Source organism: Hibiscus syriacus, unplaced genomic scaffold, assembly GCF_006381635.1.
Source record: "Hibiscus syriacus cultivar Baekdansim isolate YM2019G1 unplaced genomic scaffold, ASM638163v2 tig00116970_pilon, whole genome shotgun sequence".
Classification (NCBI taxonomy): domain Eukaryota; kingdom Viridiplantae; phylum Streptophyta; class Magnoliopsida; order Malvales; family Malvaceae; genus Hibiscus; species Hibiscus syriacus.
Window position 1 is genome coordinate 28,925 of NW_024063494.1, and position 136,817 is coordinate 165,741.

General features: G+C 34.1%; 8 protein-coding genes, 1 long non-coding RNA gene and 3 pseudogenes across 13 annotated transcripts; 3 read left to right on the forward strand and 9 right to left on the reverse strand.

The window, feature by feature from the left end:
* The first annotated feature begins 1,015 nt into the window (after nucleotides 1–1,015).
* LOC120191578 (rho GTPase-activating protein REN1-like) lies at nucleotides 1,016–12,517 on the forward strand. The gene is made up of 24 exons (XM_039194517.1): nucleotides 1,016–1,054; nucleotides 1,103–1,187; nucleotides 1,269–1,360; nucleotides 1,775–1,811; nucleotides 2,001–2,077; nucleotides 3,088–3,158; nucleotides 3,265–3,343; nucleotides 3,807–3,942; nucleotides 4,277–4,396; nucleotides 4,757–4,834; nucleotides 5,169–5,224; nucleotides 5,320–5,389; nucleotides 5,694–5,778; nucleotides 6,750–6,993; nucleotides 7,436–7,633; nucleotides 8,181–8,483; nucleotides 8,642–8,691; nucleotides 8,944–9,004; nucleotides 9,089–9,172; nucleotides 9,638–9,751; nucleotides 9,832–9,980; nucleotides 10,231–10,282; nucleotides 10,418–10,516; nucleotides 11,777–12,517. Exons 1-24 carry the CDS (start codon nucleotides 1,016–1,018, stop codon nucleotides 12,077–12,079), a joined length of 2,682 nt encoding a protein of 893 aa, XP_039050448.1. The 3' UTR covers nucleotides 12,080–12,517.
* Nucleotides 12,518–13,200: 683 nt separating this feature from the next.
* Nucleotides 13,201–14,568, reverse strand: LOC120191503 (annotated as a pseudogene).
* Nucleotides 14,569–27,008: 12,440 nt separating this feature from the next.
* On the reverse strand, nucleotides 27,009–52,229 carry LOC120191481. The gene is made up of 3 exons (XR_005522697.1): nucleotides 52,217–52,229; nucleotides 37,725–37,735; nucleotides 27,009–27,131 (listed from the first exon to the last, which is right to left on the reverse strand). It is a non-coding gene; the product is annotated as an uncharacterized LOC120191481 (long non-coding RNA).
* LOC120191480 (AT-hook motif nuclear-localized protein 17-like) lies at nucleotides 27,855–29,003 on the reverse strand. 2 transcript variants are annotated; one of them, XM_039194425.1, is made up of 2 exons: nucleotides 28,671–29,003; nucleotides 27,855–28,640 (listed from the first exon to the last, which is right to left on the reverse strand). In XM_039194425.1, the coding sequence occupies exons 1-2, from the start codon at nucleotides 28,901–28,903 to the stop codon at nucleotides 27,947–27,949; spliced, it is 927 nt and encodes a 308-aa protein (XP_039050356.1). In that variant the 5' UTR covers nucleotides 28,904–29,003; the 3' UTR covers nucleotides 27,855–27,946. The 2 variants fall into 2 exon arrangements, with proteins under 2 accessions (XP_039050356.1, XP_039050355.1); XM_039194424.1 differs by having other exon boundaries at nucleotides 27,855–29,002.
* Nucleotides 52,230–59,844: 7,615 nt separating the features above from the next.
* LOC120191544 lies at nucleotides 59,845–64,683 on the reverse strand (annotated as a pseudogene).
* Nucleotides 64,684–65,091: 408 nt separating this feature from the next.
* Nucleotides 65,092–65,861, reverse strand: LOC120191520 (transcription factor bHLH30-like). Its single transcript, XM_039194458.1, has 2 exons — nucleotides 65,662–65,861; nucleotides 65,092–65,589 (listed from the first exon to the last, which is right to left on the reverse strand). The coding sequence occupies exons 1-2, from the start codon at nucleotides 65,806–65,808 to the stop codon at nucleotides 65,128–65,130; spliced, it is 609 nt and encodes a 202-aa protein (XP_039050389.1). The 5' UTR covers nucleotides 65,809–65,861; the 3' UTR covers nucleotides 65,092–65,127.
* A 5,354-nt stretch (nucleotides 65,862–71,215) lies between these two features.
* LOC120191523 (putative oxidoreductase GLYR1) lies at nucleotides 71,216–74,623 on the reverse strand. 4 transcript variants are annotated; one of them, XM_039194463.1, is made up of 9 exons: nucleotides 74,605–74,623; nucleotides 74,457–74,501; nucleotides 73,406–73,582; nucleotides 73,189–73,280; nucleotides 72,995–73,037; nucleotides 72,824–72,880; nucleotides 72,626–72,674; nucleotides 71,648–71,952; nucleotides 71,216–71,565 (listed from the first exon to the last, which is right to left on the reverse strand). In XM_039194463.1, exons 2-9 carry the CDS (start codon nucleotides 74,484–74,486, stop codon nucleotides 71,449–71,451), a joined length of 870 nt encoding a protein of 289 aa, XP_039050394.1. In that variant the 5' UTR covers nucleotides 74,487–74,501; nucleotides 74,605–74,623; the 3' UTR covers nucleotides 71,216–71,448. The 4 variants fall into 4 exon arrangements, with proteins under 4 accessions (XP_039050394.1, XP_039050396.1, XP_039050393.1 ...); XM_039194465.1 differs by lacking the exon at nucleotides 74,605–74,623 and having other exon boundaries at nucleotides 71,648–71,948; nucleotides 74,457–74,591; XM_039194462.1 differs by lacking the exon at nucleotides 74,605–74,623 and having other exon boundaries at nucleotides 74,457–74,591.
* Nucleotides 74,624–82,670: 8,047 nt separating this feature from the next.
* Nucleotides 82,671–85,108, forward strand: LOC120191579 (annotated as a pseudogene).
* A 2,017-nt stretch (nucleotides 85,109–87,125) lies between these two features.
* Nucleotides 87,126–95,297, forward strand: LOC120191580 (kinesin-like protein KIN-4C). Its single transcript, XM_039194518.1, has 25 exons — nucleotides 87,126–87,251; nucleotides 87,347–87,499; nucleotides 87,580–87,833; nucleotides 88,213–88,388; nucleotides 88,508–88,629; nucleotides 89,117–89,156; nucleotides 89,282–89,373; nucleotides 89,459–89,575; nucleotides 89,657–89,770; nucleotides 89,850–89,933; nucleotides 90,014–90,188; nucleotides 90,695–90,804; nucleotides 91,280–91,378; nucleotides 91,466–91,579; nucleotides 91,650–91,823; nucleotides 92,384–92,455; nucleotides 92,568–92,661; nucleotides 92,744–92,775; nucleotides 92,941–93,026; nucleotides 93,171–93,242; nucleotides 93,355–93,582; nucleotides 93,749–93,893; nucleotides 94,022–94,114; nucleotides 94,187–94,705; nucleotides 94,852–95,297. Exons 1-25 carry the CDS (start codon nucleotides 87,126–87,128, stop codon nucleotides 95,167–95,169), a joined length of 3,609 nt encoding a protein of 1,202 aa, XP_039050449.1. The 3' UTR covers nucleotides 95,170–95,297.
* A 651-nt stretch (nucleotides 95,298–95,948) lies between these two features.
* LOC120191550 (NADPH--cytochrome P450 reductase-like) lies at nucleotides 95,949–101,277 on the reverse strand. The gene is made up of 18 exons (XM_039194492.1): nucleotides 100,779–101,277; nucleotides 100,017–100,076; nucleotides 99,839–99,915; nucleotides 99,636–99,693; nucleotides 99,444–99,527; nucleotides 99,277–99,313; nucleotides 98,856–98,925; nucleotides 98,484–98,678; nucleotides 98,299–98,391; nucleotides 97,889–98,114; nucleotides 97,668–97,751; nucleotides 97,396–97,547; nucleotides 97,213–97,309; nucleotides 96,912–97,061; nucleotides 96,755–96,832; nucleotides 96,504–96,626; nucleotides 96,303–96,416; nucleotides 95,949–96,114 (listed from the first exon to the last, which is right to left on the reverse strand). The coding sequence occupies exons 1-18, from the start codon at nucleotides 101,079–101,081 to the stop codon at nucleotides 96,034–96,036; spliced, it is 2,082 nt and encodes a 693-aa protein (XP_039050423.1). The 5' UTR covers nucleotides 101,082–101,277; the 3' UTR covers nucleotides 95,949–96,033.
* Nucleotides 101,278–112,733: 11,456 nt separating this feature from the next.
* On the reverse strand, nucleotides 112,734–113,372 carry LOC120191581. The gene has a single exon (XM_039194519.1). The coding sequence runs from the start codon at nucleotides 113,370–113,372 to the stop codon at nucleotides 112,734–112,736; it is 639 nt and encodes a 212-aa protein (XP_039050450.1).
* A 2,736-nt stretch (nucleotides 113,373–116,108) lies between these two features.
* On the reverse strand, nucleotides 116,109–132,061 carry LOC120191576 (serine/threonine-protein kinase CTR1-like). The gene is made up of 15 exons (XM_039194516.1): nucleotides 130,850–132,061; nucleotides 130,459–130,757; nucleotides 130,212–130,356; nucleotides 129,069–129,184; nucleotides 128,673–128,881; nucleotides 128,165–128,584; nucleotides 127,985–128,025; nucleotides 118,496–118,564; nucleotides 118,063–118,163; nucleotides 117,889–117,973; nucleotides 117,706–117,804; nucleotides 117,551–117,619; nucleotides 117,005–117,136; nucleotides 116,755–116,849; nucleotides 116,109–116,578 (listed from the first exon to the last, which is right to left on the reverse strand). The coding sequence occupies exons 1-15, from the start codon at nucleotides 131,750–131,752 to the stop codon at nucleotides 116,503–116,505; spliced, it is 2,859 nt and encodes a 952-aa protein (XP_039050447.1). The 5' UTR covers nucleotides 131,753–132,061; the 3' UTR covers nucleotides 116,109–116,502.
* Nucleotides 132,062–136,817: the final 4,756 nt, after the last annotated feature.

The window sequence follows — 136,817 nt, forward strand, 5'->3', positions numbered from 1 at the left end:
TATTTGATTTTCAGAAACAGTATATACATATAAAAAAAACTACAATGTGATTTAATGGAGATTTGATAATTTTTCTTTATCAGAAAATGGTTGGTAAAAAGGAAGAGTCGCCTCGTGCACAACAGGTTTTGATTGATATCTTTATTTTCATTTTCCTTTTATTTTTTCCCGTTACTTTCTAATCGTTTTCTGAAGATTTTTTTGCTCAGAAACTGGTTTTGAGACATATCTTTTTATTCTTTATTTTCATCCCCATGTAGAAATTTTGGCTTCCAGAAAGAGAAAAGGAAGAAAAATAACTACACATTGTTTTAGAGAAGATTTTATATTATTCCTTTTATATTTTATTGATCAGAAAATGTCTAGCAGAAAAGAAGAACTGTGTTAAGCTCGAGTTTTGATTTGCTTTGTATTTTCTTATGTTAATTTTCTATTCGTTTTAAGATCTAAAATTTTATTTAAGAAGTCGGTGAACAGAAAGAAGTCGACGAACTAAGATCTAAAATTTTATTTAAGGTAGATTTTATGTTAATTCCTTTTTATTCTCTTCATTAGAAAATGTCCGCCAAAAGGGAAGACCTTTCTCAAGCACAGCAGGTTTTGATCAATATTTTTTTATTTCTTTTTTCTTCTTTATCGTAATTTCACAGATTTTTACGTTAATGTTTTTATTTTATGGATAAGAAAACGACTGGAAAAAAAGGAAGAGTCGTCTCAAGCACAACTGGTTTTGATCAATATACATTTGTTTTCTTTTCTATTCCATCCTTGCTGTTAATTTTTAATTAGTTTTTCGTATAGAATTTGGTGTTCAGAAATAAAGGGTGGAGAGGATCTAATTGTGGTTTAACGGAGATTTTTTAGTAATTATTATTTTTTATTTATATCAGAAAATAGAAGAGCCATCTCAAGCTCAACAGGTATGATCATTTTCTCTCTCTAGATTTTGGCAATCAGAAAAAAAATTGTGATTTAACAGAGACTTCAGGTTCTTTTTTATTTTCATTACTAGAAAATGGCTGGAAAAAAGGAAGAGTCGCCTCAAGCACAATCGGTACACATTTTTCCCCTTCACATTATTGTTTTGATGGAAATATTTTAGAGTAAAAGCTCTGATCGTGCGGGTATAATGTTGGCAGAAGATGGTTTCCAAAAGGGAAGAGCGAGAGCCATCTCAAGGACATCAAGTATATATGAATCTTGATGCTTTTTTTGTGTGGAGATCTCGTGCTGAAAATCATTTTTATTTTCCCTCAAGGGATATGCAGCAACTGCTGTTACTCCAGGTCCAACAAGTGCGACAGGACCATCGGAGAATCTGAATTCTCGTGGTGGCAACTCTGTAAGCTCTCCCCCCGTGGTGAGTTGTTTACTATTCCGGGTTTTGATTGTTGATTGAAAGTTGCACGTGACCATAATTCCCTATATATGTCTATCAGTCATCTATATATCTTATTTATTTATTTTGATTATTATTTTATCTATATCGTATGTGATTTGGTCCATATGAACCATTTCATGGAAGGATTGCCTATATGGCAGCTATTTTCTTTTGATGTTGTCATGCTTATTGTAGCCCTTACCAACCAAATTAAGAATAAGTGAGCAATTTTGATGAGAGAAAAAGAACCGTGTCCTGTATTTTAAGTGCATTACTAGATTGTTTACCTTCGAAAATTATTTTCTTACATCGTCTGCATTCCAGAGTTGGTTAAGCATGCATTTTACAAAATTGTAAAAGTTGATGCATTTCAAGGTTAAAACTTTCTCGCAGGTTTTAAAGAGTGGGCCACTTTTTATATCATCAAAAGGTTTGTATACTTTGTTTTTTTTATTTAATTTAGTTAGTAATTTGTCTTTCACCTTACGTTTTGTGAAGCACTGCTTTTACTTATATTTACTAGAAAAATGTGCATTATGAGGTCACAGTCCCAAGATACTGGGTTGGATTTCTATAGGTTATTATTTTTCCTTTTTTTCTTATTTTTATTTGATTAAAGGAATTGGATGGGCATCATGGAAGAAAAGGTGGTTCATTTTGACACATACTTCGCTGGTTTTCTTTAGAAGTGATCCTGTAAGTTTTTGCAGTCCGGTAGATTGTCAGTCTCAACACTGATACATGCTTATCTATTTTTTACATCATTTATTTATTTTTCTTGGTACACAGTAAAGGTCAAATGATGCCCGGGAATGATACTAATCTGCTACTATTATCTTTTATGTGATAGTTCTCTCTCAACCAGAAGCATATGGATCTCGAGTTTTATTTCGTCTCCTGAGAATGACTATTAGTGACTAGAATATATCTTAACCCAAAAGATGAAATTGAAATGATAATAATTTGCTATGATACTAATCTGCTACGATTATCTTTTATGAGCTCTACTTCTCTCGCAATCAGAAGCATATGGTTCAATCAGAATGTGTCTCGATCAAAAAGATGAATGGAAATCAAACTCTCGTGTCTATTTCACATAGCAGGTCCTCACACTACTTTTACAGTTTTAAGGTCTTCTTCGGACAGAAATTGAGCCGAAATTGGAAAACTGGCCTAAAATTAAGTTAGTAAGGTGGCTCTAAATCCATGAAATTTACCTATCGAGAAGAATTAAATGTTTGTTTAAGTGACCCATTAGTAGTTTGTACGGATGCACTTTTTTAGCATGGTAGAAATGATTGTTATCAAACACTTTAATTTGACAATTAAGGTTCTTCTTTAGTTCATCATTGTGCGAAAAAAGGAAAGCTGGGACTTCATTAGATGGGTCCTCTTAGAATGCACCCCGAGACAGATGGGGCCTCTGGTAAAAGGTATATTCTCGAGAGCTTCACCTCGAAGAGTAAAATAGAAAAATGATTTAGCTATTGCTTGGGCTGAGGAAAGGACTTGGACGGATACTGTAGAAGAACTGGAGTGTGCTGTATTTTTTCTAGATGCGTTGATATTTATTGGTTGGATGTTATCATCCTACTATTGTGTTTTTCTCTTCTTTCTACATTCCGTGCAGCAGTCTATTTTCCTCTCTCTCTGCATTTTGGATAAGATTTTAGAAGAAGATTAATATACTCTTGTTAACTTTTCAGAATGCCAGTTCTCAGAAGGGGAATGAAGTGAATTTAACTCTCGGCGGTATTGATCTCAACAATTCAGGCAGGTTGGCTTGCATTTCTGAAAAGATAATTCGTGATGTCTTCTTCAAATTGTGAATGTCGTTAAAGTGGAAACGTTTACTAACTCGTGGTACCTTTCAAATTTTCTAGTGTGGTTGTCAAAGCTGATAAAAAACTCATTACCGTACTATTTCAAGATGGCCGCGATGGACGAACCTTCACACTCAAGGTTGTTCATCCATTCCTCAAAAAACTGTTCATATTTTCAGATTCACTGCCCTTTGTTTTTACATTTTCTTTGCTTGATAAATAGTTGTGATATTTCTATCTGAGCCACATATATCAAGATTCTGCCGAAAGAGTGAAAGATCTTTCTTGTACCTAAAAAGTGTAAACTTGGTTTTGAGTGACCAACACCTCCGTGTAAAGAGAATGCCCAGAACAGGAAAATTTCATCTTCAGTATATAAGTTCTATCAAGTAGTTCACTCCATACCCTGCTGATAGCATTCTTTTATCCTCTGAAACCCGCGCTATTAAGAACTGACTTTGCCAGGTGACTGATTCTGAAGGCTGAGATGCACTTATTACGTGTCTGATATTATTGGAAAATTCAATGCTTAATCAAATTATTATAACAGTGAGATTTTGGGAAATCATATGAGATGACGGTTCCTTCTGTTGTTTTTGCAGGCTGAAACGTCGGAGGATTTGTACGAGTGGAAGACTGCACTTGAGAAAGCTTTATCACAAGCACCAAGTTCTGGGGGACAAAATGGCATCTTTGGGAATGATCAGGCAGATGCAATTGATGCTTCTAAGGATCCAAGTAAGTTTCATGCAGCTCTTTTTTTAAAAAAAAGTTGTATAACTTTGAACGACATCTGTACGAAGCTCCATTCATATCTAGCTCCTAATGTAAACAACTGAAATATTGCATGATAAAAGTTTATTATTGAAAACATTTTAGAATGTTACTACTGATCGGGAGCCTTGACTGGGAGTTACCTTTTTTTGTATACACCCTCCTTTTTTCTAGTTTTTACTATATCTCTTCATTTTGTCATGTTTCTTTACAGTCCTATCAAGTTTTTTTCTAGGTTGTTTTGATTTATTTTTCCTCTCATTCTAGATATTGATGCTCTTCTCTTTCTCTTTGTTAGTGAATGATAAACAACCTGTGAGATCTACAGTCTTACACAGACCAATTTTACTAGCACTGGAAGATGTTGATGGGGCTCCAACATTTTTGGAGAAGGCCCTTAGATTTGTAGAAGAATATGGTGAGCTGCTATTTTTTTTTAATTGTTGCCATCTCATTTAAGTATATGCTAAAGTTCTAATTCCATAAACTGGGTAACTGTCTCTAATGCATATAGTCTAGTAAATATTTGTGCATGTCTGTTTTTTTCAAATACCTTTCTCGTGATATCCATTTAAAGTTCCTGCATGGCTAACCACTGCTCACGTCTAATTTTGTTTATATTTGTTTCAAGAATTTTTCACATTGTTCAAAAATTTAGTGGCCTCAGAAGCTGTGTGTGTGATGTTAATTTCAATTTTCACTGATTTAAGTTACATGGCAAAGCACTTTTATTCATTTTCATTGAGATCCTTTTAGTCATGTTCAAATAATTTTACAGGAGTTAAAGTAGAAGGGATCTTGAGGCAGGCTGCAGATGTTGAGGATGTTGAGCGCCGAATTCGGGAATATGAACAGGGTTTGTTCAATAAACGCTGCCCTTGACTATATTCAATTTTTTCTTTTTATTTGTTTAACATTGCTTTCAGCTACTGTAGGTTGTCTTCTTTTCTTAAACGTTGGATATATTCATTTAATATTTAATGTTTGGCTGTAAACAATGCTATCAAAGGTAGCTTTGTAAGAACTTAAATTTGATTCGGTATTCATGTAAGGAAATTTTCTTTCTTAATGTATGGGACAGAACAAGAAGCCAGGCTACTTTGTATGCTTGTAGTTCTACATCACAATGCTTCCTGTTCAATCTTCAAACTCTTTTTTCAGTGATGCTTTTTATTTTTTATTTTTTGCAGGAAAAACCGAGTTCTCTCAGGACGAGGATGCACATGTCATTGCTGACTGTGTCAAGGTATGCCTTACTAGATTCCACACGATTTTTTCATTTAAGTTGAATCATATTCTTCTTCTGTTTCGTAGTTTAATTTGCTTCATTCCATTTTCCAGTATGTAATTCGGGAGTTGCCATCATCTCCTGTCCCTGCATCATGCTGCAACGCTCTACTAGAAGCATGCAGTAAGTTGTATTCTGATCTGGTTTTTGTTTTTTTGTCTTAACCTGTAATAAATTGAGGTCATAATATGCTTTGCCACTATTGGTTCTTGATGCCTCTAATTTTGAAGGTAATTATATGTTGGACAATCCTTATTGGGTGAAGTTCTTGTATTCTCAATTGGTTGGATCCCTAAGGAATGAAGTGGAAATTGTCTTGTTGCATATTTTTGAGCTCTATGACATTGCATTTTTATGATAACCAGCTGTTATTATTTTTGAAAATTGAGTTTTGTTATTCTGTTATTGGACATCATCCAATGATTAGGAACTGAGCACAGTGCTAGAGTCAATGCTATGCGTATGGCAGTATTGGACACGTTTCCTGAGCCAAATCGTCGCTTATTACAGAGGTAGACAATTCATAACTGTCAGTTCTTGCCCTTTTAAGTATAATGCTTTTCTCAGTACAAATGATACTCAGTATGCAATTTTTGCATTTATTCCTGAGCATTGTAGATAATATAATATTTAAAAGAGAGCTGTTACTGCATATGGGCGTTAAAATAAGTATATTTTTATTATGGATTTAAATGATATGCAATTGACGTTGTCTTTCCTATGCAGTACAATTATTAATAACAAACTGCATTAAAGATAACCCATCAGTGAAAATAGACATAGAATGATAAGTGTAATGAAAATATAGGCCAGAAGTTTCACTCATTTAAGCCATTGTACAGAGTATAGATAGAGGTTAGGCATAAGCAAATGTTTTTCTACGTTGGGATTTGGTTAATTAGATTCATTTTGAAAGTCATGATTGAGTTTAGTTTGCATTGTTTCTTATTGGGGTTCTAGACGATTTTCACTTACAATATTTGTTTTAACTTAGGAAAATAGGTCGGGTTGTCAAATTCTTCTCCTTTCCTTGTAATTGCTCGTTCTACCTTTTGAGAAAAAAAATTCTCTAAATTGTTTGGATGATTGAATCTTATTTTGAATTTGGTTGATTATCCACTTCTTGTTGATACAAGAAATTTTATGGTGTGTAACCCTCAGATATATGTCTTGGTCCTTGCTAAATGAGTGAGTGTGAGATTGGATATAATATCTTTTAGAAGGCATAAACATAGAAACTAAAATCAATTAACCTAGCACACCAGAATTTCTTGTACTCTAAAGAAGAATACATCTCTTAAGGTTCTGTTAGTTTTCAGCATTTTTTATTTTTGAAAATTACGAGGGAAATGCATTTTCGGGAAACAATAAAAAACCGAGGTTCGATCTTATTTCCAAAATAAAGATATCATCTTTCATTTTTAGCTATCTCATCTACTAACCGCCTTATCCATATTTATCTTCTCTTAATCCACTCTTTCAGAATTCTAATGATGATGCAAACTATAGCTTCTCACAAAAATGAAAATCGAATGAGCTCTTCAGCTGTGGCAGCCTGCATGGCACCCTTACTTCTTCGTCCTCTTCTATCTGGTGAATGTGATATTGAAAATGATTTTGATGTGGGAGGTGATGGTTCAATGCAACTGCTGCAAGCTGCTGCTGCAGCCAATCATGCTCAAGCCATTGTTATAACATTACTGGAACAGTATGATAAAATATTTGGGGTAAGCTGCAATTATTGCCATCATTGCACAACTGCTTCTAATATGGCTTTCTGTAGTCGCTATATATGCAAGAAGTATTTATGCAATAAATATATGAGTTTGTAAGGCCTTTTCTTTAGTGCAGAATTTTCTTTCTACATTTTGAGGATGCATGATCATTAAGTCAAAATTGTTCGTGTTGTCCTGGATGTATGCGCTATTATTTGTAGTACAGATCTAAAGTGATTGGATTACGACTGTCTAATGGTGGAATTTGAATACAGTTATGCTGAGTTTATTATATCCTCCCCACATTCTTTCCTTATATTATAGTAATATTTCTAATTCTTATTATTAAAAAATTATAATTTGGCTGTTCTCATTCCATATTCCAATTTGTTATTACTTTGGTTTGGATTTGTTTTTTTACATTGCAGTTATGAGCTTAGCATTTTGTTGGCAGGAAGGTTGTGTTTCCCCTGATTTGTACTCTGACTCAGACGAGAGTGGAAGTGAAAGTGAGGAAGAAGCTGATGATGATGAGTCCTATGAAGATGATGAATGTGAGGACGAATCACAAGTGTCTGATGATGATAACGATTCTGCTGAAAGTGGAACAGGCAGTGAGAGTGGTCAATCTGTTAAAAGCGGTGATGATAAAGTTTGTTCCTATTCTTTCTTACACCGGCATTTTTGTTTTATATCTTGTTCATCAACTTTAAAAATGATGGCAGTCACAAACTTGATCCAAACTTCTGGACTATTAAAGTTTTTCTTCAGAAAATCTTATTTAGGCATTTACCTCTGATTAGTGCAATATTTGTGTTGAGCTCGTAGGTAACCAGATTTATATCCTCTTTTTAATGATTTTCTAGCTTGTGTATCTGCTTCATTTGTCACCATCTGGCGACTAAAGGTTTCTATTGTTTGATTGTTTCCATGTCTTTGCTTTCCCCTTTGAATTTGTGGTTACGAACCTTATATCAGAGTCAGATGTGTATAGTTCTCCATCTTTTCCCCTTACAGGAATCTTGAAGTTTTCTCTTTGCTATTTTTTGTTTGTAACATATAGCTGACTTCTTACTTTCTGTGGCCCCTCAGTTCAGATTTTTAGTATTAGTTCCGTTTTTAACATAAAAAAGGGAAGGAGAAATAGATCAGTAACAAAAAGCGACATTATACTTACATGAATTGAAAATAAATTGCAGGATTCTGAATCTTCGAGCTCTAGTTCTGAGTCCTCCAAAAATAGTGATGATGTCAAAGCCACCAAGAAAGTTTCAAGTTCACTTGATGTAAATGATAATTCAAAAAAGAGTGAGGATAATAGAAGAACTAAAAGTTCTGCAACTGAGACCAATAAGTCTGCTGAGCTGTTAAAAGGAGTTCATGGAGTAACCAAGTTGGAGGATGCATCAACTCGTAGTCCAGTCTCTAATTCCACAAAACCCCTTGCTGTTGGAAACGGACCTGGCCACCATGTTAGGCATGCTTTTTGGGGAAGGAGCAGTGTAAGTTTTCATTTTCTGTATTCATGATCTGTTTTGCTTTTGGCCTAGTAGTTTTTCTGTTAGCTAATGAGTATTTCCAGGATTAGTCAAATTATAATTGCAATGTGTTAATAATCTCATGGTAACTAATTATTTGATTATCCTGTTTGCTTTTACAGGGAAGCAAGAAACTATCTGTGGATTGTCCTGATCTTCCATGTGAGGAAGAGTAAGTGATGTTCCCCATGATCTGTAGAAAAAAGAACCTTTTATAAATTTGCCTGCTACTTCTTATTTTCCTGGTTTTACTTGTATAACTCATGCAGACCCATGATCTGTTTTGCATAACTCATGAGTCAAGCATGACTAATTTTTCTAGACAAAAGTGGAAAAGCAAAAAATAGTGTAAATCTGACCTTTGTATATTGTTAATAATATCTCTATTTTATGTTGTACTTACCTGATTTTGTCTCGATTTTAGGTTTGCATTTGAGTCACTTGAGGCTGAAAGATCGGACTTGCAAAAGAGACTCACAGAAGAGGTTCTGCTTTGCCCACCCTTTCTAGTTATTGTTTTTGCAACATGTTTTTTGAAATTTTCATATAAAGTCATCTTTCTAATGTAGATTGAAGGTAATATCATTCTTGAAGCCAGCTTGGAAAAAAGAAAGAAGGCACTGCATGAGCAACGGCTAGCTCTTCAGAAAGAGGTATGTTTGCAAGGAGATTTTTTCCCTTGTGTATTTCTTGTGTGTGCTGTCTTTTATGTTTCCTGCATTATGTTAGGTTGCATATCTGCAGTGACAAAGATGCATATTGTGATCCTAAGGAAACAAATATATTAAAGGCACTCTCTTTTGCTAAAATATTTTTGAAATTTAGTAAGAGATGTTTTTGCGTTCTTTCTTTCCTCTTCAATATCCAATTCTTTTTCACTTGGCTTGGCTAAAACAAGTCCTAATTTTATATCAGCAGTAGAATGAACAATTATATACTTACTGGAAGTACATTTGTCTTGTTTTGGTAATGTATGGAATTTAATATTTTCATTTGCATTCATTAATTACTCATCTGTTAGTTGCACAAAGATAAAGGATCTATATTTTATCGCAAGTGGTGTACGAATTTTATGTGCATGGCCCTGTTTTGATTGCTGCTCCTGGCTGTACCTAAAGGTTGCAAGATTAGAGGAAGAGCTTCAAAGGGCAAGAGAAAAGAGGATAGCTCTGGAAGCAGGACTTAACCCGTCTCAAGGACCCACATCTCTCCCAGCTAAGCTTGATGAAAAGGTAGCCAATGGCCTTCCTAAGATTAATTAGAGTACCTAATCTTTATTTGCATCAAATGTTAACTTTCGGATGTAATAAAGACAAAGGCAGATCACAAGGACATAACTCAATCAGAGGCTGACATAATCATTTTGAACAAAAAGGTTGATGATCTAGGGAAACAGCTTAATCAACATCCTGAGAAAAAGTCTGCTTCCATGAGTGATGTACCAAATCATCAATCAAAAGTGTAAGCTTTAAGTTGGTTCACTCTGAGTGGCATATTCTGTAGATACTTGTTACAAAACATTTCCTTGATTAGTTTTTCTGGAGTTTGAATACATGTTGAATTATTTGGCAACTGCTAACTCGCCAATAATTTATGCTTCAAAATAGATAATCCACTTTAGATGTTTATTTACATTTTCTTCTCCACTTCCCTTTCTTATCTCTTTATGAACTTGGTAAAAATCTACGTACTTGTTTTACTCTGAACACAGGAAGGATAAGACAAAGGGTACTGAAGCTGCTTCTACAAGTTCAAGAAGCAAGGTAAACTCACATGCATTTGAGGCAGCATGAAGTTCCCTAGATAAAGAATGGAATTGGTTCTTAAATTCACTTCTCCTGGATATGTTGGAATCTGTTTTGAATGGAATTCTCTGAGCCAAGAATCTGCCTCTGCAGGAAATGAATGAAAACCAAAAGTTAGATCAGTCAACAGAGACAATTTCACACAAGCGCGATACTTCAAGAAATTCCAAGAAGTCAGCTTCGAAGGGTGAGGTATGTTTTATTATATTTTTAATGAGACACCAATTTTTTTTTCATTAATTTCAATTTTATTACCCAAAAGAAAGCAGGAACACCTGCTACAAAAGAACCACCAAGCAGTCAACCCTGCTAGGCACCAATCTAAACAACAAACGTATCCAAAAACCAACTCATACCAGAATAAATATAAACATGTAAAAAACAAAACCTTTCAGCAGAATTAAAAGTAAAAATGCAAACTCTGCATAGTGAGTCTTCCAGTGAACCTCCTGTCCCCAAGGAACCACTCTCCTCAACAATTAAGCAGCCAAAACAGCAACACTATAAGCCCAGCAGCAAAGGAAACTAAAATCAACAAATTCCCCAGTCAAGACAAAGCTACAAATTAACTCTATCAAGCTTGTTAATACGACAACCCTTTAACTTAGCACAAACAGTCATCCTAATGCATTCAAAAATCTCTTCAACTAAACGAGAGCATCCCCTAAAACGCCTAAAATTGCGCTCTTCCCAAACAAAATACAGAAAGCAAGTCCAAGCCAACTTCAAGATACAAACAAGCAAAGACTTCCCTTTGAAATTAGCAACTGCCCAAGCCAAAGCTTCATTCCAGCACAATGACCTGCAAGGCTACCTACAGGCCTGCATAACTCTGTTCCAAACTCCACCAGCAAAAACACAGTCATTGAACAAATGTTCTCTGCTTTCCAACCCATCTTCACAAAGACCACAACTCCCATACGACTCCAACCCCATGCAAATGAGCCTATTTAAAATGACCATCCAAGCAACAATTGACATTTTTGGGATATACAAAGGAAACCAGAGAAGATCTTCCCACAGTACCTTCTCCCTCCTATCTCGAACTCTCTCCCAAACCCAACTGCTTTTCACCACGTCCCAAGCCTCCACATTAGCAAACAGTCCAGCCGCCTCATTCCTAGGCTTAAGGAGCTTTCTCAATATCCAACTAAACTGAGGCTTGCAACTGGCATCCCAAAAATCAACCCCTTTCAAGACATACTCCTTGACCCATGCCACCCAAAGAGAAAATGCGACACCAATTATATGAAGCTGTAATGCAGTTTTCTAGAATTTTGAACCCACCACCGTCAAAAGTTTCTGGTTCACAGTATCAATTATGCTTATTTCAATGCATGGTTGGTAATAAATAATATCGTTTTTAGTTTTTATGTAAAAGCTAGTACAGTCGTTCAGAGTCTAATGTCAGCTCTTACTAAACTGACAAATGGATTCAACAACTTTATGAAGGAACTCCGAAGCCAGACTGCAAATGAAACGGCTGGCATGGAGAAAGGCCGTGGTTCAATTCAAGCAGCCCCAAGCTCATCGGATAAAGGAAAAGGAATAGAACCTTCCAAAACTGTTAAAAATCCAGAAAAAAGCAAAGGAACGGAACCTCCAACCAAATCTGTTAAAAATCCAGACAAAGGAGGAGGAGCAGAAACTCCAACCAAAACTGTCAAAAATCCAGACAAAGGAAAAGGAGCAGAACCTCCTACCAAATCTGTTAAAAATCCAGAAAAAGGTAGAGGACCAGACATGAGCCAATAACTCTGGAATCCAGGCAATAAAACCCATATTCTAGACCGGGGATGATCTGAAGGCCAATGGCGTCCTACAGATTAAACTCAAGAATTTGGTCAGTCTCTTGCTAATCGAATTATTGAATGGACTGTATAGGATCTGCTGATCAGGCTGATAATGGTGCTTTCGAACATGAGGAAAGTATACCAGAGAGGGGGACGATATTATTGGTGGGAGACTGATTGGTGATGCCCCATATTAAGAGCAAGAGGAGAGGCTGCTAACACTTTAATCCAAGACGTACATATGCATATATCAACTAGCATGTCGTAGATGTAATAAGCTGAATAACTTGAAATCTTGGTGACTGATTTTTGTTGTCAGAAAACCCAAACTAATGATTGCAAATAGCAATTACGTCCTTTGCATGGGCGAATGCAAGTTCTAATTTAAGCTTTATTGGTTATATTCGTTGATAAGCCTCATGGAGCTATTGAATCAGAATCAATGAAGCCAGCCTTTAGTTATAGATATACTAGAATTTAATAAATCAGCCTGTGTTGACTTTTTCTTTTTCTTTTTTAAAATGCATTAAAAACTAATGTTGGTGACAAATAGTTTTTTTTTGGGGGGGGGGAGTCGACTTATATTTGACACCTATTGATAAATATATGAAATTATAATCATTCAAATATATGTACAAAAAAAAACTGGTTTGTCATTGCTGTTTCATGATTTGTACTAGGTATTCTGAATCTGGGAAAGAAAGGATGATAGTGGTGGCAGTGTCACCAATTGGTTTGTCAAGAATTACCCTACAAGGAATCTGGAATTTGAGATGTATAAGACTGAGACTCTTGCCAGTTTCCAAAGAGGTGCTAAATATTAACTTGGGATGTCCAATTTGCAAATGAAGAATGTGAAGAAGACTGGGTATGCCATGACGAAAGCAGAGACTAATTGGACTTCAATTATAAAATCAAAAAGAGTAGAGAGAATAAATACTTATGATTAGAAGTAAATGGATTAAATTTGAAATGTGTAAAGCATACGGGGACTAGGAGATCAAATCTTAACGATGTTATTACATAATCACCAAAACAAAAGGGTTTTCGTCCTGTTTACTTTATCATTTTTTTTGGGTTGCATAAAGCTAGAAACTTGGCCTAAACGACAAGAAGGCAAACAAAGAGCAAGAGTAAATGAAACTAGTTACAAGCTTCGTGAGCAATTCCCAAGCGAGAATTGGCGACATCAAACAGAATCCTATGGTTTTGCTGCTGCAAATTGGCTATGACGTTCATGGCGGCCTTCACATTATTTGGAACCGGTGCTATTGTCAAGCAAGCACGTGACCCTGCACTAGTATGTAAGAAGCTGTTCTCCATTGGCAGTTTCAGGGACAAGCCTTCGAAATGTAATGTTATTAATGGAGCTTCAACTTCTGCTGATGCGTCAAAGCATGTCTCGAATACTCCTATTGTTGTAAATGGGCCCTTCACTTGCTTCACAAACTCATTACGGATTGCCTGGTAAATGGGTTGTACGAATCGGGTTACAACAGTACCCGAGTCAATAAATGTCCCCGCCCTGGGATTCGGGTTGAATGCTAGGTATTCCGGAGCGATGGGGACCTGAACTTGGCCTACGCTGACCCCGGTTAGGTTAACATAGTAAAGTGAGGGTCGATGCGGGTTTTTCAACAGCGGGGTAGTTTGAATATTATCGGGCTGACCCACATGCCCGAGTTTGAGGGAACCCGAGAAGTAGTAGGACTTGAAACTAGGTAAGCAATACGAAAACACAATGGAGTAGAGTGACCCGGATTGCAAAATTAATGACAACGGTCCCCGACCCAAACCTAATAACCCTTGGGGTGGGACTGATTTACCAGAGATGGAATTAATACATCCAAAAGCAAAATTCGGGACAACATTATTGGCTAATGTTAAGTAATCTTGAACCAAGTTGGCAGAGAAAGAAAAATCTCAACCGTAGGATTGGTTATAAGAGCAAGCAGCAGCCCCGATAGCCGGGCACGAGAGCCCATGAACCTGGGTGCATTGGGGCAAGGAGCAACCCAACGAGCCATAGCTCGAAGAAGCATTGGGTGAAAAAGTGGTGGGCGAGCAACCGGTGCAGTCGGAGCATGGGGCCCAAGCAATATCATTACTAGTGTCGAGCACCATGAACATGGTCTGACCCGGGGTGCCAAGCTTGACCTTGACCACGTAGTTGCAAATGCTCGGGAGTTGTAGACCCGAAGCAATTGGAACCGCAGTGGTCTTTTGGGGTGCAAGGGTGGACAAGTACTTGACTCTTGTTGGGTCTTTTGAGGACATGTCGATGATTGTGTTGACCCATGACTCGGGTTTCGGTTGGTTGAACGGAGAGTATTTGTCGTAGATTGGAATCACCGGGAGGTCCGAGTTGTCTGGCTGGAAACCACATGGCTCTAAAGCCTTGGTGGACGAAATGAGAAGAGCAAATAACAAGTGTTTGGCAGTGAAGTCCATGCTTTTAGTGCTATGAATTTAGTGAGGGGTGCTGTAACACCCCCAATTCGAATCCGACCTGGATCCGAATCTGAGGTGTCATATTGATTTTTTTAAAACATTTACTTGTATAAAATAGTGAATAATTTAAAAACTTTTATAACTTATAACTTATTCAAAACGTTTACAGAACTATTCAGAGCTTATACAATTCAAATCTTTTAAATACATGCCAACTAGACTTTTATACCATAAAATACATTTAAATCATCTATTTTCTGATCTGAAACTTTGTAAGGAAAAATGCTGACCTGACTTGCACCTCAACAATCCATAAACTTGTAAGAACCTGCGTGTGAAACACTCACACGCTAAGTCTATGACTTAATGAGGCGAATAAATATATAATGTATACTCTAACTTGTAATCATGCAGGAACAACTATTATTTTCATATCATACACATTATATCAAATCATCTCACTCATATTCTTTTCATATCAAAATTACATACATATCATCATTTATGTTTTTATCTTGCTCCTATACTATTATACTTCATATCTCTTATTTCTTATTCATATGATCTATTACATTCATATTCTATAACTTATAACAAATTCTTATATCATCATATATAAGTCATTTATACTCACTCACATATACATCAACATATATTCATGTAACAGATACAATAACTCATATCACACATATATCATATCATGCAATTCATATACATATATCACATACATTGATTTCACAATTATCTCTTTATTAGCCCATGTACACATGTGAGAACTGTAGATATGTGAGTCTATTGAGGTTGTGCACTATGCTGTCACTACAGCTCGTATAATTCCCACTAGGGGAGCGTAGAATTTGTCCCGAAGGACCACGTAGATGTCCCAAAGGACTACATATAACACATGTTCTTATAAACTCATAACTTCTTTCATATGTACCTGTAATCAGGTAGCTTCTTTTCACGTAGTTCATGTCACTTTTCATATCATTCATTTATCATATACATAATCTCTATCATATATACATTTCTTCACTTATATCATAGTTATGTATCATATTACATAATTTAACTTATATCATATTATCATGTGTGCATATATCATGGACACTTAACATGTATCATATAAACATTTATTCACTCATTACATTAACATATGTAACAATCAATAACACACACATAACATATCAAACATATGCTCGTATTAATGAATTCATGCATTCTACTATAGGAAATAGACTTGTCATAAGTCTTATTTCCATTAAACATAATACACTATCTAATGTGCACTCATCTTGGCCTCACTACGTTCCAATACACTTTATTATTTTCCTCTCTTTCGATCGAATCTTAACTTGACAATCGACCCGGACTTGTTCGTGCTCGATATCTATATAATCATATATTGATGCATATCAGTATCCAATTGATATACACTAATCTATCATTTCTTAGACCAAAAGAAATGTCTATTTCAATTTCCCCTTGAAGTGTATCGATGCATTCTACAATGCATCGATGCATTCTTTAACATGTGCATCGATGCACTACCCATGCATCGATGCACTCCTTATGCATCGATACACCAATTGCATTTGATGTTTCTTCTTTGAATGTGCATCGATGCACATTGAATGTGCATCGATACACCTTGCCCAGAATTTGCATTTTAAGCCCGAAAATCCATTTAATTCAACTCAAATGCTTCATATTTCATTCCCTTTCATATTCCTAACTTACATATACATATTTGCACTCATTTCTACTCAATAATCACTTCTTTAACCTCCATATCCTATTCTCCTTAAGAAATTCAAGAATCATAACCAAATTTTAACATGTTATAAATCCAATTCTAACACTTCATACATGTTAATTAGATTGATGACAAATCAAATTCACTTTAAAACCTCATTAAAGAACCCTCTTTTAAGATTTCACTTATTATTCTCTTTTCTTTAATTCCCTCTATTCTCTTCATCTTATTGTTTCAAGATAATTTAAGCTCTTCTTATGCTTAATTATCACCTAATAATCAAAACTCAACCTTAAATTTCAGCTAATAATCAACAACAAGAAATCTTACCTTTGCTTGAGCTCTCACGTGGAGAAGGAAGAAGAAGGGAGAAAAGTTTTCCAGATAACTCTCCCCACAAGCTTATCTCTTAATAAAGAGATAAGATAATTATCTTTAGATAACAAAGATCATTTTGCCCTTAATCTCCTTTAATAATTACTAATAACTTTCAGGAAATATCTCCACATACATCATTGAACTATTCAACTTTTCTACTTTTATCCTCAAATTCTGAAATTTTACAATTTTATCACTAACCCGGTATTGAGGATGTTACAAGTGCATTAGAAAAGAGGATTTTATGCATGCAATTTACTGTATTAGAATGACTGAAATAGCCTTGTACTGAAAATGGTTGGCCGGGATTTTTAGGATTTAATAAAACAGTAAAATACCCTAGTTGGGATGAAAGTGGGACAATAAGAACGCTGGGAATCGGCCGTAAAATTTCTGTCCACGTTCGATCATTATTAAAAAGACCCACAATTTGTAAGGGAAAGAGAAGCAAAATGACAAGCTTATTTCCTTTAAGCAATCTACCCCTCAAGCACATTGCCCTATCTTTTCAATCCTACCAAATTAAATTGCATGACTTCTATGGGCACCCTACAAATATAAGAGTAGTTTTTATAATTAGGATACCATATTCTGGCCTAACAGTTCAGATCTGAAGAGAGAATAATACTGACTTGCATCGTGATATGAAGTGGATGAGTTAAAATCGGTGCACATGGCACTGAATTATTTTGTCAAATGAGGGCACCGAAAGGTGTATCAATTGTTGATTTTTCAACAATGGTAAAATCTTAATTTTAGTAATTGTAATTTAGGGTATTTATAAATTAGTCCTTAAGCTTCAACTATAAATACCCTAGCTTATTTAGCTTCAAAATCATCCCAAATCATTCTAGCTTTCTCCTAATACTAAAGAATTTAGAGAGTTTCTTGAGAGTTGTTTTTCTCTTTTTTTTTATCAAGAGAGAATTATCATTGTTTTCTCCTTGGTATATTGAGAGATGTTGTAATTACTATTTTCTCATAGTGAATTTCTTCTACCATTGCCCATGGTTTTTACCCTTTATTATTTAGGGGTTTTTCACGTAAATTTTGTGTCTTCTTTATCTTTATTTTTATTTTCTCAAATTATCAGTCGCGATTTTGCTCTATTCGATAGCCGTCTTCCGCAACAATTTGTATCAGAGCTAGATTAGAGTGTGTAATATCTACTTATTATCTTTGTGGTTGCCACCAAAAGGTGGATCCTCCAACATAAGAAAGTAAGAAGTTATTATCCATTCTTTGAAGGTTTTAGAGAACTATTCACGATAGTGAAATAGTGGGAGATATCCGTAATAGAAGCTACGGTAACGAAATTTGATATTGAAAAGTTCAATGGGAGAAATTTCTCATTGTGGAAATTGAAGATGAAGGTCATACTGAGGAAAGACGGTTATGTAGCAGCTATCAGTGGAAGACCAGTAGATTTCACAGATGACAACAAATGGATCGAGATGGACGAGAATGTTATGGCAAACTTTCATCTAGCATTAGCAGATACAGTATTGTCAAGCATCGAGGAGAAAAAGACATCTAAGGAGATATGAGATCATCTCACCAAATTATACGAGGCCATATCGTTGCATAATAAAAATTTTCCTTAAAAGGAAATTGTACACTCTCCATATGCCAGAATCTACTTCAGTGACGGAACACTTAAACACACTGAACACTTTATTTTCTCAGCTTACACCTCTAATATGTACAATAGGAGAATAAGAACGTGGTGAACTTCTACTTCAAAGTCTATCAGATTCGTATGATCAACTCATCATCAGCTTGACAAATAGTAATGTCATCAATCTAGTCTTCGATGATGTTGCAATTGCTGTTCTATAAAAAGAAAATCGACAGAAGAACAAAGAAGACAGACAAGTAAATCTACAACAAGCAGAAGTATTTACAACGATGAGAGGGAGATCAACAGAACATGAACAAAGCAACAATCACAAACATGATAGATCGAAGTCGATAAGCAAGAAGAATTTAAAGTGCTACAATTGTGGAAAGAAGGGTCACTTGAAGAAGGATTGTTGGATTCTAAATAAAAACTCCAATCCACAAGGCAATATAACAAATACTTCAGATGATGGAGATGTTATATGTTGTGAAGCGTCAATCACCGTGGAAGGAAGGAAACGATTGCAGATATATGGCTCATTGATTCAGGAGAAACATATCACATGACCTCAAGAAGAGAATGGTTTCATCATTATGAACCTGTCTCAGGAGGATCTATGTATAGTTGCAATGATCATGCCTTAGAGATCGTTGGAGTTGGAACCATCAAATTGAAGATGTATGATGGAACAATTAAAGTTGTTCGATATGTGCGACACGTAAAAGGCCTGAAGAAAAATTTATTATCCTATGGATTATTGGATAATAATGCAAGCAAGATTGAAACACGGAAAGGAATCATGAAGGTGTTCCGTGGAGCGCTTGTGGTGCTGAAAGGCGAAAAGATAGCAGCAAACTTGTACATGCTAAAGAGAGAGACTTTGCTAGAAGCAGAAGCCTCTGTTGCCTCATGTAGTTCAGATTCTGCAATGCTATGACATCAGAAACTCGGAAACATGTCAGAACAAGGAATGAAAATCCTTGTGGAGCAAAAGCTACTTCCAGGCTTAACAAAATTATCACTTACTTTGTGTGAGCATTGCATAACAAGTAAGTAGCACCGGTTGAAATTCAACACGTCAAATTCTAGAGGAAAAAGTGTTCTAGAATTGGTTCATTCTGACGTATGGCAAGCACCAGTTACATCCCTAGGTAGAGCAAAATACTTTGTCTAATTTATTGATGACTACTCCAGAAGATGTTGGGTGTACCATATTAAGAAGAAGTCAAATGTATTTTCAACTTTCAAAAACTTCAAAGCTCGGGTGGAACTTGATTCTGGAAATAATATCAAGTGTTTAAGAATAGATAATGGAGGAGAATACGCAAGCGAAGAATTTGATGACTTTTGCAGGAAAGAATGCATCAAAAGACAGTTCACAGTGGCGAACACTCATCAACAAAATGGAGTGGCAGAGCAGATGAACAGAACATTGTTAGAAAGAACAAGAGCAATGTTGAGGGATGCAGGCCTAGAAAAATCATCCTGGGCAGAAGCAGTCAATACCGCCTGTTATTTGGTGAATCGAGCTCCATCAACTGCAATAGAGTTGAAGACACCAATGGAGATGTGGACTGGTAAACCAGCCGATTATTCAAACCTCCATGTATTTGGAAGTATTGTGTACGTGATGTACAACTCCCAAGAGATTTCAAAGCTGGATCCAAAATCCAGGAAATGCAAATTCTTGGGGTATGTTGATAGTGTAAAGGGGTATCGTTTGTGGGATCCCACTGCCCGCAAAGTGATCATCAACAGATATGTTATCTTTCTAGAAGATAAACTACAAAGAAAAGAAGACAATGATAGCGCTGAAAAGTCAGAGACTACACAGATACATGTGGAAAATGAGTTTGAACATAGAGATTCTTCTGAAGCAGAACCAGCACATGATGAACAAGAACCAAAGAGTTCTGAAGCTCCAACAACTCGTCAATAAGATCATGTGAGAAGACGTCCCAATTGGCACTCAGATTATGTTATAGAAGGTAATATTGCATATTTCCTTTTAACAAAGGACGGTGAGCCATCAACATACCAAGAGGCAATAAACAACTCAGATGCTTCACTTTGGATGATGGCAATGCAAGAAGAAATTGAAGCCCATCATAAAAATAATACATGGAACCTTGTGCAACTACCACGAGGAAGGAAGCCAATTGGTAACAAATGGTTTTCAAAATTAAGCGAAATTGTGACGATCAAGTGGAGAGGTATCATGCCAGACTGGTGTTCAAATGATATGCTCAAAAAGAAGGTATTGATTTCAATGAAATGTTTTCTCCTATGGTTTGACTAACAACAGTTCAAGTAGTTTTGTCAATGTGTGCTACATTGAATTTACATCTAAAGAACAGCTAGATGTTAAAACAACTTTTCTTCATGGAAATCTTGAAGAAGATATTTACTTCCAGCCTGAAATTTTTGAAGAAAAAGAAAAGAAGAACTTGGTTTGCAGATTGAACAAATCTCTGTACGGTCTAAAACAGGCGCCGAGGTGTTGGTATAAGAGATTTGATTCCTTCATTATGTGCCTTGGATACAATAGACTTAATGCAGACCATTGTGCTTATTTCAAGAGATCTGGTGATAACGATTTTGTTATATTGTTGTTGTATGTGGATGACATGTTAGTTGCAGGACCCAACAAAGATCATATTGAAGAATTGAAGGCCCAACTAGCTAGGGAATTTGAAATGAAGGACTTAGGATCAGCAAACAATATTCTAGGGATACAAATTCACCAAGACAGAAGTAATAGAAAGATTTGGCTTTCACAAAAGAATTACTTGAAGAAAATCTTGTCACGATTCAACATGCAAGATTGTAAGTCAATTTCTACCACTCTTCCTATTAACTTCAAATTATCCTCCAGTATGAGTCTTAGCAGTGAAAAAAAAGAGGATGGAGATGTCTCGAGTATCGTATGCATCAGCAGTGGGAAGTTTAATGTTCGCTATGATATGCACAAGACCAGACATTGCACAAACAGTGGGAGTGGTTAGTCGGTACATGGCGAATCCAGGCAAAGAGCATTGGAATACGGTAAAGAGGATCCTGAGATACATCAAATGAACCTCAAATATTACATTATGTTATGGAGGATCAAACTTAATAATCAATGGGTATATAGATTCTGACTATGTAGGAGATTTGGATAAAAGCAAATATGCTACAAGATATGTGTTCAAAATTGTTGGTAGAGCTGTAAGCCGGGTTTCAAAATTACAGTCAGTTGTGGCTACGTCCATAACAGAGACAGAATATGTAGCAGCTACACAAGCCAGTAAAGAAGCAATTTGATTGAAGATGCTATTGGAGGAGCTTGGGCACAATCAAGAGTATGACTCTTTGTTTTATGACAGTCAAAGCGCCTTGCATCTAGCAAGGAATGAATGAATGGTAGATATGCAGAAGATCCATACCAAAGACATCATAGCAGATTTCATGACGAAGGCGATTAATGTTGATAAATTTACTTGGTGGCGATCCTCTTGTGGCCTGTCAGAGACATAAGCAACATGATGGTACAAGGTAAAAAGAATGGTGTGAAGATATGATTGTTCCAATCAAATCTTCAAGTGGGAGATTATTGAAAATCGGTGCACATGGCACCGAATTATTTTGTCAAATGGGGGCACCGAAAGGTGCAACAATTGTCGATTTTTCAACAATGGTAAAATCTTAATTTTAGTCATTGTAATTTAGGGTATTTACAAATTAGTCCTTAAGCTTCAACTATAAATACCCTAACTCATTTAGCTTCAAAACGATCCCAAATCATTCTAGTTTTCTCCCAATACTAGAAAATTTAAAGAGTTTCTTGAGAGTTGTTTTTCTCCTTTTTTATCAAGATAGAATTATCATTGTTTTCTCCTTGGTAGATTGAGAGAGGTTGTAATTCCTATTTTCTCATAGTGAAATTCTTATACCGTTACTCGTGATTTTTACACTATATTATTTAGGGATTTTTCACGTAAATTTTGTCTTATTTATATTTATTTTATTTTCTCAAATTATTAATTACGATTTTACTCTATCCGATAGTCGTTCTTCGCAACAACTTTGTCTCTACGTAAGTTTGCATGAGAATGAGATGGGGTCACGGGTGGACGAAGACTTTTTTGAAACTAAACCGGGACCCACCTCTTGTGATACTCGTATTTTTGTAAATAACGAATGAAACTCTCGATCTGCAGATTCCCGGGGAGCTGACTGGACCTAGGTTTTGGCAGCATCTTATCCTATATATTCCATATATTTTTATTTAGATTGGCTAGAGAATTGATCAATTATTTTAGTTCATGTCTTGGATTTACAAGAAACAACAGAAAAAGGCTTTGATTTTGATTTTTTTTCATTTTTAAGGCTCGCTCATCGATACAATAATTTGCAAGGAGTCCCCACACCAGGATCCAGCAAAGCTCACGAGGTTATACAGTTGAGAACATTACTAGCTGTCGACTTAAGAAGAAAGAAAATGACTTCTTTAATTATGAGATATACTTGAGAATGAAGTACAAGTGGTAAACTTTGCCTTCCATTTGCGTCCATGGAATTCATTTGGATCCTTCTCTTACATTCCGACCCCATACCTGTCCTTTTTCATTTTTGCTTAAGAATGAATTCTTCAACTTTTCCAATCGGTTTACAACCGTCCTGTGTACTTAATGTAACAGAACAAGAGTTTGAATTAGCAGCTGCTGTTGAAGCACGCTCGTAGGCAAAGGCAAAATCAAGGCCTTGTCTTGCTTGGTTTTGGTCCAGAAAATTAGGCCCAAGCTTTGTGTTGGACCAAAGCATCAAATCCGATGAGAATCGAGTTTAAACCCCTTTGGGCCTATTGCTATTTATATATGATCCATTTACTACCATTAATAGTGCACGTACTCTTTTCTTAAAAAAGCCCATCGTAATCTAAAATATAAACCCCAAGTAAATCCTAAATGCCAACCTTTTAATCTAAAATTAAATACCAAACCGGAAAAAACAACATTGATTACAAATAATAGTAACTTTTGTACTAAGTAGTCATAAGGACTTAGTTTGGGCATACAACTACCCTACCTGTGTTATATAGTGGTAGAGAGGTACACGTATATTATTTATACGTACAGATGCAAATATAGATTAGGGATAGTATAACTTTTGGTATTATACTAGACTTTGTTACCAACTATATACTATCCTTTTATGAATTCAATGGAAATAATCGAAGTCAAAATGAGATCCACACTTTACAACTTGGACGTATCATTCTTCTTAGGGTTTCTTTTTTTTTTTTGGGTCAGTCAAAGCCAATATCTTTGAATATTTCATCGAAAACAACTTCCATTGGTCAAACGCTTTGAATTTTATTTTTCACTGGAGGAAAAACATAAATAAAGGACTAAAATTTCCACCCTTCACCTACTTTTGTACATATTAAATCCACAAGTAAAAGCTTTGGAAGGGGCGAATAGGGCTAACTTCTAAAGTGTTTTTTTTACCTTCGAAACAAATTTGAATCGACATTAATATCAAGGTGTGGGCTTGAAAGAAAGAAAACTGCATGGGGAGTTGAGGAAGAAAGTGTGCGTGTTTTGTCGTATAACAACTCCACTTTGGAAAAAGCTACCATATTTGCAACAAGCTTCTCAAGTAAATTCATAATATCCAAACACTAAGACGTAACGAGTTTTGATGGTAATCAAAAAGTCAAATCATTTTGGGTTCATTTGTCAACTCCCGTGAAATAAAAGAAAAAAAATTATAATTACCCAAAGTTATCCAAGATAGCCGTCCCCAAGGACTAAAGTGACAGTAACAGCATATTCATATCTTCGTAGTATTAGCGTTTGATTAATAAACAACAAAGAACAAGGCAATGCATGTGGGGATTCGTGTAGCTGATTCTGGCCGATATTGAAAGCAAGCAATTGTCTGCTATCGAGGAGGCCACTGCCAATCGCATGCATGCACTCCGCCTTGCCCTTCAATGAGAAGTTGATAGCAAGCTGGATTAATTCACAGGGGACCACTTTCAGCACCCCCAACTTGTCCATTGCCTCTATCTCCATGCCTTGTTTTATAATTCCCGTTTGGTGTTCATATAAAAAGTACACATGCAATATTCATAGCTAATTTTTCACCCCTTGAGTTGTTTTTACTTTCAGAGAAAAAAGAAAATGTTGAATATTCTGCCGTATGTTTGGGAGATGTCGGGTCAAGCAGCAAGAGACAACGAATCATGCATGGGGTGAATTTGTCTAAAGGTATACATCTTTGACATTCATTTTTGTCCGTTAAATAAACCTTCTTTTCGGCTGGTAATAAAATCTGTCTTCTTATATTATTATATGTGCAGAACTTGGAAAAGCTACACTGCTGTCAGCACTCAGCGTATCTATATCACTATTGTCAAAGTGAGCACCGAAAACAGACAACCTATTCAATAAAAGATTAATCGGAATACCCAAAAAATACTCGTAAAATAGTTCCCTTGACTAGTTTGTGTGTTGTAAATGGAACAAAAACACAGTAAAACAATCCAAATTTTACAAATCTTATTACACAGCAAAAGAGCCCGACAGAATGCAAATTAAGTCAAATCTGAACAACCAACTCAAATGATATAAAGCTCATGCGTTGAGTAAAGATTAATATAGAAAAATGTTGTAAACTAAACTAAGAAAACTTTGCATTACAATCATCATGGGAGAACCATTTTGTCGTATTTACCGAAGAGGAAAATGAAGAAGCAGTGGGGTAATTTAATGATAAGCAAGAGCATGGTAAGAGAAAGTGGCGCCCCGTATCATGAAAGAGGATTTAGATTTCTAATCGCAGACAAGGAATTAGATCTAGTTGGCTCTTGTTTTTTTCCGTGACACCCAACTTGGAAACTAATAAATTCAAATAAAACTTCAGACCAACGCCATTGGCCATTGAACACCCACTTGGTAAACACAATCTGAAATTATCCAAAATATGTTAATCACGACATTCCATTTCATGTTTGATTATTTCTTCGCTTTTATTTATAAGGGCAGTGCAGAAAATAGGAGGCAAACTCAGAGGAGGAATTGATATAAATAAGATTTGTTTAATCGTTGTTCATAGATATCAGTTAAAAATTGCTTATCTATGAGTTTAAGGTATTTATTTAATATGTAACTTTTAATTGATTTTAAAAAACCTTAATTACATGACATATCCTTTTCTTTTTATAGTAAATTATGTATTTAATCATCGAATATTTATTTTGATTATATTTTGAATTTGTTTAAAATTATATGTTGATAACTCATTATTAAAAATTAACGATGATTGTGATACGTTATCATAATGCAATACCATAATATTATTAAAAAAATATTATCATATCAACAATTTTATTTTTTATAATGAATTATCAATATAAAATATTAATTATATTTTTAAAATTTAATAATTAAATAATCAAAATAAAATTAAAATATATTCCTAGGTGATAATTCCTTATATATAATTAATTGAAGTGCAATCTATGATTGACTATGTCAGCAAGATAAGGTCAGTTTACCGAGACAATACATTCTTCGGAACTTGCTCGCCACTTTCATTAGTTCGGATCGAATCAATTTATTTTAAGTACCTGTAATTTTTAATTTATAAATTAAAATCAAGCTTTTAAGGAAAACAATCAGCAACTGGGATTTAAGGAATATTAAACACGATTATAGGTACTGGGTACATAATAATATAACATTAGTATAATATTTCCAATTTGGGCAAAGTACACGATTATAGGTGTTACTTTATTGAGTCTTCATCTATAAAAAGATACAAAACCTTCCTTTTATTACATGTCATTATTTTGTTAAATCTCTCAATTATTAAAATTTATAAAATGATCACCCAACTATTTATATTTTCAAACTCATCTTGTTCTATTAAAAAATTAACGATAGTTTGAACTAAATGTTAAATGCTAATGAGACATGATAAAATATGATTAATGAATCATTTGAGTTATACAATCATTTGAGATTATGAATTAAATTTTATCATATCATAATCGTCATATTATCTCAAATAGCAGTCAAATTTATAACCAAAAAAGATGATTTTGGAACATTTTAAATAATTGAGTAATAATTTTATAACTTCAAATATTCGAGATTAAAAAACAATATTCGATAGTTGCATATCATTTATAACTTTTAATAGTTATAAGACTCAATAAAATAATATTTTATAATTGATAACATTGTTTACTTTACATTTTAAATTTTATGGTAAGCTATGAATTTAGTATATAAATTATTAATTTTGATTTGTTTTAGTATTTAAACTTTTAATTTTTTTCAAAATCATACCTAAAATTTAATTTTCATTTCGTTTTAATACTCTTTTGTTAAAACTTAATGTATTTAGTGCCTAAGCTATCGATTTTAATTAATTTTGATACCTAGCTTTTTTTTAAAAAATTTAATGTTAAATTTTAAACGTAGTACTTAAATAAAATAAAAAACTATACTTTTTAACAACGTATAATAAATTAAAATAAAAACAAAACTTTATATATGATTTTAAAAAATAAAAAATTTAAATATCAAAATTGATCAAAATTAATAATTTAAATAATGAACATGTAATTTAGGCTAAATTTCATCATAAAAAAAGATAGATTGTGATTTACCCCAGAGAAAGAGAAAAGATGATGACAGGATCAGGCAATGAATGTCTTATCTGGATGGAATATGACCAGTCAGAGCCGAACACACTTGTCATTTAACTCATTCGGGGGTGAAAAAAGCAGTAAGCCCAGAACCCAGTATCCAGCAGCTTTGAGTAGCAGTGATGGGTAAACCAGTATCCCACAACCCCAACCCTTAATCTTTCTTTCATCGTTAATTTGTTTTTCCCCATCACACCCCTAGAAGAAAAGATAACAGAACAGAAAGAGACAAATCAAAGTACAATATATAAATAAATAAAACAAATACAAATTACTAAAGCTGTACAACACTTGAAGAGTTTTCGAGATCGTATTGGATAAAAGAAATGAAGGGTACACTAAATGCTTTAAATTCTTTTCAAACTGGCAGGCATAACCCTAACCATGTTTTCTACTGTCACAAGCTTTTTTCTAGAGGAAGAAGCCAAGTAAAAAGCAACGAGTCAGATAATCTTTTTAGGCAGCGGTGGTGTTGCTGCAGAGTTTCAGATTCAAAGCAAAGCTCCGCCCAACTTCTCCCATTTTTTATCCACCAAATATTTAAGAGAATCTGTCCAATATCTAACGTGTAATAACCTGACAATATTTCCGAGATTTTCTAGGGTTGTCTTTAGCTCTACCAAACGTAAAAGACAACAATGACTTCGCTTTTGAAGATTTGTATAGGCTTGATTTTTTAAGTACGTTTTTTTATTTTTTTCTAATTAATGAAATAACTTGATCAATTAATAAGCAAAATCATAATTAAGATTTTAAAAACGGTAGTCAATGATTGATCATTTGATGGAACGGAAGTACAAAAAGGCTAAATAAAACTCAAACTGAAGAGAAAAAAAAAATCTAACCCTCCTTAATTCACAGTACTTTCATATAAGAATTTTTTTATAAAAGAAAGCTGAAAAAGGCTAAATCTTTGAACTCATTAGTAAGGAGTATGCTGTGGTGGTCTAGCAGTTGGAGCCCAAATGACATCTGATCCACCCATATGGCTATTATACATCGAAACACCACACGAATCTGCCCCACCACCGTGACTACTATCTCCACCGCCACCAGAAAACGGCGGCGACTGTCCACCTGCACCACCAGACGACACCGTATTCCTCCCTTCCTCATCCCCGGGTAACCGATGATACAAAGGGTTGTTGAACGTAGCAGCTACTATAAACACGTTACCAGCTGCTACCAGCGGGCCAGCTACGAAACCTCCAACAACCTGTCCTTGAGGACCGGCCAAAGATATGGAAACCGTGTTGGGCATGTGGCATGACGTCGTTTGGGATAGGAAAGTGGCCGAGAGGGACAAGATGTCGAATCTGCCATGGAAAGTTATGGTGGCTCCCGGAGTGGCCGAAGAAGGTTGACGGAGAGTCACGTTGGAAACAGTTCCAGATCCCGTAAGCAGGCAGATTCCAATGTTCTTGCGGCGAGAAAAACGTGAGACAGATTCTACGATGTCGTTCCCCCCAGGGATTTCAAGAATGTAAGGACTCATTGCCGTGTCGGGCTCGTGAGTGATGACAACGGCTTGCTTTGGCTTGTTCTTGGAACCCGGAGGACGACCCCTCGGTCTACGAACGATTTCGATGCTTGCTCCATCACCACCACTGTTAGCAACACCGCCGCCACCACGAGCCGAGCCGCCGCCTCCGCTGCCACCACTGGGGATAGAAGGACTATGGGTGGCGGCGGTGGAAAGATCTTTGGGAGCATGATCAGCGGTGTGGGTGGCGTCATCGGAGTCGGGGGTTTGAGAATCACGAGAGAGAGAGAAAGGGTGAGGTTGCTGTTGCTGTTGCTGTTGTTGATGGTGGTGGTGAAGCTTTGAGAACATGTTGATGGTGTTTTGATTATCGGGTTCTACATATTCACCTTTCATGCCAGGAAATGGAAAGTTTTTAAAAATTTTGTCATAAAACAAACAAATTTTTCAATACATAAAATTCTTGTAATAAAATAAGATTAAAAATCTTTTTAAAAAAGGAAGAAGAAGAAGAGAACAAGAAAGGGATAAGACATGAGAGCGGTGAGCTTTTAGGAAGTTTGGTTATGTAAGAAGGGAGAGCGTTAAATAAATGGGACCGGGAAAGAGAGAAGGAAGGTGGGAGAACTTTGAAACCAAGTAAAGACTAATGGCGCCGCTGATTGGAGCTAAAGTAGGGTCCACACATCCACCATGAGAGATATATTGACGAACAAATATGGAAATTGATTAGAGCAAGACGCTTGTTTTGGATTTGCACCGCCTTTGACTTTTTTTTTTATCTCAGATTTGTAATTGGATCAGAATTGATATGATAAGATTTGAACACCATATTAAATTTAGTTTCTTATTCATCTCTAAGCTGTTAAGAGGAAAAAATTTGTAATATAACTATCAAATACACATATAAGATGCCTTGTTATTCTTAGTAGACGTCATAGCTTTATTACTCATGGCCTCTTATTATCATCTCTAACATTAATTTAGACAATTTTTTATTCATTATTACTATTTATTTTTATTTTAGATATAAATGATATTTAAATGTAAAAATTTAATAGAAAACCCCAACATATCAGAAAACCTGTGTATCTTTTTAAAAAATTTGAAAAATATTTTCAACATGCTATTTTTTAAAAGAATATCATTTAAATTAATAATATTATTTTAATTCTCTCTTTGTTTTATAATTTGTGTCTTATATTGACTATGCACATAATGTTAAGATATATATTTGACTAAGGGAAATGATAAAATTATCCTTAAAAAGTGATTGGTAGATTTAACTGATTTATTTTTACAGGTGTAAAATAGTGGGAGATATAAGGGTAAAAATGAAATTTTAGTATTGTTGTTTGTTAACTTTTCTAATAGAAAATTTTGAATGAGAGATTTTTAAAAAATAAAAGAGATATATTTAGTGGGACAAATTGAGTATTTCTTTTTAAATAAATGTGTATGCAACTATCCGAAATCAACAAGCAACCGGGATATATAAGGATAAAAAATGAAATTTAAATGTTGTTGTTTGTTAACTTTTTTAATATAAAATTTTGAATGAAACAATTTTAAAAAACAAAATAAATACATTTAGTGTGACAAATGGATTATTTCATTTTAAATAAATGTGTATGCATTTATCTGAAATCAGCAAGCAACTACAACCAAAGTACATCATACACCAGAAGAACTATACATACAACAACGATACAACCCCATAATCCTCACAAAGCTCATGATTTGTATCGAATAACCTCCCTAATATCATTCAACAACTCTTGATCATGAACATGCTTATTCACAGTTATCCTTATTCACATTGTTGAAAACATTTTGATGTTTCGATATAACAAAATAATTTAAATGAATTTTAAGATTTTACAAAAGACTTTCTAAGTATATTCGATATAATTATTTGAATATGAAAATATTACTCTAAGTCTTTCAAAGTTCAATTTCAATCCTTACTAATGTGTAAAATTGTGTTTTATACTTAAAATATTTTTGAAACAATTTTCACAAAGAATTTCAAACCAAAACCAAGCCAAAAATTCAATTTTCAAAGAGATGTACCGATGCACTAGTCCATGCATCGATGCACTCTCAATTAAATTGAATTTCGAATGCATTAAGTGTACTGATGCACTCTCTATGCATCGATGCACCCTTGAACAAATAGAAACATCGAATGCATTCAATGCACCGATGCACAAGCCATGCATCGATGCACCCCGACTATTTTAAAACATTGAATGTGCTCTATGCATCGATGCACTCTCAGTGTACCAATGCACCCAGGCTTTTTTAAAACATCGAAGCATATTTATGCATCGATGCACTCTCAGTGTACCGATGCACTAAGTCTTCCAACGGTCGAAATATTTGAATTTTATACATAGTGTATCGATGCACTAGCCCTATACATGGATGCATCACACGCTCCTTTCTTCAATTGAGCTAATTATGCTTATTGGAAGAATAAGATGATGTATTTCATTCAAGCAAGTGACATTGGAGCATGGAATATTATAGAAGACGGATACATCAAACCCTCCACTCACCCAAGATTGTGGAGTGAAGGAGAGACAAGAATGTTCCAGCTCAACTCCAAAGCTATCCATATTATCTTTTGTGCTCTTGGACCGGATGAATACGAGAGAGTTTCATCTTGCACAACTGCGAATGAGATATGGGATAAACTACAAGTCACTCATGAAGGCACAAACTAGGTAAAATAATCTAAAATTAATCTTCTAACTCATAGCTATGAAAATTTCATGATGAAATCGAATGAAGATATTAAAGCTATGACGGATAGATTCTCCACGATTGTTAATAGTCTCAAATCATATGGAGAAATCATTCCAAATGACAAGCTTGTAAGGAAGTTAGTTTACACTCTTCCAAAAGCTTGGCAATCAAAGAAGACGGCGATCATCGAGGCTAAAAACTTAAAATCCTTGACCCTCGATGAACTTATTGGCTCTCTTCTCACGCATGAAATGATGCTTAAAGAAGAGGAAGACATTGAGAAAAGAGACAAGCCAAAGAAGGAGATAGAGAAGAAGAAAAACGTGGGAGTTGCTCTCAAATCAACAAAAGATGAGAGTGATTCGGATGAAGATGACGATGAGGAGGAAATGACATATTTTGCCAAACGGTTCAGAAAATGATGAGGTCTAATCGAGGAAGAAAATTCAAACGAAATGAAGGCTTCAAAATGAACCAAAAGAGAAGGACCTGATCATTTGCTATGAATGTAAAAAACCAGGCATGTCAAATATGATTGCCCACAATTGAAGAGAAATGGTAAATAAAAGAGTAACCACAAGGCTCATGTGGCTACATGGAGCAATGAAGAAGGTTCCGATGAAGAGGAACAAGAAGTAGCAAACTTGTGCTTGACAGCATTCGAGGAAGATTCTAAGGTAACCTCTAACTCATTTGATTTAAATGATTTATCTTATGATGAGTTGTTAGAGGAATATACTGGGTTGGCTTCGGATTATGAGAAATTGTTTTTAAAATATAAAAATGATATTTTGAAATTGAAAAATGGAAATACTCTCATATCCAAGACCAACAATGATCTTGAAAGTAAAATCAAAGATTTGCAAATCAAACTAGAAGAGTTTGAAAAGAAAAATTATGATTTGCATAATTTACTTTCAAAGGTCAATGATGATCATCAAAAGAAAATCGATGATCTTAAAGCTTCTTTTGATAAAGTTGGAACAAAAAGTTTTGAAAATGGAGAAAATTCAAAATCCAACTTTGTTAGAAAAAATTTTAAAAACTACAATCATAGAGGTCCCCGAAGAACCTTTAATGGAAAAATCATTAAAAGTATATGAGTTCCTAAAGAACTCATTACTACTAAAGATAGGGATATCCTACACAAATGGATACCTAAGGGGACTAGGATTTTGGAAACTAATGAATATGAACTCAAAAAAATTTGGGTACCAAAAATTAGAAATTAATCTATGTTTGTAGGAAAAGGAGAATTGCTACAAGGCGAGGGAAACTAATTCAAATTCATGGTACCTTGATAGTGGATGCTCAAGACACATGACCGGAGACAAAAGCAAGTTCATAGAGCTCAACGCCAAAAATAGAGGATAAGTGACTTTTGGTGATAATTCAAAAGGTCACATTGAAGGTATATGTACAATAGGTAATGCCTCTTACATACAAATTAAAAATGTTTTATATGTGAATGGATTAAAGCATAATATTTTTAGTATTAGTCAATTATGTGATAAGGGATTCAATGTCATGTTTGAAACTAATGGTTGTAAAGTTATTGACATTGCATCTAATCGGATTATGCTTATTGGTCATAGAATAGGAAATATTTACATGGTGCATTTAGATTCCATAGATGTGACTAATTTATGCCTAGTTGCTAAGGATGAGCATGATATTTGGTTATGGCATAGGAGACTAGGACATGCTAGTATGAGTGTTTTGCAACGGTTAATTCAAGGAGATTTAGTTCGAGGGTTGCCTAAACTAAAATTTGATAATGATAAAATCTTTGATGCTTGTGCTAAAGGAAAACAAAAGCGAATTTCTTTTAAATCCATTAATGACGTATCCACTAGTAGAGTATTACAATTGATCTATCTAGATCTTTTTGGGCCATCTAAAACTACTAGCTTGGGTGGAAAACAATATGCATTTGTATTGGTAGATGACTATTCTAGATATACTTGGGTTCTTTTCTTAAGTACTAAAGATGAAGCATTAGAAAAATTAATAACGTTTTCAAAAGTAATCCAAAACGAAAAAGGTTACTCCATAACTAGTGTTAGGAGTGATCATGGAACTGAATTTGAAAATCTTGGATTTACTGAATTTTGTAATTCTAATACTATTAGCCATAATTTTCAGCACCTAGAACCCCTCAACAAAATGGAGTTGTTGAGAGGAAAAATCGAACTTTAGAAGAAATGGCTAGAACCATGCTTTGCGAAAATAATTTGCCAAAACACTTTTGGGCGGAAGCCACAAATACCACTTGTTATGTTATTAATCGAGTAATGATTAGGCCTATTTTGAAGAAAACTCCATATGAACTTTTTAAAAATAAAAACCTAACATTAGTTATTTTCATCCTTTTGGATGTAAATGTTTTGTTTTAAACAACGGTAAAGATAATCTTGGCAAATTTGATGCTAAAAGTGATGAAGTAATTTTTTTGGGTTATTCCTTAAATTCTAAACTGTATCGAGTATTTAATAAAAGATATTTAGTTGTAGAAGAATCTATACATGTTGTTTTCGATGATAATCCCCTTCCGAGGAAGGATTCTTGTATGAATGATGATGTAGGCATTACAAACATAAATGACGTTGGACATGACGTTGAAGAACCATCATCAAAGGAAGAAACTAAAGATGAGAAAACTCAAGATCCTCTCGAGAATCCAGCCATTGAAGAAAAGGAAGTCTCTTACCCAAGAGAATACAACTATGTCAAGGATGGTGAAACAATAGGTGATCCATCCAAAGGGGTAACAACTCGTTCTTCTCTTAGAAATATTTGTAATTATGTTGCATTTATCTCATGCATAGAGCCTAAGAATATTAAAGAAGCATTAAAAGATGAACATTAGATTATGGCTATGCAAGAAGAGTTAAATCAATTTGAGAGAAGTAAAGTATGAACATTAGTTGAAAGGCCTACTAATAAGTCTATTGTAGGTACTAGATGGGTATTTAGGAATAAGCTTGATGAGAGTGGTAATATAGTGAGAAACAAGGCTAGACTTGTTGCTCAAGGGTATACTCAACAAGAGGGCATGGATTATGATAAAAACATACGCTCCCGTAGCTAGGATGAAAACAATTAGAATGTTATTAGGATTTGCATGTTTTCATGAATTTAAATTATATCAAATGGATGTTAAAAGTGCATTTTTAAATGGTTTTATAAAAGAAGAAGTGTGTGTGGAACAACCTCCTGGTTTTGAAGATTCAAAATTTCCAGATCATGTTCTTAAATTGACAAAAGCGTTTTATGGTTTAAAACAAGCTCTTAGAGCTTGGTATGAAAGATTGTCAAACTTTTTAATTGAAAAAGGTTTTTCAAAAGGGAAGGTTGACACTACATTGTTTTTAAAGCATAAAGGTAAAGATTTATTAGTAGTTCAAATTTATGTTGATGATGTAATATTTGGTTCTACTAATGATGCTCTTTGCCAAGAATTTTCTAAGCTAATGCAAAGTGAATTCGAGATGAGCATGATGGGGGAGCTCTCATTTTTCTTGGGACTCCAAATCAAGCAAAGAAAATATGGCATCTTCATCAATCAAGCTAAGTATGTCAAGGATATGCTCAAGAAGTTTGGGCTGGAAAACGAGAAACCTCATGACACTACATTGAGCTCTTCTACAAAGCTTGACATAGATGAAAGAGGTAAATGTGTGGATGTTAAATTATATAGGTCAATGATTGGCTCTTTGCTTTATTTAACCGCAAGTAGACCGGACATTATGTTTAGTGTTTGCTTATGTGCTAGATTTCAATCATGTCCTAAAGAATCACATTTACTAGCTGTTAAGAGAATCTTTAGATACCTTAAGGACGCTCATAGTTTAAGACTTTGGTATCCTAGAGACTCTAGCTTTGCATGCCTTCTCTGATGCGGATTATGGAGGATGCAAATTAGATAGGAAAAACACCTCTGGTACTTGCCAATTTCTTGGAAATATGTTGATTTCTTGGTTTTTAAAGAAACAAAATTGTGTTGCATTATCTACCACTGAAGCGGAATATATTTTAGCTGGTAGTTGTTGTGCACAAGTTTTATGGATGAAACAACAACTTTTTGCTTATGGAATTGAAGTAGGCATCATTCCTATCAAGTGTGATAATACTAGTGATATTTGTCTCACTAAGAATCCCATCCAACACTCTAGAACTAAGCATATTGAAATTAGACATCACTTCATTAGAGACCATGTCGCTAAGGAAGATATAATTCTAGAATTTGTTGATACTTTGCACCAATTAGTGGATATTTTTACAAAACCTTTAGATAAAGAAAGATTTTGGACACTTAGGAGAGAATTAGGTTTAACTGACATTTCCTCACTTATTGTTTAAATTAATTTTAGCACTTTTAAGAATAAATGAAAAAAGCTTATAATAATAATAATTTTTTATTGCATTATGTGCTATTAGTTAGGGGGAGTTTATGATTCTTAGTGAAAATTAATTTTATGTTCAAATGTAGTTTAAGGATAAAATTGATTGATTGAACATGATTAATTTTCAATATATGAGTTGCAAATACCACTAGATCTAATTTATTTAGCATTTTAAATGTTTAAAACAGATTTTTGACATTTTTGTGCATAATGCATCGATACACTATACAAGTGCATTGATATATCCCTTTGAATGTGCATCGATACATCATGAAGATGCACTGATGCACTCCTTGAATGTGCATCGATGCACAAGGCCATGCATCAATGCATCCGTCGGGTTTTTGGTTAAAAACCCTATTTCTTCTTCATTTTCTCATATTCTCTCAAACTGTCGTCGCTTCTCTCCCTCTCCTCACTCTCAAAATTGCTCCAAAACCTATGTTTCTGATCGGAAATTACTCATATTACTTCTCCAAATCCTGCTAACTTCATTAAATCATGCAAAACATCATCACATTCCACTCCATCTGAATCTTTTAAGGTATTTTTCCAAAAACCTATGTTTTATCAAATTTTGATTTTATAACTAGTTTAGATTAGTTCTTGGACGAACATTATATCGGGCAATGATTACAGTATGATTCTAAACTATCTTTTACAATCAATTTCATAAAAAACAAACAAATTTTCAAAATTTTCTTTGAAATTTTGAAAAAAAAAATAGTTTCAAAAAATTATCGATGTTTTTTTAATTGTGTTGTTTTCATTAAAGCTATATGTATTATGATTTCTCAAATATTATTTTCAAATAGTTTTCAAAATCTTGCCCATTAGGATTCGGTTTAGAGAATCTTGAATTATTGCGGACTCATTTGAGTTTTGGGATATATTAAATTGCATACATGTTTTTCAAATTGCAGGTTACCTATCCAATTCCAATTCCTAAATTATGTCAAGCCCTAAACGCCCTAGGACTTCTTCAATTCATTCTAACTGACCTCCTAATCCTATTCCTCCTCAACCTCCACATCCAAACGATCCCAATATGACTATTCTAAATTCATGTTTTAATATGACTGGTCGTCATAGAGAAGAACTCTACCATAGGTACATGGATTTTTTCCAATCATACAAAATCCGGGAAGAACATATTCCCTCTGTTCAAGAAATGGTAGATATCAACTTTGAATACATGCCAACTCTCAAATCCTGGAAGTTTGATAAACTGTTTCACCTTAAACCAATTGTCTATCATCAGTTAGTCCGCATTTTCTACTCTAATGCAGTATGTATTCAAAATGAGAGCCAATGTGGGACTATAGGAATCAGATCCTATCTCTTAGGACAATATATTCATATTGACTCCGAGACTATAGCTAATCAATTTGGGCTACATGACAATGGTTTATATAATGAGAAAGAAACTGTGGCATATCCCTATATTCCTAATGCTAGTGTTAGTACCTTACGTATACATCACGATCATTTTCTATATTTAATGATCTCTTGGTGGTTTTGACCATCCGGAGGTAGGTACTCCACTCTTCGTGTCAGGGATTTATGGTGGATGCACCGTATCCAGCATAATAGATAAATAAATTTGCCACATATTATTTTTAGTGAACTAGTAGATACCATAAATGTTGTCCCTTCTAAACATGTCGAAACTTTGGTTTATGGGTGTCTACTTAGTAATATTTTTATCAAACTGAGCATTAGATTCTCTCTTGACAATCCCATTCCTCTTCAAAACCATATCAATCTCACCTCTTTGAAGAAAGCTGATTGGAAACAGGATGAAGAAACTGGACAATGGGTCTTTCGACCCATTAAGCAAACTCAGGGAGCCAGTTCTTCACGTTCTGCTCCTAGATCTTCTCGTGCTCCTCCTCCTCCGGCACCGGCTGCTGAAGATGATCCCGAGCTTCAGCAGCTCATGCAAGATATTGATGAGAAAGTACCTAATGACGATCCTCCGGTACCGGAACCAGCACGGCATGAGGAACAAATGCCTCCATATTTTTGAACATTTATAGAGTCATTTGATCTAGGTCTACCTCCATGGAATCTCAACTGACTGAGTTTCAACGGGAGATGCATGAACGTATGGACGCTCTCACTCTTGAAGTATGAGCACATTATCCTCCTCCTCCCGACCCTCCGATGGAGTAGATCTTTACTTTCTATGCTTTCTTGGTTTTAAAACTTGGATTGATAAACATTTTGTTGTTTTTGAATTATTTTCCTTTGGTTGTTGAATGTTTGATTTTGTTTGGATTTATGGTTTGGATGCTTGGATTTTAAAACTTATTTTATATATATGGTTGTTGAACTTATGTTGGTTTAATAGTTTTTGCATCATTTCACATATATGACAAATTTTCCATTACATATCTATTTATGAATATTGATTATGAAACTAATGGTTAACCTTTCTATTAATTGTGATCTTAGCAGCTTAAGCTACATTTATAAAAATCAATTGGCTATGTTTCAAAACTTTTTATTCAAATGCTTTTATTAGAGTCTTTTTGATTTAACAAAAAGGGGGAGAAGATGTATCATAGTAAGGGGGTAATTGATTTCAAAAGGTGTTAAGATTAGAAAATCTTAAAATTACTAAAAGGTTTTGTTATATCAAAAAGGGGGAGATTGTTGAAAACATTTTGATGTTTCGATATAACAAATTAAGTTAAATGAATTTTAAGATTTTACAAAAGACTTTCTAAGTATATTCGATATAATTATTCGAATATGAAAATATTACTCCAAGTCTTTCAAAGTTCAATTTCAATCCTTACTAATGTGTAAAGTTGTGTTTTATACTTAAAATATTTTTGAAACAATTTTCACAAAGAATGTTGAACCAAAACCAAGCCAAAAATTCAATTTTCAAAGAGATGTACCAATGCACTAGTCCATGCATCAATGCACTCTCAATTAAATTGAATTTCGAATGCATTAAGTGTACCGATGCACTCCCTATACATCGATGCACCCTTGAACAAATAGAAACATCGAATGCATTTAATGCACCGATGCACAAGCCATGCATCGATGCACCCCGGCTATTTTAAAACATCGAATGTGCTCTATGCATCGATGCACTCTCACTGTACCGAAGCACTAAGTCTTCCAACGGTCAAAATATTTGAATTTTACACATAGTGTATCGATGCACTAGCCCTATGCATCGATGCATCACACGCTCCTACCTGTTTTATTAATTGTTTTCACACAATAACGACTCTATTGACTCCATTAATGATCCCCAATGTTCAGAAGTGATCCAATGAATATTTAAACAAGCTTAGAAGCCATTGATCAACAACAAGAATTAAGAATTAAGAGAGAATCAAAGAGAAAGCATCAAACTTCAAGTTTGAGCACTTCAAGCCTATTTTTCATTCAATATTCATTTTACTTTCAAAGAACACTACTTGTACTCAATTGTATTATTATTGAGTATTCTTTCTTTGTTCTAGAATTGTGCAAATAATATATTTTGTGAGGTTTTCCTTGTAAGTTTGCAAATTTGTGTATTTCTCTTTGAAAAAGAGTGTGCTCAAGAATTTAGGGTATAATTCTTGAGAGAGTTGTAAGGTTACTCTTTGTCCTCAAAATATCATATCCATACAATATACCTAGGGCACTAATGCTAACACAAGCACAAAAGTCGTACTATTAAAAGTAGGATGCAAAAAAACTTGTATTGAAAAAGTGACTCAAAACATTCATCAAGTCCTCCCCTACCTCATTCCACGACGCCCTAAAGAAGTAAGAAATGTAGACATCCGAGCCAAATGCCTTGTTTCCATTGATCTCATCTATAATGACATGCCTATTCATAATAACTTTTGCCTCATTCAAGAAGATAATCTTCAAAATGCTCCTCAATGAAGCCACAAAATATCCATTAATGTCATTATTAAGCCTCCCTAACAAGTCCTCAAAGAAAGCAACCGCTTCCCCTACAATATCATCAATTTTCTCAAGCATTCTACCATCCTATGACTTAAGGTGCATAACTCCCTTCATCTATTACTGGGAAACAACCGTAGTATGAGATAACTTTATATTCAAATCCGTCTCTTGAATCCAGGACACCAGAGAACATCTTCCTACAAAAGCCTTCCTCAACATCAAGGAGCTCCAAAAACTTAGTAAAAAAACTCTGTCTCCCTCAACCGAGAGCAGCATTAGACTCTTTTTCCTACACCCATTTAGAAATGTCCTCATACTTAGATTGATTAAAATACCTTAAAGAAAGCTTCAACCTTTTATGCTTTGACAACAAGGTAGTCATAGCATCCTTCCCTACCACCAGCTGTAACCAAGAGTCTTTCACAACCTTTAAGAAGTCAAGAAGACACATATAAATTAAAAAACCTAAATAGTTTAAGAACCAACCTAACTCATTTGTCAAGATGAACTATAATGTGACAATGATCCAAGACCCCTAGAGCAAGAACCTCCACCAACAAACGAGAAAACCCCTAAACCAAGCAAGGTTAACCATGACTTTGTCTAACTTCCCCCAAAAGGGACCTCTCATCCTAATAATTAAACCATGTAAAGATAAGGCCCAAAACTACATGATCCATAATCCCCAAAGAAGTAACACAATCCTTAAATTTCACTATATCCCTAGAAACATGGTCTTCGTCAGTAGAATATAAAGATTCCTCATAACGCAACACGACATTGAAATCCTTCATAAGGTCTATCCCCATTACGAGACTACAAACCACCCAAATGACTCCACAACCTTATCCTATCAATATCTAATTTACAAGCATAAACAACATACATAATAAAATCCCTAAGACTAGAACAGACCATCATAGTAACAACTGTTTAATGAAGGCAATCATGGTGAACTGAATAGAATCCCTCTAAAAGACTTAGATCCCCCCATTAGTAGCTTATCCATAATTGTACACCCCATACCATCTAGCAAAATGCTTCTACCATATGTTATCCATATTACATTCATTTACCCTAATTTCTAAAAGACAAACATTGTAACATCCCAACCCGTACCCGACCCGAATACGAGTCTGAGATGTCACATTGACTTTTTAAAACTCTTTTGCTTATAAAATAACAAAACATTTGAACTTATTTTAAGAAAATATGATAATATACTATTAAATTATATTCGGAATAAAATTTTGAGGTACTCAACCCGTACCGTTAACAATAATGAACATTACCCTGCTACAGTCCCAAATGCTAAATTTTCCAGATTACAAACAGGGAATCAGTTATTACTATACAATACCCTGCTACAGTACTTCCGTAAAACATACATAAAACTCGTAAAAATTTAACTGTTCATTACAATACATTTACATTTACATAAATACATTTAAAACATTAGAAAAGTTGATCAGAGCGTTCATACCAAAACATTTCTTACATGCCAACATATTATACACAATCAAAATACATACTTTATCAATTACTTCTGATCTGATCTTCTAGCAGTGTTGTTGTTCTTGCCACTTTTATTTCTGCTATTCTTTAGTTCTTGGTACCTACGTGTAAATCACTTACACGCTAAGTCATAGACTTAGTGAGGCATAAAATAAATATATATTGATGCATTCATGAAACATGCACTCTTACCATTCAATCATGACATTACAACTTGCATGTATGTATTGCACTATACAATATATGATCATGTCATTCACATATGAACTTACCTTCTTATGCCACTTTCACTTTAATTTATCTTTCAATTGCCCTTGTACATTATTGAGAACAGAAGGTACGTGAGTACACTGAGGTTGTGCACATATGTTGTCACCACAGCTCGTATAAATTCCCACTAGGGGCACTGAATATTTGTCCCGAATGACCATTATGTCCCGAATGACCACTGTATATGTCCCAAAGGACCACTGTATATATCCTGAAGGACCACTCCTTAAGAAGCATATACATAATAAAATGGACCAAATAAGTGTACCAAAGTACCACATATATGTTCCACATAATTACATATATGTCCCGAAGGACCACGTAGAACCCTCGACTCTTGGCATGCCAATTATACCTACAACTCCCATATTAACTCACATGGGCTTAAATATGAATATATTTCTCATTTTCATATCATTTTTATCACTTTTCATATAAACATATATTTCACTTCATATGTACACATATGATTACTTTCATTATTTCACATACCTTGATTGATTCTCTGACAATTTCATTCTTTTATATAATATCATATTAAAGCATAAATGAACTATGCATGAAATCACTGTATCCAATATATATATATATATATATATATATATATATATGTGTGTGTGGATGCATGTACATGAATATGAAATCATGAATTCAAATAGACTTATCGCAAGTCTTATCTCCATACATTTCTATCAAGTATGGACACTCACTTAGCCTCGCTGATTTTGAACCAATTCTATAACTTATCTCTTTATCAATAGTTTTTAATCCCTCGATCGTTCTTACTTGTCACTTGTTCTGGAACTCGTTTAGGCTCGATATCTACATAAACATAATTTCCGAGACAATTATCAAAAGCCTAAACCTTATAACTTGTTACTAATAGCTTAAACAGATTTAATGAACCAAACTTCAACTTTTCCTTTAGGGGGTATCGATACCCTCCCCATAGGGAATTTACTGTTCAAACCCGAAAATCATCATCTCTTCATTAAATTTTCTCATACAAAGTTCTTTTCATACCACCAAACTTAACTACAACCATTTTAACTAACTTCTATCATTTCAACACTTTAAAATCTCCCATACTTCATTCAAATTCTTAAAGCTAAGCATCATACCCAATTTTCCTTGTTATCCAAACTTAATTCTAACACTTATAGCTTATTATTCATTCCTATGACAAGTCAAATTCAACTTCTAAATTCACTTATTAACTCTTTTTTCAAAAATTCACTTTGAAATCCATTCTCTTTAATCTTTCATAACTTCTTCATCTTTTGATTATAAGACAACTTAAGCTTTCCTTAAGCTTAAGTATCACCTAAGGATCAAAACCCACTCTTGAATTTTAAGAATTAACCAAAAGAAATTAAACTTACCTTGTCTTGGGTCCTCCCCATCGATCCCAAGTGTTTCCCTTTTCTTATAAGGGAAATAAAAATATTTCAGGTCAAATGAACATTTTGCCCTGTAATTCATTTCTTATTTACTAACAATCATTTTTTTAACTATTCGATTATTCTACCTTAATCACCAAACTCTAAATTTTTACAATTTAGTCACTAACCCATTGTTTGGGATGTTGCAAACATAATCAATATTTAACAAATTAATAGTATTAACTAGACTACCCTTCTTAAAAGGGTTGTTAAACTCTCAGTGTTTAAAGATATAAACTTTATGAATGGGTTGAAGATGTCGTCCTTAAAAGACCTATACTTCCCCCTATCCACTTTCTTTTTCTTTTGATACATTAAAGCAGTCACTCCTTGAGTAGTAAGCTCTATTGTCATTCCCTAATAATAACACCCTCAATCCAAGAGAAAGAAACCCTCTCAAGCAGTTCCCACATTTCTTGACAAATTTGAAGATCAATCTTCACCGTATTTAAAATCTCCAACCTAGCTAAAGAATCAACCAAAACATCCTTTATAATATCCTTAACATCATCCCTAAACACACAAGAGAGCCTCCAATAACAACATCAACCTCATATATAACCTCAAATTATCCCTCTAAAACACCGGATTACCTTCTAACATAAACAACATCAGATTACATAGACCCTTCAACCCCAGCTAAAGTCATAACATCAGTCGAAACTTTTGAGACTCATGCTCGTTTAGATCCTTATTCAATAAACAAGATCTGTTTGTAAGATCAAATGTAACACATTGCAATCAAAGAAAGGGAATCATCCTTAAGCTGAATAGTAACATACTTAGGCACAAAAAAAGTAGTTATCAACTCTACATATATCGTAGCAAATACAACCCTCTATTGGGACACATTAACGCTATCCATATATAAAGGAACCCCAATAGTCCTCACAATATAACTCAATATATTCCTCAGGAAAAACACCAATAAGATCCTACTAAAATGAATCCACGCCGATATCAATTCCATGTTAAAATCCAAGTTTTGAATTTTAGACTCCTAGTTCCTGATAATCACATGTTGATTAGTGCCAAAGATTATGCCTAACACCCAATCCATCATTCCAATGGAAGAAAATTGGACAAAGAAAGTTGGCACCCATATAATTTTAACCTCAATTGCATGTTTCTTACCCCAAACTCTTAAAAGTGTTGAAATGATGTAACTTACCTAAAAATTGCACTACCACATAATTCTGTCAATAGTTAATGTCCTCTTCAAAAATAGCAGTTTAAAGAATCACTCAAACTATCTCCAACTCCTGAGGCAGAAAGAAATGAAGAAAATGCTCATTATTCACAATAAATAACCACATCCAATCTATCACCCAACTCTTTAACCCTCCCTATACATCCACCAAAGCTAAATCGAGTCCAAAAAACAAATCAAAAAAGAAAAACATGAGGACAACTGAAAGAATCAAAAGAAAAATCAATGGAATTGCCCGAAAACCCCAAGACATTTTAGTCCTGCTAAAATGCACCTAGAGCATTTCTTAACTTACACCATTCTAAGTAGATAACTTTTTTTTGAAAGGGGGTACTATTTTGATAAAATATATAAAATAAATATCATTTCTTAAACACACCTACCTCAAAGTTTAAATATTCTTTATAAAAATAACATGGTTATAAATATATAATTAGAATATGAAGATAATGAAAATAATAAAAACTTAAATTATTTACTTAATGGCATGAATTAAATTATTTTAGTGTTTAAATAAATGATTATTATTTCTAGAAGTTTTGGATTCAAGTACTAGCTGTCATAACCGTTTTTAGGTGGGACAATTATTTATTGTTTTAATAACAGTTACGACTTTTTTAATTTTGAAAAATTGGTAATTTTGAATTAAATTGGATAAAATTGGATAGAGTGTCACCATCAACATTTGGGTTAGGTAGGTCGAATACCTAAAAACGTATTTTAAAAACAATTTTAAGAAAATTCATTTTTAAGACAAAAAATTGGCTTGCGTTTACCAAAGATTCGATTAAAACGAGTTCGGGAGTCAGTTACACGTGGGGAAGGATTAACACCCCCACAACGCCCAAAATTGATACTGTTTCGCTTACACGTTGTCGTAATGGTGGAAATCTTGAATCAAATATCAAGTTAAAATATGATCCATTTATTAAATACTATCATTTCGTTAAAACGTCATATCAGATTGTACCATTTCGATCAAATAATATTTTTCACCCCAGTTCTGCAAATATGTGTTCTTGAAAATATTCGAATGAACTAATAAAATTTTAATCAAGTACGGGAAATATGCAAAATTTTGACACAAGATTTATTCATAAACTAAATTAGCATCAATGAAATGGAATAATACAATATATTAACATATACGTAAATATCACATAATAAAAAAAATTAGTTAAATCACTTATATGTATACAATATATTAATGTTACGGAAAATTAGTTAAACATATACATACATATATAATATCACATAATAATAAAACATTTAATCACATATACGTAAATATAAATAAACAAAAAATGGTTGATGGTTTTAATGTATATGCGTATGTATGCTCATTTGATATATAAAAGGGTACACAAATGTTTAATAAATATATATGGTAAACACGTGTATAATATAGTAAATAGAATATATGCAAAACAGATAAAACTATAATAATAAACACATACATAATCACATAAATAACAACTTAAAAGGCGTAACAACACTTACAACAATCAGGGTATTAATCGAAAATATTAACAACGCCGGTACTAAAATTACAAATAAACCATAAATGACATTCAGTACTAAAATAAAAAATGTAACATTCAACATAAAATATACAAGTAAAAATTACTACACACATATATATGGACAAGTCAGAAAAAAAATCACATAATGTTTTAAGATAATAGACAAACAGAATAGCAGGGATCTAATGAGCAATAAACCACAAGTTCTAAATACTAAAGATGTTGACTAAAATAAATATGGAGCTAAACATAATGTTCAAAACATAAATTGCACAAAACTATAGTTCAGTAATCATAAAGAACCAAAACATGAATATGTAAAATTAGCATCCAAGAAACTGAACATGTAAACAAATAATGGCAAATAGTAAAGGACTAAAATAAAATGTGAAACGAATAAAGAGCTCAAAATAGAATGTTGAACTTTCATTATATGACCTGATTGAGAGGTTACAAAACTTGAAGAACCCCAAGTGCCATTCTCCCATAGGCGTAACCTTACCCTTTCTCCTGAATCGTTTTTAGTTTTACACGCCTAATATATGGCTCCCCTCCTTTCTTTTTTCCTTCCTCTGATCGATTTACAAGCCAGCCTCTTCCCCCTTTCTTTTTTATGTTCTTTCTTTCTTTTATTCTTGCATCCACCGAAAGTTTCCCCGTGATTTCGGGGTTTAGGTAAGGGTTTAGGTAAGGGTTTACTGAGATTTGGTTTATTTTTTACTTTGGCTTGTGGTTTGGTGCAGGTTTGTCTACAACATGTCTTGGGATTATAGTGGCCGGTCAAAAATTGGTTTCTACAGCTGCCCCTCTTTGCACATTTTTATGTTAACAAGAATAGGGCAAATACGAAAAAGATAACCATTTTTTATCGGTCCTTTTTTTTTTTGAGACTTGATAGTGTTTGATTTGGAGGACGACACCGTTGTGACACTAAGTCAATCCATTGGGCACGATATCCTTCTTCTTGAAGTTGAAATCATGGGTAACTCATTCTTTGTGAAATTGAGTTGAACTAGAAAAATCTGAGTATGATATCTTTCGTTGCGAAGTTGAAACCGAAATCAAATCTTTGGCAAGTAACTCCTGGATTGTTCTCTAGCCCAAGACATTTCGTCTTGAAGCTGAACCTTGACCTGAAGACTTCGATATTTATGTGTTACAGATAACACCTTCGTCGTGAAGTTGGGTCAATCTTTTGGGTACGATATCATTCGTTGTGAAGTTGAAATCGTAGGGTGGCTCATTCGCTGTGAAGTTGAGCTTTGAATTGGATATCATTCGTCGTGAAGTTGAAATCCAATCTTGTGTAAGTTGCGTTGTTTTGAGTCCAATATCCTTCACCGTGAAGTTGAAATTGACTCTGAATGAAACTAGAAAGCCCATTCGCTGTGAAGTTGAGCTTTGAAATTGGATATCCTTCGTTGTGAAGTTAAAATCCAATGTAAGTTGCGTTGTTTCGAGGCCAATATCCTTTGCTGTGAAGTTGAAATTGACTATGAAACTGGAAAGTTTATTGACAGATACTCATTCTTTGAGTTGGATATCCTTCGTCGTGAAGTTGAAATCCAATCTAGAGATGGATGCTGCTTGTGTGTACGATTTCCTTCGTCGTGAAGTTGCAATTGTGGATGTGTGGGCACGATATCATCCATCACCTTGACTTGAATATCCTTTGTCGTGAAGTTGAAATCCAAGCTTGTGTTGTTTCGAGTCCAATATCCTTTGCCGTTAAGTTGAAATTGGCTCTGAAACTGGAAAGTTTATTGACATGCACTTCTTCTTTGAGTTGGATATTCTTCGTCGTGAAGTTGAAATCCAATCTAGAGATGGATGCTGCTTGTATGTACGATTCCCTTCGTCGTGAAGTTGAAATCGTGGATGTGTGGGCATAATATCCTCCATCGTGGAGTTGAAATCGTGGATTCGTTGGTACGATATCCTCCATCGTGGAATTGAAATCGTGGATGGCCCCTTCGTCGTGAAGTTGAGCCTTGACTTGAATATCCTTCGTCGTGAAGTTGAAATCCAAGTATTGTACGTTGTGGGTGGACATGATTCCCTTCGTCGTGAAGTTGAAACCGTGAATGACCCCTTCGTTGTGAAGTTTGGCTTCGAGTTAGATATCCTTTGTAATGAAGTTGAAATCTACTCTCGAGCAAATTGTATCGTTTCGAGTTCAATATCCTTCATTGTGAAGTTGAAATTGACTATGAATGAAATTGGAAAGTTGTTTGTTGACAGACGCTTCTTCACTGTGAAGTTGAGCATCCATCATCAATCTCTGAATGTGCTTTTGAATCGAGTATCTTTCTTCTTGAAGTTGAAACTTGACTCTAAAAGCTGCAAAAAAATATATATATAAAATGATGAATGTGATGATCTTAAGTATGTCTAAGATGCATGCAACACGAATTAGCTTTATTTCCTTGTGCTTTGTCTGCTTGTTCCTACATGTGGAGGAAATACCTTCAGAAGGTCTGATTATTCACATCAGGATGTTGAATCCCCAAAGATGCCCCAACATTTGATGTTGAATCTTCAAAGATGCCCTCTATTGCTTCAGCACTGATTTTAAACATGAGCTTTGCGTCTGAGAACCACATGTCAAATACCAAGATCCACTGTAGAGAGATTATCTTGTTTGAAAAGTGTTTTTCTTCTTCTTTTATTTTCAAAAGTTCTGAAAATATCATTTAGAAGAGTTTCGAAAAAAATGTTTAATCAAGAGTTTTAAAAATATTGCCCCTTTCTCGGTTTTATAATTGAGATGAATCATAAAACTAGAGTTCATTGGACATCAAAGAATTAATTACACTGTTAATCCTTCAATAAATTATAGCTATTTGACAAGTGTCAAGATCAAAGTTATCTTTGGAAATGGTTAAGTAAGGAAAGGAAAAAAAGTCTCAGGTTATTGTGTTTGGTCAAAGGCTTGACATTTTTGTTTATTTGATGCTCAAAGGTTTGATGAGGTAGCTTGTATGCTCCTCTACTGGAAGTGTTTTCCGACTCCCAACCTTCTTAGTCACGCTCGGATTGTGCGATGTCTTATCAAGGAATTTGTACGATCGCCTCAGCTGTACCATTTTTACATTCGAGCCGCCTTTTCAGGTTTTCAACTTGAATCCTCCTTTGGTTTCAAGACGTTATTCAGAATTTACGTCTTGAACCCCCCTTTGTTGTTTTTCCTATCATACATAAAAGATTTTAGAAAACCTTTTGCAAATAAAGATTAATCCTGATAGGCGGAATAAAATCTGAAGATGTCTCTTCTTGATTAAAAATTCGTGTATGATTAGAAGAGATTTTTAAGGCACGTAACGTAGGTCATGGTTCATGGTTATGAAAGAAAAGGATAAATAGGCCCAAACAAATGTTTCAGGGTATTAAACCAAGGATCAATTCATTCTGATGCCTTCAATATTGTCTTGCTCAACTTGAATCTACTCGTATGCGTCTCTCTTTTGATGCTCTATGATCTTTGAGTGAAGTGATTCTAGAATAATTGTACTTTATCAATCTCATAGTTTGATGCTCGATGTGTCATTTGAGTCGATTCTCGTCCATTTTTTCTTTTTCCTTTTTTTGATTGGATCTTCGCACTTGCATTTGGTTCTCCTTTTGATATCTCCTTTGATTTTATGTCTTCACTCATGTGAGTAGATTTCTTCCACCTTGCCCCCACTGTGGGGGTGATCATTGGTTAGGGTTGAATCAGGAAAAAAATTATAGGCTCAAAAGGGGACAACAAGGGATATACATATATGGATAAATGAAACAAAGTCGTTCATCATCTCATACACAAAAGTCTTCGCTAAAGAGGTATCCCCAGGGGGATAGATTTTCAGGATTAATTTTATTCATATGAAAACAATGTAATTAATGCATGATAGAATTATTTCGAAACAATTCTCCTTTATGCTTCTTACTCACAGCATGTCTCAATTGTTTAGGTTCATCTTCAGGAAGTTGATACCAGATGCCCCACGTTGTGTCTTCTGGTATGAAGGTTCATGTTCAAGTGAACATTCAATGCTGCAGGTTTTATTGGTAAAAAATGTTGGCTTTGCGTCTAAGAAGACAATTTTATTGACTCAAAGGTATCGATATGACTCTCCATAGATTATTCTAGGTAAATAATCGAGGTATTTGTTTTGTTTTTGTTGTTTTTTTAACATGATAAGAAAGGTTTGATCTTACTATATGTCAAAAATCTATAATTCTTGAAGAATTCAAATAATCCTTAATTCATTTAATATTCGAAGAACTAAAGATTAATATTTGCTTAATTATTTCACCTTATAAGGTATCATAAATTCAGTCGTTTAAAAGATTAAACAAATATGAAAGATCAAAAACGTGTTCAAACAAAACAATGTTCTCAGTGCAAATGATAGATGCAATGTCTCTTTCTTCGATTATCCATGCCCCTGAATCCATCAGGTTTTGAATATTGCGCTTCAGTGCCTTACAGTTCTCAGAGGAATGTCTAGAGCTTCCTACGTGGTAACTGTACACAGCTTCAACATCGTAGCCCTTAGAATATGGGGACTCTTTTCTCAGATCATTCTGGCAGACTTGGCCATATAATCAGCTGATCAGGCTCCCACTGTACTGATTTCAGTTTTTTAATTGTTAAAATCTTTCTTCTAAGTGGTGTTACGTGATTAAGAACATTGCATCGAAACTTCCATGAAGAAATTTCTTGTTTATGAAAATGTTTAAAAATGAAATGTAGATGCAAAAATGCATGAAATGCTCGAGGCATTGATCCGAAAACATGCCTGTTATTATAAATAATTTTTATTAGGGACAAAAGTGTTTTATCTTTTAAGAGACAAAAATATCCTGACAGCTTCTGACATGTAGACTAGTCTTCTGCCTTCGTCTGTCACCGGTTGAATAACCTGTCGAACCGTTCCGACTTCTTTAGATGAACCGTGCAAATGTTGAGTTACTTTTTGTACTGGTCCAAGAAGTCTCGAATGACTGCATCTCTGGAATTTACTTTTTGTTGAACCTGTTTATAATGAATATGTCATTGGAGCCCTCAATTGATAGGAACTATGTGAAGTTCATTTGTCTGTTTCTTGAATTCGTCAACAATTGTCTCCAATTTCAGCTATCATTTTTCCATCTTGTTCTTGTTGTTTTTGAAGAGACTCTTCAGATTAGCAACCTTTGTCAGTCAATTCTTGAAAGGTTGACTTTCATTGTGTTTGATATAGACCTGATCCATTTTGATTCCTTCGCAATGCAGTAACATAGTATACTCTTCGATTGTAGGCACCATGTCATATTGGTCAAAGGTGAAACAACTATACCTCGGATTCCAGAATTGATTGTGACACATAGTCGCCTTGTAGATTGTCATGCATTTTTCATCTCTTGTATTACAACCCCTTTGTCCATTAATGCAAACTACTCATGTTTAACAAACACGTTTTTGTGGATCAACACCTCTTGCATTATATTATGACAATGCAAATGCAATGCGGAGAACAATGAAAAAATGACACAAATAAAATAAGGGAGATAAATTAGTGTACGCAAACAAAACAAGTGAAATTGGTTAGTACATGTAAAACAATCGGTATAGATAAAAAAATGTCATTCAAAGATGAATATAACACCTACCTAGTCATGATATCTACTACTCATACATGCTTTAATTAAATAACATTCCTACCCAAACATGCTTTCTACCCATAATGATGTATTTACAAGAAATTAATCTTAACCACATGGTATCTAGTTCACATGCTGTCATTCAACAAAATTTAAAGCAAAAGAAAAGGTTCAAAAACGCTCATCCTTTGTGCACACTTAATTTGGGTACCTACTGACGAATAGAGGTTCAGTATGACTATATCTATGGTGACCGTTCTACGGTTCACTATATACATGGTTTCGACTCTATGAGGAAAAAAGTACTCGAATTGTCCTTGATGTCGGTGCCCCCTTAGGTTACCAAACCCTCGATCCTCACCCATTACAGGTTTCGAGAAGAACGAGTTCAATTCGAGAGGATACATTCCCTTATGTCTATACGGAGAATAAATTCACACGAAGACATAAGGTATAAGAATCCCGAAGGTTACTTGCTAGGCCTATGCGGAGAATAAATTCTCACGAAGGCGTCGCTTTCGCCCCCACTTAGAAAGGGTTCAGAGCTCGGGTGTAGAGTTTATGCTATGCAAATGCCCGTGATGTGTGTGAGGAGGAACATTCAACCCTCTGACTCAAAAGGAAAACGAAACCACTCTGATAAAAACTTGGACAAATCTGAAAACAAAAATCAAAATGTTAGTATAACAAAAAAAATGAAGCAGTTACAAACTTCAATAAAATGATCATAAGTTATCTAAATACTCGAACTCATAATTTCTACCAAACGACAATATGTAAGCGTCTTATAACCTGACTCTCTAAAAAAAGTTCCCAGCAAAGTCGCCAAGCTGTCATAACCGTTTTTAGGTGGGACAATTATTTATTGTTTTAAAAACAGTTACGACTTTTTAATTTTGGAAAATTGGTGATTTTGAATTAAATTGGATAGAGTCTCCATCAACCTTTGGGTTAGGTAGGTCGAATACCTAAAAACTTCTTTTAAAACAATTTTAAGAAAATTCATTTTTTAAGACAAAAAATTGGTTTGCGTTTACCAAAGATTTGATTAAAACGGGTTCAGGAGTCGGTTACACGTGGGGAAGGATTAGCACCCCCACAGCGCCCAAAATTGGTACTATTTCGCTTACACATTGTCGTAATGGTGAAATCTTGAATCAAATATCAAGTTAAAATATGATACATTTATTAAATATTATCATTTCATTAAAACATCATATCGGATTGTACCATTTCGATCTAGCGATATTTTCACACCAGTTCTGCAAAAACGTGTTCTTGAAAATATTCGAATGAGCTGATAAAATTTTAATCAAGTACGGGAAATATGCAAAATTTTGACACAAGATTTATTCATAAACTAAATTAGCATCAATGAAATGGAATAATACAATATATTAACATATACGTAAATATACATAATAAAAAAAATTAGTTAAATCACTTATGTATACAATATATTAATGTTAGGAAAATTAGTTAAACATATACATACATATATAATATCACATAATAATAAAACATTAATCACATATACAAATATAAATAAACAAAAAATGGTTGATGGTTTTAATGTATATGCGTATGTATGCTCATTTGATGTATAAAAGGGTACACAAATGTTTAATAAATATATATGGTAAACACGTGTGTATAATATAGTAAATAGAATATATGCAAAACAGATAAAACTATAATAATAACACATACATATGCGTACAAATATGTAAAGGACTAAAAAAATGGAATTATTGCAAACTGGAATTCAAACATATGAAATTAAGCAAACTTGGTAATTCAAAGGATCATAATCACATAAATAACAACTTAAAAGACGTAACAACACTTACAATAATCAGGGTATTAATCGAAAATATTAAAACGATGGTACTAAAAATACAAATAAACCTAAATGACATTCAATACTAAAATAAAAAATGTAACATTCAACATAAATATACAAGTAAAAATTACTACACATATATATGGACAAGTCAGAAAAAAAAACAAAATGTTTTAAGATAATAGACAAACAGAATAGCAGGGATCTAATGAGCAATAAACCACAAGTTCTAAATACTAAAGATGTGACTAAAATAAATATGGAGCTAAACATAATGTTCAAAACATAAATTGCACAAAGCTATAGTTCAGTAATCATAAAGAACCAAACATGAATATGTAAAATTAGCAGCCAAGAAACTGAACATGTAAACAAATAATGGCAAATAGAAAAGGACTAAATAAAATGCGAAACGAATAAAGAGCTCAAAATAGAATGTTGAACTTTCATTATATGACCTGATTGAGAGGTTACAAACTTGGAACCCAAGTGCCATTCTCCATGGGTGTAACCTTACCCTTTCTCCTGAATCGTTTTTAGTTTTACACGCCTAATATATGGCTCCCCTCCTTTCTTTTTCCTTCCTCTGATCGATTTACAAGCCAACCTCTTCCCCCTTCTTTTTATGTTCTTTCTTTCTTTTATTCTTGCATCCACCGAAAGTTTTCTCGTGATTTCGGGGTTTAGGTAAGGGTTTACTGAGATTGGTTTATTTTTTACTTTGGCTTGTGGTTTGGTGCAGGTTAGTCTCCAACATGTCTTGGGACTGTAGTGGCCGGTCAAAAATTGGTTTCTACTATTTTGTAATCTTTAACTTTAATTTTAAAAAATTACTTAATGAGAGATGCAAAAAATTAACTCATAGATATTAAGTACTGTTGTAATAAATATTATTTTCAAATTATAACTCAAAACAATCCCATATTTGCCCAATGAGATTTTATTTGAGTTTTGAATTGTAACTATAAATTCAGTGTAAGTATGAAACTTAATTCCAATATAACTGAAATATATATATATATACTCCTAGTAGGAAATAAACTGGAAGAGTAGGGGCTCCGACCGTGTTGATTGACATCGACTCTTGATGTCTGTTGCGTGTGCTGGCTGCCCTAAAAGCTTTTTGGAATCCAATCCTGAAATTTTATATATCTTTCCTTTGAGAAGTTCATATTTGGTTTTATCAGAAAAGCCATCGTTTTATTCATGCCGTATACTCTATAGTAAAAACGTAAAGTTCTATGTTTGAATATATAAATTTAAAATTAAATTATCAATTTAAAATAAAAAGATATTTAAATTATTATAAATACAAGGGCGGGCATCCTACTATCTGTGTCGATCCTCCCTATTATAGTTAAGCCTCTGGTCCAAGTCTCGGGGTTGCAATCATAAAAATGTTGAAAATCTCAGCTCACTTTCTTTGACAAATAATTAGGTGGTATGTACATTTTTTAGCCTTCACGTGCTTAATATATTCAGGCCGGCTTTCTCTCCACTCTTTCTTCCCATTTTTTAATATTATTTTATTTTGATGTAATCATTTTGCTTAAGAAGCACATTTTATCCCAAAAGTCTGAGAAAAAAATACCAAACAAAATATCTGCGAATAATTTATAAATAATGGTTTCTGAAATGATTTAATAAGGAAACTACAAGTCAAATGTCATAAAAAGTAATAAAAAAAGGATATGATCTTCCGTTTTCTTTGTAGTAATTCATGATATCGAGAGTGGGTTTAGTATGCATACAAAAATATTTTTATAATAAAGGTTTGGTCAGTAGTGTCTTCTTCAGTTTAGAATTATGGCATACTTAAGATTTAATTGAGATTTACATAGAAATTTATAGATTGTCCATCAAGAATGACAGCGGTAAAATTCAAATTTGACCTTACAAACTCAAATTATTAAATCTCAACTACTTGTACCAACATTCGTTGCGTATGCATACAATATTTAACGTATGAAATTTGTCAATATGATGGTATTTCTTAGCAGCTTTTTATTAAGAAGGTATTTCTTAACAGTTAATTCAATAAAGGTGTGTATGCAGTATGCTATGAATGAGAGTCAACTATAAAGCCCAATTTGAACTTTGAATTGGTATTTTCTTATTTGTATATAAATAAATAAAGAGAAAATTTTTTTATTAAACTTAGGTAATTAAGATAGTATTGTTCGAAAAATTATAAACCATTTGATAATGAACGTTCAAACAATTTTACCGATTTCGGTACTTAAACTTGAAATCTCTAAAGATAATAATCATCGTTTTAACCATTGAAGTAATTAGGTCCTTGCAGATAACATTTATTCATGAATTAAACTTTTAACTAGTGTGAATTTTGTTATATTCATTCTCTTTAAAGATTATTCTAGAACATCACGTTACAATAATTCGTAATAATTAGTAATATTTTTTTGAATTAATCACTAGTATTCAATCTATTGACCGACTAATCTAGATCGGGTACTACAGAGGCGAGGGCGACCTCCTAACCCTGGTTGCTCCATTCGCAAACGCCATGATTCAAACTTCTGACATTATTTAAGGGATCTAGTGCCTCATCCCACTAGAACAACTGGTTGTTGGTATAATTTTCTAAAAAATAAATTTTGACGAGGGTGGGTTATTGCTCAACATTCCTTCATTCACCCCTGCAATATAGCATACCTATTTATCTATGACAACCGATTTAATGGTGGGTAATTGTAAAAACTAAACAGTGCGACTAATTTACTCAAGATTAAATATAAAAGTTGAATTTTACGTCTGTAAACGTATATTCCATAGTTTCAAAATTGATGGCTGGTTAAAATAACAAACAGCAATTTTGATTATAAAAAGAAAAGGGAAGAAAATGACCAGAAGAGGTGAAAGTAGGTGGATAGAAGAGGATGGGTAATTCCCATCATAAATAATTAAATAAAAAAGGTTGGTAGATGGCCATGGGACACGTTGTTGATCGATAAGGATTGCATACAAGTTGGATCTGATTTTCAAAGAATCAACTTAGCCTTTTATGGATAATGCAATGCATCAATGATGCAGTACTAGTAGCACCCACATATATTGCATGCCACTCCCATAATTTGAAATGTTCGCCCAACAGTCTTACCTAAAATCCCGGCAATGTTTTTTCCTACGAGAAGTTGAAAGAAATTATTAGCTCGTATAGGATTTTGTCGAAATTATTTTTAAAGATGGAGTAAATGCTACAATAATCGTAGGAGGATGTCGGAAACATCATGCGTTTTCGGGAAGACACGAGATTGCAGCGTGTCTCTTACCTTTTTAATTTTGAAGTTCTGGTATTTCAACTAGGTGAACAATGGAAAATACGCATTATGTTCTCGACACTATAACGTTACCCTATCTGGAAATTTAATTCCGACGACCTATAAGAACTAATAATTTTTTTCAACTCCCATAAGGAAAAAAATTGCCTACAATCCCCCAAATCTTCTTAATCTATTTAATTTTGGGTTACTAATATTTGTCTTTCAAATATTATTTTAAATTATTTAATATATTTTTTTTGTCCTTATCAAAGTTTCACCTTAATTAATCCGAATCGATCCGGGTCGCACACCTAATTTAGTAGGTGAATCTCTTAACGAAATTTTTTGCATTCACAAGGACTTGAACTCAAGACCTTCATGATGATAAATAATTATATTTATAAATTAAATACAATCAATAATTAGGATGGACATGGGATCCGAACACGACGAGTTTCAACCCGACACGACCAGGTTGAGTCGGATTTTTTTTAAAAAAATTTGGTTCGAGTCAGGTTGGGTTCGGATTTAGAGTGAAAAAATACATGGTCCGACTCGACCCAAAAAATTGTAATTTTACCTTATATATTTAAGGATAATTATAATAATACCTCTCATATATTAATTTATTTCAATTAAATCTCTATTTTTAATGAATAAAAATAATATTTTTAATAAATATATTATTTCAGGTCGAATCGAGTCGGGTTCAGATTTTATCTAAAAATGATATCGGATTTAGAATGAATGGAAGGGATATATTTTTTGGGTCAAGTGGAGGATTTAAAATTTTTGAATCGAATCGAGTATACCTAAAATCCGACCCAATCAGACCCATGCCCATCCTATCAATAATCGAGAATTCCATTTATTATTTTCACTCCACCATATTAAGATCTTATTAACTATTTAGTATCTTGAGAAGTGATGAGAATTATCTAGTATGATTGAATACCGTTATATATGAAGATAGTTCCAATTTGGGATGAAAAAGGTTGAGATGACAACTTGGGATCAGTTCCAATTTAATTTTTCTCATAAACAGTGTAAGTGTAATTAGTGCTTATTTAATGGGGATTTATTTATTTTTCTAAACGAGTGATTGAGCAATCAGATCATCAGTATTCTTGTCGGAGTGTCGATGACTATTTAAGCTCCAACTTTCAACCCTCATTATATACTTGAAAGTTGGAACTCCGAAGGTTTAATAAAAGAAACATTAAAGTCGATAAATCAGATGGATTGAAATAACTAAAGTTTATCTCCATTAGAAAATATACCTTTTATATTTATGCACATCATCACACACACACACATATATATATTAATAATATAGGGTAAGTACAATATAGTATATGTTGATAACTCTCAATTATTTAACATTGAACGCTCACACTCCTGACATCTATGGTGCTTGAACCCAGATCCTCAGAAATAACAAGAATTCCTTTACCACGAATACCACTTGTTTCGTGCCATATATATATATATATTAGGTAATAAGGATTGATATATTGTGGTTAGTTCAAGATATAGTAGGGACCATTAGATTTCATGTCAAGGGAATTTATACAAAAGCAACGAAATAGTGAGCGAAAGTGCTTTGGGACATGACATAAAATTTATAGCAAAGCTTTAGACCAAAGCATGGGATAGCTTTAGAGTGACAAAGGAATGAAAGGATGCTAAAAAGAAGAGGTTGCTAATTTGAGTAACTGAAATGGAATAAGACATTTTTCCGAACAGCATAGGAAAGTAAAGCATTACATTCATATGGAAAATGTTGGCATCAGACAACAGATTTTAAGAGAAAGCAAAGCCAAAAGGTGAAGCTTCACTTCTACTTTAGCTCCTTCTATAGTTTGGTATATACAAACCCAAATATATTCAAGTCTCATTATTTTGGTTAACTTAAAATTTATTCATATTATATCTAATTCGATTTATGGCCAATAGAATGATTTTTAATTTAGGGTTTTACTTTTCATCTTTATAAAATAACAAAATAATAATGTGTTTGATAATATTATAAATTAGTAGATTTTTTTATTGTTTTAGTTGTATTCAGATGTTTTCTTAAAAAGGATAAAAAATAATAAGTGAAAAAGTTTAAATATTCTTATAGTTTATTAATAAAATATTAAATTAATGATTCAAAGCAATATAATATGTGTTCGTTCTATATGGATCCATTTTTGAGATTTCTTTTAAGACTCTGAGAATGTCCGAGATGATCTTAATTATTATTTTTAATTGATTTTTTCAAAATAAATAAATATTTAAAATTTATAAAGTTAAATTAGTATATTAATAAAAAATTATTTAATACACGCATGATATAAATTTTAATTGATACAATATCAGTTATTTCAATATTGTATATCTTATTTAGAGTCTCGAGTTAGAGTTTCAAACATTAAAATACGTCAGATTATACAAACTAAATTTTATGTAATTTACAATATATCAAATAATTTTTTAATCATAATGATTATGTCATTTGAACCTTAGTTGATTATTATTAATACACATGTACTGTCTATATTGGGTTTGTTGAAAAAGGAAATTTGTTTAGCCAACTAGGTGAAAAGTCAAAATAGAGCCGAACCACAATGGTTCATTCTTTTGGCATCTTACTTCATTTCATCTCTAAGCAACGGTGAAAGAAGAAGCGAAGTGTCGCCATAATAAGCTATACGAATTTGACGGCTAATTTTTTTTTATAAAATAAGACAATGGAATAATCAGGGTTGAAGTTGTTTTCTTGAAGATGAAGTCACTCAGATTATAGTATTATTCATCATCTCACATTTCAAAAAGTGTATAATTTCATAATTTATTATTATAATTTAATTTTTAAAGCTTTGACCGCAACAGCATAATTTTGTCAAAGGAAAACAAACATTCTATGAAAGACAACTGTATTGATGGCTAAACTTTAGTCGTTGGAAACCGAACTTCTAGACAATATATTAAAGGAAAAATTTAGATATAACCAAGAGCACTTGACTTATTAAAATGGAAAAGCCAGACAATTATAGATGTCGGACGGTTGTTTACGTTAATGGGTCCAGTAATGAAGCCCAAGTTTTAGCATTTCAGCCGAGGGGAACACGCGCGGGGTCACGGTGGTTTACGTTCATTTTGAAGTTCTGTAAAGCTAGAAGCACGCGTTTCATACGTTAATTCAAATATTTGACAATAAGTTATTAACCAAACCGTTTAAGTGATTAGAAAATAATTGTTATCCTCGGAAATTTAGAGCTCAAACACATCGTCTATAGAAATATTTGAGATTTCATTATCGAACCAGTTTCGGGTTCCAGTCGACTTCTGCAGGATTTTCAAAAGTACGGTAGTTCAATGTTAGATGAACAGCTCTAAACTTACGCGATGATACATAATTCCTCAAACATTGAATCTAATTGGTTTAAACACGACATACGAAAATTGTACTTGTCAATACAAAGACCACTAACATAGAAATCAGGTAAATTTGGCTACATGACAGCAACGTTGTTTAAACCAGTGAAAAAAAAAATGTCATATGGGAGCCAACAAATACGAGACATGAAAAGGAGGTTCTGTTGTACCATATTCGGGTAACATATGAATTCGCCTGAGTGACGTATCTCACCCATCGGTATGGATTATAGGAGCTGGATTCTTTACTATCTGCAAGTATTTCACCTTCAACAGGAGAGTGATATTGGTATCAGAGATATTTTAAAACAGTGAATTAGGGTTAGAAACATTGCTGAGATTCATTAGACCTTTTGCTTCTATCAGCCAAAATAAAGAATTTCAATCCTCTAGGAAACTACCGGTAAGAGTAGCTTTACCTGTAGCCTTGAAACATTATACATTGGTATTGTGAAAGTCATGCTAACTGGTCCAGCTTCCTTCGTGATGTTTGCTGAATTAAAACCATAAATATCTCATCAATGAGAAAGGAACTTAACACATTTTCTCAATTGAATTCATCATGCTGAGAAAAAAGAAATTCAGAAAAAGATATGGATAATGCATACCATGTGATTCCTGTGAAAACGTCAGCTTTGCACGAAGTATATGTTCAGATCCACCAACGATCTGTCAAGCAACACAAAATGATTAGATCAAAAGGAAAAATCTACCATATAATTGATAGAGAGTGAAATCTTCTCAAGGCATCTGTATTTTTTTAACTTCTTCAACCCCCATTCAAGTTTCTTGTTTGCTTCTTTGAAATCTGTTCTTTGTCCAACAGCTCCAGGTTCCAACTCAAAGCTAGCTCTGCAAGACCAAGTCTAGAAGATGTAATCCATTGGAATGTATCTGTCTCGCCATGCAAGATATTGCCGGAGAAAAGGAAGATACCTGGTGGTATATTTAGGAAGTGGCATCTGTACGACAACCGTGTTTGCAGTAATGTTTGAAGGGAACTCTGAGCATACTTTAATAATCACTTCAGCCTAAAATGTCAATACCCAAGAATAAAGATTGGAACCCGGAATAAATGTTCTACAATTTCAAATTTATATCAGAACTGAATGAATTATTTGTATATGAAATAGGTTCTTATCTTATTACTTTTAGGAAAATTACATGCTCATGGATTATGTGGAAGAAATATAATGAAACCAATATAATGCATGGAAAAGAAAGACAAGCACACTTTAAGTCGTCCTGCTTCTTCAATTAAACAGTTAATGCGGAAAGGAGGCTTAAATTCCTGCGTCATTCGGTAGTTCATGACAGGAAATTCACCGTCTGGTGGTGCCTGAACAACAGTACTTAAACATGAGACCAAATAATGCAAATATATATCTCCAGTCTGCAAATTTTTCTAGCCGCAATCAACTGAATTTCATTCACCAGAGCTAGAGTCCTATCCATGTCAAAACTATCAAGATGCACTGATTCATGAAAGTTACAATCATCGAGTATCACAGCGCCCGAACCAGATGTTCTATAATCTGCCACATCTAGTAGACCCAGCAGAACGACAAATCATTGGTTTGAAATAGAGGTTGAAAGGTAGATACAAAATAGTAGGATAAACCAATATTGCCAAGAAGATTCATAAAAAAATAATTGTTGCAATTGAAAATCATGGCTAAGGGGCTGTTTGTTTGCCTCTTAATGGAACCATTCAGCTTTGAATGTTGAACCGTTCAACATTCAACGCGTTTTTCGCCCTTTGAAATTTAGTGCTGACTGATTCAGCAAAACAGTACTGAATGATTCAGCACAGAAGTACATTTTAAATGATTCCGAGCCATTATCAAACAGCAGTCACATTCATAGCTAATTCATACAAAGCCTCTGAATCATTCAGCATTTGAATTATTCAGCGCTTAATCATTCTGAAGTAAAAAACAACCCCTAAGTATCATATACAAAAAGCAACTGAACAAACGGAAATAGTGCTTATTGATAAAATCATACTTTCAAATATCTGTTCAACTGTTTGCAATGAAAACTTGAAGGCGGCAACTTTAATGAAAGACAATTCTCAAAATAATATACATATCTTATAAAACAAAAGAGATACGAATGGGTAAATGTAGTACCATAGATTGATCCCCCTCCTCTTCCTATGCTCAGGTCTTCATTAAGAGCTAGTCGAATTTCTGGATTTCCTGACAGATAACTTTTCATTTGAATAGTGCCATCAATCTCGGAAGTCAGTATATACCCCTGTTTTAAATATCATTAATTTGGTTAACGGCAGTTCATTTAATTGTGCACGACATTATGGAACATATGTATGAACTGCAATTTTTTTTTTGAAAAATTAATCAACTCAAAATGAACAAAATGGTCATTATTTCACTTTATTTAGTTCAAAAGGAGATGGAATTAATGAACATATAGGTAAAAATTTGTTTTAAGGGGAAAAAAGATAACAGCTCAACTAATCCACAAAAATATTAATGACTTAACACCCAACTTGTCTGAACACCAACTCAACCAATGACGAATAACTGTACGCATTAGATTATAAAATGTCTAATAACTAGAAATTTAACATTTAAAATTTTCCAAATTAAAATAGAAATGCAGATACTCACACTAGAGCTAAACGTGACACTGATTTCTCAATTATATCCACAAAAATTTCCTCCCTTTTCCGACCTCCAGGCTCATTAGCTACAACAGACTTTGTAACAGCTGTGCCTGGCATTCTTTTGGTTCCTTTCTGTATACATCCAACATTGAACAATAAATTACTTCACTAATGCATTTTTGAAAAATAAGGGAGTACGATTTATATTAAGGTTTATAACCAGGTAATCTCATCATACCATAAAGATGGCAGCAGGGCCAAGAGGCTGCAAACGTGCAGCGTCAACCACAATTGGCTCATTAAAAACATAGGACTTCAGAACTTCAGTAGAGGTTTTTGCACATAACCAAAGTCCTAGTGAAAAAGAAAAAAAATACCAGGGTATGTTAAAATATTTTCATAAGAACAATTGCATAGCTAACAGTAAATACTTTACCTGACTTTAAAAAGGCTTTAGCACATTTCATTGAAGAGAAATTTTAAATTTTCTGGCATACAATTTGATTCTAAAATGCAGTCTATCATAATTTCTTATTGAATTCTCAAGCAAAGCCACGATGCAGTAATCCCTTGGAAGTTGATTAAGAGTAGCAAGCATTTAACCCAAAGTATTATATACAGACTGAAAAGTTTAGTATGAAAAAAACTTACAATGACTTCGTCAAGCAATTCATATACAAGAACAAAGTTCTTTCGCAGTGAATCTTCACTTAAAATCCCTAAATAATCTTTAATGACACGAGCAATCCTTTGCAGAAGTTCCAGTACAAGAGATGGTGACACGTTAACTCTTGTGGTTGCAACAAACAACAGCCCAACAACCTTCACATGGAAGTAGTTCACACCATCCACATTCTATAGATGGGGAAAAATGATACAGAAGTATTAGATCACTGCACTGGCTTGTATGCTATACAATCAAGTAAAATGTGCATTGGATTATACCAGCCATTGATTAAAATAAAAATTTGGAGGTGATTAAATCAATCTAAAAACTAAGCATATCCATTTACTGCAAAAAATTTGTTCAGACGGCATAAGGCCTGATATTACATTCTTTAGTAATATAATATCTACAAAGACAGGGGGTGCCTCCTCTTGTCCATCCTCTTTCCAGAACTTCACTTTCCGGAAAAAATCTCTGCACTTCCTTTTGGTCCTTCACTTCGATCTGCAGTAACAATCATTCAATCAGTGTCATGCCTTGGGCTGTAAAGATCTTTGCATTCAATAGAATCAAACCACAAGTGTAAATTAAAATTATAAATAACCAACAGTTATCTTGCATTAGGTACATGCTTATGTGCCAAATGCCAATTGTAAATTCAAATAAAGGTCATTAATTTCCATAGGCATCATGAATTTCAGTATCCAGAAATATAGCATGCAAATCAATTCATAGATTCAGTCATTGGTTTATCAGTAAAGAAGAATTTGAGGCTCATACTGAAGGGTGATATGGGAGGAAGTGCTGCAATATGCTCTTTGCAAAGGCATCCTTCCTCATGGCAGCAGGAGTTGAATTGGGCAATTGAAAAACTGAAAGGGACGGTTCTCATTACCATTAATTTAAGGTTGACATGGAATGCTCATGTGTTTTTGATATGGAAGGCGAGGAATAATAGGCAATTTAGCAACAAACAGAAACTGAGTAAGAGCAGATTGGCGAGCTAAAGGAAATGGTGAAGATTATATTGACAGAGGCTAGAATCAACACGAATGATTTAGTCAACAACCTTGTATAGCACAGGGAATTAGACAAACAGCATAGACTGGAGCATACCTGTATACTTCTTTGAAAAAATTCTGCATGATTCATGATTGTAGCAAATCACTGCTTACTTGGATAAATAAAAAAATTCTCAAAAAAAAAAACAAAAGAAAAGAAAACGAACCGGATGCTGATCTAGACGGATTCGAGAATCAAGGTTGAAAAATTTTCAAAAGCTTAATTAGCATCAATTATACTTCAAAATGCAGGATAGGAGAAGGACTATTTTAAATCAAATATTTTCTATTCAACTGAACAGAGCAAGAATCAGATATGAAATAATTCAGATCTAAGAGCTCAATTTTCGCACAAATTATTGATAAAATATTCAAAAGTAAGGATCTCATTTCAATCCATATATCGCAAGATTCCAATGAGAACAAAATATAAAAAGGAGAAAATGAAATTTAGATCCAAAGAGAAAATAAGAAGGGGAACTGACAATCGCGGAAAACAATGTTATCGCCCCGCTGAGAAAGCACGAAGAACTGGGAGATCATGATTATCGGCTTCCAACCCGTCTCCTCCGTATTTTTCCATCTGTAAATTTGGTTGCGATTTTGATTTTGGTTTGTTTTTGTGCACAGCAACCAGATGTTTCTTTTTAGGTCAATTTTTGTATTAGACCCTAAACAATGCTTTTAGTTATGATTAGGTCCTCATACCTTAATTTAATCATTTTAAATCATTTTATTTTAATTATAATAAGTTTCATCAGTATATGCTCATGCACCTTGAATTTACGACTGTTGAAGATGATTATACTCACGGATAAACCAGGCCATTTCAAACAATAAGAAAGAATCAAATAAAAGGAAAATCAGTTAGCAATACTTGAAGACACATCTTTATCTGTATACTATAATAAGACATCCCAAATTACTCATGATTTTTATATATGACCAACTGAGACTATATCTTATATATATACATTCAGTTTAACCTTATTATATATTTTTTTTTAATTTATTACTAACGAAACCAAATACTGCCTCAGCCTACCAAAAACCATGGCCAGTTTCACAATCCGACCCAAAAATCCGAGCCCGTTTACGTCCCTTTTCTTGGGCTAACCTAGAAACCCGATTCTCCACCACATCCTTTAAAGCCCGTTTCAATAGTCCAATCTGCTCCTCGTCACCGCTCCATTGCATCGCCACAACGCTTTTGGTCCGCCCACCAACCGTCGTCATCTCAGCCCGAATCACCTTAGCCTGAACCGACCTGATCGCCCGACTCAAATCGTGGTTCAAACCCGGTCTATCCTCGCAGCAAACCGTGGCCTTCAAAAACTTCCCTTCTTCATCACAAAAGCTCAAAGCCGCCTCGTCGCATTCCCCGGGGAACGGTTGACTGTCATTAATACAACCGTCTCGGTGGCGCCGCCCTACGTCTTCCGTCTGCCGCTTTAACTCCCTCGCGTGATGGACAACCTCCGCCAGCAACGAAGCCTTATCCGTCTGTCCCCAAAACAAACAAACAAATTAAACAACGTTAACCTTAATAGCAATATACTATGTTTTGTTAAGAACCTTGGTGGTGTTGGGGAGGAGTGAGCGAAGAGTGGATAAGTGGGCATTGATACGCTGCCTCCGCCTCCTTTCAGCTTCCTTGTGACTCTTACAGGCCTCCATTGATTTTCTCTCTGATAAAGCGTTGATGGTATCGTCACCCTCCATTAAAGTGACCGGACAGTCGTTCTCAACACCGCAGAAACTTTTCAGAGGAAACATTTCCCCATTACAATATAAAAGGAGGAGAAGAAAAATAGAATGAAGCGAGACGATAACTGTAGTTTGGAAATTACAAGAAGTGCAAGTGAGAGTAAAAGTACTCAGACAAGCACTTGTTTTTTTCCCCTTCTTCTTTCTTTTTTAACGCTACTGCTGATAATGACTTTTACTTGAGGCGAATAATCGTTATCCGAGGTGGGACTTGGTTAGAGTGCAGAAAAAAATTAAAATAAAAGACCAAGTAAAAACAGAATAATGGTCAAAACTCAATTAACTAGCACGTCTCTGTTGGTAATTTTGACTGTTATTATTATATAACTTTGGAGACAATCATTTTGGAAGGTGAACGAGTCACGGCGGGCAAGAATGACGGTGGCTGGCGCCGGCAGCATTTGTCCCAGCAGGGCAGGAGCTTGTCATGAAAATGGTGATACGGCCGGACTCTATATATATGTAGTACTCGTTTCATTGCTTCACTTTCACACGCATTCCTTTGTTCCTTTTATATAATGATGGTCATCGTCTCCTGCTGCTATCACCTGTATATGTGTAATGTAAATTGGTTAATTCAACACAATATATTAGTCATTGTTATGCTGATTCACGTCTTGCCTGCTGTCACCGTGTCAGGTTCTTCTGCAAATAGCAACTTTTTCTAATTGTGTTGATTTATATCTTAGTTTGCTTACAATAATTTAGCTTTGTAAAAAACTAAAAAAATGGGATTTTGTTAAGTTTATTATTTGACCAAGGTCCAAAGAAATTGATGATGAAATTTGAAAGAAGATTAAAGAAGAACAAACTATTTTTTGTCACTCAACTTTGTTTGTATTCCTGTTTTGGTTGCTCAACTTTAAGAATTTTCAATTTCATTAGTATTTTTTTTAATTTCGTTAATTTTGATCATATGGCCATTAAGTATTAAATATCATTTAAATATTTTTGATAAATTTTTACAAAAAAATAAGCAAATTTTCTTTTCAAATTCTAAATTTTGAACTCTATTTGATTCGTCGATGTCGAACTATTTTCTCTCAAATCATAATAGTGTTGAGGTTGAGAAGGAAGAACAAAAGTAATATACATCAATTTTAGTATATCAAACAATGGATATTTCTATATCAGACTAAGATAAGATTGAAGATTTGATTTGAGTTTTTATTGATTTCAAAGAAAATCAAACTGAGAAGGAGAAAGAGAGACAAAGGAGAACATCTTAATACCAAATATGTTGCAAACGATGATCGACGACAATGGAGAAGGATTCCAACCATAGAAAGAAGAAAAAATACAAGTGATAGTGTAGTTTACCAAATTAAAAACAGATTAAAAATTATCAAATTAAAAAATACAAGTGACCAAAACGAATGATATTATAAAATTTTGTGATCAAATTAAACAAATGAAAAATTAAATGATCAAAATTAAAAACAGAAATAGATTGACAATGTGTAGAATTGCATGTGAGAGTGTTGGGTTGGGTGGACCACCACTAGGTAGGGATGCACAAAAAATTCGAATATCTGATTTTGTGAAAAAAAATATCTGAAACCGGATTTGGGAAAAATCGATTTTTTTTAACCGGATCGGATTTTTTTAAACCGGTTATTTTAACCGGTTTGGAAAAAAAACCTAGATCGGTTTTTTTACTGGATAAAAACCGGTTTGAAAAAAACCGGTTAAAAAACCGGTTTTTATCCGAAAAAACCGGTCTGGGTTTAAAAAACTAGCCGTTAATATAGCCGTTGGGGGGTTGTGACCGTTTTTGACCCTTTTTTCTTTAAAAAATTACCATTTTACCACCCTAAACATGTATAAATAGGTTGGGGATGTATTTAGTTGATTACAACTTTCTCAAATCTTATTACACAACACCTAAACATCTCTCAAATCTTATTTTTGTAATTTTTTGTTCATTATGAGTAACAAGGTTGAATCTTCCGTCGGGGGAAACCTTGAAGTCGTAAGAGTGATCGAACACACTCGAAACAAAGATATTTAGGATCACTACGATTTATGTGAGATGCCAAATGGCTCGAGGAGGGCGCGTTGTAAACTTTGTCTAAAGTTGCTTGCATTGGAAGGAAACACAACGTTGAAGAACTATTTGACAAAATCATGCAAGGCACTTCGCTCAAGATCGGATCCAAGTCAATCGAATCTTACACCGCAAGGTGGTGTTTTTGTTTACGATAACGAAAAATTACGAGAAGCGTTTACAAAGTTCGTGATTACAAAAGCATTGCCGTTCGACCACTTTGATGATGAAGATTTCACGACAACAATTCAACAACTAATGCAACCACGTTATACTCAAGTAAGTCGTACTACCCTTAGAAGAGATGCTATAAAAATGTGGCGTACGGCGAGGGAAAAAATGATTTTAGGATTCCAAGAACACCGTTATGGTGTGTCGCTTACATGTGACGTTTGGAGTTCCCCTCATAATACCGAAAATTTTTTTTAGCCGTTACGTCACATTGGTTAGATCAAGATAATTGGCAAATGATGAAAAGAACAATCGCGTTTGAATTATTCGGTGAGCCGCATACCGGTGCTAATTTATTTACACTTTTAAAAAGGGTAATTTGTCTTTATAAATTATAAAATAAAGTTTTTTATATCCTTTGATAATGCATCGAATAATACAAACGCGGTTCCAAGATTGAAAATATTACTTTCACCGATTTTAGACGGTGCGTTTTTTCATACCCGTTGCGTTGCACACATAATTAATTTATCCGTGCAAGCCGGTTTGGAGGTTATTGAGCCGATTAGATTAGAATTTAAAACAATGATAAAATCGGTTCTTTGTAACAACAACAAAAGACTAAATGATTATAAACGATTTTGTAAGTCCGTTAATAAAAAAGCTTTGGGTCCTAATTTGGATTGTCAAACTCGTTGGAACTCAACTTGGATGATGATGCATACTGCCTTAAGGCAAAGGGAAACATTGCAAACATTTCACGATCGGCTTTTCGAGAGGGGTCATGTCCCAAACATTTATCCGGATTCGAGTTGGGAAACTATAACCAAAATAACCGATTTGCTTGGGGTTTTTAAAAATGCAACAACTTTTTATCCGGTGTTTATTACCCTACTAGCCGTTGGTTCTTAATCAAATATTTTGTTGGCTACCCGACTAAATGACTTTGAATTTGAAACCGAAGTTTTTCAAGAAATTGGCTTTGCAATGAAGGAAAAACTTTTAAAATATTTTAAGGAGATTCCCCCCATTTTTACTTGTGCCGCCGCTTTAAACCCAACGTTAAATGTTGGCGGGGTTAAAACTAATTGAACAAATTGCGTTTGCTTTTAATCTAACCGATGATGAACCCAACTTTGTCCAAAACCAAATAAATATTTTAACAAATATTTTCGAGACATGTTTGCAATTTATTTAACTAAATACAGATCAAGTAGTGTAATACACGATCAAATGAGAATGAATGTGGAATCATCTAGTAGACGTCCAAGTAACATAAATTTGAATCTTTTTAACACTCTTGTAAATTCCCAATCCAAACGTTCACGTACTACCACCCCAAGTAGCGAGTTGGGAAATTACATGTCATGCGATTTTCTATCAAAAATGACATTTGAAGAGTTTGAAAGTTTGGATATTTTGGCTTGGTGGAAAGAAAATGAAGCACAATTTCCGATTCTAGCCGCCATGGCCCGTGATTTACTAACCGTCCAAGCTTCTACGGTAGCTTCAGAATCCGTTTTTTCTGTTAGTGGTAGGGTTATATCGCAACGGAGATCAAGACTAAGTCCCGAGTCGGTGGAAGTATGCATTTGTTTGAAGGATTATTTGGATGGAGCGTCTCGTAAGCAACATATTACCACCCTAGAAGATGCAATTGATGCCGATTTGGAAGCAAACTTACACATTGAAGAAGTTGAACTTGGAATATCCCCTCTAAACGAAGAAGGAGAAGATGATGAAGAAGAGATGGCAATGTAGTTTATTTTTAAATTTTATTTCAATTATCGTAAACTTTGTTTCAATTATCGAACTTGAAGTTTTTAAGTATTTGAATTTATCGAACTTGGAAGTTTTTAAGTATTTTAATTTATCGAACTTGGAAGTATTTAAGTATTTCAATTATCGTAAACTTTGTTGCAATTGATGACGATGTAATTTTAATAATATTAAAATCGGTTTTTTTATAACCGGATTTTAAAAAAAACCGGTTTTTTTAAAACCGAAACCGGTTACACCGATTAGGATATCCGGCCCTCCAAACCGGTTAGAAACCGAACCGGTTATTTTATAAACCGGTTTTTTTTCTATGGGAAAAAACCGGATCGGATAAAAACCGATCCGGATCGGATAAAAACCGATCCGGATCGGATTGAAATCCGAATTCTGTGCAACCCTACCACTAGGTATCGAACACTGTAGAGAATTGAGATCAACATCTAATGGCAGTGACCCGTCCCAACAACGTTGGTAAATAGATTTCCATTTCGGTTCCTAACATCATAAACCTCCCTTCACTATCTATCTATGAACGTGACATTTCCTTTGCCTCAATCGGCAGACCCAACTCAACTTGTGTCTCATGGCTCATGCTTTCCTTCATTATTTCTACCCACACCGAGCCAATAAATATGAAACAGACGAACAAGTAATGAATATTTTAACATTACAAATAAAGAAGGATTATTATTGAACTTACAGAATTAGATGAATTATTTAATTATTGAATGAGAGTGGCCATGATCTCTTAAATTATGTTATCAAGATGCCGTAATGATCTTAAAGAAATATGAGTAGTAAAATACGGAGAAGAGGAGGTAGAATTTGAGTTATTAATGAAAGTAACTTTACATTGAAGGAAAAACACAAGAGAAGATCCGAGTGATAGCAGGCAAAGCTCTGGGGACGTCCTTCCCATATTCCACTGCCAAAACGCAAGGCTCTGAGGGGACCAACTTCAGAAAATGACAGTTTGGAATACGTCGTACGTGGATATATACCCTCTCCTCTTCTTGTGAAATCAAAAGCCGAGGAAAGGTAAGGGAAGAAATGGAACCTAAAAGACGGTAGATAGATGGGACATTGGTGTCACTTGCACATCAAAATGGAAGGTCCTTTAAAGGCAAAGGCAACTTCAAACACTGTTCCAACTCAGGGGTGTCCCTTAAATCAGCCCAACATCTGTAAATTTTGTACAGGCAATGCCCCTCTAAGCTTTTTCAGCTTTGGTTCCCTTTATAACCACTTCTTGATAACATGGAGAGAAAAGTGACAAGCTGAAACACCAATAATTGGGATGCATTTTGCCCATTTAGCTGCAAAATATGCGGTCATGTATGAAATTCGGATCCCATTAGGTACAAGTCACTCCCAATTTTTACCCATGGCTATTTTATCCTCTAGTAAAATTTCAAAGAGATTTAAGTTTTACATAAGATTCTAGAATTCAAGTGGCATAAGTTGTCTGATTCCACTGTCTTTGTTCATGGATGAACTAAAATTTGTAAGCGTACAGTTCATAGCTAAGTCATTTAAGCCGCATCACAAATGTATTGGAATAGTACCATGCCATGGGAAATTTGTTCCGACATACTTGGCTATATGAGTCCGTTCTTGTCAAATGGTGAACCAGGAGGTGCAATCAAACCCAGACCTTGCATCACTCTTGTTCTTCGGGTACCTGACTTGGGAGATTCTCCTGGTGAAGCTCCTTTCTGAGGGATACAATTTAGTTTAAGAACCAAGTTTTCAAGGAACTTGTAGGAAAATTTTTGGGGAAAATAGGTGTATACTCACAGAGCTTTGGCTACCAGTCTCCTCATTTTCCTCTTTGGATGTTCTTGGCCTATTCGGCTTCGACTTTTTCTGCTCCTCACCTTGCTTTGAAGTTTTACCCCTCTTCTGTTCCTTAGAAGTTGAACTCTTGGGCTTTTCCTTGGCACTTCTACTATTTGGCTTCTTTTTCTCTGCAGTTTGGCTGTTTTTCCTTTGTTTCTTCGGGACACTCGATTGCTCATTGGCTTTATTCTTTGCATGTTTATCGGTACTAGGGCTCTTTCTCTTGGGTTTCTTGGGAGTTTCATCTTGTTTGGAAGTCCTGCCTTTAGAAGTATCAGCTCCAGTGTTTGTTAGTCCATATTATAAGTTTTTATGATATCAAATGTCTACTTGGAGCAAAAGAAAGAAAATTTCCAGCAAGTAATCCAAGTTAATTCAATAAAACATTGAGATGAAATCCTAAGCATATAAGAAAGGTCTAAGAAGCAAAGCTCGGTGTGAATAATATACCGATTCCCTTGTGAGTGTAACGTCTAGAGAGTAAGGACTAAATGAAGTTCAAAAGAAAGAAAAAAAAGCATGCTAAGGTATCAACTTCTCTTTATTTGTTTTGGTGGGAAAACAAAGAGATAGATGTCGGTTCTCTCAAATCCGAAGCTCCTAATCAGTTTTAGATGATCATCTGAAGAACCAATGGCCAAGTGCCATCGACCTGCCTCAGCAATACTTATTGAAGTCTCAAGGAGGTTTCACTTTCTGCAGATAAACCGACAGCTTGTGTTGCGACATTTGTGAAAGCTGATTATACCAAAGCCGGAAAGTGAAAATGATTTATCACATCAAGTTCTGCTGTAAATAACGTAACTTTGAATACCATACATCAAATTTCGACATCAATATTTCATTGCAATAAAGCTTTTCAATCCTAGAGTAGAACTGCAGCAAAATAAACTAGAATCTAATCAGGAAAATAGATAAGCACACTAAAACACTAACCTGTAGCCTTAGATCCTTGCCCCTTTGGTTTAATAGATTTCTGGCGAAGCTGCAGCCATGTCCAAAATATGGGAGAGCCATAAATTACAAATTTTAGGGATAATTTGCTTAACTATATAGCTTTCAGAAAAAAGGGGAGAGCCTTCGGACTGTTGAAAGGAGACAATGATATAGATGAGAGAAAAAGAAACCTATTACCTGCTCCAAAGTTTTGCCAAGAATGTCGTAACAATTACCATTGTTCTGTTCCAGAATCTGTCGATGTAGAAACAGCACATCAAAATCATTTAATCAGTAGAATACAACCATGCAATCTAATTCACATGAGTGGTTGAATAAAATAGATGGAAACTCATGATTAGAACTTACCGTTTTAAACTCGGAATGATATTTCATAGGGTCTGCATAAAAGCTGCAGAGGGGACAAATAACACACTTCAATCCTAGCTTACATTTTGTTGACACAATTAAATCCTTACATTTTTTTATATCTCAAACCAATCAACGTTAACACATCTTTCTCAAAGAAACACAATAATCAAGTAGGGAAACAGAGAACTGACTACTCATGGCTCCCATATAAACGCACCAGCACCTTCCCCCGTGATTTACCTCCCGGTTTACTACTCTCGCTAACACTCTTCTCATCAACAACCTGACACGATATCGATCATTAGAATCCACGGAACTGGACTATTATGTTCAAAATGCTAAATAATCATTAGAAGGCTGGAAAAAAAGTAGTTGCAAAAGATCAAACAACCACTGCATTAGGCATACCACTGCTGGCCACCATGAGTTTCCATGGAGTTTGACCCATATTAAATCTCCTAGCGACACCTGCCCTACCAACTGCAGGGACGCAGATTCCTTCTCCCATTCATTGTTATCAGTCATTTTGCCACCAGCAGTACTATTGCCCTCCGTACCTTGTATTTTTTGTGATTCACACATGATCTAGTTTTAAAATCCAATATGTTTAAAAATAATATCAGCAAAATTTTACACAGCAAAATAAAAAATCCACGGGAAAGTCTCACGTGCGGCAGGTTTAATATACGGCTAAGGAAATGCGCTACCGGTTTTGTTATTATTTTTTTAATAAAACCGATAAAAAATTACCGGAAACATTATTATTTCTATCGGTTGTATTATTATTGGGCGCTTTACCGGTTTTGTTAACATATCCGGTAAAGAGCTACCATTTTTGTTATTTTTTCTATCAATTTTGTTATTATTGGGCATCTTACCGGAAATGTTATAAAACATTAAATGTTTTAAGTAGAAATAATAATGGTTTTTGTTAAAAAATAATAACAAAACCGGTAGCGCATTTCATTAACCGAATATTAAGTCTGGCTAACAGTATAACTTACCAAAATCCACCTTAGAATAGATATCACAGTAATAGTCTCTTAACATAATTCAACTAATAAAAGATATATATATACATATATATAAAAGTAAAATCTTCACTGCATTCGACTGTCTTTCCAAATACTCAAACATCTCAGATTCAAATCCAACAGAGTTAAGAGAAATTTTTATTTGGAAATAAAGGGATACATCAAAAAAGGTAATTGATGAGTATCATAAACCCTAACAATAAAGTAAACTGTACATGCAAATCTTCAAAGATACTGGAAATGGCATTACATTTTTACCCTTTGTTTGGTTAGCAGGAAAAGGAAATTAAAGAAAATTATTTTTTCCTGTCATCAACCAAGCAAAACCCAAAACTTGAGCTACTTTGTTCCAACATTTTGTGATCAACCAAAGCCATACGAGGGAAAAAAGACAGACTAAGAGAAAGATCAAATTAAGAACTCACCGTCTTGGCCAGGATCGAAAATAGGTGCATGATGCGAGACAGTAGCTTCGATGCAAATGAAAAAAGAGGTAAAGAAAAGGAGGAATTTTTAATGGAGAGAGACCGATGAAAGTAATAAGAAATTAGTCGAGAAAAAGAAAAACCCCACTATTTTTTCTTTGGGTAGCTGCCTCGTCAGAGTAACTTGTGGATCCCACTGACTACAGTGCCAATAATGCCTCCATTTTAATGCCCCCATTAAACGTATAATTTTTTATATTTTTTACCTTTCTTTTACAGGTTTCAGTCAACTAGTCAAGTTCTATTTTTTATGTTGGAAAATAGTTTCGGACAGCTTAATTTCGTGTTTAATGATGTTGGCCGGCAAAAGTGTTTGAATAATATAATAAAAAAATAATCTTCATATAGTGTAGTTTAATAATTATTTATTTATATAGGATGTTTGTTATAGTGATTATTATAAGTCTTTAGGAACACATAGTGACTTTCATAGGTCTCCAGGAACACACGATAACTTATGGAGTACTTAACGACCTATGGAGCTGCAACAGTGAGAGAAGAGTTGCTGCAACAGAAGAGTCTTTATCGCAAGGAGCATTTGGTGACATATGAAACACTTAGCGACCAATGAGATTACTGTAACAAACAACATAATTTAAAAAATAATTTGAATAGAATCTTATATGAAGAAATTTTTTTTCAACGCTCTACATGGGCGAAGAAGCCGATGTTTGCTTGTCTTGCTGCTAATTGATGCCTGATAACTGATATTTTTTTTTGAATATATAGTGATACTTCCTTTCAGTAACTAGACCTTTTCATCGAGAAACCATTTTTTTTCATAGTGTAATTTACGGTTTCTTAATAATTGAAGTTAGTATTATTTTCCCCAAAATATCAATTGAATTCTGTTTTATTTCGTTTTATGTTAAAAAATACCATTGTGCAACTTATTCCTTTATCTATTTAAAGATTTCTAAAATCTATAGTTTAATTTGATTTTTAAAAAATATAAAACCATTAAAAGACATTATTATCTTTAAAATAAAATTTATTAATTTTAATTTATTATTTTTTTTATTAAAAATGAATAAGATTTCTTAACAAACAGTGTTTAATTATATGAGAAGATAATTGTGAAATGTATATATGAATTAGAAGAAGTGAATAAAGCAAGTATAAAACATAAAATTTATAAATAAATGTTTACGTTGACATTGTGGAATTTACGGCATCCAAGTTTCATGTTTGTTAAGCACTTAATGTGTTCAAGTTTAATGAAAGTACTTAGTGTATTCAAATATGCACTCTGTCTGTTTAATTTCCATGATAGTATTTTGTGTACTTGTCTTTCAGTTTCGATATAACACCTCGTGTTTTTAATACTTTATGTACCCACAATATAAGATCAAGAAACACTTCATGTACTTAACATTTTTTGTGCACATGTTTCAAGTTCAAAATAGTACTTTGTGTGCTTAACATTTTATGTGCTTCAAGTTAGTATTTTGACTAAGAATACATTGACTTTAGTTAAATTTAGTTTATGAAAAAAAGGGTATGCTCTGTTCTACTATAATGATATAAAATATATGATAGTTAATAATCATGTTGTGATGGATACATAATTTTTTTTATTAATGTGAGATAAATACAAGATAATATATGTTCAAAGATAACTCTCAATTATTTAACATCGAACGCACCTCTGACATTTTCAGTGCTCAAACTCAATACCTCAAAGAATAATAATAATTCTTTTACCAACAATGTCATGGGTTCAAACACTAACGATTACAAGCTATTTCAGATTGTTTAGTTAAAGCTACGCGCCAAAAGTACATTCACGATCGATGATAACGGATTCCATGCACGATGGTCCAGTTCCCTTGGAGAATAACATTTTTTCATCAACTAACTCGATTGTTTAAACCTCCTCCTTTGATAATTTATGTCATAAAAATCTCGTTTGATATCTGAAATCAAATACCAGGATTACAATACTGAATACACTGCCATTCTTTTCCGTAATGTAGGTTATAGAACTTAGGCAGTTGAAAATGGAGCTTAATGGATTTGAATAATACAACTTCACAGAGCTTTAGGAAACATGCATGTCGCACAAATGCTTCAGCCTCCACCTCTCAAATATATATGGCAGCTTCCTATAAGATTAAGGCAATGAATCTTGAAGCCAAGTTCTTTCCTCAAATATCAGCACCAGCAATCATTAGAGCTAGATATATGGATCTAAAAATCTCTCTAAATTACCTATTATATATTTCATTGCTATTCTCTAGGAACATGGCATTCGGCTAGTCCATAATAATTGATCATTACCTGCTACTTATTTTGCAATTTAGGGCAACACTAATGAGATAGAGGATTGTAAAACTATATCAATTTTGTCAAAACTTATGTCTGTCCTAACGTTATGGTTAATTTCTTACCCAGCCCACAGGTGTGTCTTATTAACAAAATCTCTTACCCGACAGTCGGTATCCACGGTAGCATTCAACCTAGAAACGGATATGCAAGTGAGGGGAAATGTACCAAGTGGCTTGGGATCAATCTCTCGTTGCTAGGCCGAGGCATTAGATTACAAAGCGCTTCTATAATTAACAAGCCCTTAACATAGAGAAAACTGCAATCAAATTGGTTAAAGAGTGACCAAAAATTTAAGAGATTGCAAAATGACTACAACAACTGAAAACACTTGCATCGTCATTAACATAAATAAGCAGTTAGTGTCACACCCCAATTTAGGGGCTAATTTTATATTAATTTAAGTAGATTTAAAGGACTAAATTGCAAGTTCTAGAAACTTATAACTCAGTTTCAAAACTCTGAGAATTTTAGGGGCTTAACCCTGAATTATCCCATTTTTGTTGGTTAATGAAAAATAAACCCCGATGATATACCCGAAAATTCCCCAATCCCCCCAAATCCCTAGCCTTCACTCTCTCTACCCCCAAAATCCTCACCTACCGGCCACATTCGGAGCACACCAATACCAGCATCGGACTCGTCATTGTCAGGTGACCAAAACCCGACCATTATCCCGTCGTGAAACGCCGTCGTTCATCGTAATTTGGAGCTCAAACATGCGACGAAATAAACCCCCCATCGAATCGATTTTTCTTCGATTCTGGCAAGCCGAGGCTTCCGTACGACTCATCGTCGCCGAGGTTTTGTTCACCGTCCATGGGCGCTCATAACTCAACCCGAAAATCGTTGGTTGGACGCCGTTTCATTCATCGTCGGTGTAGGTAAGCTTCAGATTAATTTTCCGGTAACTTAGGCGTAGTTTTACTGAAAATTTGGGGTTGATATTGGTTAATTTACGCGTGTAGATGAAAAAGGGAAGATCGGTTGTCCGAAACGTCATCTATCGCACCGCACGCATAGGCAGTAAACGTGGGACTCTCCAGCCGGTCCAGTCAAATCGGTCTGAACCAGGTCTGTTTGACCTAACCGAGTCAACCCAGACTGAGTCAACTCATCTGAATCAACCCGAATTTGAGTCAACTCATCTGAGTCAACCCGTTGACTTTGACCGTTGACTTTGATCGAAAAGTCAAAATTTTTGAAAAGTCATATTTTATATTTTTCCACGCCCTGAGTTTGAATCCGAAGTCCGTTTTGCCAAATTCGCACTCGGTAAGCCATTTTCAGTGTTTTATATTCGGATTCAATTTGGTTTCTCAATTAAGTTCAGTTTCTAACGTAAATTCGGTTGCTTTGTATCCGAAGAATTATTGGACGTGGAATTCAAGATCGAGAATGATCGAATGGAGTTTAAATGTTCGATCGGTGGAGCACGAAAACTGAGGTAATATTTTTCTACCTTTTGTATGCTTTTCGGAACTTGTTGATAATTGGTAATTGCATCGATGAAATGATTGGTCTTTTGGGTAAAATTAATTATTATTGGACTCGAACATAATTTAGGTAAAAAGACAGTAAGTTTATAAGACTCAGATGGCTTGCATAAGAAACTGAAAGTTCGATCGAAAATAATTATAAGTTCAGTGATTCATTAATAAATGAATTGACTTCAAGATCCGTAAATTTTGATTAATTTCTTTAAAGATTAAATACCGTGAATATTAGGATATGAAATTATCAAAAATATCCCTATGGTGAAAAAGACCAATTATTTCATCGATTAATTATGACCTTGTTCTGTAAAAGACCAAGACTTCCCCTGATGGTGAAAAATAACCCAGAAATGACATACTTGACCAATTATCAGAAAAAGTACATATGTTTGATGAAAGGAATTACCGAAACATCCTCGAGCTATGAAATAGTTAAAATAACCTCCAATGATCAAATGATAGAAATACCCTGAACTCTAAAGGAACTATAATACTTTGAAGCCTAAATTATTGGAAGTAATGACACTGACAAAATTGATTGGAATGCCGATAATACGCTTAAAATATAAAAAGGACTATGGATGGCTATGATAATGGAGATGACCTGAAAACTCAAATTTTGATTCGCTTGAACCTTAGAATCACCGATTAAATTCCTGAACTATTGGGAAAACCCCAACCAAAATGACTAAAATAACCTCGAATACCATGACCTAAATACCTTTATGACTTGGATTAAGTGAATGTCGTTGGATAGATTATATGAACATCGATAAACCTAAATGATGTACACCCTCTAAAGGTTATGGAGCACGACCCAAGTCGTCAGACATTTTGGGATACTATTACAATGTGGAAATGAAATAAATATCAATAAAACACTTATTCGTCTCCTCAAGAACTTATCAATGATGATTTTGATATTGATATGATCATCTTGAGCAGTCAGCAATAAGAAGTCAATAATAGTGAAATATCACGATCCGAATGATTGACAAGTATCGCAGTGTTGGGATCGTTGGTTCAATCGGAATCGAAATCCTGATAATTCAATATATATTCTTAAATACCACAACTCATCACTCTACTCTTATTAGATTAAATTACTAGGAATTCTCTAAAAATCAAATATCTAAAATGCCCTGATTTGTCTGAATAATGGTAACACTCATGTTATGTCTAAATCTTCAAAATTCTTATGTAAAAGATTCTTAATACTGTATGATCTTGATTATGAAATCCTATTAAATTACAAAAGTTTCATGGTTCCCTACCTGATAAAACCAAGTATTTTAGAATACTATATGGATCTTCTAGTATGTTCCTTATGTGACATGTAAATGTTTTATCTGTTTTAAAATGTGATTTTCCGAAATCATTGATTTATTGATTTACTGGTTTATGAAATATGGTTACCTGAAATGTATTATTTGGTTTCCTGTTTTCACTGTAAAATATAATAGTTCCTAATTTATGGATCATCGAATCTATTGTTTACTACTTGAACTGTTTTATTGGGACATTATCTGTGTAGGATACTGGAGTATGGAGGTTCAACTCGGTCAAACTGGTAATTCCTTATATAGGTTTAGACCGATCGAGCTGGTAATTTTTTACGAAACTAAGGTGACCCTTGGGTAGGCCCCGATAAACTTTCTTGGGTAGACTCTCAGGCCCCAAGGCACTCCCTTGGGTAAATCATGGGACTGCATATGGTGTATGCGTAGATGACATATATGTGATTTAAATAACTACATGATCATTTTTACTATATACTACTGGATCATTATATTGATATTAAAGTTACTGCGCAATCTGATTTCTACTGGGTACTGTATGAGTAGGTTGGAGTATACAGGTTCAGCTCGGTCAAACTGGTAATTCCTTAAATAGGTTCAAACTGATCGAGCTGGTAATTCCTTACGGACCTAAGGTGACCCTTGGGTAGGTTCCAAGGCTCCGAGAAATTTTTTTACGTAGGCTCTTAGGCCCCAAGTCACTCCCTTAGGGTGGCTCATTTGCTATGTGCTTAGGGTAAGTCCTTATGGATGCAGTTATGAGGAAACTGCATAAAGGTATTCGATTGGGGGGTTCTACTATGATTTTAAAAATATGTTTTAAATTGTTACTGTTTTAAAAAGATATATATTTTTTGACTGGTTTTGGTTAGAACACACTAGACATCTTATTCCGATCTCCTGAAAACTTGGTACTCCGAATGTTTCCTATGAAATGAAATCTTTATGACTTTTACTCGATGAAATACAGTGGAACCTCAACTCATTACGAAAACCTGCAGGCAGCTGAGTCAATAAGGAAAATTTATGATGTTCCTTTTATGTACATGGCTTTAACATCACTTGGTAGTTCTGTATTACTGAACTTTCCAAAGCTCACTCTTTTACTCATTATTTCAGGCTAAAAGAATCGTACCAGTGCAGCTATCGACATCTGTTGGAGCTCCACCGACGTCCTTGCGGAGTACGGTGCATGTGTTTAGGGGGCATGTAGATGGTATTCTGTTTTTATATCTGAGTCCAAAACGTGTATGGTTTTAATTATGTTTGTAGTATATGAATAATTTTCTGAACTTGTATTTTAAGTATAATTTGTTTTATGATTTTACACGTTTTAATAGAAATTTTAAATTTTTCTGGAATTTTTACTGTGGGTCGCTTCGGTGTCTTAATGTGACACCTCAGATCGGATCGAGTCATCCTCATCGATACGTGGGTGTTACTGTTTGTCATTTGAATAATCCAAGATGCACCTCTTATGTAATCCATGAAACATGAAATGAACTAAAAATTTCAGTTTTCAATATGAAAACCAAACACAAACAAGTACTTTGTTCATGACAACGATTATGGTAATGTTCTAAAACATCTCAAATTTCTCAATTGCAAGCAAAAGTTCATGCCTAAATCAATCCTCGTAAACAAGCTCAATTCTTTGTCGTAAGCAGATTTGTTCGAACTGTTAGATAAAATTCCCCATGCATCATCAACAAGCTTGAACGCGTGATCGGCGAAAGGGAACTTGATTTTGTCTGGGTGTAGAAGGAGAGCTAGGCGACGATACTGTTTCTTGATGAAATCATTGTCGTCGGATCGACCATCGATTTGTAAAATGAAGTACCAATCATGGTGATTGTTTATTCTTTTCTCAGCTGCAAGGATGACATCGGCGATGGCTAGGATCTGATCTGAACCGTCCAACAATGGTTCGGTCTCTTGGGCTAAGATTGCGAAATCTCTTGAACCGTTGAAATCACGACTTTGGAGAAGCTTCTCGGCGATTCCTAGAAGACGAATGGCTTCAGCTCAGTTCCCGTTTTCCTCCATTTTTCCAAAAGGGGAAGGTTAGAGTCTGTTCGGAGGGTGAAAAAACGATCATATCTTTCAATTTTGTAGGGTAAATTTCAAATTTTACTCTAAGTAAAAAATTTGAAGTATAGAATAGATAGACGGAAATAAAAGGTATTTTTAGTCTTTTCCCATGAATAGTGGTTTTCCGCACAATAATACAATATTATCTAAGATGAAAGTATTTGAATGACGATTAAACTAAATTCAATCATACAACAAATTATCCAACTATAAAAGAAAATATTGTTTTTTTAAATATCTTAAAATTGAATGAAAATGTTGTCAATAGATTAAAAAATAATTTTTTATTTTAATTAAATTATGATTTATATAATTTTAAATTAATTTTAATCGAATCAAATTCATGTCAAACTCTAACAGTCTACTTATCAGACATTTTATTTAAAGATTGCGGGTTGCACAATATGATAATTCATTTGATTGTGGTTTGTTCTTACTCCATTATTTGGAGCTCTTTTTAGCTGAAGTTCAATCCATTAATAATAACCAAGTTCTTTGTTTGTAACTGATCTGTGTAGTTTGTTTTGATTCATAACACAATTGATGCTTAAGTTTGTAATCCCAGGATCTTTGCTTGGATTTCAGGATTTTGATCAGCAATCGTAATGTTAGAGCATGAATGGAGCTATATCACCAAGAGAGGTAGTAGATTTCGTTCCATTAATTTTGTAATATCATTTGTTCAGCCCAATACGATAGACAAACGAGAAATACTTCTATTACGGCGATTGAGGACTAGAGGGGCTTTGCCCTTGTGTGGTATTCAATGTTCTAAGTTGTCTTGATAAAGCTTTCATGCTTGTCTCCTTTGAAGAAAAACAAGAACAATCCTGGTGCAGTATCGAATCGTTAGACGTGGATCCCGAAATGATCGAGGAGTAGTAAGATAATTCAGTCGCATGAATTACGTTGCGTTATAGATACAAATGTATATGCATTGGGAAACTGTTAGTATCATTTTTAGTTGATTTTTATTTATTGGTGAAAAGCCTTCAAAATTTAGTACTATGCATGTTTCTTATTACTTTGCTCTTTCAGCCGATTAAACAACGATCAGATCTCTGGTCTCCCTTGCCAAATCAAGGATGGAAGCCTTGCATCGACTCTGCTGATAACCCCCCATGTTAGTGCTTGAAGATTTATATAATGAGATCCTTGGATATCATTAAGTATGAACGAGATGATATTTTTTTAACTAATAAGCTTGTTTTCATTTCTTGAAGCATTGCCAGAGAGATCTGAGGGTTATATTCAGGTATTTCTTGATGGAGGATTGAACCAGCAAAGAATGGGGGTGAGTTCATGGATAGCTGATGCATGTTTTTTGCAGTTTGGTTTTAATGCGCTAACTTTCGACTTGTTTTACTTATTGTTAACAAGATATGCGATGCAGTTGCTGTAGCTCAAATATTGAATGCGACACTGGTGATACCACACCTTGAGGTGAATTCTGTTTGGCAAGATTCAAGGTATTTCATGAGTAACATATACAATTTGTCATAGTTTTCTCTCTCTCTCTCTCTCTCTCTCTTAATCTGAGGAGATTTGGGTTTGCTTCTGCAGTTCATTCACAGATACATTTGATATGGATCACTTTAGCAATGTCCTTCGTGATGAAGTTTCTATAGTTAAAGAACTCCCAAGGCAATATTCTTGGAGCACACGGGAATATTATGCTACAGGTATAAGAGCTACTAGAATCAAAACAGCAACTGTTCATGCTTCGGCAGACTGGTATGTCGAAAATATGTTGCCTGTCATACAGAGGTAAAGCTTTAAGCTACGGATACAACTTTCTTTGGTAAATTAGTACCATTTTCAGCCCTTATGCTAGATAACCACTTGGTGAACAATAGCTGTAGAAATCTGTATGTGTGTGTACGATTCAACTAGAAAACAATATTGTTTGTGATAGTTTATAGACTTTATGGGTGCAGTTACGGGATTGCTGCTATATCACCATTCTTCCATCGCCTAGCATTTGACAAGTTGCCTATAAAAATTCAACATTTATGTTGTAAAGTAAACTTCTAAGGTCTAGTTTTTGTTCCTCAGATCAGATTTATAGGAGAGAGCCTTGTTCATCGACTCCGGTATCCTTCTGGGAAGCTTCAAGACTTGGGCAGTGAGGTCCTACGTGACAGAATAAATGATACTCCAAAAGAGGGAGCCAGAAAGTTTGTTGTATTACATCTTTGCTTCGACAAAGTATGAATCCCAACTCCTTTAGATAATTGCGTAAGCCTCTTAGGTTAAAACTAAAAGATGATGCTCAGTTCTTTCGTAACTGGAAAGAATGAATTCTCATTAAATAGTTTCTGGGGATTGGTCATTGGAGTGGGCATTTAAGTTGGTAGGATATATCTGCTATCAAAGCATTTGTACCTCTATATTTTGAGTGCTCTTTTACGGTAGTTTCTGGGTAAAAGCACCAGTCAGTTGTTTACAATAGTGGTTACTGACTCGTTTGATGACTGTTGAGTCGGTTATATTGATTTTTATCCAAATATATACATACATATATATGCGCATATGCTGTAGCAACCGTAATTACCTTTCTAATTAGACTTTTTGTAGGATATGGCTGCTCATTCAGCTTGTGATTTTGGTGGAGGTAAAGCTGAGAAACTGGCCTTAGCTAAGTACCGCCAAGTTTTATGGCAGGGAAGGGTCTTAAACTCTCAATTCACTGACAACGAGTTGAGAAATCAGGGGCGATGCCCCATTGACTCCAGAGGAGATTGGGTTGCTACTAACTGCTTTGGGCTTCAACAATAATACTCGCCTCTATCTTGCTTCACACAAAGTCCGTCTCGTTTTCTTTCTTCTTGCTTGATGGTGGACTTAGTTTATTATCCTCTTAGCTTGGTACATAGGAGTCAATTTGATCCGTCATATTTACTAGGTTAATTTTGAAAATGTCTGTTTTGAGTGGAACTCTGGTTTAAAAGGAGCATCTTTTCCTTTTTCAGGTTTATGGAGGAGAGGCTCGGATCTCAACATTGTGCAAAATGTTTCTGCTCATGGAAGATAAGAAGAGCCTTGCTTCAGCAAAGGAGCTAGCTAAAGTTGAAGGTAAAGCTTCTTTGATGGCTACAGTTGATTATTATGTGAGCCTTCAAAGTGACATCTTCATCTCTGCTTCTCCTGGAAACATGCACAATGCTTTGGTAAGGATGCCCTTGCCAAATTTCCGCTTTCATCATTTCTTTTTGTATCAAATTCACTATATCCTACATAAAAGAAATTTCATAAATGAGAATTCATATTTATCTGTTTACATCTTGGACATCGAGCTTACTTGAACTTGAAGACCAAACATGTTGCTGCTGGGCCCTCTATACATACATATCCAGCCCCCGATTGCATGTGTAGAGCCTAACTTTTTTTCAGTTCACTGTTTTTTTTTTCTTTCACTTCAATTACCTTCGAGATGTCTTAGCATCTTTTCTCGCGTTGCCTATAACGTTCGACCACATTGGATTCGCTATGATAATCTATTAAGAAAAGTCAGGCTGGCTTGAAAAGAAAAAGCTGTTAACCGTTATGTTTGAGTGTGCAACTAAAATAATCTCCGAACCAAAAATCGAGCCGCCACTCAGGTTTTAAATAAAACTGGCTTCCAAATGTATTTGTTTTTTTAATATAGGCCAGTTGGAAAAGTCTGATACAATATTTTCGGTTAGTAATCGAAAATGTTATATCATTTACAATATTTTCGGTTCAACGGAAAATATTAGGAAAAAAATTAACATTTTAAGTTTATTACGTAACATTTACAATATTTTCGGTTCAACGGAAAATATTAGGAAAAAAATTAACATTTTAAGTTTATTACGTTTTTGGTTATATCTATTTTATACTGTTCTTTAACGTTAAATTATGTTGTCGTATGTCAGAATTACCCAAACCAGTTTGCTATTTACTTTTGATTTGCCAAGTAGACTACGATTTTAGTGGTGTGTTTTGATTAAGTACTAAGCGAAAATTATTACCAATACCAATGATGAAATCTCTTAGGTCTCTCTTAGTTACAAAATTAGGCAGCTTGGTATGTTTCAATTTCAGATAATGATGAGAATTTAGTCCATGTCAATTGTGAAAGTGAATAATTAAAGACATTAATCATGACATCAATATGTATTTTTAATTTTTATATAATTTTAATTGATTAAAAATAAATACAACTTTCGATGTTATATCTTAATTTTATTTTTTTAAATCTAATCCCTAACATTTATTGAATGGATAAATCAGAGATGAAATTGACATACGACATAAATATTGAAAGATAAACTTATTATTATAATCAAAATTATTTAAAAAAGTAATAAAAATATTAAAATTAGAATTAATTATCCTTAATTATTCATGTTTGAAATTGATAGGACTAAAATGACTTATTTTTGTTAGAATAATTAATTTATCAGATTTTTAAAATTAAAGGAAAACGCAGAACAGATTTTAAACAAAAAGAAAAAATATTAATCCATCTTCCCCAAGCAAGCATTAAGAAAGACTATATTTATTTCTCAAAACCTTTTTGCTTAAATATGAAAGAAAAATTAATTAAGAAGATTGTCAACTAATCATTACTTTAATGAAAAATAACTTATGTTATTAAATTCAAATGTACATTTGCATTTACAAAAACTAAAAGGCAAGGTAAAGCACCACCTTAAGGTCAACTGCCAAATATTAAGCCAATCCCTCTGTCTGCATGAACCCACTTTCAAGACGTTGCCTCCGTAACCTTTATAAAAACAATCACGTGAATGTCACGTGACTCGCCCATCTCTCTCTCCAAACAATTTGAATTCGGACCTGACCGCCTTTTCTCAAATCCAGTTTAATTGTTTAAATGCTTAAAAACTTTGCCTCGACCATTCAAATTTCCGCAGTCCCTTCTGCTTTTTCTCTTCCGAATTCAAATTTTAACGTCTAACAAATCAAAACCTAAAAGGAGATATCTCAATCTCTTTCAGGTAATGGATTCACCTTTCAAATTAATATTTTCCATTCATGTTTTTATACATTTGAGGTATAATATCCTCGGCTCACGGATTTTAGATCTGATGTGTTGATTTTGAGTGATTCAAAGGATGTTTTATTAGTTTATTCGCAATCTTTCCTTTAAGGTTTTCGAGATATTGTTTTCAGATTTAGATCGCATGGATAATTCGGAATCCGTGAGAGTCGCCGTTAATATTCGGCCGCTGATTACTACAGAGCTTCCTAACGGATGTACGGATTGCATCACTGTCGTTCCAGGCGAACCTCAGGTATTCTGCAGCACTTTCCTCGTGAATATTGTGAATTTGAGAAGATTACTGATGTTGAAATCTTAGCTTGATAAAGATTTATTTTATTGATACAATTACAGGTTCAAATTGGATCACATGTCTTTACCTATGATTATGTTTACGGGGGAGCGGGATCGCCTTCTTCAGCTTTATACGATGATTGCGTTGCTCCACTGGTTGATGCTCTTTTTCATGGTTACAATGCTACTGTACTCGCATACGGTCAGGTTAGATTTGTTTTTGTGCTTTATTATTATAGTTAGATTTATTTTCTCCTAATTGACTAACAAATAGTATTGTATTTCGGGGGTTTTCAGACGGGTTCTGGTAAAACATATACTATGGGAACTAACTACACTGGGGAAGGAAGTAATGGTGGGATTATACCCAAAGTAATGAAAAATATGTTTAAACGAGTGGAGGCAACCAAGCACTGCACGGAAATTTTGATAAGAGTATCATTTATTGAGGTAATTGGCTAAAACAATCCTTCTACTTGTTTTTCTCATTGACCTGTTAATTTCTTATACGTGATCTTTCAATTTGACAGATATTTAACGAAGAAGTATTTGATTTGCTTGAGTCAAATTCAGCTGCCTTATCTAAAGTTGAAGCCACATCTCTTGCCAAGCAAACAGCTCCTGGAAGACTTCCGATACAAATTAGGGAAACAGTGAATGGAGGAATAACCCTTGCTGGAGTGACTGAGGCAGCAGTTCGGACAAAAGAAGAGATGGCATCATATTTGTCACGAGGTTCTTCGTCTCGTGCAACAGGAAGTACGAATATGAATAGCCAATCCAGGTAACGCTTGTCTTGTTTACCCGAATTGGTCTTCTGTTTTATTTAGAATAAAATGCTCATTTGGCATGATAGCAATTTTCTTTTTTAAATAATGAAAGATATAAACAAGTTCTACAATTGACGTTTATCTTGCTTTACTTCAATTCTTGGATAAGATATGATTATTTTGTTTACATGTTTTACTAATCGTTTATAATTTTTCCTTTTAGGATAATGAAAGAGATAAGCAACTTCTGCAATAGTCTTTCTCTTGCTTTACTTAATTCTTGGATTAGGATAGAATGATTATTTTGTTTACATGTTCTAATACACCTAGTAATTCTATTATACTTTTATATAATTTTGCTCACGCCATGTTCATTGTTCTTTTTGTTTCTAGTCGCTCACATGCCATCTTTACGATAACCATGGAACAAAAGAAGATTGTAAGCTGCCCCAATGGGGTAGATGATGATATTGGTGGTGATATCTTATGTGCAAAGCTTCATTTAGTGGACCTTGCTGGCTCAGAACGTGCAAAAAGAACAGGTGCTGATGGCATGCGCTTTAAAGAAGGTATTTCTGATTTTCCATTTCCTAACATGGTTTAAAATAATGATAGGTTGTAATAGCAAGCATTGACTTGAAACTTTGTGCTTTAAGCTATCTAAAACATTGACATTTTGTTGCTGTAGGCATTCATATTAATAAAGGTTTATTAGCTCTAGGAAATGTCATTAGTGCTTTGGGAGATGACAGGAAGAGGAAGGAAGGGGGACATGTCCCGTATCGCGATAGCAAGTTGACGCGCTTGTTGCAGACATGTTTTGATTGTTGTTCTGATTTCATAAATTTCTTTCAAATAGTAATAAATCAGGATACTTATGTACAATCATTCAAATCTAGTTGTTTTAATTGGATGGTTTCACTTGTTGAAGTAGACTTTTTGTTTGGAAAAGTTAAACTGCATAAATCAATTGGAAATGAGCTCATTCTACTTAACGCACATTTTATAAATTAACAATTGATAACATCAATTGCAAGAAAATAGGTGTTTCTTACATTGACCTAAAGGGGAACACATTCAGTTTTCATCTTTAAGGCTCTTGGCTGTGGTGATATATGAATTTGTTGTAGTTCTTTTTTATGGGAACTAATTTTGCTCTGTGTGTGTGTGTGTGTCTGTGCATGTGCATGTGCATGTGCGTGCGCGTGCACGTGTGTGTAATGTATATATACGTCATCCTATGAAACTACCTACTCCAGAAAGAAATTTTACATTTGCTGACGGAAAGTTAAATTCACAGGATTCTCTTGGAGGAAACAGCAAAACAGTGATGATTGGTATGAAATAAAATGTTTTAGAGCATTAAATATTCAGCATTGTTGGCATATTATTATGTACTGGGTTTTTTCTTTGAATTGCTTTAGCATGCGTAAGAATTATTTCTTTATATATTTGATTGTAGCTTGTGTAAGTCCGGCTGACACCAACGCCGAAGAAACCCTAAACACCTTGAAGTATGCCAATCGTGCTAGAAACATTCAGAATAAGGCAGTTGTAAGATACTCGAGTTACATGCTTGCAAAAAGCTCTTTTATCGGTGTTATAGCTCTTGTTCTAACTTTCTCATCACTTATATTAGATAAACCGTGACCCAATGGCAGCTCAGTTACAAAGAATGCGGAGCCAAATTGAGCAATTGCAAGCTGAGCTTTTGTTTTGTCGAGGTGATGGTCAAGCATCATTTGATGAACTTAAGGTTATATAATATAGAAATTGAAAATACTTCTTTTGACATTCTTCACACCTAGTTGCCGAAAGTATGTTTTTTGGTTTGTAGATTCTCAAGCACAAAGTAACTTTACTTGAAGCAAGCAACGCAGAGCTACAGCAAGAGCTTCAAGAACGCAGGCTCACTAGTGAACAATTGGCCCAGCGTGCCCTTGATGCTCAGGTGTTTTTCCACTTTCCTTTTGTCTTCAAATATATACTGGCCAAAGGCGCTATGAAATATAATGCATTTAATATCTCAGGTTGAGAAAGACAAACTAATCATGCAAATTGAATCTGTCCGTAATGGGAAATCATGGGATGAGATTGCCTCTAACCAAAATCAGGTAAAGATTTTTGTCTAGCTATTGAATCTAGTAGTCGACGAATCCAATCTTGGTTGAGATGCGCTTTTGCATGACCACAGGATTTTGATTTGATGAAAACTTATGTGTCGAAAATTCAAGAGTTAGAAGGAGAATTGGTACGCTTGAAAAGTATGAACAGCACGAAGTGTGGCCGGTTTTCTGATTGTGTTGATTCTGGTGATGATGGAACCTCAAAAAATTCATTGTTTTCTTCTGAAAGTGCTGATTTATCAGGTATTTTGCAGTTAAATATTCATTATTTCGTTGATGCATACTCTTTTTGTTTGTTATAACTTCTATATTTGTTCATTATAAAATGTCCTAATTGTTATTATATTTTTGAAAAGTAAATAAGTAGAACTATCACCCTCCAAAGTTATACGTGCTTTCTTCCTTATCATTTTCTTCTCAATTGTAAACCTCATATAGAAGTTATAATTGAATTGCACTTGAAACACGTCTATGTTAATCCCTGGAATGTGATATTTTTATCAATTTCATATATATCTGATTACTGTAAGTGTAAGAAGTCTCGTTGATGATTTTGAATCATCGACATTCTAGTGGTTATTAGGTGCATATTTAGTTGGAGAATGTAATCTCTGAGACAAGACATTATCATTTAAGCCTTTGACATTTATATCATTTCCTTTCTATTGCTTTTCAAATCTATTTCCATCTTTGGATGATAAGCCTGCCTTAGAGAATGCAGATAAGAATAATTCTTCCGTATTTTGCAGATGAGATTGAGGATAATGAAGTTAATGAAGCGGAACTTGAACACTCTTCTATCCAACAAAAATTGGACAGAGAACTTAAGGAGTTGGAAAAAAGACTTGAACAGAAAGAGGTATGCGTTATTGAAGCATGTGATAACTAAATTTGTTGTTGGGTTGGCCAGTTTGTTGACCAAGTTGTTATACCGTTTTAACAACCCTTTTGCCCACTGGATAAACAAACTGAATGAGATTGTCAGTTTGTTGATTCTCTTGGGCTATATTAAACCCATTGAAGGGGACGACCACTAGTTTGTTTTTAGCGTACATTTGTTAAATCATTTTCCTCTCTTCTTTTCTGTAAATTGTTTGACGGTTTTTCCCGTTGAACTAAGTACATGCATGTTTAGCATTTGTGATGAATCTGAAGATCATTGATCTCCGTTCAACGCGTTGCGTTTCTTTTTCATTTTGCATTATTGATACTGGTACATGGGCATATTCAAGAATATTTTTCACTGAAACATTCAGATCATTTTTTTTTCCTTTGCATCCTTTGTGGAGGCAAAAACATCAGTTGTTTTCCTAACAGCTTTTTATTTCTTTAAGGCTGAAATGAAGCGTTTTGCAAATTCTGACACTTCAGTTCTTAAACAACATTATGAGAAGAAAGTTAATGAGTTGGAACACGAGAAAAGGGCTTTGCAGGTTAGTCTCCTATTTAAAGTTATTGTGTTTTCTGTGATTACCGTTATCCTGTAATGTCAAATCCTTGTTTTTATTTTTCATTTGCAGAAAGAAATTGAGAACCTCAGACATAACCTTGCCAATATTTCTTCTACGTCAGATGACGGTGCTCAAAAGTTGAAGGAAGAATACCTACAGAAATTGAATGCCCTTGAGGCACAAGTGAGTTTTGGATTTTCCTTCTCCTGCCAGCCGCAGATGTCAGTTTCTAGATTAATATTCTGCTTTGCAGGTTGCCGATTTGAAGAAGAAGCAAGATGCTCAAGCTCAACTTTTGAGACTGAAACAAAAAAGTAATGAAGCAGCAAGGAGACTTCAAGATGAGATTCACAGAATCAAATCTCAGAAGGTGAATCTTCAGGTACTTACAAACGTGATATTACAATTTGCATCTTTTGTAAGCAATGTAATACAACTTGCATGTTTGATTCATGGTTTTGTCATGGGATGTATGTTTGTTGTTTGTAAGCAATGTCACAAAATTCAGGCAAATTTTAATTCGTGGTTTTTTTAGTAATAGATATTTGTTATTGGCTGCAACTCTTTAAGCGATATACTTTTGGCAGCTAGAATCATTTGATAATTAAAAAATGTGATGTTTTCTTGTGATTATGGAATCATAGTTTGAAATTAAAAATGATTGCATCACTCAGCTTGCCCAAGTGGTATTGGTGGGATGAGCTGTAGAGATCTTAAGTTTGAGCTGTAGTGCTTCTCTCACGTAAAAATAGATCTATTAACAATAGCTGCTTTAGAATGTTAGAGGGAATAAATTGTTACTTGTTCTCAAGATTTACAGTCGGCACTAAGTAGAAATTTTGTGTTGATACGTTTTTGAAGAAAGAAATTTGAATGTGAATAGTATGTGATTCCTTCATAAAATTCTGGGAGTTCTATAGTGTATATAATCAAGCAACACTTCTTTTTATCAATATATAATTATTGTTTCTTTTTCTTGATAACTAGCTTAAGAAAGAGGGAAGGAGAAATGAGTTTGAGATGCACAAGCTCTTAGCCTTGAACCAAAGGCAAAAGATGGTAACATTTACTTCCTCGCAGAAAGCTATTGATCTTTCTAATTCCAACGCAGAAAGCTATTGATCTTTCTAATTCCAATGAACTTTTCTCACACTATGCATATGTCTGTTAGGTTTTGCAAAGAAAGACCGAAGAGGCTGCTATGGCTACTAAAAGGCTAAAGGAGCTTCTTGAATCTCGAAAGGCTTCCTCACGTGAAGCTTCCAGTTAGGAGCCTTTTTATGACTTGCAGTTTATTTTTGTATTTTTGTAACTATAACTCGATGACAATATATTTTTCATGTGCAGGTGCTGGAATTGGCAATGGTCCTGGAGTTCAGGTATTGATAACTGCAAAAAGAATTAATAGTTTGTTCCTAATTGCTTAGACAAATTAGTTTTGGTTTAAAATTATCTTCATCATGATTGGGTTATATATTTTTTTCCTTTTTATGCATGTTCTTAAGCTACTCTTTTTGTTGTAACATTCTTTTCTTCTTTTGAAGGCAATAATGCAGACAATTGATCATGAATTGGAGGTGACAGTACGGGTACATGAAGTACGCTCTGAATATGAACGACAAATGGAGGAGTGAGTTCTCTTGATGGCAGGCAAAGTTTGTTTCAATTATGGAATTTTGGTACATAAGATTCTGAGTAGGAAGTGGAGGCTTACTTATGGTACGCTTACTATATATTGTTGAATATATTAAAAAATATTCTGTATGTATTATAGGAGGGCCAAGATGGCCAAGGAGGTTGCAAGACTGAAGGAAGAATCTGAGATACTTAAGCGTGGTGATTTAAGGTTGAGCTTTTGCTTTCGTATGTGTTCTTCATAATTTGAAACAGCTCTTTTTTCTACGTATTATCATGTAAACCAATAAATCAAATACTTCCTTTAATGTCATCAAATGCAGAAATTATCCTGAGACATTGTCTCCCGGTGCGAGAAACTCGAGGATTTTTGCTCTAGAAAACATGCTTGCTGCTACATCTAGCACTCTGGTCACTATGGCCTCACAGCTGTCTGAAGCTGAAGAGCGCGAGCGTATTTTTAGTGGAAAAGGACGTTGGAATCATGTCCGGTCTCTCGCTGATGCAAAAAATATTATTAATTACCTATTCAATTTAGCATCGATCTCAAGGTAATGCATCTTTGGAAATAGAAAATTCGCATGCTAATAGTTCCATTTTCATTTTTCAACATAATTTGTTGCTGCAATCTTTTGCTTTTGTTACCATGGTTGTTAACCACCATGGATCTTGCTTTTTATTTCCTTCAATTAATAACTTGCTGCCCCTTTTTTGAAGGTGTTCATTGCGAGATAAGGAGGCTCTTTGCAGAGAAAAGGATGAGGAAATAAGAGATCTAAAGGAAAAGGTAGTGAAAGTTAGTAGCTTGGCTCGACAACTTGAGGCACAAAAGGTCGATCTTGTTCATCAACTGAAAGTGAAGGTTAGTAACTTTCCACTGGTATTGGATCTAACTTCGATGAGAAGGTATCACTTGATACATGTCTGTTGACTATTATCAGTTCTCTGTTCCATTTTCTCTTTTGAATCTATTTATTAATCTTGCAACAGAATGTAACCGCTAAGCATTCCATGAAAGAAACGATGGAATCTGGCATCCTTGACTTTAATGGCGGAAGACATAAGTATGAACTGCGGAATACAGTAAATTCCACTCCCCTGCTTTTAACTTCTATTGCCATCTACTTGTTACATAAAATAGAACTATTGTTATAGGAACATCGAAGCTCTACGATCTTTACGGAGGACATGGATATATCTGAATCTGAACATTCAGATATGGAGGCACATGATGATGACAATGATGATGAATGGGTGCAGTCAGACAAAAAGCAGATATGGAACAAAGTTTATAGATCTAGAACTTCGATTTTGGCAGTGCATCAACCAGATACCAATGTCTTAGAAAACAAGGAATGTAGTGTTGAGGTTACTGAGAAAATTGATGGGATGTGTTGCACTTGCAGTAAGCAGTCTTCTTGCAAAACATCGAGATGCCAATGTAGAGAAAATGGAAGTTCCTGTGGGCAGTCATGCGGGTGCTCTTCAGTCAGGTGTTCCAATAGAGAAGCAGAAGCAAACGTTGCAAATGATGGCGACTCTAACGAAACCAACAACCTTGTTGCTCATGGTGCATTTCTTCTCCAGAATGCATTTTGTGGTGAGAAGCCAGCTGAAACAAATGACGACTGCCCAACAAAGCGAAAAGCACTCTCTGACATTGGAAACACAGTGGTACCATTTCTGGTCTCTTGTATGATAAAAACCACCTCATGTTTCTTAAATTATCCATGTCTAACATATACAGACACTCAAATCTAAGTAACATGATCATTTAGCATAATCATGTATTGTTAGTGAGCTTGATTGTTTTTTGGCAGGCTAAACCGGATGCACCAAGGCATAATAGGAGAAAGAAATGGGGAAAATCAATGATTCAGCTGGTTCCGGTTGCTACGCCAGATAATGCAGCAGCTGCAGCACCTGAAAAGCCAGAAACTCGTGAACCTCTCAAAATTGCAGATAACTTGTGCCCAAGTGAATCTGATACCATCCCTTTGAAGTTACCAAGAGCAATGAGATCAAATGGAAGTAAATTACTGAGAGAAAGAAATGTTGATCAACAGGATGAATCCAACAAGGAGGCAGCTGCCCTTGCCCCAACAAGTTCAGAAGAGAAAGAGAACCGCCACTGTTAATTGGTAAAGTTGCCATTAAATTGGTACCTTTTTCACTACATTGTCACTAACAAGCTTGCATCCATCTTCATTTATTATTATTATTTTATCTTTGAATTCTTTGGTTGTGTACAAGAGAGGATCCAACGTGAAAATTTCGAATCCTTGACAAGTGTCGAGGGATTTGACGTTGTTTAACAGTTAAGAAGACGGATGCATTTTATTGGGCTGTGTACTTCATTGCTGAGGAGTAATTGATATGCAAATCTTAAACCTTGATTTGCGGAATAACGTTCAGCCATCAAAATGCTTGATGCACTTCTTTCCGGATAAAAACGTTTCTGGTGGGAATAGAAAGGCAAACAGCTTGATTGGAACATTTTTTCTCTTTTTATTCTCATTAATTCCTGCTTTCTTTATATAATAAAAAAAACAATGCCAACAAAACTTGCATTTTCAGGTTTCAACCTCGTAACTTATGTAAGCATACTTGAAAACTCAACCATGTAAGCATCCAGTTTTATTTTACAAATTTATTTCAGTACAAACACTAGAATTACAAATCCAAAATATAACCTACAATTTCACATCCTCTGCAACTAGCTGCCACACTGTTCCCCTATTGCAACTTTAAATCAAAGAGCAAGTCCAAAAATAAATGATCCTTCTATTCGAGAGTATTATTCAAGTTTAAAATAGAAAACAAAGTAGTAGATTAAACATCTTGCAGTTGAAGCCTCTTCTTACAATATGAAGAAAACCAGTTTAACTTTCTGCTATCACTGTCAAACCTGGGTTTACTCAAATGTGCTGGTCAAACAAAGATCGATGAAAATAAATTCATCACCATATTTGGTCTATGGATAAAATGAAAATGGGCAGCCATCACCACACATCTCTAAGATATCGTCCTTCCATTTGGAGTTTCTTTACCATAGACTCTGCCTTTGATGAATCCACGCTTTCCTGAAATTTGTAGACAGTTTTTGGAAATTTATGAATGGGTGCCGAATTTAATTATAAAAAGACAAATTCTCAGGATGCTGTGACTCTGAAACAGTTTGATTGTCATTACACGAATTCTTGAAAACCATAATAAAAGTTAAAAGAGTTTCTTGCAAGATAAGGAAATAGAATGAAACAATGACCAATACCTGCTCCTGAATAATAGTGTGCAAAGTGCGATGAACATCTCTTGCCATGCCCTTGGCATCACCACATACATAAAGATATCCACCCTTTGATATTAGGTTCCATATATGTGCTGCCTGTCAATCAAAAAGCAACATATGTTACAATACATCACTTTTATATCACTGAGCAGAATTTCTGATCCTCCAACTACTAGTACTTACTTTATCCATCATTTTATGTTGAACATATTCCTTTTGTGGCCCTTCTCTAGAGAATGCAACAATAAGCTCAGATACGGCACCTTGATCAACAAAGTTATTGAGCTCATCCTCATAAATGAAATCCTACAAAAGTTACCAACAAAGTAATAAATAGATTCCTAAATACAAATATCTAACAGTGAAAACCAGTTACAATAAGACATGCTGATATCGTTGCTAAAAAATTATTAGTATCAGAATTGGAAACTAACCATTCGCCTATTCCTACATCCAAAAAAGAGTATAGATGGACCAAGTTCTGCACCATCTTCTTTAAGAACCATTCTTTCCTGCAAAAAACAATTAATTGTAAGTTATTTTCTTCTTTTTGCAAAATAAAAGAAACCCGTAAAACAGAAAGTAACAAACCTGTAGAAATCCTCTGAAAGGTGCCAATCCGGTCCCAGGTCCAACCATGATAATTGGAATTGAAGGATCTGCTGGTAGCTTAAAATTAGACTGCCTTATAAAAATAGGAGCCCAGCTACAATCATTGCTTTTCTCCAGAGGAACTGCATTCTGATTGTTTTCATTACAGTTTGGTGTCAAATGTCAGTAAAGCCTAAATAACGTCTCTAGCATATAACAAATACCAGCAAGGTTTGCATAAAAGACAAGACGAATAAATTATTAGAAAGAGCAGAGCAACAAAAGAGATATAAAACACTACCTTCATCCATGTAGAACACACACCCTGGTGAATTCTTCCAGTTGGAGTTGGACCATAAACTAAAGCACAAGTTACATGAACCCTGTTGGGTACAAACCTGCTCAAAGCAACCAACCTTTGTATAAATATTAGGCACAAGGTAATACTGCACCAGGGTAAAATAGACAGTATAAATTCAATAACCTAGGGGAGGATGAGATAGAATAATAACGAGGCTGTAAATGAGGAGCTATTGCAGCAAAAAATACACCAAGAGGAGGTTTTGCAGATGGGAACTCGGCCATAACTTCAAGAAGACTTCTCTGATTGCCAACAACCCATTGTGAGTACTCATCCTGGGCAAAAAGAGACATGTTTAAAAGGGTCAATAACAAGTAAACAGTAAGGAACATAAGAAACAAGAATATCAAACATGAACAGACAAAAGGAAGAAAACAACAGCAGCACTTATCAACCTTTCCCTGCGGTGATGATAAGAACTTAAGCCTTTCTGCTTCACTGGGTTCAGTGGCATGAGCAGCCAAGGCAATCAAAGCAGCCTGACCACAAACAGTTTTGAAACAAAGAAACCAATTACTTGAGAGAAAAAAAGCGACTGGAAGATAAGGCAGAAATCAGCAGTAAACTTTTTCCTTCAATTCAAGAAAAAAGAAATAGTCTGGATGGGGAGGTTTACCTTCCGTGGAGGGTTTAAGAGATCTGCATATCGTGCCAATGCAGTTCGAAGTGTACATGGACTGGCAAAAGGAGGTGGCAATGAGCTTCCAACGGGTGTACCATCCTCATTGTCAGTGTGTATAGAAAATATCAAATCCAGAGGTCGACCCAACAATTTTGCAGCTTCCTCAACGGTGTCGATGCAATTATCAGCATAAACACCCACATGATCTCCAGTTTCATAACTGGGACAGTTCAACTTATTAGTGGAAGAGTACAAGGTCATAAATCATAAGCCAAAGTTATATATTCTTGTAAAACAAAATCCATGGAGCCAAAGCAGCAATATTAATAATACTTACACAGACATGGTTCACAGAAAATCGATTATAGATTTACAGTAACAAAAATTACAAGCTGTGAACTTACATGATCCCAGTCCCTGATATGTCAAACTCCAAATGTATACAGGAGCGATCAGATTCAGGCTTGTGCAGCTCTCTCTGAACAGCAACATTAACCCTGTGCAGAAATCATATAACAGGAACCTCAGAAAGGAAATAAAAGCAGGAGGAGACGGGATTTGAAAACCATCACAATAAACCTCCTATTACCTGCATGGATGGTGGATGTCATATGAAGCATTCCCATTTGCCTTATTTGAGTAATCATCCTCAATATGCATCGCAGCAGGATCATGAATCACTACTCTATATTCAGGAATAGCAGCTGTATATGGGGTAGAGGCAGTCTTTTCCTCATCTTCATCTCTAAGCAATTGATCTAACTCTGGCCAAAGCAATTCTCTCCTAAGGGAGGAATTAAAAGATTACAATAAAAAACAATTAAATAAAGCTAAAGGAGTACAAAATATAAGTACTGTCCCAAGAGAACTCTATCATCACATCGTTAAGATCATGCTTCAGTTTCAATAAAAAAATGCAACAGAATCATCTATAGAGAACCTCTGAAAGAAGATTGCGTACCATGCAGTAAAATCATCTTCAATACATTGATCATCATCACCAAGACCAACATTGATAAGACGTTTAGCACCTGTTTCCACAAGAAAAAGCCATCCAGTTATCAATCATTCCTCAATTTGTTTGCGGTGAAATTAGATGCAAAGAAAGCATGGGACAAGCTATCAGCCATGTGTTTCCTTTTAAAGAAATGATATAGCTCAATCATGAAATCAATTTTCCTAACTCTTATGTTTGAAGCAATTTTAAGAGATACAATTGATATGCTTATATGTATGACACCCAAGAAACCTCGAGAAAATTTTCATCTTGAACCTCCAAATTTGCACCTGACCTTGAATTTTTTTTTACTCTGCTCAATAGTAAGAACAATGCCATCATTTAGATCAGAAGGGATGAATCTCAAAACAAGACAGAAAAATACCTTGTTCAGAAAGTTGCTCATCAAGCACCTTTGCTATCTACTTCCAAAAAAGACCACCAAAACAGATTACACAATTGTAAAGGAGAAAAACAAGCAAGCAAAGAAAATTAAATGATCTTGAGTGCCTTGTTCAGTGGTTGGGTCCTATGTCTCTAGATGCGGTTTACCTTATTAAAATGTTCATATTGACGGTTACCCAGACCAAAAACACCATATGTGAGTTGTTGAAGCCAAGGCTGCCTTTCATTTCTCTGAAGTAGAATAAAGCAGCATAGTTATGAGCGTTAAATAACAAAAAATGGCAAAGCCAGCATGATACAAAGTTTAAATTTGAATGTTCTTTTCAAGTAGCAACCAACCTCAGTAAACCATTTGTAAAATCTAGCAGCGTTATCAGTTGGCTCCCCATCTCCATAACTACAATCACACTCAACTATATTATTACCCCAGGCTGTATATAATGCCAAACGAAATAAATAACTAAGAATAGTGCCAGTAGATGCTAGAATCTATGAAATAAATAACCAAGAATAGTGCCAGTAGAAGCGAGAATCTATCTTACGTGGCCACCATGAAAAAGGCTAAAGTTTCCTTTCTGAGTTTCTCTTCATATTGATCATCATCCACAGCATAATCATCCTAACATGAGACATACACAATTTAATGGACATAATTGCAAATGCTAGAACATATCCTCAAGTATAGAAAACAAAGTAGCAACATGGTTCCCTGTACATTACCAGGTCAACGACTTTGACAGCTGCCTTCTCATATCTTGCCTTGATCTCTTCTGCTAAAGCCTGCAATATAAAATTCAAATAAAAAAATGAGCATTTAATCAAAATAGGCACCTCTGCCAATCGTGCAGCGCCATGTGCCAAGCACGCGTCACTTTTTTGCCAAGTGTAACAGCGACTAACAGAAAAAAAGGACAAAATTAAACATTCCTCAGGTAGCTAAATTAGCCACAGTTTGCAGCACTACCTAGAACTATTGATGCCACGTTTCTATCCCTAGTCATATCCCAATTTCTTTAAGCTATGAGTGACGAAGCTATGGGCACAAACGAGAACATAGCAAGCCCATACCACCAATAAATGGTCTATGGAAAAGAAATTTATTATTTACATTTAAGTTCCCAGAAATGTTGGAAACCATACGAAAGGGGCAGTACACATCAAATATTGACTTTAACCCTAAATTGATTCATAGGGAATCAACTTTGAAAGATATCATTTCCATAATCTCTTTGCTGCTTCTTAATCCAGATCTGTCCGTGAAATTAGTTATACCAGCAACCGGATTTTCCTCAACGAATCAGTGATTAAAACAATAAGCTAAATTACAGTATTGACATCAGTTATCTTACGTTTCTCATCAAGAAAAGAGGCATCAGTTCACTCATGTAGTCAGCAGTCAAAAGTCTAGCATTTTCAACAAATCAATCAAATCACCATACTCGTCAATCAAAATCAGAACTGTACAATTACTAATTTGCTTACCTTAGCAAATCCCTCGGCCGTCCCCGTCTGGGTGCCGTAGAAAATGGTAACTTTAGTTTTACCGGCAGCGATAACGGCGTCATCATCTTCATCATCCTTAAGTGAAACAGGCTTAGGAGCTACCAACGGTTTGACATCACGGCTCCGTTCCGAAGCTGATTTTTTCCAGAGGAACACCAAAAGCCCCAGAATCACCGCTAACGACGTCGTAGCGACCACTATCACGGAATCCGTTACCGAACCGCCTAACGACACTCCCAATACCGATTCAACAAAATCCACCAAATCCGAACTCGAACTCATCTTTAACCCCCAAATTTTTTAAAAAAAACAACAAATAATTATTTTTGTTTTATTGAAACAAATGGAAGATTGGGGGCGAGATTTGTGAGAGTTACAGATGGTGGAGTTGAAAGTGTTTGTTTCGGGAGAGGGACCCAAAGATAGAGAGTTGAGCTTGACAAGAAAATTTAGAGGACAACAAAACGAGGGGCTTTTATTTTATTTAAAAAAAACTTTTTATAGATGATCTCTTTTACGAGGGAAAAAAAACCTTGTGGGAGTGTTCCTCTGTTCCGTGTTCCAATTCATTATGACAGCGCGGTCGTTGACAAATGCAAAAGAGCCCAAACCAAAAATATCAAATGGTTTCCATTTTTTTAATTAATTTTTAGGGTCAATTACAAGAGAGACCACTAAACTATGGTAAAAAAATTAATGTGACCACCGAATTTGTAATTGAATCAAAAAGACCACCAAACTATTTAATTGATTCAATCAAACCCCCAACCGTTAATTTTTAACAGAGTTAGTGACGTGTCCGTTAATAAAATTTGTATAATTATATATTTGGTCCTTAATATTTACATATTCTATCAATTTAGTCACTATTTTAATTCAATTAAATAAATTTAACTATCCAATTAGAACATGACACGTGTCAATACATGATTGAAAGTTTTATTTATGAATTTTAAATTATTTAATTAAATTATTTTTATCCAATCAGGTGGTGACACTTGTCATCACCCAATTGAAATGGAAAATAGAAGAACAAAGATGCGCTCAAGGAGAATCGAACAGAGCGGAGAGGAGTAACCAAGCACCCAAACCATTGGACCAAAGGTCCCCACGGTTTTAACTTACAACAATATGTATTTAACTTGTAAAAGTTTGTTAATGATAAAAAAATTAAACAAATTATTTGATAGAATATGTAAATATTAAGGACCAAATATATAATTATGCCAATTTTATTAACCGAAACGTCATGAACTCTGTTAAAAATTAACGACTAGTGGTTTGATTAAATCAATTAAATAGTTGGGTAGTCTGATTGATTCAATTGAAAATTCGGTGGTTACATTGATTTTTTACCATAGTTTAGTGGTCTCCCGTGTAGTTTATCCTAGTTTTTAAATTTAAAAATTAACGACTAGTGGTTTGATTAAATCAATTAAATAGTTGGGTAGTCTGATTGATTCAATTGAAAATTCGGTGGTTACATTGATTTTTTACCATAGTTTAGTGGTCTCCCGTGTAGTTTATCCTAGTTTTTAAATTTAAAGTACTATAATTAAATTATTAGATATTAATTTAATATTTTCATCATACTTATATCCATTTAAACGTTAAACTAATTTGCATGCGACGTAGCTGGTAGCTTGATTTTGCAGTTAGAGAAAACAAGGAATGGAAGGAACAGGGTGGGTCGAGAACTTCAATAGGTTTTTTATTTATTTTTCTTTACAGACATTTTGCTAATTATAGTTACTGTTACCCGCATTAGCATTTGTGTTCATTATTATAAATGCTGATGCAGATGACAAAGATGAATCAAAAGTTACTGCAGAGGGTTATCTGGCATGGATGAGATTGATCCGGTAAACGTAATTAGTTTAGGAACCATGAAACATTATACTCACCCAACTGCTGTCGCAAATAGCTTCTGTTCTCTTCCTCCGAGCTCTGCTGCAGCCCATGAAGACACGATCGAGCAAAGACGCCAAGAATCAGCCCAAGCAAGGCCACGAAGATTATATCTCTGTTCATGTTTTTCAACTTTGACGCCATTATAAGTCACCAAGAGCTACTTCTCTTCTCTCACAATTTATATTGATTTTCTGGTTTGTTTTGAAATAACGCTCAATTGGAACGAAAATAATAAACACTTGTGCCTTCACCATCATCTGACAACCTTCATATTTATATGCATTTGAGTTAGAAGCCGAGTTCGCTTGATGAGTCGTGCTTCTTTTATTATTAACAAATACCATTCAGTGAAAAATCGGAACCAGTGAGTTTACTAATTTTAATATACTCATAAGTATTTCATGTTACGGTGTCTGGTTATGTTATACTAATCTTACAGTATACGAAATTATTGATTCTAAACGTGCAAATTAAAGCACGAAGTCAACCTCTGACAGCATAAATCTTGTTTTGTAGGATACATTGTCAACTGAAATTTCCTTGGACCCCAAACTTTTTCATTTCCCATGTGCTTGCAAAGTTTGATTGTTTCAAACCAACACCGTCCATTGGTGTTTGCTGATTATTTTCCAAAGCCCCACAACAGGAAAAAAATGTATATATATCATAAGCTGAATTAATAAGATGATTTATGTTTGATTAATAATATTTAATTATTCTTGAATCACTAGCAGGGATCTTCTCAAATGGAGATATGGTCTGTTCATGGGTCTTTATCTTCACTTTCTCGGCATTTGGTGGTTGGTTAACTTGGTTTATCATACAAAAAACCAACAATATGTATGCAGTATCATTTGTTACTATTTTGATTAATTTTAATCACATTGCTTAGGTTTATGCCATTTAAATATAAACAAAACGGTTGGTTAGTTGCAGATTTGAGTCTTGGTAATCTCGAAAGAATACGACAATTAAGTTTAATCAGAGATGAATAATCAAAGCTTGATCAGTTCACTGCATGACAACTTGACAAGGAATAAAAAAGAAAGTAAACAAGTAGAAACCCTGTTGCTTTACCCTTGAAAATTTAATCACAGAGGTTGATAGGAGATTGATCGCGTAAATGCCAGCCAAAAGGTCATTGGCATGGAAGGAACAGGCTGCGGCAGCACCGGGACATATCTGAACTGCAATAATTTCGCCACCAAGAAATGGAGAAACTGGATTCCCAATGCTGTAAATGCATCGCTTAGGCTTCTTCCTACTAAGCCTTGCCCTTGAACTGCAAATAAAGTATTCGACTTTTAAATTAAAAAATACAAGAAAAAAGTTACAAAATTTTGCACTCACCTGAGTTATTGGCATGGGTGTTTTCCTGTAAATTGTTATGGAATCCATGGAAACAGGCGGTTAAGATAACATAGAGAAGCACTCCAACAAGAGCAGAGCGATATATATCTTTGCACCACCCATTCAATTTTGATGCCATTTTAGATCACTTGCTGTTTATCTTCTTTTATGTTTCCAAGTTAACTCCTTGGGCTTTCTTTTAAAGCAGTTTCTGGCAACTGGAATGCAATGAGCAAGTCGAGCTTGATGTGGGTCGTTGCATTAACGAAGGATAACTTTCTCTTTTCGGACTGGAAAGTAGAAACGTGGTTGGGGTTGGCCTAATCAAACACCAAATGTCCAATTTCCTTGATCCTCGTCAATTAAACTCATATTTCACGCTATTGGAACATAGAGACACGATGACCGCAACCTCTAAGTAGAGACTTCCATGAATGTAATATTTGTATAGAGATTCTTAATATTTTAATAATGAATGTTCATATATTCTTATAAATATTATACTTAAATGTGAGATTTTAAAAAATAATTCTTTAATTATTGAGATGATTTGATTTATTAATGATTAAAATTAGAAGATAACATTTGCTATGGTGTTATATTATAAAAGTATTGTAAAGAATCAATCTATTACATAGTATAAAAGTCATCACTCACTCATGTAATAACTCAACTGAAAACCAAATCAATTGCGAGAATAAAATAATTTGAGTGATAATAATTGGGGATGGCAACGGATTAAGTTTTTTTGTCTATTTGATCTGACCCCGAAATATGTACCTTCCATTTAAACTCGACCGATTCGAAAATTTTATATCCTACATTCGACTTGACTCGATCCAAAAAATATATATTCTCCACTCGATTTCACTCCAATCTGATTTTTAGAGTATATATCCGACCTGACCCAGTATAGATTAAGGATTAAATTAAAAATAATAATAATCTTTAAGAAAATTACATTATTATCCTCGGGTCAAGTAGGGTCATAATTTTTTCACCCTCCATCCGAACCTGGCCCAACCCGACTTCATCCCTTACAAAAATGCGATCCGACCAGACCCAAACCCGATTTTTTTATAAAAAAAAATATGAACCTATCAGATCGAAACTGGTCAAATGCGGATGAAATTGTCTTCCCTAATAATAATAATAATAATATATCTATACCATATTATTGAATTTGGCCCCAAGCTTTTGTATATTTATATTTGTCTTCTTTCCTACATATTCAAAATTTTCTTAACCAAAGCAAAAGATCTTAACCAATTTTTTTTTTTTTAAAAAAACTTTATATTTTTTGTGCATATTCAAAAACATAATCATGCAAGAACAGGGGTATTTTTGCTAAAGGAGAAATCCTCTATATCTCAACTCCAATGTATCTTTGCTTCTAAAATGATTAAACAATGAGCAAAGGATTTATGGAAGATCAAGAACATAAGTTGCCATTAATTACTAGAGTAGACGTATGTTCAATCAGAGATGATAACAAACTCAACTTGATTGCAGTTTAATCTTTTGGTACAATATCGGGAAGTAATCATAATACCCATTTGATTCAAACTTCAGTTGACTCCATGTTTTTCAGTCTAAACAAACATACAACAACAGATTTACAAGGAAAACAAGAGTCTACTTATTGTTCCAAAGATCTGCTCGAGACCCGACATTTCTAGTTTTTATCTGCTTCCTGAGATCCACAGCAAAACCTAGAATCTACAGGCAAAAGATGTCTGTTATCCCCAGGATCAAGAAGAAGAAAGGGGATTAATTCATGGAAATTGCGGGGCAAATCTCCTTTGTATTGTCAGAAGAAGAGACTTTGCCCTCTAATGCAGTTGCACATAAGTCGATTGCCAGAAGAAGATTAATTCATTGTATTGTAAAAGAACTGTTGGGTCTTCGGCAGAGAGCACGCATTATATTGAAGCTTGAACTTGACAAGTACGTTTTGAAGTGGTTGTCTGTCAAAGGAGATTTCCCCTCTAAATCTAATGCACTTGAGCATATTCGATGGAACAAGGCCTAATGTAGTAATGTTTGCTGTTTTATTTCGTCCGGGACAATGACATGGATTGCCACCTGATTGTTCATATGCATTAAATTTCACATGTTCAGAATCTTGACTGCATAACGTTCATGGGAGATGAACGAATCATATCAAACAAATCATACTTGAAACTACTGTAAATTTACAACTGGAGGACTCAAGCAGAAATTATCCGTAATACCTCAACTCCACATGTATCTTTGCTTCTAAAATGATTAAACCATTAGCAAAGGATTCAAGGAAGATCAAGAACAGAGGTTGCCATTAATTATTAGTGAAGACGTATCTTCAATCACAGATGACAAACTCAACTTGATTGCAGCTTGTTGGTACAATATCAGGAAGTAATCACAACATCCATTTGGTTGAAGATCAAGAACAGAGGTTGCCATTAATTATTAGTGAAGACGTATCTTCAATCACAGATGACAAACTCAACTTGATTGCAGCTTGTTGGTACAATATCAGGAAGTAATCACAACATCCATTTGGTTCAAACTTCAGTTTACTCCAAGTTTTCCAGTCTAAACAAATATACAACAGCAAAATAACAAGGAAAACAACAGTCTACATATTGTTCCAAAGATTTGCTTGAGACCCGACATTTCCAGTTTTGATCTGCCACCAGAGAACCACGTCAATACCTGAAATCTGCAGGCAAAAGAAGTGGTGGTCTGCCAAAAACAGACTTTGCCCTCTAATGCAGTTGCACACAACTCATTACCAGAGGAAGATTAATTCATTGAAATTGTAGCGTAAAAGAACTGTTGGGCCATTGGCAGGGAGCACACATTATATAGAAGCTTCAACTTGACAAGTACGTTTTGAAGTGGTTATTGCCAAAGGAGATTTGCTCAGTTGAACATATTCCTAATGTAGTAATGTTGCTGCTTCTTTTTCCTCCTGGGGATTGTTCATATGTTGAAATTTCACATTTTTACAGAATTTCAGTGAATGATCACCAGGATTTTGGCACCGCTTCAACTCGTAACTATATTCATGAGGACCCACAAATATTTTCACAAAAGATAGACAGGAGAAAGAGAGAGAGAAAAGGGCTTTGGAGAATACCTGTAATGGATGCTTTGGGCCGGAAGACCAAAAGTATATCCTTTATGTGGTCGGGGTATCCTTCTTGTAACACTATACGCAGGGCGAAACCAGGAGAAGTATTTCAAGCTCCATCAAAGTTATACATTTTGTAACGGTTAAAATATTAGAATTTAAAATTTACAAAATTATCTCTGCTTTGAATTTTTATTTTTTTGATTATTTATCTTTTATATTTTTATATAAAACTAAACAGATAAAAATGATACTTATGGAAATGAAATAGAGGCGCACGAAACTTTTCTCTATGGAGAACGATAGCAGGTCTATCGGACCCAAAAAATTTCGTTCTGTCACCGGCGTTTCTTTCAGATTTCCAGCGTGATTCAACAGCCCAGCACCTTCTTTCCTTCAAGCATCGAGATATGGACTGGCGTAAATTATTTGGGTGTCAAGCTGGACACGAACTCAACTATTTTCTCCCAAAATTGAGCGACAAATCCCTAATTGTTCAACCTCCCCTTGAGGTCCTCGAGGCTGGTACTGCTGAGTGGAAAAACTCCCTGGTGGGTCAGTTCTTAGGGGCTGCTCCGAATTTCATCTCCCTTCAACGAACAATCGGCAAACTATGGACCAAACCTTCGACAGGTTATAGTGCACAGGTAAGTCTCGCAGGTAAAAATCTCTACATTTTCACCTTTAATTCTGATGTTGCTAGGGATTGGGTTCTTGAGAATGGCCCGTGGCACATTCTCAACAAACCTTTAATTCTTCGTAAGTGGGAACCCAATATGCAGCGACTGAACTTTGATCTCTCAAGATTGTCTTTATGGGTTCATTTGTATAACGTTCCCTTAGAACTTTATTTTAGAGAAGGCCTTAGTTATATAGCCAGTGCTCTTGGAGTTCCATTAACAATGGACTTAATTACTGCTTCGAAAACTAGACTAGAATATGCTAAGGTTTGTATTGAAATAGGAGCTAAAGAAGACTTACCTGAAACTGTTGATGTTATCCTTGCTAATGGTCAAACTTCCACAATATATGTAGAAGTTCCTTGGTTCCCTTATCGATGCAAGAATTGTAGTTCATTCGGACATTCTGATAAAGAATGTCTAAACAAAAAAAATTATGCTCCTTCATATCTTAAAATCTGGAGAAAAAAGACACCTCTCAATGATAATGATAATCTAAAAACAGGAATATTGGAACCCTTGAAGCACTCTCTGCCTGAAGCAAAGGAAAAGGCTATTTCTAATGAAAATGATCCCATAACAAAACCAGAATCATCTACTACTCAAAGGACCAATTTGTTAATGTCGAATCTTCTCATCTTAATATTTCAAATGAGGCAAGCAATTCCTTATCCCAATCCATTCCTCATGGTGAATATTTAGTTAATGATAACACAACTCATGCACATGAATCTGCCCCTATTCCTAATGAAACTCCTTCTAATCCTAAAAGAGGTAGAGGTAGGCCTCTAAAGATTAAAGCTAAATCTGCTTTACGAGGCTCATCAAACAGATTCGAAATTCTCACAACAGTTGAAGAAAATTCTTCACTAAACGAGCTGCCAGTAAAGAAAACAAGACCAGCTGCCGCTGGAGTTGCTAAACTAATCAATGAGCTAAAGTCAAAAAAGAAAGAACAAATCCTAAAAGTCAAAAGTACCTCAGAAGGAAATTCAGAGGGTTCATCCTCCATAATTTCCCAATATTAATTTGTTTTTGGAATATCAGAGGATTCAATAATCCTCAAAAACAGAAAAAAGTCCTGAACAGAGCTAATCTCTTCAAAGTTGACGTTCTTTGTATGTTGGAAACTCGTGTTAAACCTGACAATTCCGAGAAAATCTTCAATACTATATTAGAGAGCTGGAATGTTCTTACTAACTATGATTATGCTATAAATGGTAGAATATGGCTCCTCTAGAAAAAAGGAATCGAAATCTCCCTCTGTCATTCTACTGATCAAAGTATTACTGCTAGATGTCTCTTTAATAACACTCCTTTCATAATCACTGCTATCTACGGTAGTAACAGTGGTTCTTCTAGAAAATTTCTTTGGCAGCATCTGAGAAACCTTGACACTAGGTTTGGGTCTCTCCCTTGGATTCTGGGAGGTGACTTTAATACCTATCTTCATCACAAGGAAAGTTCTGATTCTTTAATTCTAGGACCATACTTTTCCTCTGATATGATTGACTTTCAAGAGTTGATTCAAGAACTTTCTCTAAATGATCACCCTTTCTTCGGTCCTACCTATACTTGGAGCAATAAACAAAAGGATACGTACCTCGCTAAAAAACTTGATAGAGTGCTGATTAACTCCCATTGGGCTACTTCTTTTCAGAACTCTTTTGTAGAATTTACTGCGCCTGGTCCTTCTGATCACTGTATGGCTCTTGCTTGGATCAATAAAGAGAATCAAATCAATAGGCCTAAACCTTTTAAATTTTTCAACTTCTGGTCTAAGCACCCTAATTTCCTTGAACATGTCCTTCTTTCCTGGCGACAACCTTCTCAAGGTAACCCTATGCAGAATTTGTTTCTTAAGCTTAAACGCCTAAAACCTTGCTTGCAGAAGCTAAACAAGGACAACTATAGTGATATCTCTGCTAGGGTAAAGCTGAAAAAGAGAGATCTGGAATAAATTCAAATTTCAAATCTTAATTGTAACAATTCTTTCGATAAAGAATTGAGTGTTCAACAGGAGCTGAATGATTTAGAGGAAACTGAGTATATGTTCCTTAAACAGAAAACGAAAGCTCAATGGATCAAAGAAGGTGACAAATGCACCAAACTTTTTCATTCTGCTATTGTCTCTAAAAACAAAAGAGACACCATTAGGATTCTTATTAATAATGAGGGAAAAAGGCTCGAGACTTATGACGATATGGCTAATGAAATAATTGCTTTCTTCAAACATCAACTTGGTGCCATTGATCCTAAAGTTCATTCTCCCGACCCTTCTTCTTTGAGAAACCTGCTTCAAATTCATCTTTCTACTGAGGTTACTACTGGTCTGATAAAAACAGTAACTACTGAAGAGATCAAAGAGGCTTTATTTAATCATGGGAATGACAAAGCTCCTGGCCCTGATGGTTTCACTCCTTTTTTTTTCAAACATTCCTGGTCTGTCACAGGGGGAAGACTTTGTCGATACTGTCAAATACTTCTTTCAAGAGTCAAATATCCTTCATGCTTTCAATTCCACCATTATTGCCTTGATCCCTAAAATCCAAAATCCTAGCAAAGTTAAGGATTATAGACCTATCTCTTGTTGCTCTGTAGTTTACAAAACTATTTCCAAAATCCTTGTCAATAGAATAACGTTGTTGTTGCCTGACCTTATATCCCTCAATCAAACCGCTTTTGTGAGAGGTAGATCTATTATTGACAACACCCTCCTTGCTCAAGAACTTGTTAAAGGATATGGTAGGAAAAACATTTCTCCTAGATGTGCCCTCAAAATTGACCTTCAAAAAGCTTTTGATTCCCTTAATTGGGATTTCATCTCCTCAATTCTTAAAGCCATAGGACTTCCTTCCATTTTCACTAAATGGATTGAAACTTGCTTCAAAGAAGCACGTTATTCCATATCTTTTAACGGTAGTCTAATAGGTTACTTCAAGGGTGAGAGAGGTATAAGACAAGGAGACCCCTTATCTCCAATCCTTTTTGTGATAGCAATGAATATCCTCTCAAAAATTCTCAACCTTGCAGCAGCCAGAGGTATTTTTGGATATCACCCTAAAATGCAAAAAGCTTGGTATTACCCACTTATCTTTTGCTGATGACCTCTTGATATTTTTCAAAGGTAATCTTGAATCAATTGTTGGAGTTACAAGTGTCCTTAATCATTTCTATATTTTATCTGGTCTGAACCTCAATGTTAACAAAACTGAATTTTATGTGGCTGGTATACCAGCTAGAACTCTGGACTCCATTAAATCTGCCACTAGCTTCAAACAAGGTTTTTTGCCTGTTAGGTACATCGGTATTCCTCTTGTTACTCGGAAGCTTACTGAAAAGGATTGTCTTCCTCTCTACAATAATATTAAACGTAGGCTTCACCATTGGTCTGGTAAACTTTTAAGCTATGTTGGGCGTCTAGAGTTAATTAAAACTGTTCTATACAGTGTTGTTAACTTCTGGAATAGGCAATTTATCCTCCCTCAGAAAGTTATCAATCGTCTTGAACAACTTTTCTCTAGATTCCTTTGGAAAGGTAATGATACTGTTGCTAAAGGTGCTAGGATTAGCTGGGATAGAATTTGTTGTCCCAAATCTGAAGGAGGTCTCGGGTTGAAGAGCATTCATTCCTGGAATAAAGCCTGCATGATCCAACTCATACGAAAAATTATGGCTGGAGAGGGTTCCTTATGGGTCGCTTGGATTCATTGTTATATTATTAAAAATAACGATCTAAACGACATTAAAATTAATACTTCCCACAGCTGGACCATCAGAAAACTCATGAAAATTAGAAGTGAAGCACTTCCAAATTTAACTGTTGGTGTCACTAAAACTAAAGATATATAGGAAGATATTAGAGTTCATAGAGATAAGGTTTCCTGGCATAAAGTGATTTGGTTCCCACTTAACATCCCTAAACTTAGCATAATCTCTTGGATGGCAATTCTGGATCGCCTTCTTACGCGAGATAGACTTATTAGAATGGGTATTGCGTCCGACAGTATTTGTATTTTGTGCAATGAAGATCATGAAACTAGAAATCATTTGTTTGTTGACTGTACTTATGCTACTTCTCTTTGGAATTCTATTATGAATCTATCTAGCATGCGAGATATTCACAGGTCTTGGGATTCAAGGCTTGAATGGGCTGCTCAAACATGGAAGGGTAAATCTCTTCTTTCCACCATTCTGAGGATCTCCTGGACTGCTTTCATATACTTCATTTGGGAAGAGAGAAACAGAAGAGTTTTCAACCGAGGGACAAAAACAGTAGACCAATTATTTACGGCTATAAAAGAGCTTATTCGAATCAAACTCAGTACCAAGGACATAAATAGACTAGATTACGTTAATTCTAGACTTTGTAATTATTGGGATATAGACTAGCCTTTTGTCTATAAATAGGTGCTATTACTCCCAAATGGGATGACTGTTGTATGATGAACATTTTCTGTTTGGGTAATAAAATTCTACTTATCCAAAAAAAAATGATACTTATTAGAATCAAACCCATGTTTAATAAAATTTAAACAAATTCTTTATCACACCACTTATAATTTATGTTTAATTTTAGTCGTTTTTATGGATTAAATGTAAAAATTTCAGTTGAATTATAAAGAATCAATTAAACATGTTACATCATATTTTTATATGAATACTAAATATTTTTACCGTAAATAAATATATATGCTTTTATATATATTTTTAAAAACAAAATTTGAATTTAAAATTAAAAAAAATGAGAATTTATGGAATGATGGGACCGAGATTATTTTCCAATTTGATCTAAAAGTAAAATACAACAAAATAACATTCGTAATTCAGGAAAATGTTAAAACGACGGCGTCAAAAACAATGTGACGCCAAAAACTACGATCCTAATCGGTCAATTGCAGCGCGAGCAACGGCGGAGGTAGGCTCGACCTTTAGAGCCTCCTCGAAAGCCGCTCTGGCTTCCGCTTTCATATTCTTCATTTCGTAACAATCTCCCAGCAGACAAAACACCTTGGCGTTATCCCCGCTTAACTCTACAGCTTTGGTCAAATCGTCGATCGCTGAGTCAACACGGCTTCCGCGCCGGTTCATGGTCATCATCAACTCAGCTCGTTTAAAAAGCGCGTCGCCCCGCTCTTTATCGGTCAAAGACTTGGAAGCAAGAGGGGAGAGAGCAACATCGAGGGAGTCAACAGCGGAGGTCTTGAAGCCCTGAAGGTCAAGAGCGAGGGCTTTGAGTATGTAAGAAGCGGCGTCTTTCGGGTCAAGAGAAATGGCCTTGTCGGCCTCGGATTCGGCTTTTTGCGCTAGAGAGGCAGTGGATGAACGAGACTTGGAGGATCTGGCTTGAGCTAAGAGCTGGGCTCCCAGGACGAAGTGGCGCTTAGCTTGGAAGTCTGCTCGATTCCTGTAACGGATTTTGGTGAAGATCTTCTTGGGAATATCGTGCATAGCGAGGAACATGAAGATCGTAACGAGAATCATAGCGCCTTGTAAAAGTAGATCCGTCCACATCTTTGACATAATCCCTTGAAAAATTTATGGGGAAAAAAACACAACAGAAGGAAGAGAGGGTTTTCCCAGAGGAAGACGATGGTTGTTGCAGTAATGATTGTTGTGAGATTGGCCGTCAAGTTGGTTCAGGAATATTTTTGTTTTTTAGCAATTGGTAAATTTATTTGTTATAAGAACAGAGAAGGGGTTTAAGTTTCACGTAAGACACGACTAGCTACTAGGCGCGTTTGGTTTGTAAAAAATTATTATTAAGAAAATATTTTTTTTAAATTATATTTTTATATTTTATTCATGAAAACGATCTTTATTAGGCAATAATTTATAATAATAATAATATTTTTAAAATAAATAATAGGAATGTCGTTACTTTTAAATTTTTAGATAATAAACAATTCCTACTATTTTAAACATAAATAATTCTAAAATAATAAATTTTTTTCGTATAAATCCTTTCAATTCTTATTTTTTGTGTTTTATTCAAACTTAAAACTTAATAATAATAACATGCAAAGAGTTTAATTTAATAAAATATTAATAAATTTAAGTAATTGAAATTATCTTATGTTTTTAATATTTAACATATTAATTATTTTATAATTATATGAGGTGAAAATATTATTATTGTAAAACTGTAATTATTTTAAAAAATATTAATTTTAAGTTATTAAAAGATATTATTATACATTAAAAATAATATATCATAATATTATTTTTATATTATATTATATTATATTTTATATAAATAAATATGATACTTATAAAAATTATTTAAAATTATAAATTTAATTTACTAATTACATTAATTATATGTTAAATGTATTTTTTTCTTTTAAATTTAGATAGTGTAATAATTAAAATATTTTTATAAATTTTCATTCAAATATTTATAATTTAATATTAAAGTTTTATTTGTTAAAAATATATCACACAGATAATTTGGTAAAATATGCATCCAAGTAATTTTATATTTCTTCAGCCAAACATTGTTATCTTATATTTCTGCTAAGCAAATCAAACAGATAATACAACATTCCCAAAGTAATGTTACATTACAATAATCTTATTCTCAAACGTAATCTTACATTCCGTGACCAAACGCACCCCATAATAAAAATCAGTAGTAACTTTTTCTTGATGTATGAGTTACTTCAAATTAATAAAAGAAATAATATTTTTTTCATAAATTATGTATTTAGTCATTTAATTATTATTTTAATTTTAATTTTATTTAATTATCTTTAAAATTATTATTATTATTATTATTATTATTATTATTATTATTATTATATTTTCATTTTCATTTTAGTCATATATTGATATTTTTGTATCATTATAAAATAATATCATATTATTAATTAAGAAAATTAATAAAAATATTAAGTAAAATATTTTGTTAAATCTTTAATGATAACCGATTAAAATAAAACGATAATGAGTAAAAAATGATTACAATCTCAATGACTTGAAATCCTTGAATTTCAAATTATTTTGATATTGTTTTTAGTAAGATTTTTTTTTAATATTGTAAAGATTGTTTTAGATTAATATAATTTAAAATTTAAGTATCTTGTATTGTTATTAAAAAACATGTTATGAAGATAAATGATAATGTATATATGATAAATTAAAAATATTTACATTAAAATAATATTTATATTTTTAATATTATAATATATAAATATAACAATTTTTTTTTATAGAAAGCCGCTAGTTTTATTAAAAATATCCTGAATTAATGAACCTATAACCATTTATAGAAGGAAAAGGTTAAAAAACATAACTAAAAAACTCGAATAAAATAAAGATACGAACAAATTTGATCGCATCGACAAACAAATCACAAAAGAGGGTGAAACTATTGAAAAACCATCGATAAATCGCAAAACAGAGTCAAGCGACGTGAGAAAACTATTCACGAACGCAAAACGCGTATCCAAATCAATCTAAGGGTCCAAAGCAGGGAAGATCAACATGATATCAAATAAGCTCTATCTTGATAACTCGTTGCGATGTCAAATCTAACCTGAAAAAATATAAACGAAAACAACGACAAAAGAATCGAAAACTGCCAAAAGACAAAGATAAATATGTCATAAAGACAGAAATAAACATGCCATAAAGACATAATTATTCATAAAAAAATTAAATAACAAAGAGAAAAAAATAATCGACAATCGACAATCATTATAAAAATGATGTCGTCGACGACTAAACAAAATCAAAGAAGAAAAAATTGATTAACGTAAAAAAAAATAGCACAAATTACAAAGAAGAAAAAAAAGGAAAGAAAGGAGGTAGAGAGAGCGGTTAGGGTTTTGGAATCGCATACTTCAATCACAAATATAACAACTTAAATCATAATAAAATTATAAAATATTATAAATAAATAATTTATAATGAAAATATATCAAACATAAGATATTTTTGTCTAAAAAATTAGTATGATGAGATATACAATTTTCAACTAAATAATTAATTTGTTAATAATTTAATTATATCAAGACAGAAAAAATAATTTTGTAAATCTTAGTATAAATAAAATCACAATAATTATTAATAGTTATTAATCAAAAAAAATTATATATCGTGAAAATTTTATTTTTAGAAATAAAATTGATAGAAACATATTTAATATCTAATTTTATAGAATAAAAATGAACAAGTAATGATCAAATCATTATTAAACCATAGTGAAAGCAAATATTGTATGACAAATATCTCAAACAGTGCTTTCAATGGGTTTGATAACCGAGTTAACGATTACACAACCCATCGTATACAAATAGAATACATAATAAACACTATATAACCAAAGGTAAATTTCCGAATTCTTAAACCCCTTCGGATTTACACTTTGTTAAAAGGCAGTCCCCACGGTTAAAACGACAAATACATATTTAATACAGCAAAGTCGGTATAAATAGTTTGCTGTAATAATTTATTCTATTTTTAGAATGGGATTTTAACCGCCTTCCAAATGGGTTGGTTAGATAACACATCTAAATCTACAGTTGCGGTTCTGTTAGTGGAATAAACATTATAAAGGCAAGTGCAATAGTTGTTTGCTGCAGTTAAAATAGATTCCCTGGACCGGCTTATTCCATACAATTTTCACCGTGGGAATGGATTGTCACTGTAATGGAGACCTGAGTAACTTCTTTAGTGCTTCTACGAGGCTGGCGAAAGCTGGCCGTTGAGACGGATCGCTGCAATCAATCAAAAGCAACACCATCATCATTAACTACGGAAGTTCGATTTTGATTGCGAAAAAAATGTCCAAACCAAGCTGGTTGCATGATCCACTACATGTCCATCTTTTAAGGAAGATTATAATATGAATGCCAAGTGCAGTGGATAAACCATAGGACTTAAGTATACTCACTCAGCCCAACAGGATTCCATGAGGGAAGCCAACTTTGGAGAGGTATTCGGAGGAACGGCGAGCCTTCTGTTTTGGAAAGCAACAGCACCAACCACCTAAAGTTTTTTAGGTACCACAAATTAGCAATGTTACCTTTTATTCGAAACAACTCGAGTAACGATCTCATTAACAATTGTGATTATTACATTTGATTAGAAACACACAAGAAGAAAAGAATGGAACTGAGGAAAAAACAAATATATTCATTCACCTGGGCAGGACTGAGTCCACTCCAAGGTTGTTGCATGGTCACAAGCTCCCATAGGATTACTCCAAAACTGTAAACATCAGATTTTTCATTTGAAGGCTCTCCACGAAGGAATTCCGGAGCCATCCACTCAGGCTGAAAGAAAAGAACTAGATTATTACATGCTGATTGATGCAGTAGGATGAAAAATTCTCAAACCACAATAGACCGACGGATTAAATAGAATGCATAAACAAGTCTGAACCTTTATGATATCTATGCATTATTCATAATTTTTCCGAGAAATCGTCTTACATTAATGAATATGATTGTTGACTTCCAAAACAGAATATTATGTCAGGATTTGAAGAAAACACACGCACACACATACATTGCAGAACTATATATTCGATATTGCATTGGGAAACAGATGGAGACTGACTAGTCATGCTATACAATATTTCAAGTTACTTTGAATAATTAACTTTTAACAGAAAGCTCATTGGGGTCTATTGATGTGTGAAAGTGCTAATTTATCTCCAGTACAAGAGGAGGTTATGGACTACTTACTGTTCCCGCTACAGATTTTGATGATATAAAAGTGCCCGCTTTGAACCTGGACAATCCAAAATCACAGACCTAGAAATGACATAAGAAGATGAAGTTAATCATGAAATGAAAAAATAATGCATAAGTTGGAAAAATGAGAAACTTTGTTGTCATACCTTTACTGTCCAATTTTTATCGACCAACAGATTCGGGGATTTAAGGTCCCAGTGAACGATGGGAGGACGAAGACAATGAAGATAGTTGATCCCCTTGGCCTGTTTCCAATAGAAGACATTAATACTGTGCTAACATCAACTTTCATTCATAGACAACATTTGTGAGTAAAGAATGTTACAAACCACATCCAGTGCCATGCGCAATCGCCGCCTCTGATCCATTGTTTCCCTAGCAGCTGGCCTATGAATGAGGCGGTGTAAGCTACCCCTGTTTGACAAAAATCGCGACTTATTAAGGCATATTAGTTGCACAAACAAATCGGTTCATTATCATAATATGAAATAAGATGATTTTACCTTGGCAGATACTCCGTCACTATTGACAGATGAGGCCGCTTTGTAACAGCTCCCATGAAGAGGACCACATTTGGATGTCGAACGCGTTTCATTATAGCGACCTAAACAAAATGCGTCGATAACTTAAGCTGTGTATTTGCATACTACATTTGCTCAAGAACATTAAAAAATAGGAGTAATTTACGTGAAACTTAGCCATGTGTTAAAAATAAACAACATGCCACCAGCTCCGTGTGAAAATAAATACAGTTTCAAGCATAAACTAATGCATTAAGGCACATAAATGGATGTCCCTGAGAAGGACATTGAATGCATATAGAAGCCAGTTATAGAATGTTGATGCGGAAGGAAAGTGGAACCAGTTAAAAGAAATATGCAATGATAAACATACGGATAATAACAATATCTTATTTAGGTTTTGTCCAGTACAAACCTCTCTTAGGAACTCCTTCAACTGATCATCATGGAAATCTTGGACAGTCAAGACTTTGACTGCAACATCCTGCATTTGGAAAACAATAGTTTATTTGTTTAAGCCAAATAAAACATTATGACAAAAGAAAAATATCCCAAAGATAAACTGATAATGTAGCCAAACAATGAAACAAACTAAAGGAAAACAATTGCTCTCCCTTGAAAAATAGACTTGTACACCATTACACATATGCAACAGTACATGTAATATATCAACTAGTCCTACATGGCACCTTTTGTACAATCCCCATAAGTTCATTTATTATCCAATTCCAGTATCAAATAAAGGCATATTTCTCACCCTCCTTCAATTAAACTTGTGATGTGAACTAAATTCCTTAGGCAAGGTTTTAATTTGCGGTTCTAGAAAGTGATTGACAGTGCTTAGACCTTCCTCAGTTAGAAGGAATAAAAGAGATATTCTGTAACATCCCTCATACCGGGTTAGTGATCAAATTGTGAGATTTTAATTTCAGTGACCAAATTAGATAAATTGAAAGTTCATGAACTGGATTAAAATATTTGGAGAAGGATAATTTAGCATATAAGGAAAAGTTAAGAGGGCAAACTAGTCTTTTATCAAGTAAATGAATTTAATATTATTTGGGGTTATCTTATAACCCACGTGTATGGCATTTGAGAGAAAAATTAGAGTTCTAGACATTTCTCTCATCTTCTTCTTCTTCTCCCCCGTGAAGCCAAGCTAAAGGTGAGTTTTCTTGTGAATCAAATTCTTGATGAATTTAAGGTTGCTTATTGATCCTTAGATAATAACTAAGCTTAAGGAAAGCTTAGATTATCTTAAAACCATAAGATGAGGAGTATATGAAGAATTAAAGAAAGGAAGTAGAAAAGTGAAATCTTGAAGTAGAGTTCATAATAAGAATTGAAAGTGGGATTTGACTTGTCATAAAGCTAACTAAGAAGTATGAGGTGTTAGAATTCAAATTAGAACATGTTGGAATTTGGGTTAGATTCTTAAATTCTACATGGAGAATTAGATTTCTAAGTTTTAGAAGTATTTAATGGATAATAATTAGTTTAAGTAAGAGTATGTAGTTAGGGATATTAAAAGAGGGGAAATATAAAGTGTCAAGTAGAGTAAGAAGAGATTTTCGTGCTTAAATGACATTTCTGGGCAATGTGCATCGATGCACATTCATTATGCACCGATGCATCAATGATAAATCCTAGAAATTTGTTGAAGGTGCATCGATGCATATGAAGTGCATCGATGCATTAATTTAAATACAAACATCGAATGTCGTCAGTGCATCGATGCATAAAGAGTGCATCGATGCATTTCTAATAAAATGAACATCGAATGCCCTCAGTGCATCGATGCATCAGGAGTGCATCGATGCATGCCTCCATTAAAAGATGAAAATGGCTTTTCTTTTAGCCTAAGAAATGATAGTTTAGAATATACTAATTAGTATACTGATAAGTATCAATGAATTATTATGTAGATTCAGAGCCTAAACGAGTTCCAGAATCATTGACAAGTAAGATCGATAAAAGGGAAGATAAGAGATTGGAATGGACTAGTGAGGCCAGGTGAGTGCATACAAGTTAGTTTATGATGTTTAATGGAAATAAGACTTGCGACGAGTCTATTTCCTATATTATAATGCATTAATTTATGATCATAGGCATATGTTTGATTTGGGTATATGTGATATATATTACAATATGTGTTAAATGATTGTGTGAATACATGTATTGTGATAAGTATAGGAATTAATATGAATGGTCTATATGATTGTATGGGAATATGAAATAGGTTATATGATAAGTGGCCATACATGTTAATAGTATAAGTGATCAATTATAAGAATTTATATAATAGATTTATATGACTACATGAGAAAGGTGAAGAGTTAAATAAGATTAGACTAGAGAGTAATATGAGAATAATATATTAGTAAAGAGAATTGAGTATAAATGATGATACCAAACCATAAGATAAGTATTTACTTATAGGATAATATGATATTATATGAATATAATATATAACTTTATGAGGAAGAATTGGGTGTTATATGATTTAGGTATGAAAATGATCTATGCGTAAGTATATTACGTGATTATGTGACTATGTGTGAAATAGAGTAAACTAGGTAAGTATAAGATATGTAAATATATGGCTATGGAACAAAGTATGTAATAATACAATGTTATTTGATTTATGATTTTTGTATGTGCATGGATACATGAAATGGATATAGGTTATTATATATGTTACATGATTATATGCATGTGTGATATATGCTATGAGACATGCCCAATGTGAAATGAAATAAGCCAAGTGACTATATGAAATATGTGAGATATAAATATAAAATCATATGAGAAGTGAAAAGAATTACATGAAAATAGACTAAGTGATTACATGTATATGTGAAAGAAGCTATGAGCTTATATGAACATGTGATATGATATGGAATACATGATTACACATACATATGGTATGTGACAGAAGAGAAATGACAAGTAATGTGAACTGTTAAATGACAATGCCCATGTTATGTGTCATGAGAGCTAGGGGTATAGTTGGCATGCCAAGAGTCGAGGGTTTATGTGGTCCTTCGGGACATATATGTATTCTTTGGAACATGTGTGAAGTCTGGTGAGACACATACTTGATCCCTAGCATATGTATATGATTCTTAAGGAATGATATGTGGTCCTTCGGGACATTGTGATCCTTCGGGACATATATGTATTCTTTGGAACATGTGTGAAGTTTGGTGAGACACATACTTGATCCCTAGTATATGTATATGATTCTTAAGGAATGATATGTGGTCCTTCGGGACATTGTGGTCCTTTGGGACATATATGTATTCTTTGGAACATGTGTGAAGTCTGGTGAGACGCATACTTGATCCCTAGTATATGTATATGATTCTTAAGGAATGATATGTGGTCCTTAGGGACATTATTATATGGCACTACGGTGTAATTCTACGCGGCACTACGGTGCAATTCTATGTGGCACTTTGGTGCATTTATATGAGCTGTGGTGACAGCATTAGTGCACAACCTCCATAAACTCACATATCTATAGTTCTCACATATGTACATGGGCTAATCCAGAGATATGAACAAATATATGTTAGTGGTATGATAAAGGTTATAGAAATGATATGATGTTGTGTGTGTATAGTGTTTGATTGAAAAGGTTAAGCATAAAAGTATGTGATTACATGATAAACTGTTAATGATGAGTTATGTGTATGTATGTATTTACTGTAATAATCTGATATGATTTTATATGATACGAAGAAAGCATGTAATTTGGTATAACATGATAGAACAGAACATGCATGTATTGATATATGTTATAAAGTGCATTATAAGTTTTTATGCCTCACTAAGTCTTCGACTTAGCGTGTGATTGTTTCACACATAGGTTTCGAGAAGAGTAAAGAGTAATGCGGAGCAAGACAGGTCAGTTCTCCTTACCAAATGTCAGATCAGAAAATATAGTACTGGTTATAGAGTGTAGTTGGCATGTAGTCTAAAGATATAAATTGTATGAACTCTGATATATTTTGTAAACGTTTTGAATGAGTTAACTGTTATCCAAGTTTTTAAATTACTCACTATTTTATACGAATAAATGTTTGAAAAGTCAATGTGACACTTCGGACTCGTATCCGGGTCGGATACGGGTTGGGGGTGTTACATTTAATGGTATCAGAGCTAAGGTTTAGCCGATTCTCGGTATAAACTGAAGTCTAAAGTGTCATAAAAGGTGTACATGCCAACATAGATTGAAAAATTTATGATCTGATAGTGTAAGGAATATGTTGTCTTGCTAATAGAATAAGAATAGTTTAATACAGTCGAAATCCGATCGTGATAATTTCGAAGTAAGTGAAAGGTGATATTCCTGATTGTGATAGCTATTCACCTGCCCTGGCCAGGCAGGATGAAGAGCGGACACCTCAGGAAATGCCTAGTAAGATCAAAAGTTTATTTCAGAAAGCTGAAATCATATCTGAATAATGATAGAAAGTTTTCATTGTTTTGAATCGGAAACACGATATAGAGTAGTTTTGTTATTATGTGGATAAGATAGAATATGGTGAACAGGTGTCACTATAAGAATGTTAAAAAGATTTAATGACGTGGTGAGTACGTATAGAAGAACTCAAGGATAAGTGCATCAGTGACAAATGTATAAGATGTATAAAGTCAAAGCTTATGAGTTTGAAACGAAGTGATAGTATTACGCATAAACAAGAGTATGTTTATGATAAGGGTTTGCAGTTAAGATGGAAAGAGTTAGCATTGGCTAACTAGAGTATGTGATAAAAATGTACTGGAATTATAAGATTATAAGATATTGTCAGGATGTGATAACCAAATCTGCAATGGATCTGGATACAGTTGCATATTTGGATCATAGTAATGTGGTATAGTAAAGGAAAAGGAAGTAAGAATTTGTATATTTAAGTAAAGCTGAGGATTGATAAGAAGAGTTTGAGAATGTGTATATCGATGATCAGATTATAGGACACAGGAAGTCAGAATGTTGAGTTTGAGCAAAAGAAATTTCAGGATGTATGAGAATAGAAGTGAAATTGATAAGTTGAGTAAGCGAATTTTGAGATAATTTAGATTGGAAATGATGTATATGATTGGTATAATAGGGCTTGTGCCCTAGATTGAACAAAAGTTATTATCTAGCTGTCAGAGTAAAGGTGCTAGAGTTATAAGATTGGAGGAAAGATAAAGTGGAGTTAATCAAATATGATATGAATCTGGATGTGGTTATGTATCTTGATCATACCGATATGATGTAGGCAAAGAGATAAGCATTGGTATGTTTTAAAAGTGGCTTTAAAGAAGAAAATACAAATACAAGAGATGATAAAGAATAAAGATCGGTAGAAGAAATAGGGATATCAAAGTTATGAGGATGCAATGAAGATGGTTACACAGAGATAAAAATAAGTGATAAGACAAGAGTATGTGAACATGAAAGGAAAGATATGATTTGTATATAAGAAGATTTTGATAATAAAAGGATAAATGGATAAAGAAATGAAAAGATGGTGTTTAAATGAGTAAATATGATAAAGGGTTATAAGGAAGTGGAAATTATAAGTTAGATTAGAAGTAAGAAAAGTATGTAAGGTTATATGAAGAGATTATGTGTATCGTAATACCGACAAGGATGAAAGAATGAGTAAAAGTTTGGATTGTGGTGAATTAATTAGAAAATGAGGAAAGAAATGAATTGATTGATTTTTTTGATTTTTAGTGATAAGAATTAATGTTACTGTCTACAGGATAAGTAACATTATATGAATGGAATCAGAGTTATGAATTTGAAACAAAGGGATAGTATTGTGTATAAGAAAGAGTGTGGAGATGATAAGGATTTATACTTTAGAATGAAAGAGTTAGCGTTGACTAACAAGATTTTGTGATGAAATTGTATTAGATATAGTTGTATATTTTGATTACATAAACGTGATATAGTGAATGAAGTGAGGATTTGTATGGAAGTGTAAATGATAAGTTCGATATAGAAACACGAAAAGTGTGCAAGGTGATGTGAAAATATTGTTTGACTCCTTAAAGTATATGTTTAATCACAATTGAAGAAGATTTAAAGTTGTGTTTTGGTCAAATGATGACGAAATACAAGTTGGTATGGTTATAAGGTAATTAGAGAGTTATGAAGAAATAGATGTATTTATGATATAGAGTGATGAGATGGATGTTACTGTCAACGTGATGAGTGACATTATATGGAATTTTAGAAAGGTCAAAGGAAAAATGCATAATCGAATGAGAGAAAAGACAACAATGGATTGGTATTACTGGTTATTGTTTATATGATAAGCAACAGAAGATGAATGTATAAACGAAAAAGATAGTTGGAAAACTAAAGGATTGAAAAGTAAGTTTCTGATGATGACAAGAAAGAATAAGTCAGGGAAGCAACATAAAAACATTAGAAGATATGTTCTTATTAAGATGTGCAGTGAAAATTCGAGGACGAATTTTCTTAAGAGGGGGAGATTTGTAACATCCCTCATACCGGGTTAGTGATCAAATTGTGAGATTTTAATTTCAGTGACCAAATTAGATAAATTGAAAGTTCATGAACTGGATTAAAATATTTGGAGAATGATAATTTAGCATATAAGGAAAAGTTAAGAGGGCAAACTAGTCTTTTATCAAGTAAATGAATTTAATATTATTTGGGGTTATCTTATAACCCACGTGGATGGCATTGGGGAGAAAAATTAGAGTTCTAGACATCTCTCTCATCTTCTTCTTTTTCTCCCCCGTGAAGCCAAGCTAAAGGTGAGTTTTCTTGTGAATCAAATTCTTGATGAATTTAAGGTTGCTTATTGATCCTTAGATAATAACTAAGCTTAAGGAAAGCTTAGATTATCTTAAAACCATAAGATGAGGAGTATATGAAGAATTAAAGAAAGGAAGTAGAAAAGTGAAATCTTGAAGTAGAGTTCATAATAAGAATTGAAAGTGGGATTTGACTTGTCATAAAGCTAACTAAGAAGTATGAGGTGTTAGAATTCAAATTAGAACATGTTGGAATTTGGGTTAGATTCTTAAATTCTACATGTAGAATTAGATTTCTAAGTTTTAGAAGTATTTAATGGATAATAATTAGTTTAAGTAAGAGTATGCAAGTTAGGGATATTAAAAGAGGGGAAATATAAAGTGTCAAGCAGAGTAAGAAGAGATTTTCGTGCTTAAATGACATTTCTGGGCAATGTGCATCGATGCACATTCATTATGCACCAATGCATCAATTATAAATCCCAGAAATTTGTTGAAGGTGCATCGATGCATATGAAGTGCATCGATGCATTAATTTAAATACAAACATCGAATGTCGTCAGTGCATCGATGCATAAGGAGTGCATCGATGCATTTCTAATAAAATGAACATCGAATGCCCTCAGTGCATCGATGCATCAGGAGTGCATCGATGCATGCCTCCATTAAAAGATGAAAATGGCTTTTCTTTTAGCCTAAGAAATGATAGTTTAGAATATACTAATTAGTATACTGATAAGTATCAATGAATTATTATGTAGATTCAGAGCCTAAACGAGTTCCGGAATCATTGACAAGTAAGATCGATAAAAGGGAAGATAAGAGATTGGAATGGACTAGTGAGGCCAGGTGAGTGCATACAAGTTAGTTTATGATGTTTAATGGAAATAAGACTTGCGACGAGTCTATTTCCTATATTATAATGCATTAATTTATGATCATAGGCATATGTTTGATTTGGGTATATGTGATATATATCACAATATGTGTTAAATGATTGTGTGAATACATGTATTGTGATAAGTATAGGAATTAATATGAATGGTCTATATGATTGCATGGGAATATGAAATAGGTTATATGATAAGTGGCCATACATGTTAATAGTATAAGTGATCAATTATAAGAATTTATAATAGATTTATATGACTACATGAGAAAGGTGATGAGTTAAATAAGATTAGACTAGAGAGTAATATGAGAATAATATATTAGTGAAGGGAATTGAGTATAAATGATGATACCAAACCATAAGATAAGTATTTACTTATAAGATAATATGATATTATATGAATATAATATATAACTTTATGAGGAAGAATTGGGTGTTATATGATTTAGGTATGAAAATGATCTATGCGTAAGTATATTACGTGATTATATGACTATGTGTGAAATAGAGTAAACTAGGTAAGTATAAGATATGTAAATATATGGCTATGGAACAAAGTATGTAATAATACAATGTTATTTGATTTATGATTTTGGTATGTGCATGGATACATGAAATGGATATAGGTTATTATATATGTTACATGATTATATGCATGTGTGATATATGCTATGAGACATGCCCAATGTGAAATGAAATAAGCCAAGTGACTATATGAAATATGTGAGATATGAATATAAAATCATATGAGAAGTGAAAAGAATTACATGAAAATAGACTAAGTGATTACATGTATATGTGAAAGAAGCTATGAGCTTATATGAACATGTGATATGATATGGAATACATGATTACACATACATATGGTATGTGACAGAAGAGAAATGACAAGTAATGTGAACTGTTAAATGACAATGCCCATGTTATGTGTCATGAGAGCTAGGGGTATAGTTGGCATGCCAAGAGTCGAGGGTCTATGTGGTCCTTCGGGACATATATGTATTCTTTGGAACATGTGTGAAGTCTGGTGAGACACATACTTGATCCCTAGCATATGTATATGATTCTTAAGGAATGATATGTGGTCCTTCGGGACATATATGTATTCTTTGGAACATGTGTGAAGTCTGGTGAGACACATACTTGATCCCTAGCATATGTATATGATTCTTAAGGAATGATATGTGGTCCTTCGGGACATTATGGTCCTTTGGGACATATATGTATTCTTTGGAACATGTGTGAAGTCTGGTGAGACGCATACTTGATCCCTAGTATATGTATATGATTCTTAAGGAATGATATGTGGTCCTTAGGGACATTATTATATGGCACTACGGTGCAATTCTACGCGGCACTACGGTGCATTTCTATGTGGCACTTCGGTGCATTTATATGAGCTGTGGTGACAGCATTAGTGCACAACCTCCATAAACTCACATATCTATAGTTCTCACATATGTACATGGGCCAATCCAGAGATATGAAGTGGTATGATAAATGTTATAGAAATGATATAATGTTGTGTGTGTATAGTGTTTGATTGAAAATGTTAAGCATAAAAGTATGTGATTACATGATAAACTGTTAATGATGAGTTATGTGTATGTATGTATTTACTGTAATTAATCTGATATGATTTTATATGATACGAAGAAAGCATGTAATTTGGTATAACATGATAGAACAGAACATGCATGTATTGATATATGTTATAAAGTGCATTATAAGTTTTTATGCCTCACTAAGTCTTCGACTTAGCGTGTGATTGTTTCACACGTAGGTTTCGAGAAGAGTAAAGAGTAATGCGGAGCAAGACAGGTTAGTTCTCCTTAACAAATGTCAGATCAAAAAATATATGTACTGGTTATAGAGTGTAGTTGGCATGTAGTCTAAAGATATAAATTGTATGAACTCTGATATATTTTGTAAACGTTTTGAATGAGTTAACTGTTATCCAAGTTTTTAAATTACTCACTATTTTATACGAATAAATGTTTGAAAAGTCAATGTGACACTTCGGACTCGTATCCGGGTCGGATACGGGTTGGGGGTGTTACATATTCACCAAGCTTAGTTGGCAAAAGATAGCAAAACATGAACAAGAGTACTACATTCTATATCCGATTCTTTAAGTAAAGGAAAAGATTGATATGAGAAACATTCATATTCCAAGAAATCAGAAAACCAATGATTTTCAGTTGCAAGAACAAAAAAAATACTAACCGATCCATGCCACTCAGCACGGTGGACTGTTCCAAATGAACCTGCAAAAGGAGAGTTTACTCAAAAAAGTTGGTACTTGCTTCATCAATTATCTATTGAGATACGATTCAATTTTCCAAGTACATAAAGAAAAGTATAGATGTACGAGTAATATCCGATACGAAGAACTAAGAGAATTACCAGCACCAACACGCTCCTTAATATGCAATTCATCCCATGATATCTCAAGCCAATCCATTGCAAGAGAAGGTTCAAGATTTATATACTTCGGGATGGTGACAGCAGAGAATCTACCCCAGTTATCAAGTTCAACCCCGATCTCCTCCAGATCAGCTTGACTAGGCAAGTTAACTTTCAACTGATTTACACTTTTCACCACTGAGCTACCAGATATAACAATCTCTTTTCTAAGAGTTTGATCTAAGTCAACTTTGTCTCTGCTGAGTTCAGAAATTTCGGGCATTGTTGTAACAGCTGCAGTTTCAGAAGTCAGCAAAGATTCCTTTCCAAAACAACCTTGAGCAATTGGTGCATATATAGGTGCCTTTTGACTTTCAAGCAAGCTGCTGCCATTCAATTCTTGAGATTTCTCATTGCCACCTGCAGGAGATTAGTCTCCACTGTTTTAATTTGGTTTAACAATTTTGGTCCATTTTTTCCCAGAATGCGTGTACAAAATATCACGTACCTGGAAGTAGAGGATTCTCACAAAGGGAACGTGAATTCATTGGATCATTAATCTGACAATGCGAGGCATTATCCATGTGAGGCTGTTGGAATTCTTTTAGATGAGAAATTTGAAATGGTGAAGGCATTGAAGAAAGAAATCCTTCATTGATAGATGAATCTGGACCATGGATATTCCCTGGCTCCCCAACTAGATCAACTACATATTCCCTGCAAAACAATGTATTTCTCCCTAAGCAACAATGCATCGAAACAGAACTAGAAAATTTTTTGGAGATCAAAGAATCACTTTCTCAATTCAAGTATTTTTAAAAATGGCATAAAGTTGTTCCCATTTATTTTATTACATTCAAACAATTTAATTGTAAATATGCAAACTAGAAGTTGCAGAACTTACCTCGGTGATTGTTGGTCATCTTCGATTTTGACAAGGCAAGAAGAACGATGATCGGCTGCACAATATTTGCACCCTCGAGCAATCCTACAGGGCAAACCGATGTAGTCCGCTAATTTCTGCAGATTTGACCAATACGTATGTTCGTGAAGAATCCCAAAAGAGACACTTTCTTCTAGGTCATCATACGTTAATCTACATTTAGAAGGTGATCAGGCCTTAAGAATCCAGATACATTTCACACATCAACATTATAAACTCAAAACACTCATTTTTCATTTGATATCCTGGTCTAGCAGCATAAAGTGAAGACAATCTATTTAATCAAGAATAAGATAAGCCATGTTTGGCAAGAAGGTTATAAAACAACAACTTTGAAATCTTTTGAATTGTGAAAAAGATAAAATATTGAAAAGCTTCAGAAGTTCATTACATAACAACAGATTTGAGAAGGGGGACAATGTGAAGACCAAAACGGAGACCCCATAAGAATCAAATACTTCAAAAAAGCCTTGTCAATTCACCATAGCAAGCTACAATACCTCATTGAATGATCCGTGATACAGAGAGTGCTCACTTAATGGAGTTACAAATACCTCTGTTAACACATTTATATATGGCTTTTAAAAAAATCTGGTGCTTAAGGAACTCGCAGTCCTTGTTAGCAAAACCTTATATAAGAGGCGCATTTCCAATATATTAGTAACTTCTGAAACCCTAATTACTTTGGATCAAAATGAAAAATAAAATGTCTGTCCAAACTAACAAAATACATATAAACAAAATGCCTTCCATTCCATAGGAGTATATTTCTGGAGAAAGAAGAGATGGACTACAAGAAAAAAACATATCTTTGTTGTGGCGCATATATTTTAACATTCAAGTTAATGGGTTATATTAGTGGATATCTATTAGATACACTAATAGTGCATAGAGATACACTGTCAGCAAATCGGATTATATCAATGAAGTGCCAAGGAAACGGCTTTTTATATTATTGTTCTTGTTTATGCCCATAAAAAAGGAGCAAATTCTTGAGCCACCACTACCGATTTTCATTTTTCTGCGTGCAAGTGGATGGATGGATCATAGGAGTAGATTGAATTTGGTGAGAAAATAGAGTAATAAAGGCTAATCTTTCGGCACCTTAAAGAGGATTGCACGATGCCTGCAAAGTCCCATTGATAGGCTGCCAATGGGGTGCACAACACACTTATGAAAATCTCTCAATCTCCTACTGACCAATTTCCAGCATTTGTGAAGATCTCCTTGCTCCCCTGGAAAAGTTCCTCTAAAATATAAAAAACAGTTCGAACACAGTGAATAATCTGATAAGAAACGATGAAAAGGAAATCGGTGAAAATAGATTTAAAAGAGAGAAAATAAAGCCCACCCCATGTATATAGCAACAAGCTTTCCAAGTTTCTCGACCAACACCAAGGTACTTTCTGAAGCACAATATAACTCTTGGGCTTGATCTTCAAGCTCTTTTAGGAGCGAATCCTCGCGTTTGTCGACAAGAACAACCTCCATAGACGTCTCGCTGGGTTCAATTTCTTTCAGAGACATCAAAGGTGGTAAGCGTCTTCCTTCTTCGAATTCGTTACACATCACCCATAGATATGGATTCATCCCCAGAATATTATAAAAACCATCTGATATCTTATCATTGTATGATAAACAGCCACTAACCTGCAAATTCAATATAAATCCATCAGAGTTCCTAACTTGCAAGTTACTAACATGTACATAAATAAATGCCAATCGAGAAATAGAGAAAATACCCATAGACGATAAGAAACAGTTTCTGCATCGACAACAACAGGTCCATGATACTCCTGCAATAGCAAAGATTCACTGAATAGACTTGCTTGAGAGGTAAGCCTTCTAGCCAGCATAACCTGTAAATAATAACTTTCCTTTGACTTGAGTGCTAAGTCATCTTTACTCTTCTCCACCTCTTGTTCCTCGACTTCCTCCATCGCCGGCACGGGGGCCGATGATGTCTCCTTAGTCCAGGTATCTTTAACGTCACTCGACAAGGTGCCATCCAATGTCGTCCCAGAAAACAAACTCCCCGCATAGCTACTACCACTAGAGAACCTCGTAAGTGACACCTGCCGGTCAAAGTTCCGGTCAACACTACGGTCATCAATGACGGTGGTGGTTTCCGGAGTAGGTGCCGGAGGATGAAGTGAAGGCTGTGGCGGCGGAGTTGGTTCCGGAGCTAATAACAACTGTTGATCTTCATCATGATCAGTACTCGAAGAGAGACGTCGAGGGGACGGTTTCACGTGACGTGATTTGTTGGTAGTAGTTTTTTTGTCGACGAACCAATCGCGGAAAGCGGCGAGCTGTTGCTTTTTGACGTGAAGCTTTTCGTCCGTGAAAAGATCTGATAGCAGAGAGTAGCTGTAGTTGTCGTTGTCGGTCTTAGCAGCTGGCGTCCTAAAATCTTTTGAAGCTGTCCCTGAGATTGAGTTGTTGCGGTCATTTTCAGCGTTGAAGTTGCTTGTGGTTGTTGTTGCTGCTGTTGAAGTAGCGGTTCCAAACGCAGATTCTGTAGCTGTGGGAAATGTTTCCTTGGCGGCGAGCTTTTTCTCCTGATCCAATAGTTGCTTGGTAGACGCATCGAAGCCACGATCGGGAAATTGCCTAGGGAAGAAGTAAGTTGTTCGATGAGGCATACTTTCACACTACGCTCACAATATCACTTTATCTCTCTCTCTTCTTCCCTTCCTTCCCTCTCGCACGAATGATCAACTCTACCCACCCGAACTAGTTGCTCATTCCGTACAACTCCTGCAAATTATCAAAGGACCCCGAGAACAAGCTCTGAAGAAAGGGGAAAGAAGAAGAAGAATATCAACGAAGAAACTTAAAACAACGTAAAGTTGGTTTAGCTTTTAGTATTGAAACAATGGCGCAAATCGAGGCAAAACCGCGGGAACAAACGGTTTTGGAAGTAAAAACAAAGAGAGAGAGAAGGGGAGGAAGAAGACAATGAGGGTGATGTTTGTTTTTATTGTATAAATTCTGTAAAGTTTTTATGTTTACGTTCGGTAGATTACGCGTAAATATTAGATTTTATAGATAATTTATTTTTTTAGAAGACATAAGTTTTTTTAACATATGTGTGAGATCTTTTTGATGTAAATATGATTTTATGTCTTTAAAAGTTTTTAAATTTTTTTAAAATATTGAAATTATTTAAATTTATTTTAAAATATAAATTAATTTATTTTAAAATATGAAAAAAATTATTTTAAAATATAAAAAAAATTATTTTAAAATATGGATTGATTTATTGAGTGTTTGTAGGGAGAAAGTATTGGGACGTAGAATGAAATATCGAGATTCGAAACTAAAATACATGAGAAGGAAGAAAGCAGGGTTGAGGGCTAACGAGCGTGGAGACACACGTAAGAATTGGGAGGAAGGACGACGCGGCACGTAGATAGGAGGAGGAGGTAGTGCGCACCGCGCACCGCGCACCAGGGCGTAGGATAGCCAAGGGGGATATTGTGGAACCCCGCGGGTTTTCGTTATCAAAAATCAAAACACACAACTGACATAGGGAAGGGAAGGAAGGCTCTGTTATGATACATAATCTTGACTTTGGCTCTTGGGGAGAGGAGGACGGGGGAGGAATGGAGTGCCAATGGATTTAAGATTATATTTTCATCGGGAAAAAGCAAACACGGAATTACCAATTTCTCCTCTATTTTTGTTTCCAGTGATCAGAGATTGTGTTGAACAGTTGTATTCTGGTAGGCCGTTAGTAACGGCGTCACGTGACCGTTCCCCCCCCCCTTTTTTCTTTCTTTTTTGTTAATCAAGAAACAGTTTGCTGTATGTTTTATAATCTCTGCCGTAAAAAGATGATTATCTCTTATTTTATATATTTATAGTTAATTATTGTACTCCTAATAAAATTTATCTCATTAATAATAATTAAATTATACTAAGTATCATTATTGCAAATTTAAATCTTATAAAATATAAAATAAAATATATATCATAGTTTTAATATTAATTTTGTTTGCAAAAGAAGAAATTACTGTAGAGAGAAAGACGATCATTTCAACACAATTTACTCCATTCGTAATATTTAAGATTTGAATCATTGACCTTACTTAAAGGATCTAATATCTCATCCTACTATATTAATTGATTGTTAGTATATTAGGGAATTTTTAATTTAATCCTATTGAGTAATATATTGATGAAGTAAGAAAGTCAGAATATTGAATAAAATAATATATTACGTAGTATTATTACCTTAAATAGTATATTAACTACTTTAAAAAAGTATTGGAGTTGTCGCCTTACCACGATGGTTCTTATTAAAAAGGGTGTGTCTAAATATACCAAAGATATTACTAAACATACCAAGTTAAATAATAAAAAAATTAGAACATGTTGGAACCCACCACATTTCTTTTTTCCAACGCAAACACCCACACAACTAGACAAAAAATGACAGTTGAGGTTATTGGAAACACCGAAAAGCATTAGTGTCACTGCTCACTGTCACGTGTGAACTCCAGCTCTTTGACACTCCACCCTCTTTAACCCTCTTCTCCACGTTAACCATTTTTACCCTTTTCATACCGTAAATAGGGGTCATCAATTTATCGGTTAACTAAATAAAATTTTCAAAATTTTATTAATTGATTTTTTTAACAGTTAATCAAATCAAATTTTTTTGAAAATAATTAATTGAATCGAACAAATTTTAGTTAATCGGTCGGTTAATAGAATTAACTGAAATTTTAAATAATATATATATTATATATTAAATATTTAATATTTTTTACTAATTCGGTTAATTAGATCGATTAATTTAGTCGATCAATTGGGTTAAAACTGAAATTTAAATACTCCTAAAACTACAAATAATATATTAAATATTTAAATTTTTCAGTTAATTTGGTTAATTAAATGATTTCGAACCGAAATAACCAATAATTAAACTTTGAAAAAATCATTAACCGTTAATTGATCGAATAAAAAAAATTAGTTAATTGGTTGGTTAATTATTTTCAAAAAAATTGATTGATTAACTGTTAAAACAAAAAAATCAATTAATAAAATTTTAAAAATTTGATTTAATTAATTAACCGAACCGATAAATTGACGACCCCTATTTACAGTTGGTTAATTATTTAAAAAAATGATTGATTAACTGTTAAATATTATTTTATGTTTTTAAAATTTAAATATTATATTTCATGTGAAACTCTAAATATCATAGGTGATGGAGAATCTATGCTCACCATCTGCTTGTCCTTTTCCGCCGACATGACCCCACTCTTGCACCCCACAATACAAACACAAAACCAACAAAATCAATTCTTTTATTGTTTAAATAATTTTTTTATTGTTTGACTGGCATGTTTAGTAAAGGTTGGTAGATTTAGTAGTGCCCATTAAAAAAGGTAAACTTTTTATCTGTTATTGCTTTCCCTTTGGAGGAGGTTAAGGGTCGTTTAGAGTTGAATCTAATAACAATTGGACTAATGCAAGAGTTGGTAAGAGGGATTAATTGTTTATGGAAACAATTTTTGACTTAAACACGAAAGATATCTGAAATTGCCGCATGCATCGCGGCATTTCTTGGGCAACGGATTAATGATCATTTAAACAATTTATTATGTTGATATGTTATTGGATGAATATTTAGTATCAAGATGTCTTTAAAATATATGGTATAGTAAAAACTTTAGCTGCTTTTTTCTTCTTACTCTTTTTTCTTTCTTTACAGTTTATGTCAATTTTATTGATCAATCTAATTTTTATTCTTTAATTTTGTTTAATCGGTGGCGACATCGTTTTTAATAATGGTTGTTGTCTGTCGATTATCTTTTTTATTTTTAAATTTTTTAATAAGAACAATTATGTCTTTGTGACATGTTTTCTGACTTTATGACATATGTATCTCTACCTTTGTGGCATATTTTTCTCTGTCTTTTGATAACTTACGATTTTTTATCGTTGTTTTTGTTTATCTTTTTTTCTCAAGGTTGGATTTGACATATCCACGACTAATCGAGATGGCTCTTATTTGTATCATGATGATCTTCCCTGCTTTGGACCATTAGATTGATTTAGATATGCGTTTTGCGATCGTGGATAGTTTTCTCACGTCGCGTGACTTTGATTTGTGATTTATCAGTTGTCTTTTAGTAGCTTCATTCCCTTTTGTGGTTCGTTTACCGATATAATCATATTTGTTCGTATCTTTATTCTATTTGAGTTTTTTTGTTAGATCTTTTAATCTTTTCCTTCTTTAGTCTTTATGTGATCTAAATGGCTAGTTTTTGTCTCAATGATATTAGGAAAATATCATAATTATATTTTAAGTTTACGGTTATGCTTGTAATTCATTGTAATTTGGGATATTTTCTATTTTTAATAAAACTAGCAATTTTTTATAAAAAAAATATGGTATAATACAAGTTGAGGGGAATAGTGTTATTATTAGGATGTTAACATTATATCCTAAAATGTATATAGTTTGAATTGTTTTACTTCTTATTGATTTCAAGATTTAAGATTGATTTGTACGAATTAAATTATGTTAGTGACTAAAAGAATAATTTTTATTCTTAAAGGTACTACGTTCGAGTATTAATGACTGCAGAGTATTGAAATGTTCATTATCAAATGATTGAGAATCTCTATATTATTCAAAAATATATTGACCTTGAACATAATTCTTTTTCATTACTATCACTACTAATAGCTGGCGTTAAAATTATAGATGTTTCATGTTAAATCTTCTTTCCCATAAAACCCTATTTTTCTAAATCGACATATACCATAAGAGTTTAAATTTTCGATGAACGGAGTGGTTGTCGGTCAATCATAATAGTGAAAATGCTTTATTTGATCAAAAGATTAACATATTTTGGTTTCATATTAATATATTAGTTAGCAATGGCATATCGAAAGTTTTAACTTCTAGTTTATGTTAGATCGTTGCCTCATTTTGTCATCGTTTCTACCATTGTTCGATAGTTTCTTCAGTCGAAAAGACATCAAACTTCTCATCTTTTTATTCTCTTTATTTCCTTTGATTTAAACTCATCAAATAAACTTTTGATCTTTCAAATTTCAAACAAAACTAAAAAGCTAAAAAAATTGATCCACCACTGATAACCATCGGATCAACTTGAAACTAAATTATCTTAATCTTTTGACCAAACGAATCATTTTGATTGTTGGGATTGATCGATGATTGTTTCATTTATAAAAAATTTTGATTTTTTGTAACTGCTGTAAATTTGAAACTTTTCTTTTTTTAAAGATACTTTAACATGTCATATTTACATTTCTTAACGGCAATTAACGACGATGATGATAATAAAATTAGAATAAAAATTTGATAATTATAATAAAAAGTTTAACATCTTTTACATCAAATCAACATCAATATCAATAAAACATACTAAACACTCAAAAACGCCAACATATAATATATAAACATACAAAGCATTAAAATTATATAACACAATAAATATTACAAGTATAATGTGTTCTAGTTGATTCAAAACACAAAAAGAAAAGGCTCTTTGGTCTGCCCATTCAAACTGTTTTCTTCCTCTCAGCACTAGAAGACTCTCCTCCTTTTACTGTCCAGCAATCACCAAAAGAAACTTCTAATCAAACACATGATTAAGAAAAACATTAACACAAATGTAAGATCATAAAAGTACTATGAATGAAGCCTAGGATAGCTCCATGGTC

What these genes read in the sequence shown, in the direction of transcription:
- LOC120191578 (XM_039194517.1), top strand. Translation starts at nt 1,016, where the DNA reads ATGGCTGGAAAAAAGGAAGAGTCGCCTCAAGCACAATCG. An exon ending in AGCCATCTCAAGGACATCAA is followed by an intron (nt 1,188 to 1,268) that starts GTATATATGAAT and finishes AGGGATATGCAG; the next exon opens with CAACTGCTGTTACTCCAGGT. An exon ending in GATCTCAACAATTCAGGCAG is followed by an intron (nt 3,159 to 3,264) that starts GTTGGCTTGCAT and finishes CAAATTTTCTAG; the next exon opens with TGTGGTTGTCAAAGCTGATA.
- LOC120191480 (XM_039194424.1), bottom strand. Translation starts at nt 28,903, where the DNA reads ATGAAAGGTGAATATGTAGAACCCGATAATCAAAACACCATCAACATG.
- LOC120191520 (XM_039194458.1), bottom strand. Translation starts at nt 65,808, where the DNA reads ATGGAGGGTGACGATACCATCAACGCTTTATCAGAGAGAAAATCAATG. An exon ending in TCCTCCCCAACACCACCAAG is followed by an intron (nt 65,590 to 65,661) that starts GTTCTTAACAAA and finishes TTTTGGGGACAG; the next exon opens with ACGGATAAGGCTTCGTTGCT.
- LOC120191523 (XM_039194463.1), bottom strand. Translation starts at nt 74,486, where the DNA reads ATGCACCTATTTTCGATCCTGGCCAAGACG. An exon ending in ACTCATGGTGGCCAGCAGTG is followed by an intron (nt 73,281 to 73,405) that starts GTATGCCTAATG and finishes ATATCGTGTCAG; the next exon opens with GTTGTTGATGAGAAGAGTGT. An exon ending in GCAAGGATCTAAGGCTACAG is followed by an intron (nt 71,953 to 72,625) that starts GTTAGTGTTTTA and finishes ATACTTCTAAAG; the next exon opens with GCAGGACTTCCAAACAAGAT.
- LOC120191580 (XM_039194518.1), top strand. Translation starts at nt 87,126, where the DNA reads ATGTCTTTACCTATGATTATGTTTACGGGGGAGCGGGATCGCCTTCTT. An exon ending in TAAGAGTATCATTTATTGAG is followed by an intron (nt 87,500 to 87,579) that starts GTAATTGGCTAA and finishes TCAATTTGACAG; the next exon opens with ATATTTAACGAAGAAGTATT. An exon ending in CAGCAAAACAGTGATGATTG is followed by an intron (nt 89,157 to 89,281) that starts GTATGAAATAAA and finishes ATTTGATTGTAG; the next exon opens with CTTGTGTAAGTCCGGCTGAC.
- LOC120191550 (XM_039194492.1), bottom strand. Translation starts at nt 101,081, where the DNA reads ATGAGTTCGAGTTCGGATTTGGTGGATTTTGTTGAATCGGTATTGGGA. An exon ending in GCCTTTTTCATGGTGGCCAC is followed by an intron (nt 99,694 to 99,838) that starts GTAAGATAGATT and finishes GTGTGATTGTAG; the next exon opens with TTATGGAGATGGGGAGCCAA. An exon ending in TTTACAAATGGTTTACTGAG is followed by an intron (nt 99,528 to 99,635) that starts GTTGGTTGCTAC and finishes ATTCTACTTCAG; the next exon opens with AGAAATGAAAGGCAGCCTTG.
- LOC120191581 (XM_039194519.1), bottom strand. Translation starts at nt 113,372, where the DNA reads ATGTGGACGGATCTACTTTTACAAGGCGCTATGATTCTCGTTACGATC.
- LOC120191576 (XM_039194516.1), bottom strand. Translation starts at nt 131,752, where the DNA reads ATGCCTCATCGAACAACTTACTTCTTCCCTAGGCAATTTCCCGATCGT. An exon ending in TGAGAATCCTCTACTTCCAG is followed by an intron (nt 128,585 to 128,672) that starts GTACGTGATATT and finishes AATCTCCTGCAG; the next exon opens with GTGGCAATGAGAAATCTCAA. An exon ending in TGCGCATGGCACTGGATGTG is followed by an intron (nt 117,805 to 117,888) that starts GTTTGTAACATT and finishes TATTGGAAACAG; the next exon opens with GCCAAGGGGATCAACTATCT.